Source organism: Carya illinoinensis, chromosome 14 (genome assembly GCF_018687715.1).
Source record: "Carya illinoinensis cultivar Pawnee chromosome 14, C.illinoinensisPawnee_v1, whole genome shotgun sequence".
NCBI lineage: Eukaryota > Viridiplantae > Streptophyta > Magnoliopsida > Fagales > Juglandaceae > Carya > Carya illinoinensis.
The window spans coordinates 2,065,950-2,205,729 of record NC_056765.1 but is presented as its reverse complement, the minus strand read 5'-3'; the positions used below and the strand labels follow the sequence as shown (position 1 = coordinate 2,205,729).

The 139,780-nt window shown below is 34.4% G+C and overlaps 15 protein-coding genes across 23 annotated transcripts; 9 read left to right on the top strand and 6 right to left on the bottom strand.

Moving 5' to 3' along the window:
* Positions 1 to 18,201: 18,201 nt before the first annotated feature.
* Positions 18,202 to 19,674, bottom strand: LOC122294650 (phospholipase A(1) DAD1, chloroplastic-like). The gene has a single exon (XM_043103552.1). It carries the CDS (start codon positions 19,624 to 19,626, stop codon positions 18,202 to 18,204), a length of 1,425 nt encoding a protein of 474 aa, XP_042959486.1. The 5' UTR covers positions 19,627 to 19,674.
* A 5,218-nt stretch (positions 19,675 to 24,892) lies between these two features.
* On the bottom strand, positions 24,893 to 29,964 carry LOC122294986. 4 transcript variants are annotated; one of them, XM_043103983.1, is made up of 7 exons: positions 29,741 to 29,964; positions 28,866 to 28,970; positions 28,379 to 28,516; positions 27,296 to 27,435; positions 27,084 to 27,178; positions 26,167 to 26,282; positions 24,893 to 25,649 (listed from the first exon to the last, which is right to left on the bottom strand). In XM_043103983.1, the coding sequence occupies exons 1-7, from the start codon at positions 29,885 to 29,887 to the stop codon at positions 25,086 to 25,088; spliced, it is 1,305 nt and encodes a 434-aa protein (XP_042959917.1). In that variant the 5' UTR covers positions 29,888 to 29,964; the 3' UTR covers positions 24,893 to 25,085. The 4 variants fall into 4 exon arrangements, with proteins under 4 accessions (XP_042959917.1, XP_042959919.1, XP_042959916.1 ...); XM_043103985.1 differs by having other exon boundaries at positions 26,191 to 26,282; positions 27,084 to 27,193; positions 29,741 to 29,963; XM_043103982.1 differs by having other exon boundaries at positions 27,084 to 27,193; positions 29,741 to 29,960.
* Positions 29,965 to 30,419: 455 nt separating this feature from the next.
* On the top strand, positions 30,420 to 52,420 carry LOC122294453 (glycine--tRNA ligase, chloroplastic/mitochondrial 2). 3 transcript variants are annotated; one of them, XM_043103196.1, is made up of 36 exons: positions 30,421 to 30,738; positions 31,401 to 31,451; positions 31,598 to 31,665; positions 33,348 to 33,429; positions 33,524 to 33,587; positions 34,715 to 34,770; positions 34,999 to 35,076; positions 35,264 to 35,338; positions 35,418 to 35,488; positions 37,019 to 37,135; positions 37,240 to 37,341; positions 38,296 to 38,422; positions 39,008 to 39,091; positions 39,328 to 39,414; positions 40,080 to 40,181; positions 40,587 to 40,650; positions 41,633 to 41,688; positions 42,727 to 42,798; positions 43,486 to 43,568; positions 44,292 to 44,340; positions 45,077 to 45,139; positions 45,303 to 45,392; positions 45,505 to 45,591; positions 45,680 to 45,751; positions 45,881 to 45,939; positions 46,346 to 46,439; positions 46,753 to 46,971; positions 47,158 to 47,252; positions 47,735 to 47,825; positions 47,899 to 48,003; positions 48,244 to 48,282; positions 49,090 to 49,179; positions 50,633 to 50,734; positions 51,274 to 51,355; positions 51,521 to 51,606; positions 52,113 to 52,420. In XM_043103196.1, the coding sequence occupies exons 1-36, from the start codon at positions 30,484 to 30,486 to the stop codon at positions 52,209 to 52,211; spliced, it is 3,216 nt and encodes a 1,071-aa protein (XP_042959130.1). In that variant the 5' UTR covers positions 30,421 to 30,483; the 3' UTR covers positions 52,212 to 52,420. The 3 variants fall into 3 exon arrangements, with proteins under 3 accessions (XP_042959132.1, XP_042959130.1, XP_042959131.1); XM_043103197.1 differs by lacking the exon at positions 37,019 to 37,135; XM_043103198.1 differs by lacking the exons at positions 48,244 to 48,282; positions 49,090 to 49,179; positions 50,633 to 50,734; ... (1 more) ...; positions 51,521 to 51,606; positions 52,113 to 52,420 and having other exon boundaries at positions 30,420 to 30,738; positions 47,878 to 48,003.
* A 10,898-nt stretch (positions 52,421 to 63,318) lies between these two features.
* On the top strand, positions 63,319 to 67,795 carry LOC122294538 (RGG repeats nuclear RNA binding protein A-like). Of its 2 annotated transcripts, none has more exons than XM_043103354.1 (7): positions 63,319 to 63,798; positions 64,915 to 65,227; positions 65,321 to 65,383; positions 65,516 to 65,648; positions 65,953 to 66,108; positions 66,214 to 66,270; positions 66,344 to 66,698. In XM_043103354.1, exons 1-7 carry the CDS (start codon positions 63,591 to 63,593, stop codon positions 66,347 to 66,349), a joined length of 936 nt encoding a protein of 311 aa, XP_042959288.1. In that variant the 5' UTR covers positions 63,319 to 63,590; the 3' UTR covers positions 66,350 to 66,698. The 2 variants fall into 2 exon arrangements, with proteins under 2 accessions (XP_042959288.1, XP_042959287.1); XM_043103353.1 differs by lacking the exon at positions 66,344 to 66,698 and adding an exon at positions 67,418 to 67,795 and having other exon boundaries at positions 63,320 to 63,798.
* Positions 67,796 to 75,407: 7,612 nt separating this feature from the next.
* Positions 75,408 to 78,212, top strand: LOC122294223 (protein mago nashi homolog). The gene is made up of 3 exons (XM_043102792.1): positions 75,408 to 75,739; positions 77,355 to 77,531; positions 77,996 to 78,212. The coding sequence occupies exons 1-3, from the start codon at positions 75,506 to 75,508 to the stop codon at positions 78,053 to 78,055; spliced, it is 471 nt and encodes a 156-aa protein (XP_042958726.1). The 5' UTR covers positions 75,408 to 75,505; the 3' UTR covers positions 78,056 to 78,212.
* A 383-nt stretch (positions 78,213 to 78,595) lies between these two features.
* On the bottom strand, positions 78,596 to 82,930 carry LOC122294222. The gene is made up of 5 exons (XM_043102791.1): positions 82,416 to 82,930; positions 81,326 to 81,760; positions 81,119 to 81,208; positions 80,386 to 80,525; positions 78,596 to 79,253 (listed from the first exon to the last, which is right to left on the bottom strand). Exons 1-5 carry the CDS (start codon positions 82,836 to 82,838, stop codon positions 78,812 to 78,814), a joined length of 1,530 nt encoding a protein of 509 aa, XP_042958725.1. The 5' UTR covers positions 82,839 to 82,930; the 3' UTR covers positions 78,596 to 78,811.
* Positions 82,931 to 86,154: 3,224 nt separating this feature from the next.
* On the top strand, positions 86,155 to 97,161 carry LOC122294079 (ELMO domain-containing protein A-like). Of its 3 annotated transcripts, XM_043102538.1 has the most exons (10): positions 86,155 to 86,642; positions 86,783 to 86,882; positions 88,169 to 88,278; positions 93,079 to 93,147; positions 93,409 to 93,524; positions 93,900 to 93,954; positions 95,389 to 95,509; positions 95,824 to 95,871; positions 96,155 to 96,249; positions 96,648 to 97,161. In XM_043102538.1, exons 2-10 carry the CDS (start codon positions 86,855 to 86,857, stop codon positions 96,747 to 96,749), a joined length of 744 nt encoding a protein of 247 aa, XP_042958472.1. In that variant the 5' UTR covers positions 86,155 to 86,642; positions 86,783 to 86,854; the 3' UTR covers positions 96,750 to 97,161. The 3 variants fall into 3 exon arrangements, with proteins under 3 accessions (XP_042958472.1, XP_042958471.1, XP_042958470.1); XM_043102537.1 differs by lacking the exon at positions 86,783 to 86,882 and having other exon boundaries at positions 95,401 to 95,509; XM_043102536.1 differs by lacking the exon at positions 86,783 to 86,882 and having other exon boundaries at positions 86,157 to 86,642.
* A 262-nt stretch (positions 97,162 to 97,423) lies between these two features.
* On the bottom strand, positions 97,424 to 99,710 carry LOC122294082 (nucleoside diphosphate kinase B). Its single transcript, XM_043102539.1, has 4 exons — positions 99,530 to 99,710; positions 99,008 to 99,056; positions 98,141 to 98,372; positions 97,424 to 97,737 (listed from the first exon to the last, which is right to left on the bottom strand). Exons 1-4 carry the CDS (start codon positions 99,578 to 99,580, stop codon positions 97,623 to 97,625), a joined length of 447 nt encoding a protein of 148 aa, XP_042958473.1. The 5' UTR covers positions 99,581 to 99,710; the 3' UTR covers positions 97,424 to 97,622.
* Positions 99,711 to 100,948: 1,238 nt separating this feature from the next.
* Positions 100,949 to 103,191, top strand: LOC122294083. Its single transcript, XM_043102540.1, has 5 exons — positions 100,949 to 101,274; positions 102,400 to 102,462; positions 102,557 to 102,699; positions 102,773 to 102,906; positions 103,016 to 103,191. Exons 1-4 carry the CDS (start codon positions 101,125 to 101,127, stop codon positions 102,822 to 102,824), a joined length of 408 nt encoding a protein of 135 aa, XP_042958474.1. The 5' UTR covers positions 100,949 to 101,124; the 3' UTR covers positions 102,825 to 102,906; positions 103,016 to 103,191.
* Positions 103,192 to 103,468: 277 nt separating this feature from the next.
* On the top strand, positions 103,469 to 103,960 carry LOC122294648. The gene has a single exon (XM_043103550.1). It carries the CDS (start codon positions 103,469 to 103,471, stop codon positions 103,958 to 103,960), a length of 492 nt encoding a protein of 163 aa, XP_042959484.1.
* Positions 103,961 to 112,694: 8,734 nt separating this feature from the next.
* LOC122294301 (F-box/kelch-repeat protein At3g06240-like) lies at positions 112,695 to 115,260 on the top strand. Its single transcript, XM_043102923.1, has 2 exons — positions 112,695 to 113,970; positions 114,960 to 115,260. The coding sequence occupies exon 1, from the start codon at positions 112,761 to 112,763 to the stop codon at positions 113,967 to 113,969; it is 1,209 nt and encodes a 402-aa protein (XP_042958857.1). The 5' UTR covers positions 112,695 to 112,760; the 3' UTR covers position 113,970; positions 114,960 to 115,260.
* Positions 115,261 to 115,910: 650 nt separating this feature from the next.
* Positions 115,911 to 119,382, top strand: LOC122294300 (pentatricopeptide repeat-containing protein At1g02150-like). The gene is made up of 2 exons (XM_043102922.1): positions 115,911 to 116,361; positions 117,701 to 119,382. Exons 1-2 carry the CDS (start codon positions 115,993 to 115,995, stop codon positions 118,958 to 118,960), a joined length of 1,629 nt encoding a protein of 542 aa, XP_042958856.1. The 5' UTR covers positions 115,911 to 115,992; the 3' UTR covers positions 118,961 to 119,382.
* A 4,061-nt stretch (positions 119,383 to 123,443) lies between these two features.
* LOC122294685 (cyclin-U4-1-like) lies at positions 123,444 to 124,720 on the top strand. Its single transcript, XM_043103603.1, has 2 exons — positions 123,444 to 123,829; positions 124,290 to 124,720. Exons 1-2 carry the CDS (start codon positions 123,495 to 123,497, stop codon positions 124,582 to 124,584), a joined length of 630 nt encoding a protein of 209 aa, XP_042959537.1. The 5' UTR covers positions 123,444 to 123,494; the 3' UTR covers positions 124,585 to 124,720.
* A 4,077-nt stretch (positions 124,721 to 128,797) lies between these two features.
* Positions 128,798 to 133,155, bottom strand: LOC122293459 (ankyrin repeat-containing protein BDA1-like). Its single transcript, XM_043102040.1, has 3 exons — positions 132,493 to 133,155; positions 132,260 to 132,399; positions 128,798 to 129,789 (listed from the first exon to the last, which is right to left on the bottom strand). Exons 1-3 carry the CDS (start codon positions 132,842 to 132,844, stop codon positions 129,025 to 129,027), a joined length of 1,257 nt encoding a protein of 418 aa, XP_042957974.1. The 5' UTR covers positions 132,845 to 133,155; the 3' UTR covers positions 128,798 to 129,024.
* A 2,606-nt stretch (positions 133,156 to 135,761) lies between these two features.
* On the bottom strand, positions 135,762 to 136,598 carry LOC122294647. The gene has a single exon (XM_043103548.1). It carries the CDS (start codon positions 136,596 to 136,598, stop codon positions 135,762 to 135,764), a length of 837 nt encoding a protein of 278 aa, XP_042959482.1.
* Between the last annotated feature and the right edge of the window lie 3,182 nt (positions 136,599 to 139,780).

Below are 139,780 nucleotides of genomic sequence, written 5' to 3'. Positions count from 1 at the left end.
TTCTTTCAATCTTATTTCTGCCAAGGCTTTATCCACTCACTTGAATTGTTGCCTAATATTCACATCTACATCTTGTTTCATTCAGGAACTTTCATCTTGGAGGACGATTGGACTGGGAATGGTACTTAATGGCTTATATCACCTCCAGCTTCCTCAACACGACACCACGGCCTTACAATCTGTTTCTGCCCCTATCTTACATTCTTCCATCAACAATTATATCTCAGACAACCCCAAGTTTGATACATTTTCCTTATGGCACTATAGGCTTGGACATAGCTCCATGACTAAATTTGTATTGAACAACATTTCTCAAATTAATTCAAAGCAACATTCCGATCACAAACATATATGTGAAATTTGTCCATTAGCCAAACATCATCGTTTACCATTTCCTCAATCCGAATCTAAAGTATTCAAACCTTTTGAATTGGTTTCGGTAGACATATGGGGACCAAATCAAACTGCTGCTTATAATGGGACCAAATATTTCCTTACCATTGTAGATCAATTCACTCGTTGTACTTGGATATACTTGTTAAAATCAAAATCTGAAGCAAGACTATCACTTCAGAATTTTTTTCTCCTTGTCCAAACGCAATTTGACACATGCATTAAAATCATCCGATCTGATAACGGAGCCAAATTCCAAATGCCATTTTTTTATCAATCCAAAGGTACTTTGCATCAACTCACATGCGTAGCCACACCTCAACAAAATGTCTTAGCTGAACGAAAACATCAGCATATCTTAAATGTTGCCCATGCACTCAAATTCCAATCGGGACTTCCCATGCAATACTTGCCTGAACTCATCACCACAGCAATATATCTCATTAACCGAACCCCCTCTTCACTTCTTCAGTACAAATCTTCTTTTGAACTTCTATACAATCAAAAACCAGCTTATACACAGCTCAAAGTCTTCGGCTGTCTATGCTATGCTTCTACACTAGCCCACACCCAAACAAAATTTGAGCCTAGAGCACGTCCTTGCATCTTCATTGGTTATCCTTTTGGAGTCAAGGGATATAAACTTCTTGACATTCACACCAAACAAATCTTCCTCTCACGTGATGTAATTTTCCATGAAAAATCATTTCCTTTCAAACAAATCACTAATCTTCCATCTGCATCTCAAACAGCTCAACCTATGCCATCTGATCACATCCTCACTACTCCATCTCAGATGCTCACTCCTGCACTAGATTTTGTTCCCGAACCTCCTCCTCCACCTCTTGACAATGTCAATCATTCTCCCATTATCACTTCCCCTCCCATTATCACTTCCCCTCCTACCCAAGCTACACCACCTCTCCGCAGATCCAATAGACCCCGAAAACCACCTACCTATCTCCAAGACTTTCATTGCCATCAAGTCATAGCTTCCAACCAATCCTTGTCCACGATGCAAGCTCCTGATGAAGATCCAACCACTGGTAAGATTGTCTCTTATCCCCTTTCTTCTTTCTTATCTTATGATTCTCTTTCTCCTACCTTTAAGGCATTCACCACTTCCCTCTCTCTCAATGCTAAACCATCCACTTATTCCCAAGCTGCAAAACTTCCTATTTGGTGCAAAGCAATGGAAGAAGAGCTCGCTGCTCTCGACCTTAATGAGACCTGGTCTATTGTTGATCTTCCTCTCGGCAAGAAGCCTATTGCTTGCAAGTGGATATACAAGCTTAAATTTCATGCCAATGGCACACTTGAAAGAGCTAAGGCCCGTTTAGTCGCAAAAGGTTTCACCCAACTTGAAGGGGTCGATTTCCATGACACCTTCTCACCGGTTGCAAAACTGACATCCATACGCTGCATGCTTGCTGTTGCAGCTATAAAAGGCTGGGATCTCCAACAACTTGACGTCAATAACGCCTTCTTGAATGGCGAACTTGATGAAGAAATGTATATGACACCTCCACCAGGTCATCCAGCAGCTACAACCAGCAAAGTTTGTCATCTCCACAAAAGTTTATATGGCTTGCGGCAAGCGTGACAATGGAATACAAAGCTCTCTTCCACTCTTGCCGAGTTTGGTTTCATACAGTCCAAATCAGACTACAATTTGTTCACCAAACAAAACCTCACTTCCTTTGTTGCACTTCTCGTGTATGTTGACAACATCATCATAATGAGTTCTGATGTTCCATCCCGTGAGGCTGTAAAGCATTTTCTGGCAGCAAAATTCAAAATCAAGACACTTGGCACACTCAAGTATTTCCTTGGCATGGAAATTGCAAGATCACAACATGGGATTCAACTCTGTCAACGCAAATATGCACTGGATATTCTGTCTGAAACTGGCTTATTGGCTGCCAACCCATCACCTCTTCCCATGGAACCCAATATCAAGCTCAGCAGAGATGATGGTGAACCGTTTCATGACCCAACTTTGTATCGCAAGTTAGTAGGCAAGCTACTGTACCTCACTAACACAAGGCCCGATCTGAGCTATAGCATTCATCTCCTTAGTCAGTTTATGGAAACTCCAAGAATGCCACATTACAATGCCATCATCAAAGTGCTCAAATATGTCAAAGGCACCCCAGGACAGGGCCTGTTTTTCCCAGCTTCTTCCCAACTTTGGTTGTATATCGAGCCATGGCGTCCGTTGTATGTGAACTTACGTGGCTTCGCTACTTGCTGCATGATTTTCACACTGACATTTCCCTGCCCGCAACTCTATATTGTGACAACATTGCAGCACTTCACATAGCAGCAAATCCCATGTTCCACGAGCAAACAAAGCATATTGAACTAGACTGCCATCTAGTTCGTGATAAAATACTCGCTGGTCAAGTGGTCATTGCGCATGTTGCATCCTCGGCTCAACTTGCAGACTTACTCACCAAACCGCTGCACTCTCCCAATTTCAATCGACTACTACTCAAGATGGGAGTAATCAACATTTACTCTCTATCTTGCGGGGGGATATTGAGAATAAAGGATACAAATTCATCTTCGATGCTCACAGCTGCACCAGATTAAATATTATAGCATACATTCTGTTATAGTTTGTTACGTGAGCTGGAATTAGCATGCATTATTTCATTTATTTTATTCCTTTGTAAATGTGATATATAAGTGACTGATTACCTTGTAAATGGAACGTACATGAATGAAATGAACTTTTCTTCAACCTTTGTATCCTCTGTTTTCTGCCTCATTTGTGCCATACTCAATACAACAGGCTCCACAAGTCTAACAGAAATTTTGTACCTTCTCAACCCCCCTTCTTTTTTTTTTCCTGTACTGTCTCACACTTGTAACCAAAAAACTACGTTGAGCCATGGAAACACCGGAAAAAAAAAAGGATAATACAAGGAAAAATCAGATAGTGCATCATCAATCATCAACAGAAAGATCTGCTAACCATCAATCTGACCCCAATATACCTCTTCGATTATCCAAGTAATGTATAGGACGGACAATTGCACTAGATGAATCACTAGCATTGGTTTCTTTTTCAGTGTGGAGCCAATTCCACCACCTAATAATGCATTCACTTCCATAGTTGAAAACAAATAAACAAGAAAATTAGCTACAAAACCTGTGTTAGGTATTAACCATGAAAAAAAAAAAATGTAAGGAGACAGAGAGGCTACCTGTGGAAACAATGAAAACAAGACATCAACTTCATGAATGGCAAATTTTCATTCTGCCCATCTTCTGGAACCAGAGGATACAGACACAATGGATAATCTCCATCAAGGTGATTCATAATAGTGAGCTTCTCCACTGCTTCCTAAGACATATTTCAGCGCATCAATGTTTGTGTGCACACACAGCCACACATGCACATAAACATATCAATGTATATTCAAACTAGATAAAATTTGCAGTTTTACAATTTGGTATCTTGTACAGTGTAAACTTTTCAGCCATACATTCAGGAAGGATATATGTTCAATTAACATACTTAAAAAAAAAAATGTTCAATTAACATATGCAAATAAAATCAAAGATTTAAGGAGATAAGTCTTGATGAATTTCTCTTCCACGCCTATGAGAAAACACATCCTGCAATATGCATCACCAGCCTTACAGTTACCTATATATCCTAAGGCAAAAAAAAAAAAGTCTCTAGTTACATTGTCCTTAAAGTATAAAAAAGGCCTCTAATTTACTAATAAAAAAAAGAAAGTCTCTAATTACAATGCTAAGGAAAAGAAATAAGGCATTACAACCACATAAGCTTAGCAAACATTTTTATTTCTATATCCTTTCACATCATTCTGAGCAAATCACATTTCAAGGAGGCCAGATTTGAACCTGCCTAGAACTAGTCATGTGGACAGGGCAAAAAATGAAATAACATTTCCCCCCAACAAAGTGAGGCACAGGTGAGCTATCAAGAATTTAGGAACAAAATATGTTCGTTGCCTTCTAAGCAAAATGAGGGTAGGAAACAGAGTTAGACGAAATTGGGTGCGCACTTTGTGTTCACAGGTAGATGCAACCCTCAGAAATATTGGCCCAATAAATAAGATATTGAACTCCTACTTGACCCCTAGAGAATGCAGAAATGATACAAGGACGTGAAAGCATCCCAAAGGTCTGATGGGCACATCTGACTCTGCATATATGTGTACTTATCACCGTCAATGCCATGATCCCAAATATTTACCTCTGTTAAGTTGCATCCATGAGTGGCCCATAAGTGTATTACCAATATGGAGTAACTATACAGTTCTTTATATCCTTAACAATTTTCTAGTTGTGTTGGGCAATAGTTACCTCACAAAGTGCTACAAGCATCAAATACGAGGAGAGTTCACATGCTTTGTCTCGTATACAAGTCACCAAATCCTTTTGCCTTTGTTCATCAAGACCCTTGGAATCTATTAGATCAATATGAGGTGGCTCATTTGGATACTACCATGATACAGAAATTGTTAGTGCAGAGTCTATAAGATGACATGCAATAATCACTTGCTAGATTTTTAGAACATAATCACAAAAATGTCAAAGCAAGTAATCACTGGTTGGAAAAATATATTTTGTATTCTAGTATACTGAAGGAGTCATGACCCTGACCTGTCCCCCCCCCACCCCCCCCCCCCCCCCCCCCCCCCCCCCCCCCCCATATGCTCTAGCAGCAATGCAGCACCAGTATTCTCCGCTTGTTCATGAATAATTAACCAGCTTCGTGACTTTGAAGTTTTGATCCATATCCCTATGTAGGTGTGTGTGTGTGTGTGTGTGTGTGTCATTCTAGTTATATAATCTTGTCATCTGAATCTTGAAGACCTCATGTCTTAATTATGGGCTCATGCTTTGAAGTTTTGATCGATATCCCTCTGTGCGCGCGCGCGTGTATCATTCTAGTTAAGGAATCTTGTCATTTGAATCTTGAAGACCATCATCATGTCTTGATTATGGGCAAGATTTAAACCAAAACCTTTTGTTTTGGGTTCTTTTTGAGCAAAAATGGGTAGAGATCTAAAAGAGACATCAACCATATCGAGTTTGGCCTACATCCTATTTGAAAAGTGAATGGACAAGATTGAAAAATTGATGGCAAAATCAACTTATTTTTTCACTTGAAGCAATCTTATCTATTCATTTTTTAAACGTGATTTATCCCGCAAAATTGTAACAGGACGTAAGTCAAATTCGATCATATCTATATATCTATTTGCAATCATAATATAAGATCATCATTGTTTTCATTATTATCATAAACCTAAGTTTGGTAATTAGATCGAATAACAAGCAATATGAGTGATGATCTTGTCCCCTTGTAACTTAAAATAAATTCCATCGGGATATAAAATGTTTATGGAAAAAGAAATGATACTTTTAATTTTGAATGGGTAAGTGTCACGTAATCATTTAAAAAAATATGAATAAATATGAGACTTATATAAAAAGAAAATTTAATTTTTTAATAATAGACTTAATTTTTTTTAAAGTGATTGCATAATGCTAACATATTTGATGACTATACGTATTATTACTCGGAATCGAGGAGACGTACCATGCCAGCTACGTACTTACCTTTCATATCGATGATCTAATATCTAGTATTGGCCCGCGTGCGGGTATACTTCAAAATACTGATAACAATGGGATCGAGCTGGATGGCCAGGGAAAACAAAGGCTCTTCAGTCATGATCTGTCTCTATATATGCATGGGTCGAGCTAGCGAAAATAACAATAATATCAGGGCCACAAAAGATTCCACACTTTTTGTGTGTAAATAAATTTTTTATTTCTTTTTCTTTGTATTTTTTTCAAATATTTTTTAAATCTATTTAAATATTTTTAAAAATTAAAAAGAATAAAAAAATCATTAAATAAAAAAATAAATTCGATATAAAATAGGTATACACTTTTTATGACTCTATAGTTTCTCCTAATATTAATATTAATATTGATTTGATTTGACAAATTGTAGAAGGTGTCACCTTCGTATGGCATGTTCCACATTGTCTTCTTACAGCTAGCTAGCGGCTCGTACGTTTAAACCAAGAAGCTTAAGGCATTGTTGGAACCATACAAACCATATATATGTATCATGATCAAGTTTTCGGCTAGGAAAAATATGATTGCAAATGATTTTGTACATCAATAAACGTATTTGTCTAACAAGATTGGTCAGAAAGTCATATTTTAATAAAAATTATGCTAATTTAAATTTTAAATATAGAGGAAACAGTATTGATATGCAGATCGGTATGCGAATATGTTTGTACGTAGCAAAACTCCATCTCAATAATAAAGTTCATAATTTTTTAAATGAAATGTGCGGGACTTACCTATCTTAAATTTGTATCTAACCTTATTCTTTTTGTATAAATGAGAAGAATTAGATTTAATTAGTTTAGAATATTTAATTAAATTGTGTGTAGAGTCAAGCCGATTTAAATTTAGAACATATGTTATAATATTATGTAAAATTATCATTTATCTTAAAATTTTTAATTTAATAAAAATTTATAAATTTTAATTATTTGTATTATATTCTTTTATTTTTAAAATCTTTTATATTATATTCTTACCTAACAACAAAATCTAACTGAAATGTGAGACAAACGTGATTGCCCCTCTCTGTGTCTCGCATCATGGGAAAGTTGCAAAAGGACGGATACGGGGACAGTGATGTTTAATAAATGGGATTTTTATCAAAAACCAAAAACAAATCGAAGAACCGTCCTAAACGAACGTCGAATTACGACAAGACAGCCCCTGTCGCAATGCATATCTTTGAGTCTTTGGTGCTGATCTGATCTGATTATGTTTGTTCGTTCTTTGGAGCAATGAGGATACTACACGGCAAGCTCACAGCAGATCGAGAAGAGATATTCAAACAGAGTACAACAACATCAGTGGAACATTCGATCCCACCCCCATCCAATTCGTGCAACAAAACGAGAATGTCGTGCACATATCATGCCGCCCAAAACATCAAGGAAAATGTTAATATATTGTTTGAATTTGTCTTTTTATTTTAACCATTCATGTATTTAATTTTTTTTAAATTTTCTATTTAATAATTAAGAAAATAATTTTTAATGTATTAGTGTATTTTTTTAAATATTTAAATGTTAAAAAAATTAAAAATAAAATAAAATTTGTGGTAGGCAACATGCCCTGTGGCCATTGCTGGGGAAAGCCTAGCATCACCCAATATCTGAAACCTTAGAAGTTGCGTACCACTTTGTAATTTTCTTCTTGGTGAACGAGGTATATATACATGCATTAAAAAATATATATATTAATATTTTATATAAAATCATATTAATTTATAAATTTATTTTTATATATAATTTTTATGACTGATGGTTTAAAAAAAAAAAACACGTGAAACAAACGTGTTGATAGCCGAAAGGATCCCATTATAAAATCATATTAATTAACAAAAAAAAATATATATATATATATATATATCCCATTAATCTTGAGGAATCTAAGCTAGCGCCGCAATTTACTTCAATCTTATTTCATGGCCGAAAGGAAAAATCATATTGCAAGAAGAGTTTGTGCCCTAATTCACGTGTTCATATTGATATATAAAGTATATGACTCATATGATATTTTTAGTTTTTATGAGTTCATTTAAAAAAAAGTGAATAAATATATAATTCACAAGAAAAAATTATTTTTTTAATAATAAATCTCATTTCTATTCAATGAAAATACTGTACTGGACTTGTACACCCTATAACTTTATTTAACATTACTTTATATATTATTTGACGCATTTACAACACACATGAAATAGGACAGTACAGAGCCTTACTTGATTCACAAAAAGATTTACATAAATAATTTCACAAAAATAATGTGGTCATATATTTTTCTTGTGAATACTATTTGGTAACAAAAATATTACCTTCTTACTTTTTTTGATGAACTGAATTTTGCAAGAAAAAGTAATTAATTTTCACAATTGTAACCCTTGACAAATAAAATGGTCTAGTAATAATATTTGTGGCGAATATTTATTGATGATGTGAATTTCGTAACAAATTGTAATTATTTGTCACCAAATAGTATTCGCAAGAAAAACTTATTACAAAAACTACTATTTGTTGTAGAAATAATATTTGTTAGAAAAAATTTTGTCTCATAAAGCACTATTTGTTGTATTGTAATTAGTTCAATTTTCATCATCATCATTTCAATCATTATCATATGATGTGATATTAAATGATTATATACTATTTATTATATTTTACTTGTAAATTTATGATCTAATATCATATTATAAGATGATAAAAAATAGATGATAAATAGATTTTTTCTATGAAAAACCACATCACCCAAGGCATTAAAGAAGTTGAAGACTGTTCCGATTGTAGAATTGGCTTTATATATAGCCGTATTGCACATTTGGCTGAACGCCATTGTCAACAGAAGCGCCCCAAGCAATGGTAGATCAGTAACTCGAGGACATGATGATGACCACTGCAGCCAAAGACACACCAGATCAGATGGAGTTCAAGTTGGCCGGGAGATGGCCAGCGGGGATAGCATGACAAAGTGAACAGAGGCAAAAGATCATAATGAAATATGTTAATTTGATGTTTTTACATTCTGTAAAAACGTACAGTATGATCAGCGATTTCCCACCGGTGACGATATTATAGACCATGTTCACACCAGCTTGCTTGATTTGATGTTATCTTCAACAGAGGCCAGCTATGCACGACAGATTTCAACGTTCAACTACCTTCTCCGTACTAGTATTATTTGTTTGTTTTCTAACAAGAAATTAGCTTCACGCAATAAATTCAAAAGGTGCAAGCAAACATAGCATATATACGACTTTGACATTTTTGGACGTATATGAGCGATGATGATGATCTCCAATTAAACCATCTATATCATGAAGCAAAGTTGTAATAACATCCACAAATGCTGTCATGAACAACTGCTAATTAATGCGTTCTAGTTATTGAACAGTATTCTATAGTCGGTTTGCGATTGACTTCTGAATGTCGAAAGCATCAGTACAAAACAAATTACATTTGTAAATGATTATATCCGACAAGAATAATTATTTATAATCAAAACATATTTATTTTGATTAAAAATAATTGATCACAATTAATTAATTTTCGTGTAGTGTATATATATTTTGTTTGGATAATGATATACATAATTTTTTTTTTATAATTATGTTTTTAAACTGCAGATCTTTGAGTTATTTTATAAAAATATTCTTCTTTTAAAATAATATTGTATAAATAACTGAGTGTGTATATATATATATATATTTATTTATTTTTTTCCAAGAAAAGAGACAATGAAGTTCATGCATGATTGCATGACAATTTTTATTTTTTTTTTGATGGATAAAACTATATATATTATAAGTACGAGAAACACTACTTTATTTTCCAAGTGCACCTCTCGTTATTTTAATATTTTTTAATTTTTTCTTATTTAATAATTAAGGAAATAATTATTAATATATTAGTGTATTTTTTTATTCTTTAAAAATATTTAAAACTATAAAAATAAAAATAAAAAAACTCAAATGTGCCACTAGCACTACTCTATAAGTAAATTTTTACTACATACAAGTAAAGTCACGTATTAATTTACGTACTAATATTGATTCATTCACATTTAAAATTTAAATTAATATTATTTTTAATCAAATCAACTTTTTAATCAATCACATTCAATTAATGTATATATTAGTATGTAATTTGACTTGCAACTAAATTTTGTCTTATAAGTAAGGACGGTGCTACTCTGTCACTCAGAGTGCATTGCTCATTTTGATCGTACGGTTATTTTTTTTCAGATTTTTTTAATATATTTAAATATTTTTAAAAAATATAAAAAAATATTAATACATTTAAAATTACTTTCTTAATTATTAAATAAAAAAAAATTGTAACTAACGATCACTTTGAAAGAGCACGGAAAGAGTACATCATAACATTTTCCTATAAGTAATAGCTGGTACATGCATGATTGAGATATATTGTTCTTTTCTATATATAAATATAAAAGATAGAGTTTTGTTATGTATAAATAAAATTAATTATTAATCTGTATATTAATATTGATTCTTTCATATTTAAAAATTAAATTAATATTATTTTTAATAAAATTTATCTTTTAACCAATTATAATAAATTAATACATATATTAATATGTAAACTAATATAAGTATATTTATAACTAGTACTTTTCTAAAAGATAAGATCACCCTGAAACCCACGTAAACAAAAAAACAGGGGTATTTTTATAGTAATAAAACACACCCTAATTATGTGGTACATCTGGTCACAAATAATATAGATCCATCAGTCACTTCCAGTATTTAATTAGGATTTAGACTCAATTTCTTAATCCCTAGAAACAAGGAATTAAAGGACACTGGACCCTATGTTTTGTGGCCATTTTTTATAGAAACCACCGACGTGGGACCGTACATAGAATTACGATTTAAGAGCACCATTTTGCACCAGCCACGTCCTAGCAGCTAGCCATATAGCTTCCCAGCCACTGTCTTTGCCCTCATTAAAAACGTGTGTATATCTAAGGGGATCTTTATATAATAAGACATGAGTTTATATTTAATTCATTCTTTCAAAACTTATTTTTCTGTTAGATTATATATCTATTAATTAAAATAATAATAAAATTTAATAATAATTTTTTTCTATTAATTTTTTTAAAATTAAGAATTTATATAGAAATATATTATTATTTTTTATTAAATAATATGAAAAAATCATAAAAGAGAAAAAATAAGAACAGAGATAGGAAATAGAGAGAGAGTATAAAGATATAGATATTATTTTTTATTCATTTAGTTATTGTAAATAAAATAAAAATTTTGAAGTTAGATAATTTAATGTAAAATATTTTTAAGTTCTATTAGTTAAATTTTTCATTAAATTTATATTTTCATAATCCAATGAGGATGCTCTAATAATTCTAGACGTCTTACTATCATTTTATTTTTATTTTATTAACTAAAATATGGTACATTTGATTTTTATATTTGGAGAGAGGGTTTTCGAATCCAAAACCTCTCCATTTTAGAGGTTTGAGAATTTGCAAATCTGACAAGATATAATACATTCATTATCATTAAACGATAAAAAAATATACAATAAATAATTATTTAATAATAATAAATATGTTATATTTTACTTAGTAAGATAGTTATATGGTATATAAAATTTTCCTATATATCTCTGTATGAATATTATTAGTGATTTGTTTAATTGCTTTGTCTGCTTACATTTTTATCCCTTAGTTTTACAATGGTTTAGGTTGTATTTTGGGGGAGATATTGGTAACCCTTTAGTCTATGCATGCCTGTTTTGCTTTGTCTAATGGTAACTCTATGACGGTAAATTTGAAATTGCGTGATTATATTTATTTATAGAATATAGAAAAAATGTGCAGATTTTATTTAAAATATATCTGATTGTACAGCGAGAAATGTATATTTGATAATATGTGTGTGTGTATATATATATAATGTTATCGTGTATCTCATGGTATTGCTTTATTACATTACTTTTTTTATGTACGTGGTCACTGCAATACAAATGATCATTGTCATTTTGTCCAAATTAAAAAGGCATTTGTCTGGTAATGGGTCGTGCATGTGAGATTATACTGTTCTAAAAACTCAGTTGTCTATTTGGCACAGGTGGAGCTATATTAGGGCTTGGGTGATCATGGCCCCTACAATTTTGAAATTCCCTCTAAATGGATGGATAGCTGTGTTTATTGTCTAGGTGAGTCTCTTTGGTGTCGTTTCATTAAACAGATGAAATGAAATAAAATTATGATAAATTATAAATAGTAATAAAATAATTTATAAAATAAAAAAATTAATTATAAATATAATTATGTATTAATATATGTATTAATTTATTATGATTGATTAAAAAATATATTTTATTAAAAATAATGCTAATTAAAATTTTAAGTATAAAGAAATCAGTATTGATATTTAGATTAGTACGTGATTTTATTTATATGTAATAATACTCTTGTAACTAATAGTGAAATGGTTTGAATTAAGATATTTTATAGAGTTTTAAGAATTAATGAGAGAGAAAAATTTGAATATAGATATTATAAAATTAAAATATTATTAAAATATAATTTTTATTTTAAGATTTGAAAAAATTAAATTGTTTATTATATATTATTTAAAATTTTTAAAAAATTATAATAATCAAATAAAAAAGTTAAAAATTTAAAAAATTAAAATTAAAAAATATTTGTATTTGAAATGAGACTGTGAGGCTTTAAGATCACGCATTTTTCAATAGTAATTAAAACAAAACAAAACAAAAAAAAGTAAAAATAGTATTTAATAAGACTCTTATTTTGTAAATAATTTGGCTTTTATCCCGTTAAAAATTCACTGGATGCATCCTACAGTTTGAAAAAAAAAAGAAGGGAAAGATAATACCGAGGAATATATAACGATATATCTCTATTAAGTAGGATATTCAGCATAAATCGTGGGTGAGAGGGACGTAACATTAACATGTACTGTGACACCTTTATTAAAAAACTAGGTCATGTAAATCGTGCCCGGATAGTGACACATACACAACAACAAGCTGTGTGATGATAGGATAGCCTAACCTAGCCTAGCCTAGATTGTAAGGTGTGAGAACTCCGAAGTCGATAAACTTTTTTTTTTTTTTTAAAGAAAATTAACTTCATTAAACTATATAGATGACAGATGTGGAGGAGTGAGGCCTTCTAATAAATATTTTAAAATAATAAATAATAGTATAAAATGGTAGAAAAAGAAAAAAATAAGTTTATTGGTGATCAAATTTTTAGTCCCTACACATTTCCTATGAAATGACGCTATCTTATAAAAAGACGAATAAAAACAACTATTAGAAGCGGTGGAACGTTTGCTAAAAGTGTAGAAAGTGACGGTGCACTGTCACTTATTGCCAAGAGATACTTTTTGGCAAAATCCACGACGCTTCTTGCAAGATTATTAGTTAAGAAAGTGATAACATATAGTAGCTGAAATATGAGCCGAGTCGGTGGTGAAGGGCCACAACTGGCGATGGCGACGCATGTAGGACACGTTCCATACGAGAAGGTGAACGATTGGTAACCTTGAAGGATTGGAGACCTCTAAAGATCGGCGGAGCCGCGCGTAGCTTCAAAATTTGCTCCAAGATGCTGCTGCATGTGAAAGATGCGCACAACAAGTGCCAAGCGAGCAACAAAGGCTTCGAGCCAAATGATAGATTTATTCTGCAAGGTTAAAGATCGATGGGGGGAAAGACGAAAAAGTGAGTGTGTGCTAGCCGAAGGTAACCAAAGAGTAATAGATTTGCAAGATTCGACACTACAGTGAAAAAGCTACAAAAACAACTAGAAAAATAAACAAGAACAATAAAGGAGCCACGGTAGCTAGCGAGGAGGGGAGGTAGGTGAAGCCGAAGCATCAACACCCCTTCCCTCGATGAATGAAAATGCTTTCTGGAAGAGGCGAGAGGCATGCTGGAGAGAAAGAGAGATAAAAGTTAAAAATAACTTGTGTCTCTATATCGATATACTTATTATATTGACAACTATATATATATATATTATATATATACACTTATTATATTGACTGTTATATATATACTAAGTAGAGTATGTATAAATTATGTTTATCTAATTGAGTTAAACATATTTTTTATAAAAATAATATGATTTTTTTTTAAATATTGATTAATGAATAATTTAATGCATAGAGAAAAAAAAAATAAATTTTAACAAATATTTTTGAATAATAATAAATCTGTACGTATAATAATTACATATTTATATATATTAAAAAAATTATTATTTTAAAATTAAAATCAAAATACATTAGAATAATATAGATAAATATTATGAAAGAAAAATATATGAGAGGATGGATTTAAGAGGAATAGATAAAGATGTAGACATTGGAGAGTAAAATAGAGTTTCGAGATAAAAGGAGAAAATAAATCTAGAATAAGAGAATAGTATAAAAAGATAATTGTATTTATAAAATAATAAAATAACAGACTTAATTATAATATAAATAGATTTAACGAAAAAATAATAAAAAATAATAATAAAATTACTGAAAGAATTAAATAACTAATTATTATAATATAATAGATAAAGATTTTTGATGCATTATTTGTAAAAAATATATATTTATTTTAATAAAAAATTAATTAATTTTTAAATATCTAGTATTCATCTCGATGTGTCCTCGGACTTCACTATCGTGTTTGCCCAGTATCGTAGCCATGCATCGATCGGTCATGTCATTTTGGGGTGGGGGAGAGTTACAGCTTCTATCATAGCGTTGGGTTGTGGTCCAGAAGCAGCATTAATTGGGTAAATAATGAAGGAACATAGGAATAGTGAAAAAGGAACTTAATTGATTGATACACGCGTGCCGGCAGCGTCCTGCAGTTGAGTGTCACGTCCGTACGTCCGTACGTACGTACATGATAATGAGCTTGTGATGACAAATGTTTTTTCTTTTCCTTTTTTATTAACTGAATGATGATTTTTATTAATAAATTATTGTAAATAAAATATAAGACCATCAGGACTATTATAAAAGTGTGAGTTTTACTATAATTTTTTTTAATTTTAAAAAAATATAAAAAAATTTCAAGAGAAAAAGAAAATTTTTTATCTCATAAAAATTATTTTTATTTTTAATTCATATTATTTCGTTAAATATATATTTTATATATTAATATTGACATGCCAATTCACGTAAGAATTATATTTATATGAAAATTCCCACCCAATGCACAGACATCATCGAGAATCACGTTGATTCTGGTAGCACCGCATGATCTGAGCTGTATGCAGTCATCTTTTCGCGAATCTTGTCGGGAGGCAGAATACATGAGTAATTTCCAAGAAATTTAATTTAATTAGTATGAATGTTATAAGCATAAAGAAATTTATAAATTAATATATCTTTATTTAATAGGTTAAATTTATTTTATAATAACATTAAATTTATAATATAACGTATCACATTAAATTATGATCTCGCTATCAATGTCAAGAAGAATCTCTCATAGATGAATTGCAATAAACCAGTATGTAATGAAGGCATGTCCGTGGAAATACAAGAGGTTAGCTTTCAAGTTTTGTATATGAACTAATATTTTCTTATGATTTCAAATTTTAAAAATAATTAATGATATAAATATATAATGTTATCAAAGTAGAATATGGCTGAGTTCTAAGCTTCTCAACTTTACACTTTTTGAATACTATTTTTCATTTAAAGAACTTGACTGCCATTAGGCCATGAGGCTATTGGTTTGGATAAAATAGCTTGAATGTCGTTATATATTATCACCTTCTATTTGAATTTTTCTTCCCTCCATTGACGAGCCCCTAATGCTTAATTATTAGCGTTAATTTGTATATAGGAAAATTAAACGTACTTAAGAAAAATTTATAAAAGATTTACTTTTCTACGTATTAGTTATTAATCTATTGAAAATCATGAAATTTAAAATTTAAATTTTAAAAGAAAACTAAAAATTGAGTGTTGTAAGTAAAATTGTGAATAAAAGTGTAAGTATATGTAACACTAAAAGTTAAGAGTAGTGCTAAATGTACTTAAGAAAAATTTACAAAAACTTTAGTTTTCCACGTGTGAGTTATTGATATGCTAAAAATTATAAAATTTAAAATTTGAATGTTAAAAAAAAATTAGCAAAATAAGTTTTGTAAGTAAAATTGTAAGTAAATGTATAAGTACATATAGCACTACTCTTGTATATATATGACACCTTTAATTGGCCTTTAGGTCTCATTTGGTTAGTTAGCTAAGATGAAAACATCTCATATGAAATTATACCGTACAATAGTTTTGGCTATCCAAACGTAATATTTAATTTGTTAATTATTGAAAATATCTACTTAAATAAATATTAAATAAATAGTATAAAATAGTGAAAACTCACATGAACAATACAAAACAGTTAGTAAATATTGTACAATTTTGGAATCTATAAATACAGAGGAAATCACATTTTTTTTAAATATTAAAAAGTAAAAACTATCTTATATCATTTCACTATCTAAACAGATATATAATATATATATATATATATATAATATACCATGTAACATTGTGATCTGTCCATTAAAGGAAGCAGAAAAAATATCGGCGTGACGAAGTACCGAAACCTTGCGTATGATCGGCCGGTCGGTGCCTGATCAGCTGGATATTTCACAGCCTAACAGGTGTAAATACTTAGATATGGTCGGCAAGAAAGAGAGGCGCATGATGTACTCTAGCTCTAGCAACAAGCCGCAAAGTTTGCCTTTTTCACGAGTATCAAAATTTTAGTCGTCAAATTCTACTTAAAAACTAATTAATTTTCTCTATTTTAATTAATTATTTTTGCTTTTCAAAAGCAAAAATCACAAGTCCATAATTTCTAAATTTGATTTTTTTATTCTATAAAATAAATTTATAAATTGATGTATTTTTATATAAATAATATATTAAATTATAAAATTATTTTTATTATAAAATAAATCTAATCATTTATATAAAATTAAATTAATTTATAGACGACGATAACGCTTTTTTTTTTTAATTGGTATTTTTGAAAGTGCATGTCTATTTATTTGTGAAATTCCAGGGAAGTCGCTATTAATGCCAAGTACAGTGCGATTATCCGCTCAGACATCATCCATGCATGCAGCATGCAACACGTGATGAGTCTATAAAATGACAATTAGCATTGTCATGCATGAGATGTTAATACGTACAACTATTTTATAATTTATCGATCATATATAAATGCTCATGACTTTTCCCTCTATTCAAAATATTGCTATTAAAAATTGTATAAGAGTTTGTAATAGTATTATTCAGACTCGTTTGTTTTTACAATGTATTTCATTTCATCTTATTTTATTTTATTATTTTAATTTTTATAAAATTTTATCTAAAATAAAATAAATAATTTAATTTTTTTAAAATTTTTAAATAATATTAATATTAAAATATATATTATAATAATATTTTATTTTATTTTTAATTTTTATTTCAACTTATCTCGTCTCATCTTTTAACAAATATTTCAAAAGCATTATTGAATCATCAAGACTATATGCATAACATGTCGGGACACCTTTTTAATCAAAGTATTATTGATTTAGATTAAATTACAAGTTAATTTAGTTTTTTTTTAATTATTTAAGGAGAATGGATATAAATGCATACGTACGTTACTACAATTTATATTAATTACAATAAAATTAATATATATCTCGCTATTCATATTTCAAAATGAGTACTGTATTAAAAAAAATACTATTTACAATCTTTAATTAGGGACTATATATGTAAACATTTTATTAAATGAGACAAAGTATCTTTTTAAGATGAATATTTTTATAATTTTAAAAATAAAATTATTTAGCTTTACATTGCAGTCTCCGTACGTAGCATTGCTTATGATCTTATTTGCATAATATTTTTTACATTCGTATACATAACATGTTTTAAATTGAGTGTATTTTTATAAAATTATGCTATTTTAACGAATTAATTTATAGAAATTTTTATTATTTAAGATTAATACTATATATAGTTATAAAGTGTATAACTCTTACATAATCGCTTTAAAAAATATTACAGTACACTGTTAAAAAGTTGACTTTTTATATGAATCATTATTTATTTTACTTAATTTTTTTTAAAAGATTACGTAGCAATTACATACACTTTCGGAATATCATTTCTATTTTCTTTTTAACTGAAGTTTTGCTCTGAAAGGGCAAGCTAGCGGAGCCCACGAAGCTGTCGACCAGGTGGAGGTATGTCTTGAGCTCGTGACAGGTGGCGACGTTGAAGCCGCTGAGGTAAGGGGAGTCTCTACTGCTCAGCCGTAGCTCCCGCCCAACCTCCGCGTACATCAACTGCGTCTCCTCCACACGCTTTTGGATCCAGCTAGGAAGGCCAGCTGCCACGTGGATGCTATGATTGTACGGCACGCCGTCATTGCTATCATTTATAACGAAGCCTGGTAGTTTGGTTATTAGGTCTTCCGAGTTCACAATACGTAGAACTTTGGTGCCTTGTCTTTCTAGGAGTTGCCTGAATTTCAAGTTCCCGACGCGTGGCCCGCCGAAGGAGATGACCGTGACTAGCTCCGGTGCCCGTTCCAAGGTGGTCTTGATGTCGTACGCGGTGAGAGTCGCTAGGGCAGCGCCAAGGCTGTGCCCGGTTATGGTCAAGCTCAGGGGCTCGTGGCCGTACGATTGGATGAGCCGGGAGATTTCTTGTCGCACCATGTGTTGGAGGCTGGGTGAGCCTGCGGTTCCGGAGGTGTAGAGGCTTAGGAAACCGCTCTCCACCATTGGTCCGCATGATGACCCGAGGTCGTCTGAACCAGCACCGGGAAGGTGGGTCAGGGTGGCGCGCAGATTCTCCAGCCACTCCAAGCACGTGGTGGTGCCTCTGTAAGCAATCACCACGTCTCGACGTCCTAGCCTGGAGATTTCACCTTTGTCTTGACAGACTGCCACATAGCCAATCCAACTGGACTGGGTCGCAACCCAGTTGGGTGCCCTTTCCATCCAACGTGGTAGTTGAATACCGGAGGTCACACGTAGATTCCTGGTCAAACGATAACCGGTCTCTGGTAAGCCCGCTCGTTCTAACAGTGATCTTCTGGGGAACATGCAGGTGCCGTATGAAGGCGAGGAAGGGTCGAAGTCGAAGGATTTATACGTAGCTTCCACGAACTGGCCGTATCGGAGAATCTCTCGGCGCAAATTGTCGTCCAGAGGGTCGAGCAAGCCGTCCCAGTTTCTAACACCTTGGTACTCCATCCATTTCTTCCCAAGCTTTCCCGGTCTGGCCGGCATGAACCGGTACGGCAAGGATGAGGCACTGGTGTCATGAATGGGTTCGAGTAAGCGCTCCAGTTGCTTCACTGTTTGAACATTCTCTGCCAACTTCTTGCTGTCTTGGCTCGCTGATTGTGTAGTACTATCGACGGTACTGCAGCAGAAGCGTACTGGAACGCGTTTTGGGGCTACTGCTGCTGCAGCAGGGAGCTGTGTGCATGTCCGTACGGATGATCTCGTTGAAAGCCTCGATGAATGAAAAAGATCAGGCTTTCTGATTCTATACATAATATAATGCTTTTGTCACAGTTCTCGTTCTCGATCGATGGCTCGAAGGGTTTTAAAGATCAGAGTAAAGGAGAAAAGTGTTTCACTGCCGCTGATACTTAATCAGTTGCACTTGGCTGCTCTCACAAGCGAACGGTCCTTTAAGTAGAAAAAAATGCAGGGTATCTACTGTTCCTGTAATGAGACACACACACATAGAGAGAGATAGAGAGAGAGATAGAGAGAGATGGTTGGTCGAAACTAATTGGACCAGTATCCAACTATCCATCGTACGTAGAGCTAGCTTTCTTACTTTTTTTTTTTTTTTTCTTTTTTCTTGGCAGAACTTAATTATTTCTTCCATCAAAAGTGCAAGTTTTGATAGTACTACTACATATGTCTATTTCCAATTACGAATCGAGAAAGGAATATGTTTAGGATGGAATATTAATTTTAGACTGTGATCATGGTACGTACTGAAACAAACAGATATAACCGGCAATAGTATTTACTTAACGAATCAAAACCAGTAGTACTACTCTGGCTAGCTAGGTCTTAACTATGGCATGCATGAGGTGATAGCTAGCTGCAGGCCAGTTGGACCACTCGTATATTGGTGAGATGATCTAGTGGCTAACATGCATACACGTATATATATACTATTGAGGATCAGACCTTAATTACATGGTTGAGTTTATGGACATTTGGACACTCTTGTAATTTAGTCAAAGTAGTAAAATAATTTAAATTAATATATTTTATTGAGTTTTAAAAAATATGAAAAAAAGTTAAATAAAAATATAATAAAATTAAAAAATTATTTAAATATTATTTTTTAATGTTATTTTAGTTTTGAAATTTAAAAAATTTGTATTGATTTTTGTATTTTGTTTTAAAGTTTGTAGAACTTGTAATAATAAAGTAATTATGATTATATGAAAAATTTAAAAACTTAAAATTGAAAACTGTTTTATATTTAAGTAATGTTTGAAAAGAAAATTATAAAAATTTTTGAGAAATTTTCATATCATATCATCTTATTTACCAAAGATATTATCTATGTATATAATATATATAGGAAAATTCTATAAACTATACTATTATCTCACTTGCATTCTACTAATTAAGATGTGACATATTTACTATTATTAAATGATCATTTATTGCATACTTTTTTATCATCAAATAGTAATAAATGTGCTATATTATATATAGTAGGATGCAAATTAGAGAATAATATAGTGTATAATATTATTCATATATATATATATAATAGTACTCGGTCGTCCCTGTGTTATTACAAGAAAAATAAATATTTATAATAAATTATTAATTTTGTTGAGAATGAATACTAATTACAAAGAGAATAAACTGATTTGGATAAGAAACGATAATCTTCTTAACACATAACTGACTACAAATACACGTACATTTTTTTCCGTAGCTGGCCAAAGGATCAGAGATCAGTGCATGGGAAAATCCAACCAAAATAGAAGAAATTAAAGTGATCATGATGGTCTAGGCGCAGGAGATCAAGAATTTCATGAGGCTACTGTACGTACGTATATGAATATTAGAGAGTGATCATGATAGTCTAGTTTACGTTCAAATGTTATATTTTACGTTTAAACGTAAATTTTTATGACAGATTTTAACTATTACAGAAAAATAAACGTTCGAACGTTATATCAAACAATACATCACCGATCATTATTAAAAATATTTTTAATGATGATTATATAATAAACTGTCATTAAATATATTTTGTGATATACATTACGTGATGGTCATGATGACGATTTATAACTGTTATTTAATATATTTCGTAACGTTTTGTTTATTTCTTATGATAGTTTTATCTCACTAAATTTAATTTTTGTCATGGTAAGGTGTAGAGAGAGTTAGTATATATATATTGTATATACGTATATATGTATGGTTTGCCCGACAGCTAGCCATTAATATTGGCTGTTAGGGCCTAACGAGGCAGCAAATAATTAATGCTGTGTCGACGTACGTACGTATAGACCATAACATGTTTGATATATAGGTATCTTACCTAAACACGTGACTCCAAAACAAGTGGATGATATTCTTCTTCAGTTTATTTTTTTGACTTTTTTGTTTTTGGCCAAAGATGATCACTTGACTTGATGATTTATTTGTAAGTTTTCCTTATCCTACATGTGTGGTTCTGTTTAATTCCTTAATTTTTATGTTTTGAACCAAAATATTTGAAAATTATAATATTGATTGCCACCCTCAAATGGGTATTTGGTCAATTGCTTAATTGATTATATATGCACTTGACTATCTATTAATATCTGATCTCTTTTGTTTCCTATTTATTTTATGTTAAAGTGATGTTTAGACAATAAGATAAGATAAGATATGATTGTTTTAGTTAAAAATTGAATAAAATATTATTTTTTTAATATTATTATTATTTTAAAATTTAAAAAAGTTGAATGATTTATTATATTTTATCTAAAAATTTGAAAAAATTATAAAGATAAAATAAGATGAGTTGAAACCATCTTTATATGCAAACTTAGCCAATTAAACAACAACTAAAACAAATGAAATATAGTCAGTATATATATATATATATATATATATATATGAGAGTTATTCTATTATCAAGTCGATGAGTTTAATTAGAACTAGCTATAGTTAATATGAAATTTATACTTTTAATTAGATCTAGTTAATTCCTTATTAATGAATTAGCTTTTTTTTTTTTTAAATTAATTAATTATTTTCGTTCCATTTTCTAAACATGCGTGGTACTTATATTACAAGAGCTTATAAATTAGAGATCATTAAGATCATTTCGCAGCCACATAATATATATCAAAGAAGATTATGTATATATCCTCCAAATTATGAAATCATGTCCAATCATAACCGACTCATTGATCGATTGTACCCTCGAACTCATATATGTTTGAAACTAGCTACGTATATACGTAGGTAATTATTATTATAATAATATTTAATAAAATATGTTACAGATATAAAAAAAATTATATAAAATAAAACCTATAAAATGCATGTGATTTTATAAAATCCGTTGGATTATAAATTAACGTATCACATTAAACCATATCAATTTATAAGTTTATTTTTATATAATCATCTTGTAGTTAAAATATTTTATATAATTAATAATGGTGTTACACGTGAACAAAGGTGAATATTGGAAATGGATGGCAAAGTGGGTTAGCAGTGCTCGTCGTCATGATGTGCGAATGCATGCGAAAGCTGGATCCCTAGCTTCACAAAAATGTATATTTGGGAAGGGCATTGCTACACCCATAGAGAGTGAATTTCGAAAAATATTATAGATAGCTTAATTTTTTTTTAAAAAAAAAAAATCTTTAAATACATATTTTTAAAAATTATAAATTTATTAAAAACACTTCCTTAATTATTAAGTAAAAAAAAATATTCAATAAATTTTGTTGTTGATATTTCTCGTTGGAAATATTATTTCCCATTTCAAAAACTCGTTTCTGGAGAGAGAGCTGCATGAAAAAGTTAAATGAAAGAGTTAAAAGATCAAGATGGTTTTAAGTTCTTGTTCGAATTCGATGATTTTAAATGGAAGAGATAGATATTTAAAGTGGACCATACAATATTATTTATTAGAACAGCTAATTACTATCATTAAATGAATAATAATTATTGTAAAGTTTAATTCATATGTTTATAATCTTCCTCCTGGCCACTTGAAGTCATCGTGTTTGAACAATAACTTGAGGTGATTGCATTTTTGGTGGGCATAACATTCATTTTATAAGCAAATACAATAAATGAGTTCCCTAATTATTGAATTTGGATGTAGCTTTCCATTTAAGATTAATGTGGATAGAGAAATATTTTAACCACAAAAGGATTATGTAAAAATAAGTTCACAAATTGACATGACTTAATGTGGTACTTCAAATTATAAAATTATTTTTATTATCAAGTAGATCTAATAAATCATCACATGAATCTTGTGAAATTCCTATGTCTATAGCACTTTTCATGACGGATTGGATCTTATAGGATCAGTGAGCCACCAATTATTATTATAATAGTGTGACTCAGTTGCTGATTTCATACCTAACTGATTTATTAATAAAAAACAATGACTAAGTTTCGATCATTGGTCATGTGAATTTATAAATTTATTTTTATAAAATCTACTCGCGTCTTTTCAACCATTCAAGCCAACTCTTAGTAATAGTACGTGTAGGAGTAATAGAACAATCATTTTGGGCAAAATTATTAGGTTAAGAGTCAGAGTGAAAAGACATTCGATACCATTACTGTAGCATTAGTTGAAAAATTAGATATGAGATAAGATTTTGTTTCTAATTGTTTGTATCTCATCTCGATGTCCAAGCCGGGTCTTATTGAATTTTTAGTTGTGTGGGCGTGGTGGAGATCAAATCGCTGCATCATGTCGAAGTTTTGGGTTAAATTAGTTTCAAACCTAAAATTTGAGATCCAAAAAACATGATGATGCGTTGCCATATAAATTGGTCACCTATAAAAATATTCATAATTAAGTGAAAATAATATAAACGAAGATTGAAATATTGTTTATTTTATTTTATTGTCTAAATTAAAAGGTCCAATTTGAATAAAAGGCTATATGAATAGTATATTTAGGGCATCCGATAATGAAACAATCGTTGGAATTAAGAGAAATGATATTTACAGTCATAACTAAATTGTATAAATTAGGCACACTCCCTTTAAAAAAAAAAGATAAATACGAGATTTATATAAAAATTAATTTTTTAATTATAGACCTCATTATTTAAAAAAAAAAAATGTGCAAAGGTTGCATACCTTAACTAGAACTGTATCTATCATTACTTTTGAGATCAATTACCTCCATTTAGTTGAAAATAGGATCCTTTTCAGCAACTTGGATATATACAATTAATTATAACGGGGCGATAAAGATCATGTCATTTTATACAAAAGAAATGCTATAGCCACAACTAAATTTTGCAAAAATAAATTTACAAATTAGTGTTATTACATATGATAGTTTATATCTACTTTATAATAAAAATAACTTTACAATCTGACATCGCATTAAGCCGCGTGAATATGTGAGTTCACTTTTATAAATCTTTTTATGATTAGAATATTTCTCTTTATATAATCTTAATAGATTAAGCAGATTAGAAGGCTTTTTCCCCCCCTTTTTCTCTTGACAAAGACTAAGGCCTCTAATACAAGGGGCCTTTCTTCCCGCTGCTTTGATGAAGTCTTGCACCCAAAATTTCGGGATACTTCGGTACAATGGATAATGCAATACATAGAAATACATAATTCTTATTTCTTTATTTCTAGCTGCCCATTTTCCCTTTTACCTCTAGAGGCTCCGGCTGTGCATCTTTTCCTTGAAACGTGAAAATTAGTGATGAAAATGAATAAAAACAAAGGGAGAACAAATACAATAACCATATAATTGATCACTCTGCCGTAGCATCATCTTTTCTGATCCAATGCTTGCCTGGTTTTCTTGTGTTCCGATGCCTGTGCCTCGTGGAGTCGGAGATCCTGCGCTCACTGGGGCTAGGTCTATCGGTGGGAACCATAGAGTGTGTTTCTGAGGTGCCCGTGGGATCACTTCTTTGTTGCTCGGCAGTATCTTTGGTTGACATGGTTATAGGCAATGCAGCTGTCTGTTTGCCTTGTTTTCTTGAATTCCCTCCTTGGTGCTTCATCATGCCAGTGCGCCTTTGCACACTGGTGGTTGCAAGCATTGAGGATTCACTGGAATGCGTTTCCGAGTTGACTGGGGGGTGGTCCGTTTGTTGTTGCTCACTGGATTCTTTGGCTGACATAGTGGCGGCAGATGCAACCGGTTGGGGAAGAAACATACCAGGCAAGACAAGTAGATCTCTTTTGGGTTCAATTAAGCCACCATTGTTTTGCTGTAGTCTTTGTATGGTCTCAAATTTTTGTCTTCTAATGTTCTCGGAATCAGACTCAAGCAGCCTCTCACTATGATCTACTTCGATATCATCAGCATTCTGGAATCAAAGAAAAATAATAATAACTTCACCAGCACTTGATATAAATGAACAATTGAATAATTTAACATGACTGATCCAACAAATACTAACACAGCCAAGTTTAGAAAACTGACAAGAAATCCAAATTATCAAGTTTTGCTAAAATAAAATCAGATGCCAATGCTGCAAAATTGGCACTTGGGTTGGAGACTTTTGGAGGCAAGATATTAAAAAAAGTAGAAGATACTTATTGCAGTCTTCCTCTCGGTATCATTTGGGCTGTGATTCCACTCTGCCCTTTTCAATAGAATAACAACACGCATTTGATTCGAAAACCTTCCGTCCAAACAACATAGCCTAAAATAAAGGAGTACAGTAAATTATTTCCGTAAGTTTTCAGTATAAGAGGCTGCTGCTGCTTGGTCCTACAGTAGTTGAGCAGAGTATTTTTTCCTATTCTTCTTGCATGGTCTATCATGGAAGTTTGTATTTCAATGCAGACCAAAAATAAAACTTATATAGCGAGGAGACAAACCAATTGAGAAGAATGAGAGCCAACCAAACAAAGCACATGCTCAATATCCTTGGAATGAAAAACTTTGCGGCAAACTGGGCAGATTCCCATATCCTCTCCCATTGCTCCATGCGGGTCTAAAAAAAATCAGATCAGTTAAAGAGATAAAAAAAATATGGCAGAAAATTAAAACCGATGAGAATACTTTCTCATCACATCATCATTGAAACATGCAAGACAAAGGCATTGCCAACAAACGTATTTTGTTCTGTAAAACGTGCTTCACATGGTGAATCAAAACCCAATGGACTTCTTTTCATGTACCATTTGTATCAGACACAAAAATAACGATTTGCTCACTTTTGAAATGCTCAATTTCAGAACACAATTTGAGAAGGTGCTAAAAGCCCATTTAAACCTAAGCACACAATGTAATATAAGAGCTTTCCAAGATCTTTATCAGTTATTTAGGTTCAAATTAAGTTGTTTTTAGCCATGAAGGATCCATGTGTTGATATAACATTAAGAGTACATGGGGAGGAGACAGCAATAACTTTATTATAGAACCAGAGTATGCACTTTTTCTTTCTCAAGTAAAAATGCTTTTTAGAAGGCAACCCGGGCAACTTAACACATAGACAAGGCATGCAAAAGACAAATTCTGAAATGCCAGCAAGCACCAATAATATTGGTAACAAAAAAAATCTGAAAAGGGGGACCAGAAGGCTCCACAAGTCTAACAGAAATTCTGTCCCTTATCTTTTTTTTTTTTTTTTTTTTTTTTTTTTTTTTTTTTCTGTAATGTCTCACACTTAACCAAAAAACCACCTTGAGCCATGGAAACTCGAAAATAAAAGATAATACAAGGAATAATCAGATAGTGCATCATCAATCATCAACAGAAAGATCTGCTAACCATCAATCTGACCCCAGTATACCTCTTTGATTATCCACGTAATGTATAGGACGGACAATTGCACTGGATGAATCACTAGCATTGGTTTCTTTTTCAGTGTGGAGCCAATTCCACCACCTAATAATGCATTCACTTCCATAGTTGAAAACAAATAAACAAGAAAATTAGCTACAAAACCTGTGTTAGGTATTAGCCATGATAAAAGAAAACATTTAAAGGGGAGAGAGAGGCCACCTGTGGAAACAATGAAAACAAGACATTAACTTCATGAATGGAAAATTTTCATTCTGCCCATCTTCTGGAACCAAGGGATACAGACACAATGGACAATCTCCATCAGGGTGATTCATAATAGTGAGCTTCTCCACTGCTTCCTAAGACATATTTCAGCGCATCAATGTTTGTGTGCACACACAGCCACACATGCAGACATACGTATCAATGTATATTCAAACTAGATAAATTTTCAGTTTTACAATTTAGTATCATATACGGCGTAAACTTTTCAACCATACATTCAGGAAGGATATATGTTCAATTAACATATGCAAATAAAATCAAAGATTTAAGGAGATAAGTCTTGATGAATTTCTCTTCCACGCCTATGAGAAAACACATCCTGCAATATGCATCACAGCCTTATAGTTACCTATATATCCTAAGGCTAAAAAAAGTCTCTAGTTACATTGTTCTTAAAGTATAAAAACGGTCTCTAATTGAATTAGAGTCTCTAATTACAATGCTAAGGAAACGAAATAAGGCATTACAACCACATAAGCTTAGCAAACATTTTGATTTCTATATCCTTTCACATCATTCCTTGTAATATGGGATTTTGTGCATGGAGAACAACTTGGAGTAATTCATTAGAACATTCTCTTTATATTGTCACTAGTGTCTGAGGCAGAACAAATCACATTTCAAGGAGGCCAGATTTGAACCTGCCTAGAACTAGTCATGTGGACAGGGAAAAAAATGAAATAACATTTCCCCCCAATAAAGTGAGGCACAGGTGGCTATCAAGAATTTAGGAACAAAATATGTTCGTCACCTTCAAAGCAAAATGAGGGTAGGAAACAGAGTTAGACGAAATTGGGTGCGCACTTTGTGTTCACAGGTAGATGCAACCCTCAGAAATATTGGCCCAATAAATAAGATATTGAACTAATACTTGACCCCTAGAGAGTGCAGAAATGATACAAGGACCTCTGTTAAGTTCCATCCATGAGTTGCCCATGAGTGTATTACCAATATGGAGTAACTATACAATTCTTCATATCCTGAACAATTTTTCTAGCTGTGTTGGGCAATAGTTACCTCACAAAGGGCTACAAGCATCAAATACGAGGAGAGTTCAAATGCTTTGTCTCGTATACAAGTCACCAAATCCTTTTGCCTTTGTTCATCAAGACCCTTGGAATCAATTAGATCAATATGAGGTGGCTCCTTTGGATACTACCATGATACAGAAATTGTTAGTGCAGAGTCTATAAGATGACATGCAATAATCACTAGCTAGATTATTAGAACATAATCACAAAAATGTCAAAGCAAGTAATCACTGGTTGGAAAAATATATTTTGCATTCTAGTATACTGAAGCATGAGTCATGACCCTGAAACCCCCCACCATCCCAAAAACAAAAACCCAAACACGCACAACCATAAAGGAAATCAACAAAATATATATTATCTTATTTCTTTATCACTAAACAAAGCCCTATGTTTTCATAGATCATCATACTGGTAGAAAATGTAACCAGAGATCATGTATACAAGGCATCTATACATATATACTTACTAACCACTGCATCTATTTGCTTATGAAAGCATATATGCATCAGTATGAGTGTGTATATGTTTTGATATACCTGGGAACCTCCTCGGATGCCAAGAAGTGCCTCCACAAACTACAAAGAGAAAAGTTGAATAAAAATAAATGGTATTGTATTACAAAGTCGATTACACCAATAAATCATCCAAGGAAGAAGTTGCAATATTGCAATCAATAATGCACAATTATATGTAAACTTCCTCTACTAGAGAAACTAATTGTAAGATATAGGATCAAAGCGAATAGGCCTCGGGTACATATCCTAATACTTACCATCAGGTTTCATATTCACATGAAAGATGAATGCAAATGCGAGTTTTGAAGATACAGATGAAATGGACTGGATTACTAAACATTACCTACCTAAGATCATTTAAGCTGTTAAACAAACCGGTTCTTTTAGCAGTCAAAACAGTATACTAAAACATCACTATCTGCATACGTACACTCGAATACAATATACGCAAGCACAATGAGATGCAAACTATAGAGTTCTAACGATTTCAATTCAACGGCATAAATCATAAAATTAATCCCGTGAAAAACAATTAAAAAAGAAAAGACTCGAGTAATCTCGCTCTTCCTGCTGCTAATAAATCTGGATCTCATCAACTTCAAAAAGTTTTAAGAAGAATAATTCATAAACCAGTATCAAGTCCAAGAATCCATGAATCTCTATTTCAGGCTAAGTAGCTGGCAGAATCCATATAGCTTCGAAACTTTTTCCTAGAGGATTCAGAATCCATAAATTTCAATCTCAAGCTACACAATTTTCTTTTTCAGTTTCAATTATTGCATCGGCAAGAACTCAATCCGGACTCGGAGAAGTGAAAAAAGCAAAGTAACCTGTTGGGAAGTGACATCGGCGGTGCGAGGCTTGATGTGGACGTGGAGGTGCGGAGGGTAAGAATCCATAACCACGCAATCGTCTCCGTATACTGCTTGCACGGCCTCTAATTCTGCCAACACTTCCGCTTCTTCGGCGGTGGCCATTTTCCCTCGACAAGATAGAATTTTGTTCCTCGGTAAAGAAAAAATACTCTCGTTTATAAAAAAAAATAAAAAATACTCTCTCTCTCTCTGTACGTAAGCATGAATAATTTTCTCCTTTAAATTATTCGATCTGTTCGTACAATAATTTAAAAGCAATGTTACGTATAATTATAAAATTATAAATATCTTATAATTATTTTAAAAAAAGTAAAATTTATGATTTAAAAATTAATTTTTTTTATATGAGTCTTATGTTAATTATTTTTTTTAAAATAACTATACGTGATTTGTATAATCACGACTATAAATATTATTTTTCATTACGTGTTTTGTAACGATACGCAATATTTTGTATCAGGCTGTTAAGTCGGGCAACATTGTCACAACACTTCTGGAGAGTGAACTTATTGTGTCGAAATCTCGCTGTGAAAACTAAGTTACCCTTTAAATACTCATTTTCTAAGTCGCTTTTGTCGATGTAAAAAATTAGTCTTCGACACAACTTCTTTGTTAAAACCCAAAGTCCTATTGTTCAACTGATAAAACCCAACTGGCTAAGCGTCTCTCCAAGCCTCACACTCAGAGCCAGGCTAACCATGGCACTCCTCGCATTCCCCCTGGTGATCTCCTTCCTCAAACCCCACACCTCTGGCCTCTCCCTGCTCCGCGCCGGCAAGCCCATTCCTAGCCGTCTCTGCAAGCGGCTCTTCCTCCGCCGCCACTTTACCCGAATTGGTGTATCTGCAGTCAGCACCTCGGCAATTCCACAGAATTCTTCGTCTACGGACCCCAACAACGAACCCCTAAGAGCGTCCGTTCCGACTTTTCAGCAAGCCATTCAGCGCCTCCAGGTCTCGCTTCTTTGTAGCTCCTACGTTTGTGCTTGTTCCAAAATATTCACTCTTGGAAGCACCGGTATGGATACGGATACACAAAGAATATAAGCACGTTACAATGGGATCAATTTGAGATTTTGGATTAAGTCATCTGTGGATTTCTTTAAATTTAGCTACTTTTTTTATGTGAATGATTCATATTTTGCCACTAGATACTTCTGAGTACTTTTTTTTTTTTCCTGTTTCAATGACTCGTTGAAAAAAATTATATGAAACAAAAAGCTTGGAATAAAAAAAGGAAGAAGAGAGAATGGAACCGTTTATTCTTGCACAATTCTATATTCTAGTGAATGTATTTTTATTGAACCGGTCAATATCGAAGGACGCCATTCTCCAATCTTATTAATTATTATGATCCATATATTTGTTGGACGAGATGCATTTTTTATAAACAATAATCACATTGTCGCCTGGGGGGATGGGGTGGTGGGGAGAAAAAGAAAGGAGGGGGGGGGGGGGGGGTTGTTGCCATATTGGGAAGTATTATAAGTATCTGGTATGGATAAGGATACGGTTGCTAGATTGAATTATCTTAGTTTCTAGTTTTCAATGCATAGATAAACTAAATCGAAAAGAAATTTCCTTTTTATTTTGCACTGATGGTACTGTTAATATAGGAATATTGGGCTTCAGTTGGATGTTCGGTAATGCAATGCAGCAACACAGAGGTAATCTTTGACAGTACTTGAGTTCATTTAACGCGTCTTCTAATTGAAGGTGTGAGGCATCTAAAGCCATAGAATTTCTGTTAACACTGATTTATTTTATGTCAATGACTGGTCTGTCTTATTGAGGTTTTGTCTGTGTTGATCAGGTTGGAGCTGGGACTATGAATCCTCTGACATTTTTGAGAGTTCTAGGTCCAGAGCCATGGAATGTTGCGTAAGTATGGTTTATGATGCAAGTTTTGTAGATATTTATCAATCAAAACTCAATTAGATATTATGAATGTATTTTTGTGATAAATTAGTGTTATCATCTTTTATATGTTATTTTATTCTGCAAGAAAGTGTCTTGTTTTTAGAAAATTTAAGTTAGTCACGAGGAATCATAATAATGATTAAACACTGATTCCATATGGAGTAAATGAGATGGAAAAAAGGGATGGGAGGAAATCTGAGACTTCAGTGGTTGATGTTACCCTCACTCTTGATTAGTTATAATTTATATGGCTGTACTTGCTTAGTTATAATCGATTCGGTAGTCGATCCCCTTCCGATCTTTCACTTGGAAACCGAGTTGTATTAAAATCTCCCCCAATACACCAAGGCCCACCTACTTCACAAACCTGCTATGTCATCCCATAGAACTCTCCCAATGCTGCCCCCATACAGCCCATACACACCAACAAATGTCCACTCAAACCCATCCTCCGGACCTCCACACTAATAAAGTACAAGCCACCGAGGACTCCCCAATACACTCCTTGATAGATTTCACGACCCTCTTATCCCACTTGATGACACCCCCCGATGCTCCCTTAGATGTAAGGAATGACCATCCCACATACGAACATCCCCACAAGCTTCTAATGATACTTCAATCAATACACTCTAACTTTGTCTCTTGCAAATAATCAATGTCCACCCTTCATTGACAAAGAAGATTCTTAACATGGAGACGCTTATTGAGGACATTAAGCCCCTGAACATTTCCAAGAAACAATTTTGGGCTTCATAAAGAACAAGGCTCCCTCCCCCTAGATCTACCTCGACTCGCACTCCCATGTCAAACATTCTTCTTCGACACTTTCTTTTCCTGGGCTTCTGTTATAAATTGAAATGGGTCTAGTTTTCATAATTTGCTTGTATCCATATCTAGCTCCTAGTGGTTGCTAGGTGTTTCTCATGTACAGTTCCTATGTACTTGGGCTATACTTATTGTTCAATCAATAAAATTTTATTCTTACTTATCAAAAAAATAGATTTGACTGATGGCAGCCATTTTTTATTTTTCTATTTTTATGAACACTTAAGGAAGCCAAAATTACTCTCAATTTCATCACAATGATAAGGTCTTCCTTGTAAGTGGATCATAAGTATATAGACTTTAAGGGTCTCAGCTTTCATGATTTCCTTGTATCTATAGTTCCTAATTAGGTGTATTCTCTTGTGTACTTCCTATGTACTCGGGCTATGTGACTATGTCTATCGCAGTATTATTTAAATATCTTTTACTTATAAAAAAAAGTATGCCATAAGTATCTCAGCCGCAACTAGTCAATGGTTACTAAAGTTTTCTTCATACACATAGATTGGCATCCATGTCATCTGCGATCCTAACTGTGTCAAATATGCTGATTGATCACAAATGTGTTGGTTAGAGTATTACTGGATCATTCATTTGCTTATTCAGTCTTTACTTGTTTTGGTGTATCGATTGTAATTATGCTGGATTGATTTTGCAATTCTTGTTTTGACATCTTTACTGTTCTGCTGGAATCTTCATGATAGTTTTTAGCTATATTTCATGTTGTAAAGCTGTGATATGTCTGTCATTATTGTTCTAAATTATGATGACTATGTTGACTTAGGTAACTGCTAATATAGAGTTTCTGATAAAAGGTATGTGGAGCCTAGTATTCGACCAGATGATAGTCGTTATGGTGAAAACCCAAACAGGCTTCAACGACACACTCAATTTCAGGTTTAATTTGAGTTTATTGATGAAAATTCAACTTTTGGATGATTTATGGAGCTTTTTTGGGATAAAGTTTTGGTGTTATTCAATTTGATCTCAGGTTATATTAAAGCCTGATCCTGGAAATTCGCAAGACCTTTTCATTCGTAGCTTGTCAGCTTTAGGTAGTGAATCTACCTCTCTTTTTTATTTTTATTTTTTTTATAGGTAGAAGCACTTATAAAAAAATAGGTTGAAGCGCATAGTGGATTAACATTTTTTTAATATAAATTAATATGAACCGAAAATTTCATTGATGTGTTATTCTTAGTAGTTGTAAAGGAAGTCACTGGTGCCTTTTCGCCATTTTCATGCATTGGAGTTTGTTGTCTGTTATGTTGTACTAATACTTGTGCAACTTGTTATGCTATGTGACAAGGCGTCATTGCAAGGAAAACTCAATCTATGGAACCCACATCATGACCATGAGAAAACAGGCTAAATTTCTTGCCTGCCGTCCAAATGAAAAGACCTGTTGGCAGTTAGGGCTGTTTAAGAAAATGAGATAAGCCTCATATACAATTTTTGATGTTGATTCTTCTTCACAAAGCAACACGTGCACACACACTGTCTGTGTAGTTTGGAGAAAGATGAGTCCATGATTTTCTCCTTTCGGTTGTAAATTTTAATTAGGTACTTCTCACGTATACTTCCTGTGTACTTGGACTATGCCTATTTCTATGAATAGAACTTCTTGATTACCTATATATAAAAAAAATAGTAGTTTGGAGAAAGATGATACCTAGAGGTTCATGAATTCAAACCCACATGCACTTCCTATTGGTGTGCTTGTGTGTCATCAACCATGCATTAAATGTCAAGCTTGAAATAGTCCGTGCTACACGAATAAGTTGCCGTCTTCATGTATTTGCTCCTTTTTGTATCGCATGCATTCGAATGTACATGATCTTAAGTTGATATAGAAAAAGTTCAACTCAAATCAATTGAAGTAAGCCTAATCTTTCACCAACTCTAAGGTTTTAACGGCTAATTTTTAACAAGGGTAATTTTTTTCACAACTTGAAAGTAAAGGTGATAAGTTGTTCAAATTAAAAGCATTGGTATGAAATTGGCGCTCAGATTAAAATGTAAAGGCATTATTTGTAAAATCGCCCAACTTTTATTTAATAAGCTAACATTGTATCCCTAATTGCTGGTATATGGGGATATGGCTATATTCTATATTCAAAATTTAGCATATTTCTTGTTTATTCAATATTTGTTTAAACTTTCATGCTTGTATGCTTGATAGGTATTGATGTCAGTGCACATGATATACGCTTTGTGGAGGACAACTGGGAGAGTCCGGTAATATATTGTCTTTAATGGTGGATTATTCTGTCCTTGTTACTTTATGCAGTTCTAATAACTGCACGGAAGGAGATGCAATTTAACTTGGTTAGATTTCCTTGCAATGGCTTGTACTTGCAAGCCTAATGAAACTGTGATATCTGAAAGCTCACATTAGGAATTAATTTTTTTCCTGGAATGAAATTAGCTTGTTTGTTTATATATGCTGACCAAACATGCTTTTAGGTACTTGGTGCTTGGGGTTTGGGCTGGGAAATATGGATGGACGGGATGGAGATTACCCAATTCACCTACTTCCAGCAGGTTCTCCTTTTTCTCACTGGATATAACTAAGATGCTTCCACAATTTGGAAAATGTATTTCATGTCTACTTGTATAGTGGTTAGAATTAATTATTTCCCTGGTTGAGTTACTGTTATCTTTTCATGATTTTGCAAAGTTTTACATGGGTGTTCACTTGTAGCTTTGTTCCCCCTCTCTTTCTCTCTAGGCTGGAAGTCTACAGTTATCACCAATCTCTGTTGAAATCACTTATGGTCTTGAGCGTATCCTCATGTTGCTACAGGTCGATCTTTGGTTGTTTCTTTTGTTAATCTTTGTTCCTTTTTATACATTTTGCTGAGTTTTCTTGAACTAATTGGCAGGGAGTTGATCATTTTAAAAAAATTCAATATGCTGACGGAATTACGTACGGGGAGCTGTTTTTGGAGAATGAGTAAAAGAACTAAATCTACTGATTTCACTCTGTTTTTTTTTTTTTTCTCGTTAAAGGAAAAATTTTGCTCTTAGTAGAACTCTGTCATATGCACTTACAATCTTTCAAAGCTCGGTAATCTGCACTGTTCAGAATATTTTAGCTACACATTCTGTTTTTGTATTGTGATGATCATGCTTATTAGCCTTATGGCTCATTTGGTTTTGATGTCCTTGCTTGTGAGAAATTGATTTTGCCACTTATATTGGTGATACTGATCTTGACTTCCAGGATTCTCATCTTCTTTTCCTTCTAATTTTTAAGGTGTGACTGTTGTATATTCCCTGTGTACTTGAATTTCACCAGTGTCAGATTGAATAAGTTTACATTCTCATAAAGAAATCCCCAATCAAACCCCTAAGGGTTGGCTCAAGTGGTAAAGGCCTTGGGCTTGAGGGTATGCTCCCCCCAAGTCTAAGGTTCAAATCTCCTTGGGTGCAAACAATCTCTAGGAGCCATGGAACTAGGGAATTTTCTCATTGAATTACCCGAGGTGCACTTGTGGAAAACTCCTTGCTGAGGGCCTATGCACCCCCGGGATTAGTTGGGACGTTGTTCCTGGACACCTGGTGCCAATAAAATAAAAAATAAAAAATCCCAATCAAATAACCTTGTCTATTTAGTGGTGGTATTTGAACTCCCTCCTATCAAATCTATGGCGTTCTTTTAATCTGGTTCATGTGAGTCACCTGTTAAACCTTTCTGTTTCTTCCAACTTTTAGACAAGTACCTTGCTTGTAAGCAGCCCTGCTTCTTTTCAAGCTGATTTGGAAGAATCTTAGGTGCTTGACTTGCAATCAATGAATTTTTTATGAAGTGGCCAGGTTCATAAAAAATTCACCTCTTTCTTCATTGTGAAGTGACTAGGTTCTTGTGGAATGAGGTTTTGAATCAGACTGGTTTACTTTGGATAATGCCCAAGGAAGTGGTGGATTTATTGGTAGGGTGGAAGGGTGGTAAGAATGCTGCTCATGTTTGGAAGATGATTCCTTCTTGTTTCATGTGGTGTCTATGGCTTGAAAGGAATAGGAGATGCTTCAAATACAAAGAACGATCATTGGGAGAACTTAGGGATTTTTTCTTTAGTACTAGGAGTTTGTGGGCTAAAGTTTTTGTAATGGAAGATATTTTCCGAAATCTGTTTAGTTTTCCTTTCGTTCTTGGAAAGTAGTAGGTATTTCCTTTGTATACATCCTATGTACTTGGGCTTATGCCTATTTCTTGGGAATAAAATCTTTTAATACTTATAAAAAAAAAAAATCAATGAATTTTTTATGATGCTATCCAATCTGAAAGTGAAGTCCAAACTTTCAGATTACTTTTATTAGCCTTTTCAATCTCCATTCTCCTTATTTTTGTTCTTTTTCCCATATTGGTTATACCGGCATTTTCAAGCTTGAATGTGCTTTAAACTTTGTTTTCTTTTTCTTCGAGCACTTTCAGCTTTCTAATTGCCTACAATATAATCTACATTTTGTTTTTCTGCTTCAGGAAGGAAATGAGTGCATATTATCTAGAACAAGCCAGTGTTAATCATATTCAAAAACACTTTGATTTTTTTGAGGAAGAGGCTCATTCCTTGCTTGCTTCAGGCCTTGCAATTCCTGCGTATGTTTATTAATTCAGCATTCACGTTCATTATTCACTGAATATCACATGGAAATATTTTCTATGTTTTTCTTTAAGTTAACATTTGCTGTCCTACATGCTAGGTATGATCAGCTTCTGAAGACATCTCATGCTTTTAACATCTTAGATTCGAGAGGCTTTGTTGGGGTAACGGAGCGTGCTCGTTATTTTGGTCGGATGAGAAGGTAAAGACACTTCCTGATAATGGTCCTTTAGAAATTGCATGGAAAACACGGGAGCATTTTTTATCGTCACAATGGAGGATTTTGGGTCATTAATAACCTGGTAAAATTGAAGCTGGGAATTTCATTCTGATTTAAAATTGTTCGAAGTGTTCGTAGTTAGGTATTCCTCATGTATAGTTCCTATGTACATGGCCTTTGCCTTCTTTTCAAATAAAACTTCTTGATTAGCTATAAAAAAAAAGTGTAATTGTCGAAAAACATGGATGATGATTTATCTTTCTTTCAATTATCTCTTGATTTTGAGGTTGGGGCAAATATAAATTTCAATGCCACATCTTGAAGTTGGGGCAAATATCTTTCTTTTTTACTAGTTGTTGATGTCTTGGATCATTTGTTGATATAACACAACCTGCTATATTCTTTGTACGGTCCTTGTGTACATGGTCTCCGCCTATTACATTCGTTGAATAAAATTTTTACTTACAAAAAAAAAAAAAAAAATTCCTTGTACAGTTTCAATTGATGTGTCAAGTTCCAGACCTAAACACTAATTACCATTTAATTGAGTACAGAGAACTATCCATTTTGACTACGGTGACATTTTATTACATTATCTTAGGTGGAGTTCAAGGTAGAAGCTTAGTTTTAGTATTTTCCCTAATTTTATTACCAATGATGCTCTATGTCACATGTTAATAATGATGTAAGATTATTTATATCTGGACTTACATGCCTTGTTTCTAGAAAAATGTGTACTCTATGTTTTTCACAATAATGTTCTCTACTTTACTATTATTTGAGGGCGTTGTATCTTTTTCTTGGTGATGATGGGTTGTCTGTTCATTTATATTTAAACCCAAATCATGGAGATTTACAAACTATATTCATAAGAAAAGCCACCAAAATTCTGTGTTGCAGTTCTGTGTCTATGCTTATCTTCTTGCTTTTTATCAGTTTGGCTCGTCAGTGTGCACAACTCTGGTTGAAGACCAGGGAAGCCCTTGGACATCCCCTGGGTATTGCTTCAGACCCTGTTAATGTTGTGTGTCCAAAAGAGCTTTTGGATGCTGCTGTCAAAAAGGTTAGTTTGCATATTCAGCTCATGCTTAGTATTTATGCAGCTGTTTTCTTAAGGCTGAGTAATGTCTCTCAACGCTGATTAATGTACCTCAATAATAATTTTTACATTTTACCCATCAATTATCATTCATATGCATATATTTGGTTCATATTATTTTGGACTTGCCACTAGATTTGTTTTGTGGTATTCTCTTGGAGATTCTTTAATCATAGATTACAGGATCTTGTTGATGTTGTTTGATCACGAGACTGTAGGCTCTAAGCAATTATATGTGTGTTAACATACCAATATTTCTTATATGCCCAGGCATCAACATATTGGTGCATGCAAGTGTGTGTGTGTGTGTGTGTGTGTGTGAGAGAGAGAGAGAGAGAGGTCCAATTTACTTTTGGCACCATGTCATTAAAATTCTAATAAGTTGGTGTTGCTTGATTCTTCTAACTCATATGAACCTTTCAACTATTTTTTTGTTCTGGGCTGAACCTTTCAACAGTTGGTTTGACCAGAATAAGCACTATTTATGATTAATACATCAATCAAATTATTTCTTATTGTGGCTTGCATATTCTTCGACTTATACCACAGGTGAATGATGATTCAAGATTGTTTATTCTTGAAGTCGGGACTGAAGAGATGCCACCTCATGATGTAGTTGATGCAAGCCAGCAAGTATAGTTTAACACATGAAGTACACTGATCATTTTCACAGCATGCTTGTTTGTTCATATTATAACTCTCTCTCTCTCTCTCTCTCTCTCTCTCTCCTCTCTCTCTCTCTCTCTCTCCTCATCTCTCTCTCTCTCTCTCTCTCTCTCTCTCAGCTTTAATCAACTTTTCAACATCTTTTTCGTTAATATAATTTTCCATTTTTGGTTTTTCACTGACTGCAATGCTGGTCATTGCAGCTCAAAGAATTAATATTGCTGGTGTTAGAGAAACAAAGATTAAGCCATGGTGAAGTGCAAGCATTTGGCACGCCTCGTAGGCTACTGGTACAACTTGCAGTCTATATTATTTCCCTTTGCAAAAATGCTGACATTTTTTTTTTTCAAAAAGATGAGAGAAGATTATTTTTTATTCTTATAAGAACTTTGTTATGCATGTTGTTATGCAAGTTCTACATCCAAAACTCAAACTAAAACCATGAAGAATCCACTGATACTAATATGTTCTCAAACACTAAATTTTGGCAAAAACCTATTAATGGTTCACAAGTATACATTCACAATCACTATTGGAACAATCAAGTCTTGAACTTAATAACCGAGGTCGACATCGAATGTAAAAGTGGAAATTCAACAAAATCAGGAAGAAGAAAGCAATCAACTATGTGATATTTTTACTTAATGTTAATATATCTCCTAAAATCGAGCTGTTAAAAGTTTCAGAAGTGTTTGGATCCGTATGCTTTTCTGGTTTCCTTCATCACATTGTTAATAATTGTGGGCTAGGATCTTTGTAAGGAATGGTGATAATGTACTGAATCTGTTTCTATCATAGTTTCCTGCTTTGCAGTGTGTATTAGGTACTTCCTTTGTATACTTCCTGTGTACTTGAGCTGTGCCTATGCTTGGTAATAAAATTCTCATTAACCATAAAAAGTTCAAATAAAAACATTGTTAATAATTGTGATGTGTGCCCTTTTTCACATTTCCAGGTTTCTGTTGAGAATCTTTGCACTAAACAAGCAGAGAATGACGCTGAGGTTCGAGGACCTCCTGTTTCAAAAGCATTCGATCTCCAAGGAAATCCTACTAAGGTTTGAACTACCTTGCCATTCTCGTTCTCCTGTAGGTTGGAGTTCAATAAGATTTCTGCTTTTATCTAAATAACCTGTGATGCAAGATTTTTTTAAAGCAGAAATAGAATTGGGCAGTGATTGCATTTGGAGTGTATGAGGCATTCACATTTTTAATTAACTAATTAAATAGTTAATTTATTGTTTTTTCTTTATAATTGTCTGTTTGCACAGCTTCTGCTGCGACTTAGGCAATATTAGAACTAATCTATGGTTCACTTGTTAGTGTTATTGTTGACTTGTTGTGTAGTAGTGTTAACTCCTAAGGTCTGCACTTATACCAACTAAGGTTTGCACTTTTCATTAGTTGTTAAGTGATATTGAATATAAATGGTCATATAATATCAACTTGCAACTTCATGTCAGGCTGCTGAGGGTTTTTGCCGTAGATACTCCATACCACTGGACTCACTGTATAGAAAGATTGATGGTGAGTCTGTCTAGTTTGCTCGTAAAGTGGCCACTGTAAGCACAAGGTTGACTTGTGTCCAAAAAAAAACATTGATTAGTTTTATTGCTTTACTTTATCGTGTTGCAACTGTTTTGTAACGGTTTTGTGGAATTAATCCGTTGCTTTTTTTTCCCACTATTTTGACTTGTATATTATATAATTCCAAGCTTTGTTATGCTGGAAAACCATTCCAGTGGGTTTTTAGTTTATGAATCTTGTGAAATCATCACCTTTGTTAAGGAAAGCTCTCTCTCTCTCTCTCTCTCTCTCTCTCTCTCTCTCTCTATATATATATATATATATATATCTATGGAGATTTCCACCTTGTATGATAATAATAATTTTGTGTTTATGTTTGGAGATTTCAGAAATGATTTGAATTTATGGAAAGAAGATACCCATCTATAGGGTGGGTTGATTGGTTTACTCGTTTGCTTCCAATTAATCATGTTTAAGAACCCCTTAATTGTGCAAGGAAGGTTGTTTCCAGCATATGTAGTTTGCCATTATTTTATAGTCAGTTTAGTTTTACACCTTCTCATACTATGTGCTTTTTAAAATGGATCAAATCATTTTTTAGTTTGCTAGTACACCTCTTCCTACATCCACCAAGATGTATTATAGTGGTGTATACATCATAATCAGCTTGAGCCGTCCTGGAATTTTTGTGGAGACTACCTCTATCCAAGGAAGGTTTAGAGGGTTGTCTTTCTGCCATTTTTTAGGAGAATCATACTTTGATCTGCCCCATTTATTATGGATCGCATTGCAGCAAAAGGTCTCACTTATTGCTGTTTAAATCTTCTTCTAAGGAAAGTAAGTTTTCCTTGGAAGCCTCACACACTTAAATAGTTAATTCCTCAGAATTTAGGCTATTTATCTGCAAATTTGTTGTTTCTTGTTTTGGAACACATAATGTACATACCAGATGATGGATCATGATGGTTTCCACACATTGCAGGAAAAACAGAGTATCTATATGCTCGCATAAAGGAATCTTCTCGACTTGCTGTGGAGGTTTAGTTCCTCTTTTTCACTTTTTTCTGGTTTTTTTTTCCCATAAAAGAAAACTTTCTTTCTGTTGACTTGTTTTGCAAGTGTTCTTGATAGATAAAGTTGATCATACGTCCCATCAGCACAAACTCAAGAATAGGATATATAGCTAAAAAGAGGAGGAAAATTCAATGATGCGTTAAGACTGTTTAAGGCTCCATCCTTTTTCTACATTTGCCCTTTTTGTTATTCGGGGGATGGTCACTTCTGCATAAAATTAACAGCCATCACAAATGCCTACTAAAAAAGTTGCCAGCAATCCCAGAAGCATTATTATTTTTTGGATAAGTAATTGAGATTCTGTTAAAAGCGCAAAGGGGTGTAACCTAAGCACACGGAAGATGCTATCATCTTAGAGGATATAAGGAAATCGCATATGTATAAAATCTACCAAGGTAGAAAATCGATGATTGTGATGAGCTGCCATATAAGCATAGAGGCATTTGAACATAGTAAGCTCTTGCACTAACACTGTACTCTCCCAAATCATCCCTCCATTGACATAGTTTCCTTGGAACCTAGGGGATCAGAGGTAAGGGCATCCAGTTTGGGTCAGAAGCCAAACTATTCTTTTTTTTCTTTTTCTTTTTTTCCAAAGCCAAACTGTTCTGAATAATGGAGCTTCAGTTCATGATTTTTTGTTGTCACTTTCTACTTCAAGAATGTACTTAGATGTTTTCTTTTGTATACATCCTATGTCCATGGGCTTCGCCTATTTCATTTGATGAATAAAAAAGGGGCGCATATAAAATTGCAGGATATGCTATCTTATGGTTATGGGATCTGATGAAAGCAAATCATGCAGACATAAACGTAGATATATATTTTTTTTGATAAGTAATAAGTAGATTTTAGTCATACGAAAGACATAAATGTAGATATATGAATATCACATGATGTGTGTGTGCATGCGCGTGCATTTATCTGCTGATTCTTTCATTTTTTTTATTTTTTATTTTTGTAAAATGAAGAAATTGCTCAATGGCTTGTTGGTTTGATTAGGTTTTGTCTGAAGAGTTACCTAGTACCATTGCTAATCTATCATTCCCAAAGTCAATGCGGTGGAACTCTCAGGTTTGAGCAGTTTTAATTTTAATCCTTATTTAGGTGTATTTAGGTTTGAGCCTATTCTAGTTTCTAGCTTGTATTTAGATGTTTTCTCTTGTATATTTCTTGTGTACTTGGGCTATGCCTATTTACTTATCCAATAAAATTTTCCTATTACTTAAAAAAATGGCTTTTTCTGGATCATTATTGAGGCTATACACTGGATTGCCCCTCTTCGTAATTATCTAATTCTCTATCGTCAAGTAAAGTAACATGTTAGTGTGGTTAAGTTAAAAAGGTACTTGTGGGTGCTATGTCCCTCCTTGGCTACTTACTAGATGAATTGGGCTTTATAAGTGATTTTAGGATAGCTTCAAATTGACTAGCCTTTTTGGGATTATAGTGCATATGTGGTTAGTGCTTGTCTTACGGTTTTTACTAGCCATTTTCCAAACAGTCCAAAATCCTTAAATTATCAGCTGCCAGGAAAAGCCAGTGACCCATTTTGCTCAAGACTGTTAATGTATTGCACTTGCTTAAAACTCGGCGTTGTAATTAGTTAAAAACATGAATAGTTGTATTCCTCCTAGTATTTTCATTTGTTGTTTTTCTATATTGTGTATTTGAAAAAAGGGATTAGTTTGGTTCCAGTCTCTACATTTATATTTTTGGTTGGCCGAATTTGTTAATAGTGCCTTTACCATTACTGTGTAGATCATGTTTAGCAGGCCTATTCGTTGGATTTTGGCCCTCCACGGTGATGTTGTTGTGCCATTTTCGTTTGCTGGAGTTTTGAGGTAATCGTGCTCACCTTTGTTCAAGTCTCTTTCTCTCTCTCTTGCACCCAATTGCATGATGCATATAGAGGAAAGTGAGTTGGGTTAGTTTGTCTTGGATTACATTACCCACTGTTGCAACATGAGCTTCAACTTGAGGATTTTGAAGTATATGTGCACATGAAGTTTGTTCCTTATAGGAGGGCATCAAAATATATCTGAATCAGTACTCTGTATTTCTTTGTGTTGTATTAGTTAGGACCATGTATTTATCATTTGGAAGATGTACTGTGAAAGGATGCTTTCTGGATTTTTTTGGCTTGCTTTCAGTTGAAGAAATATATATTCTGATTAAGTTATGGTAATTGCAAAAACCCAAGTTATCATGGTTGGACCCTGGATAAGACATTTAATATAGAAGCAAAATTATCTTCAGATACTTGTGCGTTTTTCTTCTTTATTTTAGGAGCTTTTGTATAAATTTTTGCTTATGGCGTTCTCTTCATGAAAACTTATCAAAATATGATGAAGGCCCATATAGGAACTTTGGTTGAAAAGCAAATGGGAGTTAATTTACCGTCTTCTTGTTCTGTTTCATTCCACGGGAACTTTGGTTGCCTAAAGTGCATGTAAATGTTTGAGTTTTTAAGGGGTGGCATATAAAAATGTTAGTGGATTCGCGTTTTCCCTTTTCACCAAGTGAGTGTATGCACTGTTCTTATGATATTTTGTTTTTGGATGTAGTGGAAACCTGTCATATGGTCTTCGTAATACTTCTTCAGCTACTGTCTTGGTATGTGAGTAAACTTTATGTACAAAAGCTATACAAATATCTTACAGAAACTTTTCTCCTTTCCCTTTCCTAAAGCTTGATCTGATTACTTTTGATTGGGTAGTTTGTGAAACCTGATTTTTGCTATGCCTATTTCAATATCAATAAAATATCTTCTTAATTATCAAAAAAAAAAAAAAAATTGTGAAACCTGATTTTTGGGGTTCTATTTTATCAACACGGAATACAAAGAAAGTGTAATAGGGTCGCCTTATCTTCTATATAAATATAGATGTATTTACTTTCTTCCTTTAGAGTGAAGCTGATTGGAATTTGGGTGGTTTCACTCCCTTGTATGGTTGTCATGTTTCACACATACCTAAATATTGTTATTTTAAATTCTCAATTTCTTATAGAAAAAATATCCATTTTGATCTAAACCTTCAATATTCCACTCTAATATATTTGCAAGTATGTGGCAACAAATAGTTTCAACTCTTTGTTAGGCAGTTTTTGTTGATTTATTGCTTTTCCTTCTTTGCCGCATATTTTATCTCAACAGTATTGTAAATGTCACTTTCAAAGGCTATATCGCTACGTTTTTCTCTGTATGATTTTGTCAAAACATCCTAGTACACCTATTCAGTTTTGTGGTATACTGTAGGACTCCTGAGGGTGTATATCTGAGTGTGTGTGCGATCTACTCTTTGTTTTCCATGTTAGACACTTTATTATAGCTCCTCAAGACTTTTCACAGGTAGAAAGTGCTGAATCTTATGCAGAGCTAATGGGGAATGCTGGAGTAAACGTTAAAATTGAGGTGTTATGAAAAAACTTGTCTTTTTATACTTTTTATAGAGTATATGGAACTAAACAGTTTCTCTTTTTTTTTTTTTTTTTTTTTTTTTTTTTTTTTTGTTATAGAGGGTAGTTTTAGACTATAATATTTTAGGTGGTGCTGAAAAATTTGTTCTCATTTACAGGAGCGCAAGAAAAAAATTTTGGAGCACTCTAATGTGTTAGCAAAGAGTGTCAACGGACACATTGTTTTTCAAGAGGGATTACTGAATGAGGTTATAGCTGTGTTTTATTTTTGTGAAATTTGTTTGATATGTGTGCTCTGAACTGTGCTTTCTGAAAAAATAGAAGATGTTCTAGCATATATGTTTAACAATGATGTTTTAGGTTGTAAATCTCGTTGAGACACCTGTTCCAGTGCTTGGGAAGTTTCAAGAGTCCTTCTTAGAGCTTCCAAAAGATCTTTTGACTATGGTATGATGTTAGAAGTTTGCAGACTTACTGTGAAGGAATTCCAATATTTAGGCAATCATCTGTACACTGCTGTGCACCTTTCATGCAGGTTATGCAGAAGCACCAAAAGTACTTCGCTGTGACTGATGACAGTGGGAGGCTGTTGCCATACTTTATCACTGTGAGACGTTCTTACCAATTAGATCTTCTTTGTGATGTAATCTTTGCTCTTAGAGTGTCAAGGTTGAGCTGTTTAAGTTTCAAGGTTTGTTCTGTTTGTCAGTGCTGTGGTGACGAGTTTTTTTTTTAGGTGGCAAATGGAGCAATCAATGAGATGGTAGTGCGAAAAGGAAATGAAGCTGTACTTAGGTATACAAGGCTCTTATTCATCTTTTTGTGTGCCAAGAGGAGGACACGATCTCTGTTAGACTTCTCATAATTCTTTAAAATGCTTTTCCAAAAAAAGAAAAACAGGAAAACCTCTAGAGATTTGTTCAGGCTTAATTTCATTGTTTTTTCCCTAATCAGAAATTTTATATGTTTACTTAGAGCAAGTTTTATCCCAGTTTCTTTAAGTAAGTATCTAAAGGCAATTACCCAGTGTTGTTCCTGCAGACACAAGGTTTTGGAAGGGGGTTTTTGCACCTTAGTTAAGCATTTTTCCATGAAATGCTCACTCTCAAGTGTCTACTTCAAGCAATTGCATATATTTTTGCAATATACTATTATTGCTGCTGTCCACTTGAGATGAATCATTTTGATCTTTTTTGTGCAGAGCTCGGTATGAAGATGCAAAGTTTTTTTATGAGATGGATACACGTAAGAAGTTTTCTGAATTCCGAAGTCAGTTGAAAGGGATTCTTTTCCATGTAAGTTATTTCATTTTATATGTATCTGTTAGAAACGGGAGATGGTATATTTGCTGTGAAAAAGAGAATTTCGTTGTTGTAATCTTTGAATTGAAAAGTTCAGCATGTCGCATTTATTTTGGATCTCTATATCATAATTGAACATTCTCTTTCAAGTTTGTAGTGCTCAGAGCCATTTCTTTTAATGGAGGGTCGGGGGATTGGAGATTGAAAGTAATAGTTGAAAATGCTGCAGGAATAGCTGATTCGTGATAGATACACATTGCTCACTGTCTGATAGCCCTTCTATCATTGATAATTTGAAATTCAACAGGAGAAGCTAGGAACGATGCTGGACAAGATGATGCGCATTCAAAACACAGTGACCAAACTGAGTTTAGCCTTGCAAATTGGGGAAGATAGGCATCAAGTAGTCCAGGATGCTGCATCTGTTGCTATGTCAGATCTTGCTACTGCAGTTGTCACAGAATTTACTTCTCTCTCAGGAATAATGGCCCGCCATTATGCTATTAGAGATGGCTATTCAGAGCAGGTTGTATATCTTACTTCTAATTGTTATTTCTTCTTTTCTGTTTCCACATGCATTTCAATTATCTATTTTCTTACTAATTTTTTTGTTATGTTCCTTGCTTGTGCTTCATAATGGTAATCTACAGTCTGATTTTTTTCAGTTTTAATTGCGCTTCTTTTCTTTGTTTCTGTGCATTGTGTTTTGCAGGTTGCGGAGGCCTTGTTTGAGATCACACTTCCCAGATTTTCTGGGGATATTCTACCTGAAACTGATGCAGGGATAGTTTTGGCCATTGCTGACAGGTGAAATTCTAGTTATAGGTTATTTAATTATTCGTTTCAGGCTCACGAATTTTTAGAAATTAAATTTAACTTTGGGTTAATGAAATATAAGGCATATGAATTTATATGCTGACAATGTGGCTTAGAGTTGTCTCTCTCTTCCTTCTTGGAATATGTTGCCATTGTTAAAGAATAAAAGGGGAAGGAGAAGCTCATGTAAAGCAATTTTGCTACATTTATTTTTTGACTTGCGGCATGCTTTGGGCAGTATGCATTACAATTCTATCTTGAATGTCATTACTGCTTCAAAATTTCGGTTGAAATTTCTTGAGAGGATGTGGTATGTTAATCCTGCCCTGCTAATTTATTCTCATGGGGGGCGGGGGTGGAGAAGGCTAAAAAGCCATGTCAGCCAGAGTTGCAGTCTGTCCTTTTTTTGAGAAGAGGGGATTCCCTTGGATTTCTTTAATTGTTGTTTTTTTAATGTGATACATTTTCCGCAGATTAGATAGCCTTGTTGGCTTATTCGCTGCTGGTTGTCAGCCTAGTTCTACCAATGACCCATTTGGCCTGCGAAGAATCTCTTATGGTCTCGTAAGTATACTATCGTTTAATGCTTTGGGGTTCATATTACTATTCTTAGCAGTGCTGCATTCGTTTCTTTTAGGTCCAAGTGTTGGTGGAAAAGGATAAAAACCTGGATCTAAAACAAGCATTGGAGCTTGCTGCTGATGTCCAACCCATTGAAGTAGATGCGAGTACGGTAAATGATGTATGAACAAAGCCCCGTTTAAAGCTATAGTTAATTACTGATCCTAGATATCACCCAATGCCATATTGGCATACAACTGATCATTTGAGTAGATTTATGTTACTCTACGAATGTTTCCTGGTTGCTTATATATGTGAGAAGCTCACTTATATGTCTTCCTTAAGTTTGAACTCATCATTGTGTAATTTGTTTACTGCCATTATGGGCATCAAGTTATGATGATTGCATCTTTCCTTTCAGGTACATCAATTTGTCACTCGGAGATTAGAGCAATTCTTGGTATGTGTAATCTTTACATTAGGGAGTTCTATACTTACAAAACTTATGCTGTTCTGCATCTTTCTCTTTTGAGTATGTTTTGTACATTTTAATTAGTTTTTTTTTTTTTCAATCTTTCCTTTTCGCTTTTATTTTATATAGAAAAAGCATTGAGGCGTAATTTGTTTTCCTTCTTTTGTTTCCTAGAAAAGAAGAGGCATGACTTCTCTTTTAGTTTCTTATCTAAGAGCCAAACTTGAGAACCTCCCCGTCCACTCTTGTTGCCTTCATTGCAGCAATGTAGCTTGTCCAAAAACATTTCTTATGATCAGAAAGGAGGATAATGCATAAAGAGTGACAGCAAATCTTTAAGTTTAATTTTTGTTCCATCAAGCTCTTACGTCGATGATATAAGAGAACATGGGAACCCTAATTGTTGTATGTGTAGAAGAAAGTTGCGGTAACCAAACCAAACTTTCCTTGATAGGTTAATACTACACTTGCACTACTGTGAGATTGAAACCTATAGCAAACTTGAGGTCCTCGAATCCAAAAAAAATGAAATCATATGGTACATACTGCCAAATATGTTACATCAATATCTTCCTATTTAATATGGTTAATTTTCTGGAGATTGGTGGGGTGATCATTTTTTCCGTTTTCCATATAAACCATTCAAAACATCCTCTAAATAATTTATTCTCTGTTTTTTAATAAAATAAATAAATAAAATGAAATATTTGCTTGTATTCCCAAAACCACCATAATTTTACACATAAGAAAACTTTAGATCACTTTTTTATACATATTAACTGGGATTGGTTACAGGTTGATAAGGGAATAAGCCCAGAGGTAGTTCGTTCTGTCCTAGCAGAGCGTGCAAACTTGCATTGTCTGGCAGCAAAGTCAGCATATCAGGTAATAGTTTTCCCTTTCATACATTGACCCGTGTCCATTGTAAATTGTTTCTTAATAGAACTAATTAATTCATTAAAACTATGTTAAAAATAGAGGGAGATGCTCTTGTGTATACGTCCTATGTACTAGGGCAACACCTCTTTTGACAATTAATAATGCTTAACTTACTCATAAAAAGGATACCCTAAGTAGATTGTGATACTCTCAAGTTTAGCATGAGAGAAGGTGAATGGGATGATCCCACATTGCTTGAGAGATAGAAGTTCTTGCCCTTTATAATAATTTCAAGGAATTCCAATTGCAACATTGACTAGTCCTTCTGAAGTATGGCTAGATGTGGTTTAGACTTTCCTTGGTTACCCAGATGAGATGAAATGAGATGAAACTTGAATAAAATATTGTTAGAATATTATTTTTGTTTTGAGATTTAAAAAAGTTGAATTGTTTATTGTATTTTGTGTGAGAGTTTAGGAAAGTTGTAATGATTAGATGAGATGAGTTGAGATAGTTTACCAAACAAATCCATTTGGCAACACAACTATTTTAAAGTATTCTCCCATATTTCCTTCTTAAACATCACTCAAACACACACTTTTCAATTTTAGATTTTTAACTTTTTCATCTAATCATTACAACTGTCTCATACTCCCAAATAAAACACAAAAATCAATATAATTTTTTCAAATTTCAAAACAAAAATTATATTAAAAAATTATATTCAAATAATTTTTAACTTTATAATATTTTTATTCAATTTTTTCTCTCCCCTTTCCCAAATTGCAAGAAAACATTTTAGTTCAAACCATTTCACTACTATTCACATATATATTAAGATATTCTAAGTATCCAAACGAGGCCTTAGTTTAAGAGCCAATTCTAACCAAAAGTGTGGGACTTGACTCACTTGAGCCATTTCACCTATAATGGAATGACTGGACAGGGACATCAGAGATTTAAAAAGGGGAGATTGTTGTAGTACCCCAAGTTTAGGATTGAGAGTGGTGGATGAGATCCCACATTGCTTTGGAAGGGAGAATTTCTCACTTTTTATAATAATTTCCACAAAAAAATAAAATTAAATAAATAAAATTTTAAAAAAAAAAAAAAAAAAAAAAAAAAAAAACAGTAACATTGACTAGTCCTTTTGAAGTATAAGCCCAATTGTGACTTAGGCTTTCTTTGAGTCATTTACAAAGATACTTGAAGATGCCAACAAATCCTTAAATCTCTTTATCCACCAACTTTCTTTTGCAGTTATTTTGTTCTGATGATGACTTCTTGGTCTCTTTTGCTTGTAGTAGAATATTTAATTAATAAATTTAGTGTTTGAACTCAAAGTTGATGCTTTTCTCTAAGTATGGACTTCAAAAAAATGGAAGCATGATAAATATATGTAATATATCTTCTTGAAGGATATCAGTTTTTAATGGTCGGTACATATAAATTGTGCTAGATGGAAGCCTTGCTAAGGAGCGATCTTTTTCCAAAAGTTGTTGAAGCATATTCTCGTCCAACAAGAATTGTTCGTGGAAAGGATGTGAACACTGATATGGAGGTACTCTTATGTTTCATTATAGAAGACCTATCTTTTGGGCATGAAATGTTTCATTATAGAAGACCTATTATTTGTTACAAGAGCTACAGCATTATACATTTTTGAAGTAGCTACAGCATTATACATGAAGATGAAAAGGTGCAATAATATAAACCCCTTGTGATCCTCCCCTTGTACTAATTAACATTCTACAATAGCAACGGGAATCAGTCCAAAACTGTGATTTCCTTGTGATTTCATGTGTCCACTTAGCAAGGCATAACTACATTTTTATTCTTTTTTACTTTGATTTCATTGTTGTTGATTGGTAAATATTTTAATTTTTAGTGAAATTTCCATTATATTCTCGTTTATTTTGAATGATTTCTTCTTTTCTCTCTGTGGTTGCTCTTGAAGTCCATCTCTATATTTGGGAACTTAAATCATTTTTTAATAGGCATTTGGCCACTTAGTCATATCAGAATATTTATTATGCTTAATGAATTATGTGGATTTATTTCTTGCTTATCTCGTTATAATGGATGAAATTGGCTAATTAGGTGGATGAGGCTGCCTTTGAGACAAATGAAGAGAGAGCTCTATGGAGCGCTTTCTTGTCAGTTAAAAACAAAATCAATCCTGGTATTTCCTTTTTTGCTCTTTGAAAAACATTGCCATCATCTGTGAAATTCAGTTTAGTTCAATTTTCCCTTTTGTTTATGTTTGTTTTGTTTGGTTGATTAGTATTTTAGTAACTTTTTGCAGCAATTTGTTTAACTATGAGATTTACCTCTTCTCCTCTTGCAGGCATTGAGGTAGATAATTTTGTTAGAATATCTTCACAGCTAGTACAACCACTTGAAGATTTCTTCAAGCATGTCTTTGTAATGGTGGTATGTTGCCTTTATATTTGTCTATATGTGTAGAAACTTATGGAGGGAATATACTTCACTTTCTTTATTCATTTATGTACAACAGCATATATAAACTACATACAATTGACGATTATACCCTCACAAGTTACACTTATTACAACCATGTCCTCTTAACAATATGAACCAATGCATCAGAAGTTACTATATTGGGCCATACCTTGATATTGGAATTAAAACTCCACATATTTTTTCAATTTGCACCCCCAAACTATCACACATTGGCCTTTTTCACACTATCTTGTCACCCTTAAGATCAAAGAAAAATGAAATATATGGCACAATCTTGACAGTCAAAATGTAATCTATGCTGAAATTTTCAGGAAGTATTTGTTTTTGGTGCAGTTTGACAGTTTCGGCAGCTTGAGATGTAATTGAAAGATGTAGTTTATGGGTGTAAAATGTACTTTCCCCTTCATGTATATTTGTGATAAAATTCCCGTTCTTGGTTTTTACCTTTGGTGCAGGAAGACGAAAGAATTAGAAAAAACAGGCTTGCTCTGCTCAGAAAAATTGCAGATCTTCCAAGAGGCATAGCAGACCTCTCAGTTTTGCCAGGATTCTAAGTTACAACACCTACAGATTCTAAATTCTAAAGAGGGAGTTTTCTCTCGTGTGTGTTTTTCTTTTTCTTTTTTGGGGTGGGGGGGTTGTTTACATTCTTGGTATTGGCTTGTACAATAAGAATGTTGTTTTATCCAACGGAAAAATTTTGTAACGTTTTGTTATTAAGTATATGATTAATTTAAAAAAATACCATTTATTTAGTGATTTATCACGTAATTTAATCACTGACATGGTTAGATCAAAAGCTCAGGTGTACTGAATATATATCTAAGTGAGCAGTGAATATTAAACAATTTATTTATACAATTTAATGGAAATTTGATCTTCTTTGTTGGTGCCTACATAATCACTTCAGCTGGTTGTGAATGATTGTTCTTGTTTCGTATGGTGGAATAAATTGTTGTTGCTCTTTCAGTTTCTCAGAATTATTTAACTTTTCTGAAAATTAATATTTAATTAAACAGGTTTTGAAACTGGTAGAATCATTCGATTTGACCATGAATTTAGGAGCATTTATAAACTGCAATGTAGAACACACTATCAACATCATTTACATGGCATTATTTGATTTGTAAAAATTCAAATTTTAAAATCTCTTTCAAATTACATAATACCATAAAGATTGGGATGAAAGTTTAAATTGGAGAACTGGACTAGATTGGACCGGATGGTGCTAGTTGGTCCTGTTCAAGCGTGTTGGCTCAGTTTTAAATTGGTTTGGTTCAGAATCGGTTCCTATATTTTAAGAACCGGTTAAATCTAGTCAGAATTGGTTCTTGGCTTTTTAGAATCGGATCAGACTGGTTTATAAAATATATATATAATTTTTAATATTATATAAAATATTTTATATATGTATACATAATTTTTATATATAATTACATTTATACTTGATTAAAATCAGAAAATTGGACCAAAATCGATAAAATTGAAAGTATTGGTTTCGGAGGGTAATCAATCCATGATTAATATTTGAAAATGAAAAGTCGGTGTATATAGATTCGGTCTCAAAATTTGTACAAAATTAAATTAAACTGAATCGATTATACCCCTACATGTAGGCATTTTGTTATGTGTGTTATTGTTTATTCACACTCACTCAAAGTCTTTCAATGAACGGGGAAAGTTATAAACAAAGAAATTATGGTTTGCTAATTAAGAAAATTGGTCTTTAAACTCTCAAATAAAATTAAAATTTTATTCTCAAATAAACACCAATAGTTAAAGTCTTGTACAGAATGTTTGTCCAAGTTCTGTCACTGTTTGTGCTTGTTTTATGTAGAAAGTACACATGGCATGCTAGCCAGATGCCACACAAGTGCACCGTCAATAATAATAATTATTATTATAGATAATAATGAATTAATGATAAAAAAATATAATCAATTTTTTACATCCATGTTTTAAAAAAATAAGGAAGTTAATACAGTGAATTGAGGCGTTGAAATAAAAATTGAATAAAATATTATTATAATATTATTTTTTAATATTATTATTATTTTAAAATTTAAAAAAATAAATTATTTATTATATTTTATATAAAAATTTAAAATAATTATAATAATAAAATAAAATAAATTAAAATTTTTTTATATCCAAACCGACCTAGTTTTGAACAGCAATAGACCTTTTCTTTTTTAGTCAAAGCTAAGGAACAAATTAATAACTTTACCTATAAAAACAAAAAGTAATCATTTTCTGTTATAAAACTATCGAAAAGGAAAGAGAGAGATAGATTTATTATAAAACTTTCTAAAAGGAAAGAGAGAGAGATAGAGCTCAGAGAAGTTATGAAACTTATGAATTTCTTAAAGAATTCAACGATATATATATGCGTACAAATGGGACTATGCTAACTTACTATGTAATACTATGCTGGCACTATGTACTGTGCATATGTCGGCCATTCACTATGCCAGTTACTATGCAATACTATACTGGTACTATGCACTGTGCATATGCCGGCTATTCACTATGCCAGTTACTATGCAGTACTATGCTGGCACTATGCACTGTGCACTGTGCACTGTGCACTGTGCATATGTCGACTATTCACTATGCCAGTTACTATGCTGGTACCATGCACTGTGCATATGTCGATTATTCACTATGTCAGTTACTATGCTGTACTATGTTGGCACTATGCACTGTACATTTGACGACTAGATAAATGTGGTCATACAATTCAAGATAGTTTATAACACTTCCCCTTTGGATGACCATATTTAAAGAATATGCCTCGTTAAAACCTTGCCAAGGAAAAACCCTATGGGAAAAAACCAAGGCGAAGGAAAAAGAGTACAGTATTCATGTGTATCGCCGAGTGCTTTAGGATTACCTCATTAAAACCTTGCAAAGGAAAACCCAGTGGGATAAAACCTTAGCGAAGGAAAAAGAGTACAATCAGCACAAGTCTTCAAGACATTACTTCCCCTGAAAAGTGCATGATAACAGGTCTTCAAACCTCCGCATTCCAATGTTCTGCATAATCTTCTTAAATGTTGCAGTTGGTAGTGCATGATAACAGGTCTTCAAACCTCTGCATTCCAATGTTCTGCATAATCTTCTTAAATGTTGCAGTTGGTAATGCTTTAGTGAATAAATCTGCCAGATTTTTGCTTGACTGTACCTTCTTGATATCAATTTCAACTTTCTTCTCATGAATTGTAATGATCTTCTTGTGTGTATCTGAAAAATAACTCGCATCTGTACATCCAACTAACTGTGGACTTGATCCATGTTGATAAAATAATCTCAACTGGATCTTTCTGCTCATCACTACTCTTCTGGAGTTGTACTCTTCTGGAGTTCTTGTAAATAACACAGTTAGTGGAGAATTCATCAACATTAAATCGCTAACCTCATTTTTTTAATAAAAACGGTGGCCAGCCTTTTAAGATCAGACAAGCACCGCGGATTTTCAACTCCTCTGTAGGTGTCAGGCGTGCTGTCAGGCACCGCAGCTTTCAGGCGTGCTGTCAGGCGCCGCAGAGCTATGAAGCTATATTCCATCTCTTTTCTCTTGCTTCACGAGAGATGTTGTATCATAATTTTCTCTATAAAAGAGATATTCAGCTCATCTTCATTCGCATCTCATCTTCTTCACTTTTCTGTAATCATGCTGCATTTTTATTCTGCAATTTCTTTCTGCATTGTTATCCTGCAATCTATCTCTGCAATGGCTCAGCAATCTTCTCAGGGTCAATATATGACGTATTCGGCACCTCGTTCATCAGCTGTTCCCGCTTCTACCGCAGGTGCTATCATGCAATATAATGATCTGACTCGTAAGTCAGATAATGAAGCTATCTATGAGCTTGTGAGTCTCGGTACCCGATACTCATCATCCATTGTCGCATTTTCTCAGCGACTGCAATCCAGAACTTGTGGAGTTGACGATCTCCACGAGAATATTGCTATACTTCAGCGACTTCTTCTGGAGTCCAACATGAAGATAGAATCAATAAAGAAAGAGAATAGGAATTTAAAATCTTTGCTTAAATCTTCTTTTCGATTGCCCACCCCTTTAGATAGGGATGCTATGCAGATTCTTGAAGAATAAGAGCGTTTGAAGAATGAGGCAAAGTGTCTCAAATTTTTGTAATTCTTGCTTCAAGATAATAAAATAATATTTCACAAATATTCATATTTGTGTTTCTATCTTTTGGTAGATGTTCTGTGTGCTCCCTTTTATTTCTTCTTTAATAATGCACACTTCATATCAAACCCATAATATGAATCTGAAATACTGATTGTATTAAAAGATGGTATTTCATGACTAATAACATCATCCATCTTCCCCTTGAAGCCGCAAGGGTTTCAGATTTATATTTCAAATATGTGCAATTTTTATGAGCTCTTCTGGAGCCTCAATGACATTTAAATCATATATATAAACTGCAATAATAACTTGTTTTCATTTGTGTTTGGATTGCTTTAGATCATATAAGGATCTTTGAAACTTGATAGAATATATATTTCCAGATGTATTCATATTAGAAGCTTCAGACATTTTCTATCCTTCAGGGATTTTCATATATATATATATATCATGATTCAATGATCCATATAAATATGCAGTTAATCAGGCATATCCAAACTCTCGGTAACTTTCAAGCTAATAAAAATTTCAATATGATTTCAACCACTTTAAAATCATATCAATATTGTTTTTTTGAAAAACTAACTTGTGATTTCTATATCACATTTTCAAATTAAAAGTTTTAGGCTTTTTTATATCATGTATATAAATATGCACTGATATTTAATAAAAATCACCTCTTTAGGTGTTTGGACTTCAAGTCCATATTTATCACATTTTACTTAGTGATATCACTTCTACAGGAATTGAGAAACTGATTCTTGATTTATATATCACATTTTTATTTCCTTTCCATAAATACCCACTGACATTCAACAAGCATCACCTCTTTAGGTGTTTGGACTATAAGTCCCGATGCATCATATTTTACTAATGAATCAATTCTGTAGGAATTGTTTCTTTTAAATTTGGCTCATATTTTACGTCGTATTCCTCGACGATTCTTGATTCACTTTCATCATTACTTCTGGTAATGTCAATTGACATCTCATATGGAAATACATTGTCGACAACAATTTTATTTCTATCCATAATTTCTCCATTGTTCATGAAATGTAACGAGATCTCGTTATTTTTAGGTACCTGTCTCTCTTCAAGGGAAGACATTTTCATGAAAAACCTCTTCAGGAGGTACTCTTCAAGAGTTTATATAGGAGAATTTTATACAGAGAATTTGGATGGACTTTATTGCTTGTTTTGTGGGTATGGACTCTTCAGGAGTACCAAATTATTTATGCCTTTCTCTTTTGAGATACTCTATCTTTTGTATCGATAAATCTCACATGTCTTTATACATGTCTTTAGACTGCTAAATTTCTTAATTGTCCTACAGGGACTTCAATCCTGGCTGGAATTTTAGCAGCTAGAATATGAGACATTTTTATCTTATTGTATTCAAAATTTAATTATCATCTGAACTTCTAGTTCACATATGATAATCAAGATAACGTCGAATAATTTCATCTTATTTGCTTCAAACAAATTTTTCTTTTCATTTCTGGTGGTAAAACTTTATAGTAGAAGAATCTTCTGGTTCTTTTATGACGTTCCATATGAAAATCATTCGACTTATCGTAATTGATTTTGGATGATCAAGATAACCACGAAAAGATACAAATATTTTGAATCATATCACCTTTTGATGCATCATAATATTTGATTCAATAATTTGTATAATATCATCTGAAAGAGAAAGCTTACAACTTTTCCAATATGAGCTTCTGGCCCAAAAAGATATTCATTATCACGTCCAATCTCTTAGTTTCTTTGAATGAAACGCATCATTCTTTTCACTTCAGGGAATAGAATGATATAAATTCATTATCATTTAATTCAGGGAATGATGTAGATCTAGTAAGACATGAATAATGATTCTTATCAAAAACTCATTATTTTGCTCAGTCACTGAAAGACCTGACACAAATTTAGAATATATTGTGAACGTTTGCATTTAATATTACTACTTCAGGAGCATACTCGATATTGCTACTTCAGGAGCACATTCGAGACGTTCATTCAAATATATATTCTTTCTAGAATTTCAATTATGCAACTTCAGGTGCATAAATCATAATGAGTTTTTAGTACAAGTATCACTCATATGAGATATTCAATAAAATTATTGATTTAGGGCGATCTTTCAGGGATGCTCCATTTCCATTCTCAGATAAATCATATCATTAATAATTTATAACAAGTATAAAAAAATAAATAAAACTTCATTACTACAAAATATTGCAGAATATAAAAATATTTTATAATAAGATAAAGGAAATACATTAATTAAAAAGGAACACTTTCATGATCAACTCTACCACTAGAATCCTCAAAGAAATCAGAAACATCAAGACTTGTAATATCTTCTCCATCTATAGAATCTAAAGCATATGATGGTTCAGTAAAATTTGTTTCAAATTTCTTTGTTTTTTCTTTTATAGAAGATTGATATAAGTCAACCAAGTGCTTATCTGTACGACAGATACGAGCCCAATGTCCAGTCATACCACATCTATGGCATCCATCTTCATCTTTCTTTAAAAATTTGTTTTGGGGACCTTTGCCCTTCTCTGAGTTGAACCACTTCTGGTGGTACGGTGTATATCTATTATTGTCCCTTTTAGTGTGGTCACTTCTAGAACCTCCACTTCCATAGTTTTTCCTACCACGTCCACGCCCTCGTTTTTTTTGAAAAGATGCACCATTCGCTTTTGGGAATGATGTAAATCTAATACCATTCACTTCAGGGAATGATATAGAACCCGTAGGACGTGACTGGTGATTTCTTAACAAAATCTCATTATTTTGCTCAGCTAATAGAAGACAAGATATAAGTTCAGAATATTTTTTGAACTTTCGCTCTCGATACTGCTGCTGCAGGAGCACATTCGAGGCATGAAAAGTAGTATATGCCTTCTCTAACAAGTCATCATCAGTGACTTTTTCACCACATAATTTTAATAGCGAGCTAATTTTAAAGAGTGCAGAATTATACTCACTAACATTCTTAAAGTCTTGCAACCTCATATGCATCCAATCATGACGGGCTTTTGGGAGGATTACAGTTTTCTGGTGTTCATATCTCTCCCTTAAATCATTCCACAAAATAAGTGGATCTTTCACCATTAGATACTCAGTTTTTAATTCTTCATGAAGATGGTGCCGAACGAAAATCATTGCCTTAGCACGGTCCTGCAGGGACCCTTGATTTCCTTCTTTAATTGTATCTTCCAGGTTCATTGCATCCAGATGGATCTCAGCATCAAGGATTCAAGATAAATAATTTTTCCCAGAAATGTCAAGGGCAACGAATTCCAATTTTGTAAGATTTGACATTTTTTACATATATAAATCAAGAATATAAAAATATATTGAAAAACTTACTTGAAGTAGAGGACTATTAGCTTCAAGATCGTCAGAACTTTCGTGCTGATAACGTGTTATAAAACTATCGAAAAGGAAAGAGAGAGATAGATTTATTATAAAACTTTCTAAAAGGAGAGAGAGAGAGAGAGAGAGATAGAGCTCAGAGAAGTTATGAAACTTATGAATTTCTTAAAGAATTCAACGATATATATAGGCGTACAAAGGGGACTATGCTAGTTTACTATGCAATACTATGCTGATACTATGCACTGTGCATATGTCGGTTATTCACTATGCCAGTTACTATGTAGTACTATATTGGCACTATGCACTGTGTATATGTCGGCCATTCACTATGTCAGTTACTATGCAATACTATGCTGACACTATGCACTGTACATATGTCGACTATTCACTATGCCAATTACTATGCAGTACTATGTTGGCACTATGTACTGTGCATATGTCGACTATTCACTATGCCAGTTACTATGCTATACTGTGCTGGCACTATGCACTGTGCATTTGACGACTAGATAAATGTGGTCATACAATTCAAGATAGTTTATAACATTTTTAACTTTAAAAACATTTGCTCGTGAAGGGAATGGGTAAAGCACGTGGAGGGATGATCAGGACATAAAATGTTAAAAAAATTAAAAAAAAAAATAATAATAATAATTACATTTCAAAGCTGATAATCACTATTTCCTTTTACAACATATATGCAATATATAATCCAATTAAAATAAGTAATCGTATTGGATGATTTAATTTTGAATATAAATATTTTATTCATCAATTCTATATCATAAACTTATTTTAATTTTTTATCTTTTTTTTTTCTTATCAATATGTGATATAAGAATGATGAGGAGAGAACTTAATTAATTTAGTATGAATAAAATTTAATTAAAAAATAAAAACAAATTGTTGTGTTGCTTTTTATGTAGTTTATAAGTTTAGGAATATTATATTGAGTTTTATGTTCTGATAATGATTAGATGATGATTAAATTAAATATTTAAAAACTTGAAATTGAAAAATGTTTTGTATTTGAGTGGTGTTCGGAAAAAAAATTATGAGAACATTTGAGAATATCTCTTTACCCAAACAAGCCTTAAACCAAGTTAAATAAGAGTATAATCTATTCTCCCCACTTAATTTCTATTTTCTTTGGATTAATAAGAATATCTTTAATAGATAGATTTTACAGTATATATAAAATCTGAGAAAGTAAATACAACATCCTTAAATCGATCTTTCATTTCATTAAAACATTTATATTCAATCTCCATTTCTAGTTTTTAATTCTCATTTGTAAATTACATGAAAAAGTTATTGTTATTTAGAACATCTATGGAATAAGCATCTTGATGAGTTCTTTAATCTATTCTTATTAGAGATGTGAAGTAGACAAGCTGAAAATGCCCGAAAAATCTACATTCAACCTCTTTTAGTCATATACACAAACAGATGGCAAGCAAGTGGACATCAAACAAAACATATATACATACTCTAGTTACTTTTACCCTTATCTACAATAATTATAATGGACATCTAAACAAGAAAAATCCATATCAGTAAGTAGCCAACATTTCAAAAGAATAGAGTCTTCTTAGTGCGGCTTTACCATCTCTATGTATTTTGTTTGAAACCAAAAGAATAGAAAAGAAAATTATTAATAAGGTTGTGTGTTCCATTACAAGCTCTTTTCTAAATTCATTGCTATGAATATAAAGTAAAAATCATATAAGTTTTCTTCCCTCCTTCAATGAGATTATATATAGAACCCATTTTGTGAAGTAACTGAGTCGAACAAAACAAAGCTTAACTAGTCTAGCCCCATCACTAAAGAAAAATATTGACTTGCACGTGAGAAAAAAATATTAAAAAAATAAATCTCACATCATCTATGGGCAAAATATTGGATATATTTATAAGATTGAAGCAAACATTTCTATTTAAACCGGTTTTATAAGATGAGTTAGGCTTGTAAATTTCTTCAATTTCAAGAAGACATTTTTTCTGCACGAGTAAATAAGCAATTAAGATCATATGGTAATGAATGTTTGTATTCCTACAAAAATGCATAATTCAGGAGAACCTAATTTTAACATCTCTATTTTTTAGTTCATTTCCCACATTCTCTCCACAACCAAACACTTAAAAAAAATTCCCTTCTCTACCGAAAAATTTGATTAGCTAAGTAAATAGAAGAAGAAGAAGAAGAAGAAGAATAAATCATTTTTCTTACCAAATCAATTTTATATTACCCAACCTCATCGAACAAGAAGGAATTGAAATATTAAGCAGTCAAGTAAAAAAAGATAAAATAATAAAATGAATTCATTTAAAGCACAAAGAAAGATTAAAATTAATTTCAATATTTACAAGAGAGAGAGAATGGACCTGAAGAAGTTGAAAATGGTGCAAGTATATTTTTCAACTCACAAATGGCACTTGAATGGACCACGGCGATGAGAGAATGAGAAGAGTGGCAGAACACGACGCACGACGGGGGAGCTTAACACTTTGGCGCCAAAATCGTGTAATATTTTTATAAAAAATATAAAAACGAAGTAGCCAAATACACACTGTATGTCATATAATTAAAATTATTTTTTGCTTATATAAACTTTAATTAAAAGAATAATGATATACACTATATCACTATCTCATTTGTATCTTACTATATATGATGTGATGTATTTATTACTATTTGATAATAAATAAGCATGTAATAAATGATCATTCAATAATAATAAATATGCCATATCAAATGAGATAATAGTATGATATATATAATTTTTCTAATTAAAATAATAAAATAACGACAATGTTATTACGTACTACTATTTGTAGTCCTCTTTACTATTTAATAATATATTTGAAACTTTTATTTTCTTACTATTTTTTTAATATAATCAATCATTAAAAAAAATTAAAAAATATATAATTTTATTAATATTTATTTATCTAACCATTAAGTAAAAAATAATAATAATAAATTAAAAAAAATAAAGGAAGTAGAAAATGGATAATAAGAGGTATTAAACCTATCATTATCCTTACTCCAATACTGTTGCAAGAGGATCTGAATTAGATGATGTTAAGTTGTCAAATAGTATATTGATGGCTTCGAGATATAGAGTTGGCAAATTAGCGCAAAAATGACAGAAATCGTAATCTTTTCCTGATTGAGGTAGTTTTGGATGTGTTTCGATATTTTGATCATAATTTTAGTTACGGGTATTAGAACCGCACATAAAATCTAAATTTGAAAAGCTCTTTTTGACACGCACATTGTGGTTACCAACTATGCTCAGTGTGCATATTTTTAGAGGCCAAAATCTACTATTTTTCCTTTCAAATAACCCATTTTTAGTTATTTTTTTTATATTTTATGTTAATATTTTATTTATTATTTAGGAAGTGATTCTAAATCCGATTTGAGCTAGATTTTTGTTAAATTACTTCTTTTATTACATATTTAATTTTGGTATGATTATTGAGATTTTATTATTTTTGATAAAATTTTGATATAGATGATTTTTAGGTATTACAGTCTGGATCGTGGATTGATTTTCGACATTCTTGGATTTGATAATTTTGAATTGAATATCAAAGTTGTTTTTCTATTTTTTAGACAATTCTCTTGTTCTCTTCTTTGTGAATTATTTATTGAAACTAGTTTGTAAAATAATCACTATTTTGTCGGGAGTAGGAGTCAAATACATAGACGAATGCCCTGCTTAGATAGTGAAAGTATTTCATTTCATTATTAATTTTTTTTTAAATTTTTACACAAAAAATATAATAAATAATTTAATTTTTTAAAATTTTAAATAATAATAATATTAAAAAATATTATTTTAATAATATTTTATTTAAAATTATCGTACCTCATTTTACTGTCCAAATCGCACTAATATGACGTTGCACAGTTCCTCAACTTCCTTGGAGATGCCAAAGTATTTAAAACGGATAATGGTTTGGAAAGTTATCTCCATGGGCCACGTACAACATTCCCACTACTCTCACAGTCTCACTGGCATATCCGTAATTAACTCAAAAATAAGGCCCCTTTGGAAACAAAATAAATAAAGAAATAATATAGTACACCGACCACCCTCCACTCCTGCTCCACTGTCCAGACACAAACAATAAATTCAGCCTTTCAGATTAGGTTCTTCCCTCTCTCCTTCTCCCTCTCTCTTTCGCGCACTCTCCTTGCGGCTAGGGTTTTACTCTCTCTCTTCGCCTCCTGCGGATCTTTACTGAATACAGTTCCTACATGTATACATCGATGGAGGAGTTATTAAGTTAAGGGTTTCTTCCTCGCCTTTCGCGGTACAATCTCTGAAAGGTTAGCTCGTTTTCCCGGTTGGGATTTTTATCTGTTTTGGAAGGAATGGCGACTACCAACCCCTTCGATTTGTTGGGCGACGATAACGCCGAGGACCCCTCGCAGCTGATCGCAGCTCAGCAGAAGCTTGCCGCCGCAGCGGCTCAACACAAGAAGCTGGCTCCCGCTGCACAGGCCAAGCCGTCCGCTGAACAGCAGCAGACCAAGCCGCCGCCTAAACTCCCCTCCAGGCCTCTGCCTCCAGCTGAAGCTGGTGAGCTTCTCGATTCATCGTTGTTTTCTGCTCTAAAATTTTATTTAAATGTGTCGCGCTTGGATTTTTATGATTTTCAATCTATTTGAAAATAAAGTCGAAAAGGTTAGTAAAAAAGCAATTTTCTGAATTCCGTTGTTGTTCTACACTTTCTAAAAGGGAGAATGATCCGATTAGAACCAAAACTTGAGGTGTGGCTACTTTTGCGTGTGGTTTTTTATAGAGTAGTTTTTTATATTTGAGCGGAGCCTGATGTTGGGAAGGCGCTCACGCGCCTCTGAAATCTTTATGCTTTTACTGAATGGTTTAGTATGCTTCCGATCGTTGGCATATTTTCAGCGCTACTTTTGTTCTGTCTTTGAAAACTGCACTATGTAGAGCATAGGGAGTATTCGGCTTATGATTAGCTGCATCTTTTCTTTTTCTTTTATTTATTATTATTATTATTATTATTATTATTATATTGGAGCTGGATGTCTAGGATCGGTGTCCGGACTAATCCTGGGGGTGCACGGGCCCTTGGCAAAAAGTTTCTGCAAGTGCACCTTAGGTAATTTAAAAAGAAAATCCTCCAGTTCAATCGGCCCTAGAGATTGTTAGATTGTTTGCACCCAAGGGGATTTGAACTTTAGACTTGGGGGAGCATACTCCCAAGCTCAGTCTTTACCACTTAAGCCAAGCCCAGGGGTCAGCTGCATCTTTTTATGTCCACTGGGGTTGATCCATGGATAGCCAGTAAATTTCAGTTGTTTTACAATTAAAAATCAATTGAAGTTCTGTTGGGATCATGGAATTCTTTCTCTTGTGGAACACAGCTCTTGTTTTTTATAAGTCGTTGGTAGAATATTTTAGTTTTCGTTTTTCGTTTACTTTATTGGTTGTTTGTACAGTCCGTGCATAGCCTTTTCACTCATTATTATGGAACTACATTATTATTCGGAGAATTCTCACCCTATTTTTTATATTTATGAAAATGCTAATTTGGACATGCAAAAAAGAGTTTTCAACTTGGTGGCAATACATTCTCTACTTGTTTTTTTTTTTTTTTTTTCATGTTATTCTTTATCAACCTCTTCCTATTGTATTTACTTGTTTTTTTTTTCCCTGTTTGACTAGTGAGGGAGGCAAGGAGTGAAGGCGGTCGCGGAGGAGGTCGAGGTGGTGTACGCGGATATGGGGGTGGCCGAGGCAGTGGTGGATTCAATCATGACTCAGCCAACAGTGACAGCTCGTTCAGCAACAGTGGAGTTCCTGCTGGCCGAGGTGCGGTTGAAGAAGGAGAGCCTGGGAAGTCAACTGAGAGGCGTGGCTACAGTGGACCACGTGGTCCATTTCGTGGTGGTCGCCGTGGTGGTTCCAATAATGGAGAAGCTGGTGATGGGGAACGTCCTCGGAGAGCATTTGAACGTCGAAGTGGGACTGGGCGCGGGTGAATACTTCTTTAACTATCCATTTAGCATGTACTTCTTTTTCATGGCAATAGTTATCCATTAAAATGCATTCAACCTATGTATATGTGCAGAAATGAGGTCAAACGGGAAGGAGGTGGTCGTGGGAACTGGGGAACCCAGACTGATGAAATTGTGTATGTCCATTCTGTACACCCCTTCGTTTTTGGCTACTTTAGAGATATAATTATAATTTTTTTCCCCAGCAATGTGATTTATTTTTATGAATTAGTGAACTTTTCTTGTTCATAATCCTTTGTCGTACTTAGGGTGACTGAAGAAGTTGTCAATGAAACTGAGAAGGATGTGGTTGATGAAAAGCCAGCCGGAGAGGAAGAGGCAGCAGATAGCAACAAGGAGAATCCTGCAAATGAAACTGAAGATAAAGAACCCGAGGATAAGGCGAGCAACTTTGATTTTTATTTAAAATATTTTGTTGCAGACAAAGGACATTTCTGCTCTGGCTTTTCTTCTTTATTTTCTGCCTTTTGAAGTTATAGTCTATGTTTGTACCTTTTTTCCCCCTTGATGATTGAGTTTGACCCCCAAGAGGTGGGGGATGGGGTCCAACCTGTTGATCTCCACTTCATTAAGCATGATCCCGATCATACTGCCCTTTGGGGTTCATATGGTTGGGCTTGCCATAAAGATAATTTAAGTACAAAACGAGAGGGCTTTAGTTTATGGTTTCTTTCGTTGATAATAGGAGATGACTCTGGAGGAATATGAGAAACTGCTAGAAGAGAAGAGGAAGGCCCTGCAGACACTTAAGACTGAGGAACGAAAGGTGGATGCTAAAGAGTTTGAATCCATGCAGCAGCTATCAAGCAAGAAGGACAGTACTGACATCTTCATTAAATTGGTGAAACCCATTTACCTTTGGGAACTTTTGAAGTTTTATTGATCTTATGTACCTGGCATCAGTACATTAATCATCTTTTTCTGGGTGATGTTTTCTTCTCATCAGGGATCCGACAAGGATAGGCGGCGAGAGGCTTTTGAGAAGGAAGAGAAGGCAAAAAAGGTAGTGTTACGTCTATTTATTCTTCTGTTTTAATTTTAATTTTATTGCTCATTGGTTTTAGCAATTCCATCAGATCTGAAGCAGGGCTCATTGGCATTATCTCTTGCTGAAAAATCAGTACATGGATTAACTATTTTTTTTTCATCATTTTATTTTGTCTTGGATGAACCTACTTTCATGTATTGCCCCCCTCCCCATCAAAACCAGCCAAAAAAAGGGGGGACATGGGGCTTCAGGCTTCCAAGGAGTTACATTGATTTATTTTGCCATTGCTGAAGTTGAGGGTTTTTTTTTTTCTTTTTGTGGATTGGTGATGTAAACCACACTGGGTTAGGAAAACCAAACATTAGAGTGGTTGTGCTAGAAAATTACTCATATTTTTGTTTGAAAATGTATTCTTGTAATATCAAGCCTTTAGTTTTAAATCTTTTTTCTTAGCTATTTATATTCTTTCAGGATTTTGGAACTTGTGTGCAAAGCATGGCTTGCAAAAATTGTGAATGTTTATGTAGTTCATTTTTTCTTTTTAAAGAAATCAAACTTCATCTTTTTTGTTCGAAATGCTTTAAAGTACACTGTGACAAACGAATGCTTGCACATTTAGTTCCAGGTCGGTGCTTCAAAACACCACAAATTTCTTATCCACTCCCTTTCAATGGTGAACCTATATTTGCAATAAATGATTTGCCAATCTAAACACAGAGAGTTCATATCTTGTAAGGGATTGAGAGGCAGCACATGCCGATAAATTAACTTCAAAGTTTATCAGTAAGTTGAATCATCTATACCCCAAACGAAGGATAGAAACTAATTACCAACCTTTCCATGGCCCTGACATTTTAACTTTTGAAAAATGTTACTTCATTCAATGGAAGCATATAGAGTTGTAGACCACTTGGTATGTTGGAGAGGCTGGTGTGATAACCCTGCAAGGGCTACTTTATGGAACCTGAATTATTTTTCGACGTCTATCGGGAGCTTTTACTTGTCAAAAAAAAAAAAGTCTATAGGGAGTTTTATATCTTTCATATGATTTTCTGTTATACTTGCTCCCTTGACTTAATTTTTTCTACTTCTCATTCTCGCCGGGTTGCCTGTCTCTTCCTGGTTAATACTAAAGTGCTATTATGTGGTGTGATTGTTATAGTCTGTCAGCATTAATGAGTTCTTGAAGCCTGCTGAAGGAGGAAGGAACTACGGCCCAGGTGGTCGTGGTCGTGGTCGTGGTTCAGGTTCAGGTTCAAGAGGAGGGTTTGGTGGAAGTGCAACGAGAAATGTGGCAGCCCCATCTATTGAAGATCCTAGTCACTTTCCAACCTTAGGTGCCAAGTGACATTTTCCAGACATTACATTCTCAATGTTTCTTTTTCTTTTCTTTCTTTTTCTTTCTTTCTTTCTTTGTTTTTTGGCAGTTTTGGGTTCTTTCCTTAGATCTCTAGCAGGAAATGACTAAAATAATTGGATTTCCTGTATTTAAAGGATTGTTTACATTTTATGCCTTGAAATGTATATTTCATGTTCTTCATGTTCCCCCGTATCATTCCGCCCCCAACCCCCCCACCCCAACAACACCACCCCCACCAAAAAAAGAAGAAAGAAGCTGTGCTGTCTCTAATGTTTTCGAGACTGGGGAAATGTAGAGAATGTTGCCTTTATGTGTAATCTTTTAACCAATCAGGCAACGCAATTGTGAAACTATGCCGTGTGCCTAGCTAGCTATTGTTAGAGTAATACAGAGTGGTAGGTTCAAGCTAAAAGTAAACTAACGAGTAAGCATCTTTTGTAGATTTGGGTGGGGAAGCGATTGGGTGTAAATTTTAGCTCGATAATCGGTCGGGTTGGTTTGGTTCGGAATCGGTTTCATAAAATGAAAAATCGGTTGAAACTGGTCCGGTTTTGATTTTGGTCATTTTTAAATCAGACCGAACTGGTACTGTTTACTATATTTTATATTATATATAATATCTATAATAATATAAATTATAATTATATAGAATGTTATTATAATTTATAAAATAAAAGTTTAATCTTAAATATGAAAATTTAATTGATCATATGTTTTAAATATATAATATTATAAATATATATTATTTATTAATAACATTTTATCATACATTTATAAGAAGGAAGAACCAAAAAAGAAAAAAAATCACTCAAATATTATTACTAAATTTTGATAGCTAAATAAATTTAAAACTCTATATTTTTTCTGATAAGTATATAAAACATTAGTAGATAGATATAAATTATATATATTAGTATATAATTTATATTAATACAATTTATATTTTATGACCTAATACTAAATACTAATAGTCTAATACTATATTGCTTTAAGTCTATGTATAAATTAGTATATAAATCATTATACTAAATAATCACATATAAAATAATAATATAGTAATATTAATACTAAATTACTATACTAATATTATTAATATAGTCTATCAATAATATAGTTATAATAAACTAAACTCACTATAACCATTAACAAATATTAATAGTAAGAGTCTTCTCTCTGGAGGCGACTGTTAGAGGAGAAATATAGTTTGGTTCTTTGCCAGTTTGGTGTTCAGGTCTAGTGGAGGTTCCTCATGGAGGAAATTGAGGACCTTTGTAACAATCTCAGGCTATCGGAGGAGGAGGAAGTGCTCATTCAGGTACCAGTTAGTGATCAGATTGATGTTCTGCATAAGGGGGAGAGAAGTCTTGTTGGTAAGGTTTGTTCCGATCGTATGGTCAATAAGGACACCATAGCTGCAACGATGGGAAAGATATGGAGGATAAGTAAGAAGACTATATTTCAAGAGGTTGATAGAAATGTCTTCGTTATCACTTTTGCAACCCATGCAGACTGTTTGCGGATCTTGGATGGCACTCCATGGCTTTTTTATAACTCTTTGTTTCTGGTTCAACCCTACAATGGAGCATCCCAACCAGCCAAAATGAAGTTCGTAACTGCACATTTTTGGATGCAAATCCACAATCTTCCTCTTGGTTTTATGACAAAAGAATGGGGCAAACAAATAGGAGAGTCGGTTGGGACAGTGCATGAGATTGACGTGGCGGAGGATGGGATTGGTTGGGAAAAATTCCTTCGGGTTAAGGTTGAATTTCCAATATAACAAGCTATTGCATGTGGTCGAATTATTATGGGTATTGAGAAAAAACAGTGGGTGCATTTTAAGTACGAAAAGCTTCCAAAGATTTGCTTTGCATGTGGCTGAATTCTGGATGACGAACAAGGATGTATGGTTGGGAAACAAACTCCAAATGCAAATCCCCAATTTGGTGTATGGCTTCGTGCTGAGGAATCTTTTCGACGTCGCAATTCAGGATGGGCTACAGAAGACTTGTCTGGTGGTAGGGGAGAAATTACGTTGCAGGGCGCTACCACCAGGCCATCTCACTTTGAGACGCCTGGTTCGGCGAACAGTACAGCGGTAGAAAATTCTCTCTGGGATTCAGGGCAAGGGCATGTTGGGAATACGGGGAGTAAAGACAATTATCATAGGCGTGGGGGTAAGGGAGTGAAAATCGGTGATGTTGCACCAATGAGTGTGATGGGGCAGTGTAGTGGGGCAGAAGGGTTAAGGAGTTGGGCATAATCGTTCCGCAACTGCAGAATACAGTTTCAAAGGAGGGGTTTCCGGCTGATTTTAAATTGCCAAATCAGGTAGTTTCGTGGGCAATCACTGCAATCCATATCCAGGAAAATGGGCCGCAAGTATTGGATTAGCTTGTCACGAACGCTAGTGGTTTTGGGCCTCATATTGAATCTGTTTCTTCGCAACAATTATGTGGAGAGCATGGTGTTGTTTAAGAGCAAGTGTCTCCACAGATTACTAGCAATGGGGACAACAAATGGAAGAGACGTGCAAGAGCATCTAGTGGAAGAATAGTGTCATTCGACTCTAGAGTGGGAACTAAACGTCAGAAGGGCTATAAAGAGGACATTGATGCAAGTACGACAGGCTTAAAACGAGGTAAGAAACTATGTTTGATTGATGAAGCTATTGGTCAACCATTTGATAATTTATCGACGGAGGCTGGTTGCCAGCCCCGTCGGGCACCATGAAAATCTTGAGTTGGAACTGTCGGGGGCTTGGGAACCCCCGTACAGTTCAAAGCCTTTACTCTCTTATAAAGGCACAAGGTCCCGAAGTGGTGTTTTTAATGGAAACTAGGCTTACAAGTTTTCAAGCATCAAAGGTTGTTAGGAAGGTTCAGTTTGAGAATTATGTGGATGTGGCGGCTACTGGTAAGAGTGGGGGTTTGCTGGTTATGTGGAAACATGAAGTTTTTTTGGAGTTAGTTAACTACTCTAATAGGCACATCAATATGCATCTTCAAACTGAGGATAATGACACCAAAGGGCTGCTTACCTGTTTCTATGGGCATCCAAATACAACCAAGAGGAAGGAGGTGTGGAAGCTTCTTAAATCTTTTAGACCCCAACATATGGGATGGAGCGTTATAGGTGACTTTAATGAAATTCTTTATCTTGATGAGAAGGTTGGGGGTTGGGTGAGAGCTGACTCTCAGATGGCTCTTTTTCGTAGTGTATTAGATGAAGGCCATCTATTTGATCTGGGATGGCAGGGTGCAAAATTTACATGTTGCAATATGCATGAGGGTGAGACTTTTACTAAGGAGAGATTAGATAGAGCATTGGCAAATAGTAAATGGATGGGCTGCTTTCCTAGATTCAAAGTCATTATTTTGTCTGCAATTGCTTCTGACCATAAGCCGATACTGTTGGATTTCATGAAGACAAGAAGTACTAGAATATGGAGGGGGTGCCAGTTCAAATATGAAGTAAGTTGGTCAAAGGAGGATGGCTGCAGTGATGCTATCAAGGAAATATGGGCGAGACAGGGTAGTGTTTCAATAGCACAAGGGGGTTTACAAGGGAAACTCGAAGGTTGTCAAAAAAGGTTGCAATTATGGAGTAGGAATTTATTCTCAGAAAGAAGGCAGGCTATAAGGGAGAAGACAAAGCTTATCAAACAGCTTCAGTCTAATGAATGTGCTGCAAATATGGGGGAGTTGAAGAGATTGCAAAGTGATTTGGGTTTTCTATTGGACCAAGAGGATAAAACTTGGAAACAAAGAGCTAAGAAACACTGGCTGGCAAAAGGAGACAGGAATAATAAGTTCTACCATGCATGTGTTAAACAATGAAGGAAAAAGAACTTGATTACTAAGATCATGGATGGCGCTGGACAGGTTTTGCATACCTCTGAAGATATTGCAGCTGGCTTCAGAGACTATTTTTCTCAAGTTTACAAGTCCTCTCAGCCTTCATGTTGTGCAATTCAGCAATGTATTATGGGAGTTCAACAGAAAGTTTCAGAAGATATGTGTGTACAACTTGACAAGGCTTTTACACAAGAGGAAGTTGAAGTTGCTTTAAAGCACATGTCTCCTTTCAAATCTCCAGGCGTAGATGGATATAGTGTAGGTTTTTATCAAGATTATTGGGGGATTGTAGGGTCTGATGTGACTCAAGCAGTGCTTCAGTTTCTAAGCAGTGGGGAGATGCCTCCAAGTTTGAATCATACTCTTATTGTTCTTATTCCTAAGCTTGATTCTCCCAAATTTGTGCATGAATTTAGACCTATTAGCCTCTGTAATGTATAGTATAAGCTTATTTCAAAGGTTTTGGCTAATCGATTAAATCATGTCTTATCCAAAATCATTTCATGGAACTAAAGTGCCTTCATCTCTGGGCGTTTAATCACGGATAACGTCATGGTTGCATATGAGCTTCTCACTCTATGCAATCATGACACAAAGGTAGGGAGGGAAGTATGACCATTAAAATAGATATGTCTAAAGTTTATGATCGTGTCGAATGGGATTTTTTGGAAGCTATGCTTGACAAATTGGGGTTTAGTGAGGGTTGGATAAAACTGGTCATGACTTGTGTAAAAACAGTGAGCTACTCAGTCCTACTAAATGGGGCTCCTGGTGAGGTTAGAGTTCCTACTTGAGGGTTGAGGCAAGGGGATCCTTTATCCCCTTACCTTTTCCTCATCTGTGCTGAAGGTTTTAGTATACTGATGCATCAAGCTGAACTAAGGGGGATTATTAAAGGAGTGTCAGTTGCAAGAGGTGGTACACGGGTCAACCACTTACTATTTGCTGATGACTGTGTGATTCTCTGTAGATCAAAATTGGAGGAATGGTTTACTGTTCTATCTATTCTTAAACAGTATGAAGAGGCTTCTAGTCAAACTTTAAACCGTCAGAAATCCTCTATTCTTTTTAATTCCAACATAAAGGATGAAACAAAGCATAGTATCACTCAGGTGGCTGGAGGGGTAACATGCGGAAATTACAATAGGTATTTAGGATTACCTACTGTTGTAGGTAAATCCAAATACAATACCTTCAAGGGCCTTAAGGAGAGGATTTGGAAAAGGATTTCAAGCTGGAAAACAAAGCTATTGTCTTTTGCAGGAAAAGAGATCTTAATCAAGAGTGTATTGCAGGCAATACCTACTTATACCATGTGTGTGTTCAGGTTGCCAAAGAAGTTACTTCATGAGATTGAGGCTATTATTGCAAATTTCTGGTGGTCTCACAACAGAGATGGACAGGGTATGCATTGGAAGGCTTGGAGTGGTCTTGGCTATTCGAAGAACATGGGAGGATTGGGCTTCCGAGACCTTAATTGTTTTAACCAGGCACTTATAGCTAAGCAAGATTGGAGGCTAGTTAAAGAACCTAACTCTCTGGTTATAAGGATTTTTAAAGAGAAATACTTCTCTAGGGGCACTATGGTTGAGGCAAAGCTTGGCTATTGTCCTTCTCAAATTTGGAGAAGTTTAAGATCAGTGATGGATTTGGTAAAGGCAGGTATGTTTTGGAGAATAGGGAATGGGAAGAGTATTCGTATTTGGGAGGATAAATGGGTTCCTATCCCTAGTACTTTTCAGATTCAGTCTCCCATCCAACTTTTGGACCCTCATGCTACTGTAGATGTTTTAATTGATGCTGAGATGAAGGCATGGAAAACAGACTTGGTTCAAGCTATTTTCAGTCAGGAGGAAGCTCTTAAAATTTGCTGCATTCCTATAAGTTACAGTGGAGCCGATGATATAGTCATATGGGGTTTAACTGAAACTGGCAGATTTACTGTTAAAAGTGCATATTTTATTGATTTGAAGCATAAAATTGCTCTGAAGGGACAATCTTCTCAAGATGGACAACATGTTGCTATGTGGAGGAAAGTGTGGAGAATGGAAACTTCTCGAAAGGTAAAACATTTGATCTGGAAAGCACTAACTGATATTCTGCCAATAAAAGATAAGCTATTTAAACAGACTGTCACAGACAACTCTCTGTGTCCAATATGCCTGCAAGAGGTGGAAACTGTAGTGCATGCCCTTTGGGAATGTCCAGCTGCAGGTGATGTGTGGGGGGTCTCGGATAGCTTTGTTCAAAAATTGTCTTCTACTATTCCAGATTTCTTTTCTTTATGGACAGTTCTGCAGACAAAATTGGTGGATGCTCAATTGGCTCAGGTGGCAACAATGATGTATGGTTTGTGGAGAAGACGAAACGAGTTTATTTTTCATAACAAATTCAAAGACCCTACTATGCTATGGCAATGGTCAGTGGCTAAGTTAGAATTATTTCAACAACTGCAACATGGGGATATATTTGCTAATCAGCAAGACACCAGACCATCTAGTACAGCTCAACTGCACAGATGGAAGCAGCCTATTAATGAGTATGTCAAGGTTAATGTAGATGCTGCTTTTGACAAACAGAGCTCACAAATGGGAATAGGAATTTTTATAGGGGATGGCAGAGGGGATCTTGTGGCTACTCTTGCTTCACCTCGAAAGTTTGTGTTATCAGCAGTAGCAGCTGAAGGCTATGCTTTGCTAAGGGTTGTTGTTTTAGCTGGTGAGTTGGGACTGACTAAGGTTGAATTTGAGGGAGATGTGAAGACTATTGTTGATACAGTTAATGGTAGAGTAACGTTTCATTCTTGGTTGGGACAGCTCACTGGTGTCTACCGATTCAGTTTTAAATTTTATCTAAAAACGGACCGAATGGAACTGGTTATACCCTTAGAAAGCATAACTAGTAATTACCTACTAGCACAAATTAATAGCCACTCATTCTATATTAAATAATTGAGTTCTACTGTAATGTTCAAATGTCAGCTTAAGTCATATGGTCTACATTCTAAAAGAATTTGTATGACTTAATTTTTATATTTCTAGTTGAAATAATCTTTTTTTTTTTCATTCTTTTAGAGAGGGAGAGTGTTGAACTCCAAACTTCTATTTTGGCTGCGGAAGGTTATAGGCTTTTGAACTAATCAATACTTTAAAAAGACTAATCAATAATTCAAATAACGTTGGATCTTTTATACTTTTCTCGCTTAAACGTGGTATCACATCTACTCTCTCTCACCTTTCACTGCGTAAGGGCGAGTTTGTTTTTGCCACCTTTGTGTCTCTCTCTTTCTCAATTTTTGTGGGCATTAAAAAATTAGAAAAAGTACTACAAATGTCCGCTTGCAAGAGCTTGTCTGATTATATCCTACTGGCTGGCTGCCCCTGGTAAATGGAGAACTGCACGTTGCTGGTTGTTGGCCACGCCGCTGGAGCACAATGTATTTTTCTTTTTTGGCTTGGCAGAGCACACCAGTTAATTGCAATAGAATTTTTCGTCTTTTAAATTTCATATTTAGGATTTGTACAAATTATTTATTCTTAATAAAATATAAGTATTACCGTCACAACAAAATTTTACAAAATAAATTTAAAAGTTAACGTAATTTTAAAAAGATTTAATTTATAATAAAAATAATTATATTAAATTATATCATTTATTTTTTTAAAATAATAATTACAGTTACGAATATTTAAATGTCACAATCATTTTAAAAATATTAAATAAATAAAAAATTTATATAAAAAAATAATAATTTTTTAATAATAAATCTTACTTTTTTTTAAAAATAATTATATAATCAACGACTATATATAATATTATTTTTTTATTTTTATAAAATATCATTTTGTGAGAATTTTATATACTCGGGGACTCTTCCTCTAATAATTGATCGTTACACGCCCAGAGCCCACCAAACGGCGAGTCCACACAAAGCCTTAGCCCAACTCGAATCCAGAAAATCCTCGAACCCTTTCCAGTTTGCGACTAATATAAGAACTGAAGTCAGGAGGATCCGTGCGCACTGCAATTGGGAATGGCGGGAGCACCGGTAGGAGAGATGGAGGAGATGGAGGAGTTCTACGTGAGGTACTACGTGGGGCACAAGGGGAAATTCGGGCACGAGTTCCTGGAGTTTGAGTTCCGCTCCAACGGCATGCTACGCTACGCCAACAACTCCAACTACAAGAACGACACCATGATCCGGAAGCAGGTCTACGTCACTCCGGCTGTCCTCAAGCAGTGCCGCCGCATCATCCTCGAGAGCGAGGTACCCGCGACTCTTTTTCTTTTTTTCTTTTTCAATTTTAGGGTTTTGTGTCTTCAGAATGGGGGTGTTCATATTGCGTGTTTCTTTTTAGGGTTTAAAGGGTGCTCCTTTTTTATGTGACCTTATCGGGGCATCGGGGTTTAATTTTTAGTCTCTTGTTCCGGATTACCTGTTTAGTTGCTGGGAATACGAAGAAATACCTAGAGAGGAATACCAAGAGAGGAAGTGAGACCAATGGATTTACTTATGTGATTTTTCCCGGTGTTTTCCTTCTAGTTCTAGAGGATTGAGCCATTTCTCTGATATTTACTCTTTCTAGGGTTTTTGTTTGTTGGACTTTTGATTGCTTTTGAAGATTCTAGGGCTTTAGGGCTTCCCGTGTTTGTTTATTTTGGTTACTTTCGGGATTTTTTTCTCTGACTTTGAGAAAAAATGCAGGAGAAAATTAAAAAAAAAAAAATGATTTTTCGCTTGTATCCGCTACAAAATTAGACTTTCATAGAGGGAGGGAGGGGACTTGTAAAAGCGTAGTTTTCTACGATCGAGTTTACAGTTAGGTTTAAGAAAGTGCGGTTGAGGTTCTTTGGCGCTCATTTTAAAAATATTTTTACATATTGAGGTTTTGTACTTTGGGAATTTTAAGTGCTCATAACCCCTAGGGGTTGGCGCACAAGTGGCAACGGCCTTTGTCTCGAGGGTATGCTTCACTAGGTCTAAGTAAGGTTTGAAGCCTTGAATGCAAACAGTTTCTCGCGGCCTAGTCCCATGGATGAAAAGTTGATGAAATAGCTAATTCGTGTGTTGTGGGCCATTACACGTGTCTAGAGTTTAGTCAGGAAATTATATGTGGCCCTATTTCAAAAACAACAAAGAATTGTTAGAGAAAAGCTTCAAAGAAATATATATATAGGTAATTTGAAAAAGAAACATTTTTTAATCAGTCTCCATTCCTTCATACGTTGTTACCTAGAACCGGATGGTGCCTTACACTTGCTGGTTTGTACTTCTATAAGTTGAGGCTACATTTTTCACGTAACAAAACAAGAAGAAAAAATTGAAGATAAATTTTTATTCGCTTTGCGACATTCATCTTCAAAATCCCTAGAAGCTGAACCCCATTTCATGGCATCATCCACTTGCCAAACAGAGTAAGGAATTCTACTGATTCAAACATATGTATGGGAGGGAATTAATAATTGAAAGAGAGAAATAGAGAGGATAAGTAAGTAACATGGAAGTATCAAAGTCCATATTCTAAATGAATGGCTGCGTGACTGAATTTTGGTGCAAGTTACACGTCAGGACAGAGAAGAAAAAGTACATTGAAAGTAATGTAAGAGGAGCCCTATGAGGTGAGAATCTCATGTACCGCTTTGACTTATTTGAACAGTTGTAAAGTGACTTATCTGTTGACTTATTTGAAGTCTTCCTTTATTGACACTATAAACTTTGCATTTGAATTATCTTCTGAATTTTGATCTAGTTTTATTCCTACAATTGTTAACATCATATTCTATATGTCACTAATATTTGAGTTTTTCTATTATCTTTTTTTCATTTAGGTTTCCACTTAATATTGTTCAGTCTGATAATCTTGTATTGGTGTTTTGTTCAGATCCTGAAGGAAGACGATAACCAATGGCCAGAACCTGACCGTATTGGGAGGCAGGAACTTGAGATTGTGATGGGGAACGAGCATATTTCTTTTACCACTTCGAAGATTGGATCCCTCGTTGATGTCCAGAGCAGTAATGACCCCGAAGGTCTTCGCATATTCTATTACCTTGTTCAGGTATGCTAATCTGCGTATTCATTTTATGATTTCTAGGATATTATTTTTATGTAATTTGCATTAGAAAAGGCACCTAATCCATACCATTAGGTTACTTGAGATGTTTGGAGTGATGAACTTTACTGGCCCATAGTTTAGTCAAAGGGCATTTGGTCAGCTTGATCTCTTGGATTGAAATGTCGCTTGGTGGCCTTTGTCATGAATGTCTTCTTGTGGAGGATAATTTAAGGTGCAAGCTTCCTAGTCGGTGTTTCCTTAATAATACCCTGGAGAACTATAGCAGCGATCCTCTTTTGGGTTTATTGTATTTCTACCCTTTTTCTTTTTGTCAGTATAGATCTGGTCTCCCTTCCTTCTATGTCTCTGGTATTGTTTTTCTTTCGTATGAGTATACTTTTGGCATTACTGGTTATACACGTTTTATGGCCCTTGGCTTGGTTCTTATTGGTCTTCTGTGGTTGCAGGATCTGAAGTGCTTTGTATTCTCTCTCATTTCACTCCATTTCAAGATTAAGCCAATATAAGGATGGATCAAGGGTTCCTGTTTTTTTCTGTGCGATGTCCATTCCAAGTATTGTGTTTGCATTGTAACAGTTACAATTTTTTCTTTTGCGTGCGATCTTTCCCATTTGATAGTTAAAGTACTTTTTTTTATATAAGTAAAGTACTTTTTTATTGTTATCCAGCGTGTGAATGGTTAAATTAGATTCGAGATTTGTGTGCACACTTAACTAGAAATGGAATACTAATTGCGTCCCATCTCATTGCTTTTCTAAAGTTGCGAGGATGTAGGAAGGTGAGAGCTGAAGAAAACGTAATTATATAGACTCTAGAGGAACACTCTAACCCTCAATTTTATGGAAATGTATTTTCATTGATAGGTGATAAAATCTGAATTATTTAATTTAAAAGCGATTATTAGGATTTCTAAGAACTCTAGCTTGAAGATTATGACAATAACTTTTAGAAGATCTTGATCGTAGACACGTAACTCGATGTTTGTGCACGTGTGAATGAGAAAATTGGCTCATTTGTTGTGGAAAAGGAAAACCTTTTTCAGTCAATTGTACTTCCAATCTTTCTTCTATTTTCATTAAAAAAATATATAAAAAAAAACATATATCTTAAATAATGAACTCGCATTCCTACCATGCGTATTCATGCGCTCAAAAGTTTCTTGGCCAATCGAACTCTCAAGCACGTGTACAAGTTTACTTTATCTGAATAAATACACGAGCATTTACCCCCATATATATACCAAAACTGTTGAAAAGTGAGTTTTACTTGGGGAGTGGATCAGACCACCTTCTCTTTAACTCTGACTTCCATCGAACCTCCTTAAGCTTCCCATCTACACCGTAATCTCTCTCCATAACGAGATTTATTCCTTCATCTGAGTACCACCCAACTCCAATACAAAGGATGCCATCCTTGTTTACGTCAACATAGCAAGTGACACCACCTGGAAGCCAAAGCATGGTGGCATCCTGCATGTCTAACATCTCTTCCTCTTTAAAGTAGACTAGATTTTCAGGCAAACTCCTCTTCTTTAAAGTTTCAGTACAGAGGTAGACATATGGGGTGCCATTGCTTTCCCCCAACGACACCTGCTCGCCAAATACCGGAGTAGCACTAATCTCGAACACCTTCCAGGAGCCAGTCAGCTCTGATTGTTGGGTACGCTTCCGCTGAGAAAATGGCTTCATATCAAACTCCTGATCACTGCTAATCATAATTTTATAATTAGTTTTCTCATGTAAAAGCGGAAGGTATAAAATGTTTACAAGTCAAACTCAAAATGGTAAAACCCGTGGAAATTAGGAAACCACGCACCTGAACAAAATAAAGGCTTCTTGGTTTATTTAAGGAACAATAAAACATGTACCCTTGTCATTTTCATTGAAGTAATGCCGACAGCATATTGCTGTGAAATCGAAGGCATTCAGGTCACCGAGTAATGTTTCCCAAGAAAGACTGATTAGTCAGAGTTGTGCCTATTGGTTAGAATCACCCATTTAGGCATTCAAGCTTTTGTGCATAAGACATTGGTTAGAAACATCTAGTATCAGCCAATCATTGAGATACGGTGTTATTTAATCGAAAGCAGTGTTACGTCATGAGATGTTAAGTCAAGTCTAAGAATGCACAGATTATAGAGGAAGTAAACGGTTCTCCTATATTTCCTGTAAAAGGAAATACTTCTTGACTAGTTCATCTTCATGTCATGGCAATATCTCTGACCCTAGGGTTTCAAAGAACATTTGGATATCTCCAACTCTGAAAAGTAATGACAAAAATAAATTGCAGTAATGCTTTTTCTTTTATATTGGCACCAGGTGTTTGGGAACAGCATCCTGACTAATCCCGGGGGTAATTGCAATAATGCATCCTTATACCCCTCAAAGAAAGAAAGGAAAAGAAGAAGAAGAAGCAAATAGCTTGAGCAGCTTATGTAAATGCCAAGTTCCATTTAATATCTTCCAGGCTAAATTCTTTCCTCTTTATGCATAGCTATTGAAATCAGGAGAAAATCTTTTCACATAGAGAAATTTCACTGATCTTCCACTGAACTGTAATTAAGGCGCCAGCATGGTAATGAGAAGCTTATTAGCTGCACCAATATCGGGCATCAATGGAGAAGCTATCGAGGGATTTCATATGGTTTAAGATTCCATCTCTACCAATACAATAACAATAGGTATCTAATCTAGTATATCAAATGACCATGATAGATTTTCATATTGTTTGATGTTTCTAATCGAACGAAGAGATCTGTTGAATTAGATTCATCTGATTATGAAAGATACATTGGAACAATAAGCATTTAAATTGTAAAAGTGAAGCATAACAGTACCTTTGGTCAGGAAGACTAGCAGGACTGACCCACTCTTCTTCATATATGGCTACTCTCATTATCTGTATGTCTGAACCACCATCATTGAATTCTATAGTGTGGATGATCCGAAGTCTTTTGTGGCAACCTTTTACCAAACACTAAGGAAAATCAAGAAACTCAATTTACATGCATTGAAATTGATTAAAAAAAAAAAAACTCCTGCAGTTTTGAAGCAACTCAATAGACAATAAAATATATATTTTTTTATATAAGTGCAATAGACAATAAAATATTTGAGGACATGGATATTTAAATGAGTGTTTTTTTAATCAGTAAATAAGAACTTTATTAGTAAGAAAATTAGGCATAGACCAAGTACACGGGACATATATTTAAACATGTTAGAAACTGTTTAAATATTTTCTTGGAATAGCTCTACTCTCTTTGGGAGAAAAAAAAGCAACAGACAAATCCTAAAATAAAGGAAACTAGAGTTTCAAATAACCAAAAGATAAAGCACCATTTATCGAGTCAATATCACATATTAATACACATGGTGTATATTAGTTAAATGAAATTATAGAGAAATCAGTTTCGCTCTGACACTGACACTCTAGACCTAAAGATCAATCAGTGACCAGCAAAAGTAATAGTTAAAAGTGTTAAACAACCTGTTATGCCACTCATAGAGGCAGCTATGGGAAAGTATTTTTCTTCTAACAATTATCTGCAAGTGTCAAGTTAAACTTACTTGTTCAAACTTCAAAATTGGAGAAAGGTAATATTTGGAATCATCAACTTCGATTGGAATATCAACGGGACCCCGAGAATAAGATCCATCCTGCCAATCAAAAAATTAGATATCACCTAAGCTAAACTCTCAACAGCATCATTTACTTCCTCCTGGCTCCATAGTACTCATTCTGTCATCAAAAGGGGGGACAACGGTAATCCATACCTCAAAAAAGACAAGACCAGGTTCATTAGCCATGACATCTTCTTCCATTACGTCACTGGATTTGAAGTCAAAAGACTCAAAATCAGGCAAAGTATAACTCGGTGTAGTTTTACTAGACATCACCTTTGTGGGTAATGATGCACCTCCAACTTCATGCTCTTCTTTACTTCTGTTACTGCCACCAAGTCCTTCACCATAAGGATTCAAAGTCACCCAATTTATCTTCCTCCGAATTTCAGATGTATGCCCTCCAGAAGGGGATGGTATTGCCTCAATGCATGAAACAGTATAGCAATCGTATAAGTTTTCATTCCTGTTTCCCATATCAATTGGCTCCATTTCAGCGGTGATGGGTGAAAATACTGCCCCCACACCCTTCCATATTCCACTGACACTACTAGCAAATGTATTCCACACTGGTTTTATCACAGGTTCCTGAGAGTATAAACCACCCTTCTCATTTGGTTAAACACTCCATGAGTCCAAGACAGCAAAAGTAGCTAGTAAAGTTCTATGTTAAGTATGCACTTACTCGTTGTATATAATAATTAAAATAATTCAAAAAAATATGTAAGCACTATATTTGACAATACTCATGCTTGATAATCAACCAAAAATCACCTAGTTTGAACATTAACCCTAAGCTTCAGCTCCTTCTGAATGTATTCTAGTTAATTCCCTACGTATAAAGGATTAAATTCTCGTCATTAATCCCATTTTATTTTATGATTAAGATACAAAATTATATATATCACCAATTCAAAGTTATAGTGTCTCTACTTCCTTTTCCTCGAATTTCAGAATTGGGAAATACTAATTTCTACCCTTCATTTTGCAACCTTTTCTCCATATCAGATCAAAGGAATCAGTAGAATATATCAAATTTCCACAATCTCAATTTATTATCTCCAACTTCAATTCAATACGCAGAGAGAGAAACACGTTCATATCGCAATCAATATTCGAGCATTAAAATCACCTGAGTTTACCGACGTATTCAAGATTTTAGAAAAGCCCCAATCCCTAAATTCCCAGAGTTAAGCATCCTATTCGCACCCCATAACTCCAAACTGAATAAAAATGACAGTACCTGAGTTTGTAGAACAGTCTCAACCTCCATTAGCATAGCACCAGAGACCACGACCCCAGCATCAGCACCACCGGGCTTAATTCTCTTCCTCCTGACCAGTCTCTTCCCCCTAGGCATTCTTCTACTGGCTTTCTCTTTCTCTCTCTCGTTCTCTGAGAGCTCGTTGTCCACACTCCACACATTATCCTTGTTTCCCTTCACGATTCTCAGACTCCGCTTGGGGGTAGAGGCTTTGTTGTTGCGACGGTGGTGGGGTTTGCGGGCCTGCGTGATAATAAGGCTTCTGAGGCTTCTTGGGTTTGGGAGAATGGAGGTGAAGACGGCTTGGGTGGATGAAATCGTGTGGGGAAATCCCATGTAACGGTGGTGGGTTGTGGCGCCTAACGTTTTGGAAAGCTCGAGTGTTGGGGTTGGCGATTGCATGTCTGAGGTTTGAGCAGAGAGAGAGAGAGAGAGATCAGAGAGAGACCACACCAGTGAAACGTATCGGATTGCAACTCGGTTGAAATCGAAACACCGGTTGCTGTATAAACGACGTGTTATGGAAAGGTTGTGTTTTCCTTAGACGACCTGTAGCACGTGTATCTGCCCGACATGGGCGGTTTGCTGAGTAATGGGCACAAAACTCAAGTTGGGTCAACTCGAATGGCCATTATGTGGGAAGCATTGCTCGTATGTCCATTCTTCCTTACACCAGTAAGGATTTGGGTAATAATACACTTATACGATTACGTTGATTAATTGAATTTATTGTTTTCTAAATTATACAAAAAGGTTATATTCTGAAATTTTTAATCTATATTTAAATAGCAAAAAAGAAAAAACTAGATAGTAAAATAGTAGTTAATGAGATTATGCAATAGTAAAAAAGGTGTAAGGGTATTCATTACGTTTAATCTTATATTTTTCTCATTATGTAAGATGTGACACATTTATTACTATTAAATAATAAATAATCATCCAATAAATGATAATCTAATGATAATAAATATACATCTTACATAATTCAATGAAAGTAAGATGTGAGTGTGGTGTATATAATTTTTCGTGAAGATAAACTATTACTAGCTTGTCTAAAATGCAGGCACGTGATATTTACGTCAGACTATTGTTGGCCTCTATATCCTGCATTGTTTACATGATATAATTTGATTTAAAAAATAAATTTTAAAATTTAAATTTTACTATTCAAATGATGTGAATGATATGTTCTACATACCAACTTGAGAATATAATAATTCTTAAGCCTTATCATAAAAATATTAGATCATTTATCATTCAAAAATCTATTACTTTCTCATCTCAAATTAATTTTTCTCCAGCTCAATAGTAAAGAGTGAAATTGATGTTAAAGAGAACGGATGAAGACTTTCCAAGCTGCAAGTTGCCATTTTCTTTTCAGATAAGGTGGGCTATACCATTGACTTAACATGTAAAATGGGTGGCTGTAAATGGACTTTTAGGCCTTTCTATTTGCAGATAGAATAGCAGAGAAATAGGTGGCTGTACCATTGACTTAACATGTAGATACTTAATGTGTACAATGTAAACAACAGCAATCAACTACTAATATCATGCTAAAAAAGTCAGCTCTATGTTATAACTCTATTCTATATAAATGAAAGAAACCAATAGAAAGAGGTATTCAAACCTTTTGACACCTATAAGGTCTAACACAAACTGGTTTGGATCCTTCATAAAGTTCAATATGGTGGTCTTGAGTCCTAATGGGTGGTAATCCTATGGGAGTTTCAAAAACAGATTTAAATTGATCCAAAACGGCTTGTATTTGGGGTTGAAGATCTATAGAATGAATATGAGATTCAGGACCTTCAATAAGCTGTAACATGGTACCTCTTTTATCAATCTTAGTAGCTCTCTCAAATTATTCACCTTTCATTAGTGATAATGCAGTAGAGTTGAGACCTTGAAGAGTAATATTTTTGCCAAGGAATTTAAAAGCCATAGATAACCTAGAAAAGCCCCACAAAATAGACCCAAGTGTCTTCAACCACTGGACTCCTAAAACCACATCACAACCATCTAATGTTATTACGTAAAATTATATAGAAAATGTGATACATTGCATTTGAAATTCAACTATCTTGGTGATTCCTTCGCTGCACAATGCCTCCCTAGTCCCCTTGATCGATAGTCCTGTAGTGTGGTAGACTAGAATGTGGGCCTTGGTTATCATAAAGGAATCCACAAGATTGTGGGTGCTTCCAATGTCTATTAAATAACAATCCTTACTCTATTGATTTGTCCGATCATTCTCATAGTGCGTGGGTTTGGTGATCCTGAGATCGCATGGATTGAAATTTTTAGGGTTGATCTGTTTTTGTGGACTTTGACTTCTTCACCAAAATGCTTAGAGTTGGACCCACCTTCTTCAATAAGCGGAGGTATAGATTTGGTATCTTTTTCATCCCTTAAGTCTTCACATTCCATGATGAACAACTTAGCTGGACAACATTTATGTCCTGGTGCCCACTTGTCATCACAATTAACAACCTTTATCCATTCTTTCATTCATTTGAGTATGAGACATCCTTTGCACTAGTACAGTAACCTTGGTAGTAGGAGAATGAAGAGCCAAAGAGGTCTTTGGAGGTCCTGGACCCATTTTAACTACCCTCCTTAATGCTATCACATTTTCCTCTTGCATTTTTGTAATGCCAAATGAACTTAATAAAGATTGAGACTGCATCATTTGAACTATGTAATGAATATCCTCCCAAAATATAGCTGAGCTTGTAAGGCTCCACTAACCCATGAAGCTAGTTGGAGAGATACTTAAACTCACATTTCTATGCCTCCACCGTAGTGGTTTGCAGCGGCTTAGTTAGAGCCTTCATTGGATCCTCATAAGTTGAAGATCCAAAACGGGTCAGCAATGCACAAACAAAAATGTTCCAGCTAGAAAATCCACCTGAGAATTCCGATTCTTGAAACTATGTAAAAGTCTTCCATTCCATATGGAAGGAAGCTAACAAAACATGGTGCTAGGGTGAAGTTGGTGATAACTAATGAATTGGATAGCTCTGTAGAGCCATCCATTTGGGTCTTCCCCATCAAAACGTGGGAAACTCCAAACGTACAGCCTTAGTTTGAATGCCACCAGAATCTTCAAAAAGAGGGTTGCTGCTGTGTAGAACATGACTACCCATAGGTTCTTCAACCTATTTTCCCACTTATTTTATCAAAATCTCCAAATTGCTTGCTACGACGTGTAACTGTTGAACTTACCCAACTACCACCTGATGTAAAGAATCATGAGTTTTTTTATACGAATCTTGAACCTGTCTAATAGCCTCTAAAGACTCAGTTAGTTGTGAAGAGTGAGTACCAATGTTACCCTCAGCTATGGATTGATCGACTCTGTATATTACCGTTATGAACAACATAGAAATGAATACAGAATGATAGTGATATGACTCGAGATGATCAGTCTCTTAATAATTACTTGTAGTAAATTTCTTTGTCATTTTCATTAACTGAACGAATATTTAAAAGTGACAACTAATCCCTAATTACAGGAATCAAAACAACCTCTAAAATAATGCAAAACATAGACTCAACAAAACAACAAACTCAACAACAGACTTTCACTTTGACGAGGTCAAAGACCATGGCGTGTGCACTTTATTAACAACCGACTTGACTTGACAACTAAGCAACTCAACTGTCGTAACTATAAGCCAATTATGTGGACTATATGCCAACTAACGTAGGCCATGGGCTGTGGCCCGTTACATATTCCGATCCCTATCTCGTCCGTTTCTGTGCACTTTTCGTCCGAATCAAATTCCATTTCCTCGATCTTTTTCGGAAGTGATAGGATTTTTTATTTTTTTTTAAAAAAATTTATTGTTTTTCGCATACTGCGATTCCGGTGAGTTTTGGACTGTTTCTTGCTGGTTTCTTCTCCGGCATTCCCCTTATTCGAACTGTACGGAAAGGATCGTAGCGGTTTCCATCCGGTTTCGGTGAATTTTTGTTGCAGCAGTGTAACTTTTTTTGGCTAGAGTTTGACTAGACTGTTGGCTTGAATTCCGGTTGTGGATCGCTGAGGAAGATAATTTTTAGGGTTTTTGAGGTTGTCGGTGAAGGTAGTGATGGTGTAGACTATTGAGGTGAATATGGACGATAGAGGAGGGTCATTTGTCGCTGTCAGGAGAATTTCTCAAGGCCTGGAGAGAGGCAACACCTGCCATTCAACTTCCGGTAGTTTTTCCTCCGAGTCAATTCCCTTTCTTTTCTAACTGTCTCCAACTTTCTCTCTCTAGAAGGTATCGCCTCTCCCCAAAAGTTTCCCTCCCCCTTTCCCCCTCTCCCTGAACTTGTATCTTCTATTCTTTTTTGAGGTTTGGATCTGTGACTTGGAAGTGACTCTTGGATATATAACCCTAGTATAAGTGAAGTTCTACGCTGACTTCATGTCTTCTGCCATTCTAGTTTGCTGTGGTGGGTGAAATTTTGAGATTGCAACTGTATATATCATAATTTCTTATTTCATATGCATTTTTATTGTAGATATTGTATGAATTTAGTGCCTGCGAAGCTCATGAGAGCGAGACTGTGATGATGACAATGTCGGTTACTCGCTTGTACGTCCATGTTATATTGGATTGATTTTTCATACAAATCAATGGCAGTAGATGGTGACTATAAAATCTTATTAGTGTGCCTGTGGAAGATGGTATCTAAAACGAGCTCATTGATCCGTTATGTTGGATCATTTTGTTGTTTGATTCCAATTTTCAACTGTTTCTGTTGCAAAAACTGTTTCTACTTTTTGACAGCACTTATAAAAAAAAATTCAACCGTTTCTGTGCATTTCGTGCTGCATGGGGTTCTGACTTGTCGAATTTGATTTTACCTTCTGCTACTACATGATGCTTTCTAATTTGTGGTATGTATAATTAGTTTGTTCATTGCTTTTACCTCATGACATGGTCTGATTTTGCCTCTTTTTTTTTAATAAATATTTTTGTATCCTCAAATCAATTCTCGCCTCTTAGTAGTCCTAAAATACTTTTGCATCTATTGGCTTGTTGGAAAGGATATATTGGCGGCCATCATATTGCTTATATTTGGAAGATGATTCCTCTATACTTTGCTTGTAACTCTCACTAGTTCTTAGTTGTAACCTGGCATGATCTTTGTATACCTCTAGTGTACTCAGGCTTTGCCTTTTTCATTAATAAAATTTACTTTTACCTATAAAAAAAAAAAGGTGGTGCTTATGGTTAGAAAGGAATGAATGTTGTTTTGATGACAGAGAATGTTCATTGGGAGAATTTGGAAAGTTTTTCTTTTGAACTCTTTGCTTTTGGGCGAAAACTCTTGTTATTGAATGGGGACATTTTAAATGCTTCTTTTTTAGACTTTGCTTGTTCCTAGTCCATAGCTTGTATTTAGGTGTTTCCATTTTCTATACTTCTTGTGTACTTGGGTTATGCCTAATTACTTGCATTAATAAGATCTCTTTTTACTTATAAAAAAAAAAAAGTACTTTTGTGTCTTCCCCCAAAAAATTTGGTCTAATTATTATTCATTAGTGGACTCCACATTAATATAAAGCCAAATTTTAATATTACTTATCAATATATATATATATATAAACCCAAAAAAAGTCAACCATTTAAAAAAATTCTTAAATATTTTGATGTGCAATCATGGACTAAAAATATGCAGCTGAACACTTTAGAAACTTGATTTTCATTAGTGGGTAATTTTATTTGTTGCAGCTGAAGTTGTGGCAGGATCGGCAGCATGGCTTGGCCGAGGTCTTTCTTGTGTGTGCGCACAAAGAAGGGAGAGTGATGCTCGCCCTTCATTTGACTTAACCCCTGGCCAGGTTTTTTTTAATGATTTGATTAATTAGCAGTAGTTATGTACAACTGCATCAGTTTCTTTAATGTTCTGTTTGGGGACCCATTCAATTCTAGTCTCTAGTTTTCAAGGGGAAAAAAATGAAACAGTTATGTTATTACACTTCGGGAGATATTTGGATTATCTATTAACCAGCAAAGTAATAAAAACTAAGACCTCATTTGGGGAATGAGATAAGATGAGAAATCCGTGAATAGTATTAAAATGATTTGAGTTCAGATGTTTTATTGGGTTTTGGAAAGGGGGAGAGAAAAGGTTGAATAAAAATATTATAAAGTTAAAAATTGTTGGATATAATTTTTGTTTTGGAATTTGAAAAGCTAAATTGTTTTTGTGTTTTGGAAACTTCCGAGGGTGAGGTGCATAGGACCGGGGTTTACTCTACAAGGGTGGGTCTGAAAGGCCCTGCCTTGGAAAGGTTTCCCGACATAAAAAAAAAAAAAATTATAAAAAAAAAGAAGTTTTTTTGTGTTTTGTTTGGAAGTTTTGGAAATTTGTAATGATTAGATGAAAAAGTGGAAGATTTGAAGTTGAAAAATGTTTATGTTTGAGTATGTTTGGTAAAGAAATCATGAGAAATTTTGAGATGAGATGGTTTATGTTCCCAAACAAGGCCTAATTTAATAATTTAAACATTTGACAAGTCGATTAATACTAGAAGAAACATGGTCTGATGTTTTTTATCTTGGTGCTCCTGGATAGTGGATACCATATTATTGGATAGTAGTCCGATATTTTTAGTTCTTAGTTTCATCCACATTGAAATTGGTGTACAAAGGCTAGTTCATTTTTTGGGCAATCTAACTTACATTGGGCTTTCACAAGTCTATTTGAGGATTTTGGAGGCCCACTTCAGGTTCTTGAAATCTTGCATTTCTGTTGTTCTGTTGTAACTCTCCTCTACGAGGCAACCTTCCTCTGGTTCACCAACCCAAGGTTATGAGAGGCACTTTGAAAATCAATACGGGCCTTCACTTCTATGTTTGTTGAGGGATATAATGCACAATCATAGTGCCCTTTGGACAGCTTCTATAGGCTTCAGTGAGCTTAATTTATGTGATTTTCTTGTATCTTTTGTATACATCATGTGTACTTCGACTGATTGCGCCTTTTGTGCTTTTAATGATAGTATTTTTTATAAGTAAATTACTTTAAAAAAAGTGTCATCCTGACATTACCACATGGACAGTTTTAATGCCATTTATTGTTTTTTTTTTAATATAAGTAATGTCATTTAGTTATATGTCCCATTCATTTTTGTTTACTGCTTGTCTCTGATGCTTGCAGTTTCTTGGATGTATTCCACTCATCGAACCATCATCCATTTACATTTTTCTCCTTTATTAAATGTCATTGGGAGTTGCAAGTTTGGTGTGGAATGTACCAGGCTGATGTGGAAACACGTCATGCTAATGAAAATTGATTATGAACTAATATTGTGGCTAATTGATTTACCTATTAGCCTTATCCCACATACGGCGGTTTCTGCCATTATTGATTTACCTATCAAAAAAACAATATTGTGGCTAATTTTGAATTTGTAGTGTCTGGTATCCCTGATTTTGAAGTTTTATAAGGCCTTGCCACTGGCTTTTGGGTTTTGTGCATCCTTATGCCCTGCCATATGTATGAAACTGTAACACCCTGTTCCCGTAGGATAGAGACGTTACTAACATACATAATATAATGCCCGGTAAAGAGACTCGATATTCTGAAATTAAGTATGGTGTGTGAAGTGTGAGGATGATAAGAAGAATTTTCCTTCTGAAATACCTCATTTATTGAAAATATTAATTGAAAAGAACATAAATAGTCTCTGGAACTTGAAACTGAAAATGAAGTAAAACATAAACTAGTCTTAAATAAGACTAGTTATTGAAATGACGTAAAAGAAAGCTAATCATTGTGTAATTGACACTTATTCTTGTCTAAGTCTTTATACTAGAACTATTCCTGGCCATCCATCTCTGCGTCATCATAATCGCCATCTGTGGCAATAAAACATAGAAGAAAACAGAAAGACAAACAACAACAAAATGAGTCGAATACTCAGTAAATAGCACATCATACCGTAAAATATTATTTAGCTTAGCATAGACTTAATTTTCGAAAGACTCTTCAAACAACATATATCGTTCATACTCTTATAATCATAACTTAATTTAATACATGCATATATCGTCATAGATTCTCATAGCATGTCTATACACCATTAACATGAGTAGAAAAATACATAATCATCGTAAACATGTAATGTGAATGCATGAATAACTTGTTTATCTTGTGTTTAATGTAACATATGATGAACCATGCTTGAGTCCGTGGCACCCCATAACTTATCATGTAGTGAAATACGCTTGAGTTCATGTTTCACTTAACTTGCATAACATGGAGTGAAACACGCTTAAGTCCATGTTTCACTTAACTTGCATAACATGGTGTTTCACTTCACTTAAATGGCATGGAGTAAAACACGCTTCAATCCGTGTTTCACTTAACTTGCATAACATGGAGTGAAGCACGCTTGGGTCCGTGTTTTACTTAATTTGCATAACATGGGGTAAAACACGTTTGAGTCCGTGTTTTACTTAACTTGCATGACATTGAGTGAGACACGCTTGAGTCCGTGTTTCACTTAACTTGTGATAACCACGCTTAAGTCTGTGATACCGTCTTAGCATAACTTGAGGTAAACAAGTTTGGGTCCGTGTTACCTTAAAATGTTTATCTTTCTTAATGCATGAGAACTTTCTTGGACTTCATGGACTTTTCTAGCATGGCATATTCTTGTACATGGCATGGCATAACATGATATATTCTTATACATGGCATTTCTTGTACATGGTGTAGCATAGCATGACATGATCTAATAGCATGACATGATCTAACATAATTTAAACACTTTATGACATTTCATGGCATACACGATCTAAGTACTACATGAACATAGCATACATGATCTAAGTACTTACATGAACATGGCATACATGATCTGGTTATTTTATTACATGGCATACTTGACTTAAATTATTACATTAACATTTCATGGCATATGTGACTTGAATACTATGTGAACATTACATGGCATACGTGACTTTTTAATAACATTCAGTTCATCAAGCAACAAAACCATACATACAAGTATCATGTTATAATACGTCAAAGATCTTGAAAGGAATCTAACCTTGACTTGGCTCTTAGCATAGCGTAGATAACCATCATAAGCACATTGTATTTTCATACAAAACAATAATATTTACAGTACACATGCATTTATATGATCATACTATTTACCTCTTAGTGCTGTTTCCTAATTTTCAACTTGTAGCGCGTTACCTATACGAGATGATAATCGTCACTAATATTCTAGGAAAATATATCATAGCATTCTAAGTACTAAGAATCATGCCATAGATTAATTCAACAATTATTCAGCCATACTAAATTAATATATAATATTATTTAAAACTCATAACATATTCTTTGGTCTTCTATTTAAAAATATAACATAATAAATTTACACAATCCGATCTGACCAGCCAAAGAGAAAATTGACTAAAATAATAGGTTCCATAGTATTCATTAAAATATAGTTTAAGACATACTTTCAATCCCTTAAATATACTCTAATAAAAGTAAATTGTAAAACTTGTTCTGATTTGAAGCAGCCCAGCCTCAAATAAAGAAAATAACTCATTCAAAGTTACTAAAACAATTTCAGTACACAAAGAATCAGCCCACTTAAAATACTATTAGTTTCTAAAAGAAAAGTTGAGTCCAATACATGGTACGGCCCTTTGGGCATTCTTGTAAAATAAAAGGCTCTAGGCTGAATGGGACTAAGGCCCAAAGGCCTGTTTTAGTTTCAGATAAGTGAAGCCCTATGTGTGGAAAACACACGGGCTGAAAACTGAAAAAACAGAGAGGGAGGAGAGTGAGTGTGGCAGCAGTGGGTTACCGGAGGAAGTGGGTTCGATGGGGTTGAGCTGGTTGGCAATTTCTGGCACCGTGGGTGGTGCTCCGAAGTCCTGGGGTGGTCGGCGGTGGCTGGCAGAAAACCAGGCCCATGCGTGTGAGTTTTTCCTCTCCGTGTAAACTAGATTTATTTTTTTCTTTTAGTGTGGTGAATCTGAGTGTATCGTGGGATTTTATAGATGAGGGAAGGAGTTTTTTACCTGGTCTTCAAGAGATTAGGTTAGGTCTGGTTTGAGTGTTGGTTCTAATCTAGGAATCTTTTTAAATTGAAACTCATCCGATGACAACAGAGGAACCAAGATAAGAGAAAACTACCTTATGAGCTAAAAACTCTATTTAATCTGGTCTACTATCCCATTTGAAAAATAATAAGAACCCGATAAAATAGAAGTAAATAATAAAAAGAAATAAAATAATAAAATAATAATTATATATAAATAGATAAATAAATAAATACTAACTAAATTAATCTTAAGTCCTATTCTAGGCTCGTATGTTACAGAAACTGTCCACCTATTCTGGTGGGGCATTTTTTTCACATTTGGCACTGTTTGAAATTGGCATGAACTTTTTATATACCTTTAACTTTGTTGTGGTTTCTTATATTTGATGAACATCTACCTTAGCTCAGCAAAGTCATGGTGCTTCCTTTTTTTGTTTTTAATGACAGTTTTGTCATCTTATTCCTCTATCATCATTGCTTGTGAATCGTTTAAGTTTTGAACTTGTCTTTCAAACTACTCTCTATGATTTATTGTGATTTGTATCAGTTCGACTTTGGTGTTGTCAGGAGGAACGCTTGCAGAGGCTGCAGAGTCGTTTAGATGTTTCCTATGATTGTTCAATCCCTGAGCACCAGGTACCCCTTTGGCTGCTATCATGTTTAAATTCTTGGAAGTAGATTTGGTTTTCGGGTTAATTGATAGATTATGTGGGTGTGTAATTTGCATGAATTCCGACATTTTCTATCCTTATGGTTCAGTAGTTTGTTAAATATACTTGGAATATCTGTACATTTAGACAAAGATTTGTTAAACACACATGGATCATCCATAAAATCCAGTAGAAAAATATTGAATTGTGAATGCTCTAATGTTTATATGCCTTCTCTTTATTTCAGGAAGCTTTAAGGGCTTTATGGAATGCTGCCTTTCCTGAAGTAGAACTCCGTGGTCTTATATCTGAGCAGTGGAAAGATATGGGTTGGCAGGGCAAGGATCCATCAACAGATTTTAGGTAGATATTATCTGTTTCCTATTGCTTTTAGGATTAAATACAAATTTTTATGCACATAAACTACAAGGTGTTTTATACTTTGTACCTGCTCAACTACCATCAAATGTCAAACTGTGCCCTTTATTGAGATTTGATGTGACATTCAATATTATGTCAGAGCTTATTTCTTGTGAGCTTAGCAGTTAGAATTGGATGAAGGGTGCTACTTGCCAGTTCCTAGCCTTTTGAGGGTATAATGTGTCAGTTTTGGAAGTTTAGTTTGCAAAGTGTAAAACCCTTGATAGTTTTGGGATTAAAAGTGTATTTAACCCTTGTTTTAATTTTGGTTTTCCTTTTTCTCCTCTAATTAATTGAATTTTGATTTTTGTCTGGTAGAGGTGGTGGTTTCATATCATTGGAGAATCTGTTGTTCTTTGCCAAGAATTTTCCGGTATAGCCTGTTTCTTATATTGTTCTCTATACCTCTCCTGCTTCTTTTCCATAACTATTTCTAATGTTTTCAAATAGATGTTTTGATATATGGCAATGCTTTTGTTACCAACAATTTTGAAGAAATTTGATGATACAAAATGGAGCACTTTTGAATTCTATAAGAGATGAGCTTCCTTCTACATTGCAGTGAATGGGAGAACTAATGCCACTTGTTTTTTCTTGTTAAATTAATTGCATAACATTTCCTCTAAATATGGCAAAATTGGCTAGATGCTTTTTTCTTATACTAGTTACAAATTCGGTGTGATGTGCAAGAATAATTTAAGATATTTAATTTAAAATATATAGTTCTGTTTTACTTTAGCATGTATTTAGGTGTACTCACTTGTATACATCCTGTGTACTTGGGCTATGACTATTTACTTGAAATAAAATATCTTATTAACTAAAAAAAATAGCATATATAATTTTTAAAATATTTTTTACTATAAAATGTTTTAAAGATTTATAAAATTTTTAGATTCATTTTATACCCTCTACTGCAAAAAAAAAAAAAAAAAAAGAAAAGAAAAGAAAAGGAAGAAAGAAAGAAAGAAAGAAAAGAAAAAAAGCTGAGTAACTCATCTTTGTGAATCCATTTGTTTTTGCAATATCATCCAATAATGAAGTCAGTCACATCTCAATAACCTTTCTCATGTTTATTTTTCTCTTTGAAAGACACGTTTTGAAAACTAAAAGACTGCTAATTTTGAATAAAAGAGCTCAAAGGAAAGGGAAGAAAGCTAGACGATTAAAACATGCAAAAGGGCAACAGAAACCACTGGAATTTAGTAGTTGCTTCTTTGTTGGCTATGAAATATGTTTTCTTTTTCCCCCCAGCAAATTTAGAAACCTTGGTAAACCCACTTGCCTTGTGATTTTTCACATTATCGTTTCTGTTGAATGATGAAGTATTTTGGAGGGCAATTACATTTCCTTCCCCAAGATAAACAATGATCCTGTTAATTTATATATTTTTTAGCCTCCTTATGCTCTGGACTGAAGTTCTGCTTGACATAAGTAACCTGAGCAAATGATATTAGGTTATTTCATACATATACCTCAAGTACACCACTGCCTTGCATTCCATTAGAGTCTGGTAGTATGAAATAGTTCATAAATTTTGGACATTGGAAGTGTTGTGGGTTATTTTACTGAAGTGTCTTTTCAAGTTTTTCATGCTGACAACAGGGTGTGGGAAGTTTTATATCTTGTGTGGTACTGGATGCATATCACCGGCTATTCTGTGTGCCTCATCAACTTGTTTTTATTTCTGGAGTTGTGGCACTCTCCCAACTAGATTAATTTTTAGAGTCAAGCAAGTTTAAGTACGGCCTTATATGCAGCTCTTGATTATTTTTGCTCTTGAAGCTTACTGAACCTTTAAATCTAGAAAACCTTCCAGGATCTTCTCCAAAAGCAGGAAGGTGATCGGTCAGTGTGGGAATACCCATTTGCTGTAGCTGGTGTGAACATCACATTCATGCTTATTCAGATGCTTGATCTGGAAGCAGGTTAATATATTTTATCTTGTTCAATTCGTGTTGTGAGCAATTATCTGCTTTTTTGTTTTGTTTGGGCAGGAGGGGCACTGAAATAGAATTCTTGGTACTTCTACGATGTTATGGATTTTAATATTTTATATTTGATAGAGATCTCTGTCGATGTATCTTTGTAAACTTCTGAAATGATTGTGTCCTAAAGTATGGTGGTGGGTAAAAATGTCAAATTTGAGAGGTGCACCTATGGGTTTTTTGTCTTTCAATCAAGTAATTTAAATAGGAATTTAATGCTTTTCATCAGTTGATTGTGTGCATCAACTCTACAGTCAAACCGCGGACACTGGTGGGAGCAACATTTTTGAAGTTTCTTGCAGGTAATATTTCTTGGTTCTTAGTGTGTACTGCTTATTCTACATTGTCGTTTATGGAAGTTGGTGTAGAGCTTATATGGGAAGAAGCTCTACTTTCACCTAGTTCATCATTCTTTTCTGAATGCAAAATTTGTAGGATTTGCTGATCCACCACATTAAAAAATCATTTCTGATATGAATGCTCAATATTCTGTACTTAATCAGCTTTTTCCATTTAATTATACCTTACTGTTAGCTATTTGAAGTACTAATGTTAAAAAAAAATCTTAATGCTTTTGCCTGGCAGAAAGTGAATCGGCATTTGATCTGCTCTATTGCATCACGTTCAAGCTGATGGATCATCAGTGGCTTTCTATGCGAGCATCATATATGGATTTCAATGTATGTTCTCTCCAGCCAAAAAATATCCTTGTAGATATAGGAAAGGTCTATGAAGAGAACGTCTCAGTTACCTGAGTACTTTGTAGATAGGCAGTATCATGGACTAACAGACTAAAGTAGAGCCTCATGAAAGTAAAGCCTATTGCTTAATAATAGCTGGAATAAACCTTTCTGGAGTAGTGGTACTCTGGATGCATAGATGCTATGTTTATATTGCAGCAGAGGCTATTCACCTGACTGCTTTTATGATTATATTCTTTTATTGCGTGTAATTTTTCATGATAAGTTGTGTTATCGTAACTTTATATATATATATATATAAAGGAAAAATAGTTTTCACTCAATATAAAGGCAATTAATGCCTTACAGGCGGTGATAATTTAATGTGTTCCTTACAGGCGGTGATGAAATCGACACGTCGTCAGCTGGAACAAGAGCTATTGCTTGAAGACATAACAAGCTTGGAACAGTTGCCATCATACGGCCTTCTTTCCCAATAGTTTTACAGTTCGCAGATTTAACATAATGGCATTTAACAACAACATTCGGTGGAGACGCTTGTTCTTGTGACGGCAAGATTTATCGCATTGTTGGAGACACTCATTTTTAGGTAAATGGTATGTTGTTGTATATGATATGTTGCTTCTCGTTTCAAATACTGCTTGATTTCTTCACCACAGCATGGTACCATTTGGTTCCGCAAAGGGTGGGTTTCCACTTTCCAGAGTTTGTAAGGCCGAGAAAGTACGAAAAACTGATTTCAAGCAGCAAGTTTAAATGCCGCTCCACAGTTGACTTCTCTAAAACATTTTTGTAATTTCAAAACGTTTGGGCACCAATGTGGGATTTCGTTTTGAATAAATGGTGGTGTCCCATCTTGGGCACCAAAATGCAAAGAAACCTCATTTTACATGTATTGTTTTTGGGCATCTAAATTATGGTTAGGATGCTCTCAGCCAGTGTAAGATATTCAAGAGTCCCCTGTTCTCTGCCTGAGAAATATGTACTATTCTCAGTGAGATTGTCTTCTAAATCGTCGTCTGCAATGGTAAATGGATGAGAATTCAGGTGGCTCGGAAGAAAGCTCAATATGATAAACACATCAGTGCCATCCGTACAGCCTGTCCACATTTCTCGCAAGTCGTGTTATCATCCAATGGGTTAAATCCATCCATCCGCGCAAACCCACATCCAACTTCATATTTAATAAATATCGTTACATTAAATGACAAGCAGCAAGTCTAATGTTCTAAGGAAATAGGTATATGACCAGACGAGGCCAAAACTTCATAACTAGCTTCTCCAAATAGTCTAGCAATAAATGAAAAAGGATGTTGGGCATCAAGCAGCAGCTCAATCACTGAATCAAGCATTTACTCATAGATCCAAGGGTGAAGGCTACTCCCCCAGTTTGCGGGGCCTTCGGGAAACCACAGAGCAATTTCTTTCCTCGCACTTTCAACCGAATCGCTTCCGTGAATAACATTCCTGCAAACAAAGTAGCTTCAACATCAGATATTTACAAATCCCCGAGTATCATTCATCTATGCAGCATATCGGTTTCATGGTTGAAAACAATTCATTCGAAAGATATTCAAAAGAAATAGGAAAACTAGGCATAGCGTGCTGTGACCAATAAGTGAAAAGGGTACTTGCTGGTTCATTTCTTTAGGCAAACAACCAGAGTTGAAAAAATCTGTTGACACCAGAGCCAAACCAAGTACATAATAAACATAGATAACAATATAAAGGCAATTAATGCCTAAATGAGATGACTGTAACTCACAAGAAAATAACATGTGAATGATAGTTCCAAGATTTCCAACTTCTGCAAGATGGCCAAACCCTGGTATTTTACAATGTCAATTGGTATAATGGCAGATAAAATTACCTGCCAATTTCAACTGCAAAATCACCACGAATTGTTCCAGGGGCAGAGTCCGAGGGGTTTGTGGCTCCAATAATCTTTCGCCCAGTTGTCACGACATTCTTACCCTCCCAAACCATAGCAACAACAGCACCAGAAATAATGTAGTCAACCAAACCACTGAAAAAGGGCTTTGCAGACAGATCCGCATAATGCTTCTCAGCAAATGCACGGTCCACAGTGATGAGCTTCAAACCTAAACAAGTCACAGGTACTCAACTAGAGAAGAAAAAAGGAGTTCCAATATTCAACAGCTAGCTTTAAGCCATACTCTGTTGAGGCCATAGTATTTTTCAATCAAACTCAGAAAAGATAAGCAAAAATTTATTTATTTTCGATAAGTTAAACATAGACTATAGAAGGTCATTTTTTTAAAACAACTAAGGAAAATTCCATCAAAATATTCTTTTTGCCAGTCACGACTTCGAGTCTGCACATCTAGTTCAGAAAAGTTTTCATGCTTCCTTTAGTTATTCATTCCCCTGCTTCTAGGAAAGAATATAGAGGATTTTAAAATGAATAACTCAGTTTTAAGACCTCCACACCACATTCCATTCACATAGCATAATTTGATTTGGAAAATAAATTTTAAAATTTGAACCTTACGAATCAAATTATGCCAAAAGCATAATTTTGATGCAGCCAAAACATGAGTATTTTAGATTGACTTTCAAAGAGTACGCCACGGATGGCATAACTGCCATTTCAGAGTCGAATACAGAATTAAAAATCCGGCTGACATTAAATTATCACCGCTCATATTATAAGATGGTACAGCCAACCCCAAACTCTCAGCTCATATTATAGGATGAATTGGTTACAAGATATTACCTTTCAGATAGAACCCCTTCTTCTCAAATCTGCTAATGATCTCACCAATCTGAGACAGATAAATGCTTTTAGAAAACTGAACTATATTCGTTACCAAAAATTGCACGTTGTAAATTAAATAAAAATATTGAAAGAAAAATAAAGGAATTCCATTCTCTGTAGATGAAAATTCCCAACCCAACCAAGAAAAGCAAGTTGCATATTCAATAAAATTCTCTATAAATTTTGAGATCATTCAGCCAACAAATTTTCTGTTATTTTTTAAAACTCTCATCGACCAAAAACTAGATCTATAGACAGTATCAACACTTTACATAACAAATGAAAACCTAGACAGGCACTTCAGATTTATCGAAAACAAGCACAATCACTGGACTCGAGGAAACGAGAAAAAAAACCAAAAACAAAAACAAAAAATTTCATTTCCTTCCCTACAAATCCCCCAACAACCACCCAGCAGATAGATACACAATCAAAAAATTAGAGTCCCAAAAAAAAAAAAAAAAGACAAAGCAGAGGTACCAGGCCCCTCTGGACACCATCGGGCTTGATCATGATGAAGGTCTGCTCCATATTTTCCTCCCTTTAAGGTTTTTGGGTTGCAGCTCTAAAAAGTGAGTGAGAATGCGACGGGGAAATCAGGGAACTGGTATTATATAGATGGCTGAAAAGACAACCCTAAGTGCACGGGAATATTCGGTTAAGACCCGTTTGTATCTCTCTGTATGAAAATATTCTGATATATTTTTTTTAATCTCGTTTTATTTTTTTTTTCCTGGATTGTTTTCTTTTTATTAACAGCAGGCGTTCTCGACAAAACGCCGACTAATTCAGGGGTGTACAGTAGGGTTGTGCGGTTGTCCGAAATTTTTGATTCTGTCTGACTTCTGCTTCCCTCCAACTTTACTGAAGTTTCAGAAATTGGAGTGATTTCGACAAGGTAATCAGTAATTGGAGTTGGAGTTAGAGTTCAGTTTTATCCCAAACTCCGATTTATTTTAAATAAATATATATGTAAAATGACGTATGCAAAACGACGTTGTTTTGCTCATTTCTCTTTAGTCATTTCTTCTTCTCTCGGACCCTCTGGCTCTCACTCTCATTCTCCCCATCTCTCACATTGTCTTAGACTTGCACATCTCATGCCTCACGGCCCTCACCCCTTTCTTCTTCGTTTCTTATTCTCTTAGATTCATAATCTATCTTAGCTCTTCATGCCCCAGTGCCACTAGATTGTCGTCGTTCTGTCGTGTCCACAATTCATACCGCCATCAACCGGTAATTTTAGAATTTTAAATTTATATCTTTTAATTATATAGAATTATATTATGAATATTCATATTGGTTATTGATTTTGGATTGTGTAGATTGTAGGAATATGTTTATAGTTGTATTGAGGAAATGGTTATGAATTTGTGATCAATTTTATTATGGTTCTTGATTTTGGACAGTGGAAAAAATTGCAAAGCATTTTCTTCATAGTTCATTTTATAGTCTGTTTTTGAGCTCTAAAACAATACTCTAGTCATCATAGTTTCCCAGCCCTCCTTACACGTACTGCCTACTGGAACCATGCGCCAATGGCATGCAGTGCAAGTGCATGAGCATTGAGTACTTGGAAAACTAAAAAAATGGACAATTAAAATTAGACCAATAAATTTGGTCAAACATATATATAAAAATGATATATGTATATATATGTTGAGGTAGTCGCAACAGATATGTCCTGAAAGCTAATATTTTGTTATACATTTGACTTGTTTACAAGTTTTTATATTACGTACTCTGGCATGCTTTTCAATTCCACCACTCAAATTGTATATATATATATATATATATATATTGTTAGTTTTATATGTGTACATATATTCAAATTAGCCGAACTATTTTCTACACATTTTTTTCCTTTCACTGGGGAGAATGATTTCATGGCCTTGAGTTGTCCCGCGCACTTATTTGATCATTATTATTTTAAGAGTACGGCTAGGGACAGGCTGTTTGCAAACGACTTTGACGTGGCATTTGGCCATGTCATTAATTATATTTAAAGAAAAAAAGGTAGAAAGAGAACAAAACGCAAAACTCTAGCGGGAAGGAGTACGAACGCAAATTGAACTATGAAGGGGGAAAATTGCAGATTCAGCCGGAAGGGGGAAAATCACAGATTCAAGCCGGAAGGGAAAAATCGCAGATTCAAACCGAAAGGGGAAAATCGTAGGCCTCTGCATTGCTCTTTCTCTCTCGTAGATCTCATCCTCTCTCAAAAGGTAAATATCACATTTTTTCAACAATGAACTATTAATGTGGTCTCGCCTGTTAAAAACTTTCTTCAACTACTCTTATCTAAACTCAAAGCTCTATGTTTTGTCATCAACCACAAGAATAAATTTATTATTAGGCTTCTATACCACACCATCCTAAGTTATTCCGTAGGGTTTGATAAATCATCAAGAAATTTGATATAAGTAGTGTAGTACATCGACAGGAAAACGAATCATATAAGTCTATTGCCTAGAAAATACCACACCATCTTCCACTAATGCACACGGGTATGAGGGCATGATATTGTTTTTGGCAGATCCATAAAGAAGCTCATCTGGATCAATTCACTTATGTATCCATGCAAGAAACAAATTGATCTATACAAAATAAGAATGAGGCCACCAGTCCAATGGTGCAGTTTCATTCAACTAATATTTTTCTTTTTATATTGAATTGTTCCTTCTATAGATTTCCTTTTCTCTTCTTACAGCCTAACTCCACAAGCTAATGCTGTTGAAATTTTAGAGTGTGCATGCAGAAGTAGATGTTTCACAAGAAAATCTTGATATGTCAGGCATCTTGCATTCTTCATAATTCCTTCTCCAATTGAGAATGTAGAGATCTAAAACTGGAATCTGCATGCATAAAAAATATTGAGTCCACCAAAAACCGCAAACTTTCAATTATGAGATTGTATATGTATATTTATGCATATATAGCTTTTTTAATTTTAATTTTAATTTTTTTGACAATAGCAAGATTGGAACCACAACTGTTTTTCCATGATGGCAATGACTACTCCATCCTTAATTCTATCCTCTTATATATTTATTTATGTTGTGAAATGACCTTAGTTAAGGAAACTTTCAGGCCTGGCATTCCTAATCTTCTAAGGCAGTAAAATTAGAGTATTTCAAGCTTATTCTGATTGCATATAGCTTAGCTAAAGCTTTAGATCATAGCAGCTAGCTTTGAAGTGAAAATAAGGATTTCTAAGCTTTCTTTAACTCTTTTTGAAATCTAAAATTCATGCATGCATCTTTACTCGTGTGTGCATGCATCTTGCTTTCATTCATGAGAATGAACCACTTGCTTTCATTGTTAAAGTAGTTATATTTGAAATTGTGTAGATGGAAAAAGAGAAAGAAGATGCATCCCGCATAACACCTCCTATCACTAATCCATCAACCCTGGTATTGTACACCTTTTTCAATAATTGGTGTGTATTTATTTTATGTGTAGTCATTGGCCACTTGGGTTGATTAACATTATGTTGCTACATGTTAGGACATATCAAGACCACTTTATTCAGGCATTTCAAACTACATGCCAAGTTACAATAGTCCAACGCCTCATGCGTGGTTACCACCTTTTATGCCTTATCCAAGTGCCAACTCATATCCATGGAGCAACCAAGTGATCGTTGGATGGTAGCTTTAATTTTATGAACTTGAATATTTGGCCCATTTTTTTTTATTTTATAATTTCTTACGAAAACTACAGTAACACTTATGGAACTCTGCTTCCCCTGCTGCGTCAAGTACTGCTGCCCTGAGTAGTTCCGCTACCTTGTATAGTTCCGCCATACCAATGATGGGCCTCCTCCAACTGCCTACCCATATCTATGAAGCAACCAGGTTATTATTTCTTGGAGTATTTACGATTTTGTTATTGTGCTTTAATTTTCTAGACTATACAATTTTTGGTCTAAGTATGTCTGTTAAATTTTTATTTGTAAAACTGTAGCAACAAACATGGAACTCTACGATCGCTCCCATGTCTAGTTTCGCAACCAATGTTAGCTCTAGTGTAGCTACCAGTTCTATGTACAAAGCAACGCTACTGTAGCTGCTAGCTCTTGTTCAACTTTACCAACATTTGTTCTTCCGACAAATGCCAACTCATATCCATGTGGCAGGGAGGTGATGTGTTAGATTTTTTATATATGTTGTCTTTTACATTATCCATAACATATATTGTCATATAATATTTGTTTCTCCTAATTTGCAGAAAAATAAAGTGCAGCAAAGTAACTCTATTGAATAGATTAGTGAGACCACATTAAACTCGATAGACTGTAAAGAGCAGTCTACTGCCTCTTTAGGTAATATTGTTGAGACCAAAGAGGTTGACGGTTCCAGGTCACTTCATGTCGAGCAAACTGATGGAGGTGATATTACTGAAGAGCCAAAGCCAGGGATGTACTTTGAATCAGAGAATGCGTTGATGGCTTATTATAAACATTATGGAAAACAAGAAGGTTTTCTGATTATGACACAAAGGAGTAAAAGAGAGAAGGATGAGACTATCAAATATGTTACTCTAGGATGTGCTCGTGGTGGCAAAGCACGGAATAGAACGTCGAATGTCTCGAGGCCTTGGCCAACAAGCAAGACAGACTGCAAGACAAGGATGAATGTGATGTTCAAGAATGAGAAGTTGTGTGTCACATCAGTTTTTAACACACACAATCATGTACTCAGTCCAAGTAAAGCAAGATTCTCCAGATGCAACAGAGAAGTTAATGAGTCAGTTAGGAGGGTGTTGGATACAAATGATCAGGCTGGCATACGGATGAATAAGAGTTTCCAAGCTCTTGTAACTGAGGCGGATGGGTTTGAGAATATACCATTTGGAGAAAAAGATTGCCGTAACTATATTGATAAGACACGACACTATCTGCCCACTTGAAATATTTGCAGTGTGGTAACTCGTGTGTCACATAAATAATTAAGTATGTTTGATGTCAAAATTTTTAATAAAACATTAATATGTAAATAGAAACACACAAGTACTATTAATTACATTTACCTCTTTGTTGTACAATAGACACCCAAAGAAGCTCGTCCAAGATTTATTGGAGTATTTGATATTCTAAGTATAGCTTCTTTCCCACAACTGCACATTGGGACAGTACTCAATGTGCTATTAACAAGAGATGATGAAGAAATTGATGATGACATCTTTAATTCTTTTTCCTGATGAAAGGATTAAAGGAAGCTTTTAAGTAGTGGAGGCCACTTAGGGAGCTTGAAGTGAAGTGATGCAATGTGAAAAAGCCTACACCCTGTAGTAGCTCATAGTTGCAGTTCAAACTAGTATACATAAAATGCAAAGCAAAAGCAACTTATGAACTGCTTTCTGGTTTGTTTTTTGTGCATACAAGTAACCCTGGTTTTATGAAGATTCCTATCAAGCATGAACAAGAAAGTCCCATCTTCCAAACATCCCAGAGTGGATTGAACAATATTTTTCTTTTATAAGTAAAATGAAAATTTTATTGATGCAAATGAAGTAGGCGAAGCCCATGTACATAGGAAGAATACTTTTTAACACTTGCATCACTTCACTTCAATGCTGAAGTTAAGATAACTTCCTTTGAAAAAGATTGGGTTTTGAGGCTGTATGTGGGCACCCACTAAAATCTGAAGAAATTAAGTAATCAACTGATCTTATGCTGCAGATAGAACTAGCAAAAAAATGAGTAAGGATCTTTGAAGAAAGGAAAAAAAGAAAGTAAAATGTTATCATGAGAACCAAATATTCTTTGTTAACAAATAAAAGCTTATTTCATATATAAGTCTAAGGGAGTGTGCACGAGGTTTGACAACAAGCTGGAAAAATTTCATGATATATTCTATGATGAAATCTAAAACCTTTAATTCTTGGCCCATCAAAAAAATGAATATGAATCTGTACCAAAGGTTTGTCCATAAATCAGTCCTATACAAGCTAGATAATTTTCCACACACTAATGGGTAAAGCCTTTTGATAAATAATAAAGCCTTTTTTAGTCTTTTTATATGTTAGTGTGTTATGGGTTATGATATACGAGCTGGTGGGGGGGTATATAAGAGAGCAGAGGGGAAAGTAGAGGAAGATCTTGAATCTGGAAAATTATCAATAGTTTTAATTTGTAAGGAGGTTGGGTTCCCTCGAAGAATCCCTTATCAATATACTTGTGACTCTCTTTATCATTTTCACAAACACATTCCATACATTCCTTGTTTTCATCACATCAGCCATCGTTTACAGCTCCATCGATTTCCTTAATTACATCACAACAATTCTCAACAGGTTCATTACAAAGAAATCCACGTATTAATGGGTAAAGCTTTTTGATAAATAATAAATGATTTTAACTGTTAGGAAAATACAAATAAAATCATAACAAGTTTTGATGATAATCTCCATTCGTAAGCTTAGGTATGATAAAGATGAACAAAACAAAAAGAAATAAATATAGAGTCATACATGAGTATAGATGCATCCTGAAGATATCTTTTCACTTTCAATCATACCCGTACAGAAATGAAAGGGGCGGGAGAGCATTGAAAAGAAAGAGAGGCAGACTTTATAAAGTAGTGGAAACGCACTTTACAGAAATTATTCAGAGAGAATGAGAGACGAAGGTTGTCTTCTCTTTATATGCGTGCTTGATCGGTGGGAAAATAAGCCAATCAACCATGAATTTGGCCACCATTTAGGGTTAGGGTTAGGGTTAGATAACAGTACTCGGGAACGAAGGGGAGGGAGAGCACAAAGAGAGAAATAAGGGAGAGGGAGAGGGATTTACAATTAAACTAAACGCACCATTTTGTGTATCAATGAGGCATCTCTCAGTTCAATCAAACGCACCATTTTAGTTATTCCAAAATGGTGCGTTTGACTCCAGCGTGGATATCATCCGCGCGCATACCTTCCGCATGTCTACAAACAGACTTATTGTTATTTTAAAGTACAGCTCCAAATGCTACAAACTAAAACAAAATAAAAACGAGCACAAACATTATATATGTGAGTTTTTTTTTTCTTGTTCTTGTTGATTGATAAGTCTCTCTCTTTTGGGAATTTATATATATGTAGTATCTGCCAGAAGCTAAAGTTGTTGGTACAATGACAGAGATATCTAGGAGAAGGAATCAAAAAGCATATTTGGAATATTGCATTGGGAATTCCCGCAGTATTTGGAATATGGCCATTTGAAACTTTGCTTGGACTTGGAAAACTAAAAACAAATATGTGTTTTGTTTGAGTACTTTAAAACTAAAAATAATTTTTTACTTCCATGACAAATCAAACCATACATGACTTATCAAAAGAAATAAGAGGAAAAATAACTTGCTTAATATCTTCAATAACTTGCCCTAAACATGATGAATCTGATTTGTTATCATCAACTGCATCCACTACTCCTTTTGCTGTTTTGCATCACTTTCGAATTCAACATAATCAAATCCCAAGTCATGACACAAATTACTTGCCCTAAGAAAAGCATAACACTCAGCCAAGTGAAGAAAAGAAGGCCCTAAACTGCTAGTTTGTAGAAGGACTTTTGAATCTATTTTAAAAAATAAACTCATTTCTTATGTATTGTTATTTGTATTGTTATTTGTGTTGTATCTTATGTATGATTGAATAGCATATTATAGATAAAATAACATATATAGATGGTTTTGCTCTAATTTTATTTTATTTACAATATTTGTATTTTATTTTTTCAGTTTATTAATATGGATGCGGGACCTAGTGGAAGTGGAGTCTGTAGAGAGTCTAGAGATGATGCTAGTGCTCCTACACCGGTGGGTGCTTGTGCTTCCACCCCTAGAGTCCTATCTAGAGCAGCTACTTCCTGTGTAAGTAGTTGACTCCCAGTAGATATAAAAAGAGAAGATGAGGATATGTTCAATGAAGAGGAGGAGATGCCCATTGAGCACAATTTTCCACCCCGGGCTTCTAAAAAACGTTCGTGTACATGGGAGCATTTCACTAAAATTTCCGATGACAAAGCAAACCTGCAAGCAAGATGCCACCACTGTGGGCAACTTTTTAGTTGCCATTCGAAGAAGTACGGCATCAGTGTCTTAATAGTACATCTTAATAGTTGCTAGCGATATAAGATTGCAAAGGGATTGGGGGCCTGATTAGACCAAGCTCAGTTATGAAACCCAAATGGCTACTGATGGTACCGGTACGCATGTTAAGAAGCTTACAATCCCTCAATACAGCAAGAAGATGTTGCGGGAAATACTTGCAGAGATGATCATTATTGATGAGATGCCTTTTACCAGAGTTGACAAAAAAGGCTTCAATAAATTTGTACACACTCTTGAGCCACGTTTCCCCATGCCTTCACGATATACGGTTATGCGAGATTGTTTGAAGAGGCATATGAAGGAAAAGGCAAAAATGAAGGAGATGTTTAGTCGGACTGGCCAGAGAATGTAATTTACCACTAATACATGGACGTCCATACAAAATGTGGGCTATATGTGTATCACAGCCCACTTTGTAGACAGTGAGTGGACGCTGCAAAACAGATAATTGGATTTAAAGAGATTGTTGATCACAAGGATGTATCTATTGGAGCAATGATGTATGATTGTATTCAGGATTGAGGAATTAAAAAAGTCCTTTGTATTACAATTGACAATACCAATGTTAATGACACTGTAATTGAGTGGTTCAAGAAGAATACGGCGGTAAAAGATGATATCATTCGTGGAAACGAATTTATACATGTTCGATACTATGCTTATATCATCAACCTCATAGTTTCGGAAGGGTTGAAGGAGGTTGATGATTCTATTACCAAAGTCCGCAACATTGTGAGATATGTGAGGGCTTCCCCCCAAAGGCTTGGCAAGTTTTAAGGCGATAGCTGAACAACTTCAGATTCCATGTTCTGCCATGTTGTACTTGGACGTTCCAATTCGATGGAACTGACATATATGATATTGAAAGTGATGTAAAAGTACGAAAGAGCGTTTCAGCGGATGGAGGTTGAGGATGAGGGCTTGAGGTATGCTTTGATGGAGTCTACTGAGGGGAGAAGGGGGCTCGGTGAGCCAAATGCAGTTGATTGGGCCAATGTGAAGTGTTTTGTTGATTTTTTAAAATTGTTTTATGATACAACTATGCGGATATCTAGATCCAAGTATTGTACTGCCAACTTGTACTTCGACGAGTTTTCATGGATTCATGACCACTTGCAACAGAGTTATGCTAACACTGAGGGATTGTTATTTACTATGACTATGAGGATGAAATCCAAATATGATAAATATTAGAGGATATTGTGAAGATAAATAAATTATTAATTGTGGCTGCAATTCTTGACTTCTGATATAAGTTGGAAATGATAGAATTTTGGATTATTGATGTTCTCAAGGAAAAGAAAGCTGAAGAGTTTATTAGAGAGCTGAGAAAAGATATTGATGACTTATATAGCCACTACAGTAATAGTGGTCAGCCTACTCCAGCAAGTGATAGCCATAGCTCCTCACACCCTACCAACTCAACATCTTCCTGTGATTAAAGAGGTGTACATCTTTTATCACCATTGGTGCAGCGGTATCATCAAAGACGTGCATCGAGGAATATTATGTAGTGTAGATCTGAGATTGAGCGCTATTTGATGGAAGATGTCGAGGCACCTAGTGATGCATTTCAGTTATTAACTTGATGGAATGTTAATTTCACCAAATTTCTTATTTTTTCCCGAATAGCCCGAGATCTGCTAGCTATTTCTATCACTACGGTTGCCTCTGAGTCTGCGTTTAGCATTGAAGGTCATATGTTGGATGCTTATTGGAGTTCATTATCACCAACAACTGTGGAGGCCCTCCTTGCACACAGAACTGGCTATGTGAAATGTCCACTGCACTTGATATAATTGATCCCGAGAGCTATAGGCTTGAATCAGGTAACTTTATAGTTTATATGCTTTTAAATGATAATTTAAATATTTATAATGTTTTAATTATTCAACTTCTAATTTTTATGATTTTGTAGACCTACTTGTGAGCCCTAGCATGATTGCGGATGAGTGATAATTGAGAGTCTTACAAGTTACATAGATGAGGAGTTGTGTTCATGTGTTATAGTAATGCTATTCAGGTACTATATTAGTATTTTTAAATCATTTAAAAAATTATTGACCATTTCATAATTCCTATTATATTTTTTTTAAGTAGTTTTATATGTATTATTTTGCAGAGAAAAGCTTATGAGAACAAATGCTGAATGGTAGTGGCTACTGGCTTCAACTTCAAGAATCAAGACTTTGTTCCTTTCTCAATGTTCAAGAATCAAGATTTTGTCAATGTTCAATTACTAATTTACTACTCATTAGTTTTGTAATGTATGATTGTATGGAATTTAATCAATGTCATTTGTGTTTAAGTTTTTTATTTTTATTTTTTTACATCAGTTTTTTGAAATTGGAAGTCAATTAGGTGGTTGGGTCTTGGATTGCGCATGGGCATTCAGAAGTGGGCCTTAGCCCAATCATACTCTGATTGGAGTTTTGAATTATGTTCAGAGTCGGAGCAAAAAATTTTTTTGACTCCTGTCGGAGTCGGAGTCGGAGTTAACCATTCTGACTCCGTCAGAGTCGGAGCCCAGCCATAGTGTACAAGCCTTTGGAGTTTTCTATGAAGTTTCAAACTTTGAATTCATCCAACTTATCTTGCAATCACTATGCTCTCCTTTTTAAATTTTCTCTAAATTGTTAGTGGAACATAGGAACAGGAAGACGCCCTACTATATTAGGGGAACCCATCCACAAAAAGACGTGCGATAAATTTCTCGACTTTCCTTCACTAGTACAAGGGTTTGTTTGGGATTGAATCAAGGATTTAAAAATATTTGGAAAAAAAATTCTTCAAATGTGCTTTTTTAAATAATACGGAATGTAATTTAAATTTTTAAAAGGCTTGTTAATCAATAAAAATATTCATATGATTTTTAGATAATTACATCTTTATTATTTGATCTTATCACATGAAAGATACTACAACTTTCAAATGAACTTTTATGTCATTTCTACTCAAAAATACTTTTTTTATATTATTTTTAAACAAATATAATATATTTGAAAGTGTTTTGGACTTATAATTACCAAATAGTAAATAATTTTTTAATAATAGAACTTATTACTTACACAGTTACACTCCAACTATAAGCTTTAAACTAAAAGTTATATTCCCTACCACAATCTCAAATATGCACAAAATAATTGTGGCTCCAAAGGATCGTGTAGTAGATGTGTCGGGTTATAAAGTCTATATTCCTCTTGCTGCTATTGGAATTGTGTGTTTGTCTTTGCCCGGCAACAATCAATGGTCTTAAAGGAGCACTTTTAAAGGATTTTCGGCTCATATCTTGCCGCAACACCATTTACAAATCCATCGCTAAGATTAATGCGAATAGGATGAAGGCCTCCCTAGCCTAAGTAGACATCAAACTGCTTTTAACAGAAAGAAGAATTGGGGATAACATTCTTATGGCCCATAAATTCTTAACTAACCATAGAGAGGAGAGCCCATTAAGGAATGGGCATCTGAACCGGACGAAGCTCTTGCACCAGAACGAAAATTATCTACCTCAAGGGGCGGCCCATCCAATCAAAAGAAGAAAATCTCTTCACCTGGACAACCAAATACTCCAACAAATATATATATATATATATATATTTTTTTTAAAAGAGTCGGCAACCACATTTCATAGTGGTCACTCCCTAATTTTATTAAAAGAATGCTCACTTGTGGCGAAAGAAAATCTTAAAAACAAGTTCAATCACAACAAAATTAAATTTTTCCATTACAGTCAAGCACCCTTAAAACATACAGAAAACCAAAGAACAACTATAGAATAAAACCTCACAACCCAACATTCAATAGACACAAATATCTGCCAAATCCTCCCAATCCATTCTATATAAACCACAGAGAACACGAGGTAATAGCCTTGTCTCCCTAATCATATTATTTTCTTCCAACACACCCCTTTTAGCCAAAAAATCAGCGACCTTATTTCTTTCTCAACAACAAATTAAGAAATTGATTTAAAAAAAAAAAGTGAGAGTCCATCAAAAGATTCACACCAAGATCAAAGAAGAGAAAGAAATCACAACCAACCACACTCGACACATCAAATTGTTAATCTTGGAGGTATGGCTAAGTGGCTTAAGGCATTGGTTTGCTAAATCGACATACAAGGGAGACAAAAGGCGGATTGACGCATTTGAGCAAACATGTAATACTTGGTACTTGGAATATGAATGCTACGAGGTTGCTTGCTTGTCACACATATTGTCTTCGGCTTGTCTCTTTCCAGGATATGCACTTAGTAGTAGCCCGACTGTAGATCCAACTTCGAGAAGTATCTCATGATTTAAGCTTTTCGTCATCTTAATTTTCTATCTATTACCATATTGTGATATTTTTTAAGTGATTAATAACTAACTAATTTAAATAAATCTTATTAAAATGTGACATATTAATTACCTGTTATTGAGTTAGTTAGTAAATAATCTAATACTATTAACTAACTAATCACATATCATTGCCAATAACATTATATCATAAAATAACTTATACTATTTTTCACAATCTTTTAGGCTTTTACATAAATATATTTAAAATAAAGAGTATTTTTATAAAATAATTTATATAAAAATAACGTCATTTTATAATAATATCCTCATTTTAAAATATGATTATTAAAATAAATTATTTGTGGATGATTACTCTACAAATGTAATCTTTTGACTTTAATTCAAGAACACAGTTAACAAAACATCACGCCAAGAGCATGTGACTTAGATGGTATGAGATCCAGCCTCCATAAGAGAGGTTTTGGGTTCGATCCCCCTTTCCAAATCCCCCATATATATATATATATATATATATATATATATATAAAGTTAACAGAGCATCACAAAATAATTATTTTGACTCTAGTTGTAATATAATTGTTTCCGTAACATTTTCCCAATCCTAACATTATCATCTCTCCCATGTTGTAAATGCTTGGAAATTTTCAATCTTCTGTTTTTTTGAAAAATAATTTAATCATATTATAAAATAAAGCTTATAAATTAATATATAATATATTACATTAAAATTATTTTTATTATAAAATAAATCTAATATATTATATAAAATTATATTAATTCTTAATTTTAAAATTATTTTTAGTCTTAATCCACGTAATGTCGAGGTAAAAGGCATCTTGAAATCTTCTTTTAAGGGCTTAATTTCGGCTTAATTTCAAGGTAAAAGTATATTGGAAGGAAAAAACTAGTTTGCCGCCTAATGCTTACCGTTTCATTTGACTGCTCACTGAAATTTATTTATTTATTTTTACTTAATGATTTAAAAAATAATTTTTAGTATATTAATTTATTTTTTATATTTTTTAAAAATATTTAAAAATGATAAAAAAAAAAAATTGGATAAGAAAACCACTAAATTTGGACTAGCGTAAGCTGCAAGCGGCACCTAACTTTACTGATATTGGAATCTTCCTTTAACTGCTGGTACATCATTATTTATTATTATTTTATTATTATTAATTATTATTATTTAATATTTTATTATTATTATTATTATTTTATTACTGGTACATCAACTCGTTACCCAAACTAATATTTTTGGTGCCGAAGTTTGAGACCGAGGTGAAGCATAGCATCGCATAACTAGGAAGAATGTCAAGCTATCTGCCCGAGGACGCGGTGGTGAGAATTCTCTCATGTCTGCCTCCAAAATCCTTGATCCGATTCAGGTCCGTCTCCAAAGCTTGGCTTTTTCTCATCGGGAACCCCGATTTCTTCTCCAAAAACCTCCTCAATCAATCTATTCTCACCCAAAATCCCACTTCTCCTCTCCCACTGATCCTAGTCAAAGCTACAAACAAATCCAACCCCGGGAAGCAAATTTACTCTTTCCTCTCTTATGGGAACCTCGACATCGTGTCTCAAGTTCCTCTGAATCTCCCGGAGTCATCGGACCGTCGTTTCCTTAGTTCAACCCAAGGCGTATATAATGACCTTAAGATCGTTGCATTCTGTAATGGTCTACTTGGCCTCCACCACCATTATGTTGGAACCAGAGACATCTATCTCTGGAACCCCTCCGCGCCATCGGGACTCAACGTTCTTCCGAGCGTATCCCATCACGGTCAACCTGAGCTTACAGTCCTTACCTACGGTGTTGGGTTCGGTTTCGACCCGAGATCAAACGACTTCAAGGTGGTGAGGCTTCTTGCGTTTTTGTCCACCACTGCTTCCTTCCTAATGGATACTCATTACGGAGCGGAAGTGTACAGCATGAGAGACGGGTCTTGGAGACTGCTCGACCTACTCATGCCCGTGAATATTTATTCAGATTCGCCGACCGTCGCTTTGGGAGGTCTTTTTTTATGGTATCTTGGATTTCACTACGACGAGGCCACCGACGAGGACGAGTCGATTTTTGCTTTCGACTTCAGCGATGAGGTTTTCCGAAAGACGCGGTTCCCGGATGCCAGTGTTTTTCGGGATTACGGTCAATGCGCGCGGACTCTCACTGGGCTAAAGGGCTCCATTGCTATGCTGGTTTTCCCTCGCGCACCATCGAATACAAATTTCTGTTTGGATTTATGGGTTTTGCTTGAATTTGGTATCAAGGAATCGTGGACTAGACTTATATCGATTGGACCTTTATTGGACGTGGAAAGGCCATTGGGGTTTTGGAATAACGGACAATTGTTCCTGGAGAATAGTGAAGGGCAGCTGGTGTTGTATGATCCTTATACAGAGATAAAGAAGAATCTTCAGATTGAAGGGGTTAAGGGATCATTAGAAGTCGCTCTCTACATGCAGAGTCCGGTGGCAATCAACGGAGCGGTTGAGATTAAAGGGCAGGACAACCTGTGAGGCAAGGCTTTTGGTCCTTTTTTTTGTTTGATATATGATTATGTTCTGACTTTTTATTGATAAGCATGTTGGTCTTAGAATTGCTGTTGAGTGTTACATTATTGTGTAAAAAAACAAAAACTTTTTTAAGAGCAATTTGGTTGAACGTAGCTGACTTGATATAGGTCAATCGCGAGTTCTGATATTGTGATCGGAAATTGAATCCGCTTTCTGTAGTTTTGATCAGGAGGGGTCAATTACTTTTATGAGTAGATCGGTGGAGAATACATATCTCTCTTTTTGGGTAGTTATTTTTGGCCTAAACATTGCAAGAATGCTACAGAAATTGTATGGTTGTTGAAATTCCCCTATCTCAAGGACCAAGGTAGAGAGCAAAGATATTAGCCCTAGATTTTGTTCCTACATTTGCACCACCTCTCTGAACAGGATTTCCAAAATCTATAATTTCCATGTGAAGGATCTTGAAGTCATTAGGTTCAAATCCTCTTGGGTGCAAACAATTTCTAAGAGCCGTTGGACTAGTCACTAGAGGAACTTCTGCTTAAATTATCTGAAGTGTATTTGCGAAAAACTTTTTGTCAAGGACTTGTTGTCGAGGGCTTGTGCACCTCCAAGATTAATTGGACTTTGTTCTTGAACACCTGCTGTCAATAAAAAAAAAAAAAAGAATCTTGGAGTCAGGAGTTGGAACCATCTATTGTGGGTTCCAACATTTCTTGGCCTCCGAAATTAGAACAATCCACCATCACTTTTACAGGCCTTGGGCATCTTGATTTGCCCTTTTGCATGCTCCTTTCATTTGGATAGTATAACCTGATCTTTTTGTACAAAACGATACAAGAATTCTCCTCCCCGACTTTTCTTGTCTATTCCTCTTCTTTATATTTTGCTCATTGTTTGTAGAATTCCAAAGGAAATGTTTTTACTACCAATGATTGAATTTGACTAAAATAGCCCAACCTAGTTCCTTCTGATGATCTACATTTGCAGGTAAATTAGAACAGAAGTGATGAGCCAGGCAAAATCGCAAGATGTGAAAATTTGAAATCTCAATTCAATCAGATCCCAACATGATTATTCACCTTGACAATAGAAAAATGGAAGGGAAAACAGAAGACGGAAGAAACAGCATGTCAGTGATAGAATTGCATTATTTGTCGTCAAGCATTAGGAATTGAGCAGAACTGCCTCTCGTTTCTATCTCCAATATCCTTTTGTAGAATTTTCCTTTTATGCGAACCTTTCATATGCGTGTATATATTTACTGTGTACATAAAGTTTCTACATTCTCAATATCCTTACTTATTCAAGAAAGGAATTAAATTGTGCACCTCAGAATTAGTCGAGGTTTTGTTCTCGGCCACCCTGTGCCAATCAAAAAGAAAGGAATTATATGGACACATTCTCTTCTACGGTGGCAGGGTGGCTGCAATTCCACAAAGATATGGTTCAAATGAGAACAAATGTTGAAGACGTATAATAAGAATAAAATTATAAATGCCCTCCATTTACATGTATGGTAGTATATATACTGGCATGATGAACATCTTTTGTATGGCAAGGGCAGCAAAATGAGGACTTTCAAAATCAACTAAAAAAAAAAAAGGAAAAAAAAGATTTTTTTTATTAATATATATAGTAAAAAAAATAGTGTTACTACACCCACTGAGAGTGTTCACTGAGACGGCTAATTTTTTTTAAAGGTTTTTTAAAATATATTTTTAAAATTTATTAAAAATATATATATATATATTTTAAATTACCAACTCATTAAAAAGATATTTCCTTATAAAGTTAAATAAAAAAAACTCGAGAGTCTCGGTGGCATTTTCTTTTCATGGAATAATGTGTCGCCGAAGGACTCTTTTAGCCCAATAGTGTGTGAAGAAACTAAACAAAACACAAGGGCCTTTGAGGTAATTTCGAAAACTTATCTACAAACACGAAGAGAGAGACCCAGAAAACCAAGCCCTCTGTTTTCTTCGATAGCAAAACCACAGACACACCAAAAGCCCTACTGAAAATGCTTCTCCAATCGCCTATTCACCAGTACAACGCTTACCTCTCCTCATCCCTCTGCTACTCACGGCCGCTGCCATGCAGGACTCCCACTTTGAACCTCTCCACAGCTGCAAATTACCGGGGAGTGCCAATCACAGTCACCTGCTCAATCTCAAAAGTCCACAGCTATGGGACTATTGACTACGAGCGGAGACCCATGGTGAAATGGAACGCCCTATACAAGAGAATATCGTTGATGGAGAACCCTGAGTTGGGTTCTGCGAGCGTGCTGAACCAGTGGGAGAAAGAGGGCAGGAAACTCTCGAAATGGGAGCTTTGTAGGGTGGTCAAGGAGTTGAGGAAGTTCAAGAAGCACAAACAAGCTCTTGAGGTGAAAAATAAAAAATGATAGTTTCGTTTTTTTGGGTCAGTTTCGCTTTGTGGGTAGTTTCTTGCAGAAAAGCCAAGACCTTGAGTAATGAGAAAATTGTGCTGTTACTTGACTCTTTATGTGTTTTACTTGATGGGTATGTGCTAGCTTTCTATAGAAATATGTTAAGTTGACTGGTTCAGTTTATGGTGCTGCGATATCCTGTCGGAATTTGGTTCTCTATGTTGCTATGATCTTTCTGTAGCAAAAATCTAATTGTGGTATTTGGTATTACATTTTGCATTTTTAGTGTGTTTAGCTTAATGGATAGCATTACTATTGGCTTAATTCCTTTGAAATGATGTGCTTGTTCGATGAGGCTGCGAGTTTTTGCATCATTGCTGTTTCTCTTTCTTAGTATAATCTTACTCTTTAGGTAAAAGCTACTTAATTGGTTATCTGGTGCTTCATCAACAAAGTCTGTGTATAAACAGAAGCCATAAAGAAGTCATGCTCTTTTTTTTTTTTTTTTGGATAGGTAAGAAGTCAGATGCTTTATTAACGAGTTCCTCATGATGCTTGGGTACCAGTCTTATTCCACACAATTCGGACTACAACTCAAAAAATATTTGGGCCAAAAAGTACAAAGTTTAATGTTATCTAGTAAAGCAACATAAGAATTTCCATGATCCTGGTATTTTTTTTCTTGGTTATGATAACGTGTTAGGTTTCAATTTGGTTTTCCAATAAATGCTGTTCGTAGATGTTCTTGCAATAATAGCAATTTTCTATGCTAACCGTCTAGCACCATATTCATTTGGTTGGTATATCTTATTAGGTTTTCCCATGTTAAAAAATGAACTATGAAGAGCATTTATTCTGCTTAATTCTAGTGTTCACGAGATGCTCTTTATTGTATGGGGCCAGAAAATTTTATCTAAAAGAGATGGTAGGGTTATCATTAATGAGTGGGTCCTTGAACTAATTTGTGCTAAGTCAGTAGCTGTGCAGTTTATAAAAAAAAAAAAAGAAAAGAAAAAGAAAGAAAAAGGCCTTCTGTCAATTGTGCTGGATGTTTCTGTTCACGAAATCCTCTAATCTTGGATGCAGCTATAAACTTTCTAATTTTTTATATGAATGAGTAGATTGTAAGCTTATATGGAAATAGTCTTAGTTCTATGCATTGCATGTGTCTTTATCAAGTGTCTGTGAATGGAATGCTCATCCTTGATTTATTTGGTTCTGGCTCTATATCCATGTCAATGAATGATTAGCCGTATCTTGCTACTTTAGTTTTCTTTTTTGGATCGTGAGCCTTGTCTTGCATTATTCTCAGCCTTATATTTGATGCACTTTGCAGGTATACGATTGGATGAACGACAGAGGAGAGAGGTTTAGAGTATCCACTAGTGATGCTGCAATTCAATTAGACCTCATTGCCAAGGTTCGTGGAATTTCTGGTGCTGAAGATTACTTTCTGAAGCTGCCTGATACTTTAAAGGACAGGAGAATATACGGAGCTCTTCTAAATGCGTATGTGAAGGCTAACATGAGAGAACAGGCAGAATCTTTACTTGAAAAAATTAGAAGTAAAGGTTATGCCGTACATTCACTTCCCTTCAATGTGATGATGACTCTCTATATGAACCTCAAGGAGTACGATAAAGTTGACTCAATGATTTTAGAAATGAAGGAGAAAAGCGTACAGCTGGATATATATTCCTATAATATCTGGTTATCATCTTGTGGATCAGAAGGATCTGCAGAAAAGATGGAACAAGTATTTGAACAGATGAAACTAGACAGAACTATTAATCCCAACTGGACCACATTCAGCACAATGGCTACCATGTACATTAAGATGGGGCAGTCTGATAAAGCTGAAGATTGCTTGAAGAAGGCGGAGAGTAGGATAACAGGTCGGGACCGAATGGCTTATCATTATCTAATAAGTCTTTATGGGAATGTTGGTAACAAAGAAGAGGCTTATCGGGTGTGGACAGTTTACAAAACAATTTTTCCAACTATCCCAAATTTGGGATACCATGCTATAATATCTTCTCTTGTTAGGCTACGTGATGTTGAAAGGGCAGAAAAAATATATGAGGAATGGTTGCAGGTGAAGTCATCTTATGACCCTAGGATAGGAAATGTTCTCATGGGTTGGTATGTTAGAGAAGGAGATTTGGATAAAGCCGAGAGTTTCTTCAACCATATGGTTGATGTTGGAGGAAAGCCAAATGCAAGTACATGGGAGACTCTTGTTGAGGGGCATATTGGAGAGAAGAGGATTTCTGAGGCTTTATCCTGCTGGAAAGAAGCTTTTATTTCTAAGGCATCAAGGAGTTGGAGGCCAAAGCCTGCCAATGTGTCTGCCTTCTTTGAGCTCTGTGATGTAAAAGATGACAAGGAGAGCAAGGAGGTGTTGGTTGGACTGTTGAGGCAATCAAGATATCTTGAGAACAAAGAATATGCATCACTAATTGGCCTACCTCCTGGTGATGTCATCGGTAATGAACTGTCAGTGGGGATTGATAAAACAAAGGTTAACAATGAGGGCGATGAGGACGAGAATGATGGGTCCGAAATGCTTCTCAACCAATTTCAGGGTAGTGTGTGATAGTTATGCTTCTGTTGTATACATTGGAATTTCGATTATTAGCCCAAAAGGTGCAGGAGGGAAGTTCTTGCTGAAGTGGATTTCTTTCAAGTTCCAAAGAGCTCTCACGAAAGTGGCGGTTCAGTATTATTATAGAGTTCTGCTAATAGTTGCCAAGGATATGGATTTTGGAATTTCTCCATTGGGCCTTGGCATCCATGCGCGTGTTAAAGCATGAAACTTTGCTTGCTGAGGAATATCTCAGATGTTTGTGTCTGAATTTCTTCTCCCATTATCTTCTGTTGGACTCATTTTTGTGTATCATTGTCGCTTTTGGATCATGCAAGTCAAGTTTTTCCTGCTTTTACTGTTAGCGGACGCAATATGAGTCATGTTACCGATTGTGGCTTCAAGCTCAAATTCCAATTTAATCCGTTTCTTCATCTCTTTTGGGATACTGTCCATTGATCATATGCTTGTCTTTGTCGTGTTCCTTCATCCATTGATGAATATTAGGTGTAATTCTCAACCGAGAAATACTTGGTCCATAAAAGTAATTACAACAAGTAGTAAAATATATTTAACGTATATCTAGCATATCATATCAAACTACTTTAATATAAGTTTTCTTGTTATTTATTTTCTTGTTATTTATTGGTCATTGTGTAGGACATGTTGTATGGATAGACTTTTCGATTTGTACCTTCAACTCGAACGGTCACATCGCATAGGGTTGGGGAGGTGGCTTGGTCTCTTTTTCAGTTTTATTTTTAATTTTCTTCCGAGTAATGTTACAAATTACACTTTTTAACCTATCATCATTTATTTTGTTTTCTTGTTATTTATTAGTCATTGTTTAGGATATGTTGTATGGATAAACTTTTCGCTTTGTACCTTTAAGTCGAAGGGTCATATCACATAGGGTTGAGGAGGTGGTTTTGTCTCATTTTGAGTTGTCTTTCGAGTCATGTTACAAATTACACTCTCATCTTATTAGGGAAAATGTGACATTTTTTTTTAACCTTTAGATCATCATTTATATTTTTAAAGAAAAAATTTAAAAGTTGACAGATAATGCTATCTCATCATAGTGAGATGAGAATGTGATGAGATTGTAGTTTGTAGAATTTTCTGTCTTCTACAGTAGAAAAATCTTTTTAATTTAATTTGCAAGCCAATATGGCAATATAGTAGTGAGAAAGAACTCACATGGGATGTCATGCACATGGAGAAGCAACTAAAGCTTTGAGTTCCGATTACAACTCAGCTGACGACAATTTCTCTATAAAAGACATGCATGCTTTAGGGTCTCAAGAAAAACATGCTCAATTCCAGCTTGACAGTTTGTCTCTTTGGTACCATTTTCTCGAGTTACTCTTTGATTTAATTGTTAGCTAAACTTAGTGGTGAATTGTGTGATTATCAGAAAGTTGTGGGTTGAAAAAGGGTTTTAAACTCTTGCTACTACTTTGCAACAAAGCTTCCCTTTATGATTGAAGAGCCTTGAAATAATAACAGGGAAAGCTAATAGTGGAACTTTGAACTCACCTTGAGACAAGTGCGTGCTTAATCCATTGCATAATTAATGGCTCGACTATGCTTGTAACAGACTAAGATTGCAATTAAGAAAATCCCTATTTTTAAGGGATATATCCATTTCAATAAAAGTAGGAGAAATGATAGTTGTAGTTGTGAGTTCGCAAGCGCTGCACAATCACTTTGAGAAAAATAAATAAATACATGATCCACATGAAAAAAATTTACTTTTTAATAGTAGACCTTCCTCTTTTTTAAAACGACTGCAAGACACTTGCACACTTCACGACTATATATAACATTACTCTATTTCATAAAATATATATAGGTGTGTATGTGTACACGCACTCAGTCACAAGTGATCATCTAAGAGATCTACAATGAGATTATATTCTTGCCTCATACTTACAACTTGATTATTCAAGCTTGGTTCTGATCCAGATCATACAAATAGACAGACATACACACATACATACATTCATTATACATATATATATATATATGTATATGTATATGTATATATGTCTCAAATGTGAATCCAACCCTCCAGTTCTAAAAAACTGATCATGATTTGTTGTATGCTTGGAATGATATGTAGCAGGTAGGGCTGTGCATTTGATTCGAAAAACCGTCGGATCCGATTAAAACAATCCGTCCCGAACCGATTTTTATCAGTTGCTGGCTGATCGGGTCTAACCCGACTAATAACGGGTTCTTTTGATCGGTTGTCAACTCGTCCGATATAAATACAACATCTTCAATTCTCACTTCTCAGACTTAAACCCTAGCCGCCCAACACCCAAATTTCTCACTGCCGCTTGCCTTCATCAACATGGAGACGGTCGTGGGGGAAGTTTGTCGTTGAGATATGCGACTCCAATGGGAGAAAGGCTTGTGGGTGTCGCTCAAAACATTCGATACGGCCATAGAAGCAGCAAAAGCTTATAATCAAGCCGCGTTCAAGCTACGTGGAAGCAAAGCCATCCCGAATCTTCTACTAGAAATTGCCTTAAATTCTTCGTAGTATGATACTTCTGCTTTGAGCATTGGAAAGAAGGGAAGGTGAGAGCGATATGGTCTCTGGACCAAGATAGCTCCGTATAAGAGAGCGAGAGAGAGAGAGAGAAAGAGAGAGGCTGCGCAGCGAACGGTGGCATCACCGAGTTCATTAAATTCGTACAGTGAATCTGGGCTTTGTTCAAAAAATAGAAAGATGAAAGAAGACTGTTACCACAGTGAAGCCATTGCCGATAGCATCTGATGCTTGAAATTAATTTCTAGCAGCCTAACTCTTTTTATTTTTCTTGAGATTGATGATTGATGATGGTGGATTATCTCAAATTTGAGAAAGTTCTGCATGGAAGTAATTTTTTAATTTTCCAAATTTGAGGATGATGCTCTTTTCATTACTGTCATATCTTCATCTCAAATCTGAGAGAGTTTGTAAATTGATGGGTAGTAACAAGAAAGTATAATTCCCTTTTTCTTTTTCTTTTTTTCAAATGTCGGGTCATACGGTTCGACCCGATTTATTTTTAACCGGGTCTGATTGGATCGGTTTGGCACCTTAAATTAAAGATAAAACTTTGGATTGGGCACAAACTTGACTATGCAAGACCGGGTTGCAGGCCTAATAGCAGGATACATTAATGCTACAAATCAAAATTGCAAATCCATGTTATGTCACGCAATTGCATGTGTGGAATCAAAACACATGCAATATTGCAATACCTCCCAAGAATGTGGGACCTCCCATTATATTACTCACTAATTTCCCACATGTACTCACATGATCATCATGGGGTACGGCATCCATCCCCATCACCATTGTCAAAAATAAATCACCGAAAAATCTCATACTTTTTTAAAGAAAAAATAGACACTAATGAATCTTGTTAGGGAGATTTGTCACTTACCATGTTTAAGACAATTAGAGCATTCATATTGAAATAACCATATGTAAATAAAATGCTTCAAATGACTATTAGGGACAAAAAATGGGCTGCATTGAATTAGCCAAAGTGTATTTACAGTTAATTTTAGCTACAATATATCTAAAACAAAAGTCATATTTGACTAATACTGCATAAGGAGCAAATCTATATTTTATTGCTTTTTTCAGAACTCTCTCTCTCTCTCTCTTGATATTCTCTCACCCAACTGCTTCTCGTTTCTTTCCCTCTAAAATTTTTTAGTCTTCATTAGCTCTATTGTTTCGCTGTCCATCTATATTTCGCTATCCATTCTCTCGGTCAAATCTATATTTTGTTATCCATTTTCAATCTTTATCTGCTCCATCGTTTCTCATTATCTATAATGGTAAAATATGATAAAATTAAATAAATTAAAATTTTAAAAAAATAAATTAATATTATATTATTATTAATGAATAAATAGATAATCTAATGTGAGAATTTGATATGAATAGAATGTCAAATCTAAATTCATCTCATATTAGCTCAAATAAGAATTTGGCTTTGACTATTCCAATGAGAATGCTCTTAGTGATCGAAAAAATCAAGGATCATAAAGCTCATTCTCAGAAAATATTAGCCTAAAGATGAAAAATCAGTTTGTTCACGCATGACCATACTGGTTTTCTATCATCTTTTCCGAACACTTTTTATTATTCGAAAAGAGATAGATATAACATATGATCTCGTATCATAAGATGTTGGAATCTATTTAAAAGACATCGAATTGATCAACATTGTTCCTGACCGACCATCTGTTCCCTCTTTCACGAGTTTTAAGTTTTGAAATCAGAGAAAACTAAAATCATTACGATTCCACTCAAAAATCATAAACTTTTGATTCAAAAAGAACTTATTAGACCCACTAACACAGAGTACTTTGCCGTCAATATTTAAATTCCTGAGGATCTTTTGGTCAATTAAAACTTCCTAGTTCCTACCAATTAACGGCCACTGTATCTACCTTTTAATATTATATATGGATCCCAACATATATACGAACCCACAAACTTCAGAGCCTGTGAACCAAAAACAGTTTCACAACAATGGCGGATTCAGAGAACCCAAATGTCATGCCAAAGCTCATAACATTTCTCTCTTCTCTTCTCCAAAAAGTGTCTGAATTGAACGATCTCAACCGTGGATTCCAGCCCCAGACAATCTCAGTCTTCCATGGCCTGACTCCGCCTACCATCTCAATTCAAAGCTACCTAGAGCGAATCTTCAAGTATGCAAATTGTAGCCCTTCTTGTTTCATTGTTGCTTACGTTTATCTTGATCGCTTTGCTCAAAGGCAACCCTCTTTGCCTATCAATTCCTTCAACGTTCATCGCCTACTAATCACAAGTGTCATGGTGGCTGCAAAATTCATGGATGATATGTAAGTAATCATGTTCATCAAGCTCTAGTTTTTTTTAATCCCAATACCAGAAAGCAGAATTTCATGAAATCCCTGCAATTTATTTTCTCTGGCCTTCAATTTTCATGAAGATATACTCATGTGTCTGCTGTCAAATTTGAGCTGTAAACAAGATGGAAACCTTGGAGATTTAAGGACAAGTAGTTCAAGTTCTTGTCTTTGCTAATTGTCTTTGTAGTTTGTCTTTATGTTGTAGTGGTTTCCGTCTGCTTTCTTTTTCTGGGTGGGGTTTTGTATCGATCTTTGGTTGTCTGATCTTTGAAATTTCCGACAACCGAGAGAACATTTTCCTAAATTTTCTACGAGAGCCTCATTAATCTTTTGCAGATCGCCATCCAAGAACATTAATTAGGGGATTTTGGCAATTCATGTCCTGTATTGGAATTACAACGTTTGCTCATGTTTTTACAAATATTTCCAGGTACTACAACAATGCTTACTACGCAAAAGTTGGAGGAATCAGCACAACAGAAATGAACTTTCTTGAAGTCGATTTCCTGTTTGGTTTGGGGTTTCGATTGAATGTGACACCCACAACCTTCCATACCTATTGCTCATACCTTCAAAGAGAGATGTTAATGCAGCAGCCTCCTCTTAATCCAGAAGCTGAGTCTTCTCTAAATCTAGGAAGATCACTAAAAGTTCACTTGTGTTTGATCAATCATGATCAGAATGAAGTACCTTCCCATCATCAAAATCAACAACTAGCTATTTAATCTCATGTATAATGCACATCTCTTGATGATCATGTAGTTGGAAAGAACCTCTCTTTGTTTTTCTTTAGATCTCTGTCTGGGCTTTTGGATTTTGGAAGTTAGTTGGGTATGTACAGATGGGACTTTCGTCTTTACAGTCTGGCTATCAAACCCTCTCTCTCTCTCTCTCTCTCTCTCTCTCTCTCTCTCTCTCTCTCTCTCTCTCTCTCTCCATTAATTAAGTTGTTTTTGTTGTGGATCGATGCGTGTTCTTATCCACGTTCATATTGTCTGACGTTTTAAGTTTTGCCAATATAAGTGCAGAGGTTGCAATAATGGCTAGAACTTGGACACAATCTGTAAACAAGAGTGAAATGCTTTTACCTACCTACAAATTTATCTAATAAAATTTACAAACTGATATGATTTACATGTTATATTAAATTATAAAATAGATTTAACGTATTATATAAAATTACGTTAATTTATAAATTTATTTATTTTTAAAATCTTTTTATCATCGTAACACTTCGAATGAAATAGGCGGTGAGTAATTTTTTTTTTTTTTGGTTGCAAAAGTGGATAACTATCTCCCTCCAAGATGAGTTCTCCCCACCTCCCTAGTGAGTTAAACCCGTCCTAACTAAGTTGTTTCCGTTATGCCCAACCAGATCATAGTTTCCATAACCGGTTTTTCAAAGAAATCTTTCATCCATCTTTAACCAGTTTTTCAAAAAAAATCTTTTTTTCCTTTATACCCGTCTTAACTATCCCCATTTATTCACCACCATTACCTTTCATCCATCTTCCAGCGTTTCATCTCCAGAATATCTCAAAAATGTCCAAAAAGAATCTCTTCAGCAACCAAGAGCATCAAACTCCAAACAACGCTGAAAAGGCACCCCAAACTTTCGGAAGCATTTGGCAAGATTTGGACCTAGAACCAGAAAACGACCTTGCACTTCAACTCTCTGCCCTAGTTTTGATAGGTCGTATTATTTCGTCCAGACCACTCAACAAGCATGCACTGCATGCTACTATCAAGTCAGCATGGAGCTTTGCACCAGCGATTACTATAGAAGATCTCGACGTCAATACTTTCCTATTCACGTTCGCAACAGAGCAAGAAAGGATCAGGGTGCTAGAACAAAGGCCATGGAATATAAAAGGTTTCCACATGTTGATACGTGACTGGCCACCGGGTTTGAGTTTGAATGAAATAAACCTGAAGAGATCCGTGTTCTGGGTGCAAATACATGGACTTCCCTTAGAGTTCATGACCATCCAAAATGCTGGGAAAATAGCTACAAAACTTGGGAAATTCATACAAGTAGAGAAAACAACCAGTCCAAGAATTTTCTTCAGAAGATTTATGAGAGTGCAAGTAGAAATCAATGTGGAGAATCCACTGCTTGAAGGCTTTCCACTAATCCGAACACGCAGGCCAGCAACTTGGGTAAGCTTCAAATACGAAAGATTATCAGACTTTTGCTACTGCTGTGGACGCCTAGGACATATCCAACAAGCATGCCCTATCCTCCAAACTCAAACTGCAGTTTCCAACTTTGGACCGTGGATGCGAGCTGAAAGCCAAAATGCCAGGAGGAATGTACAAGCTGAAGAATACAACCCTGCGGAACAAAGAGACTCAGACACGCTATATGTTGATAACCACTTGGATGTCAATGAAACCAGGCAATTCTTCCCTCCGAGATCAAGCAAAGGAAAAGAAAAAATGTTACAAACAGAAACCGAGAGCATGAAAACATTCAGTAATGCATGGATGATGATTCCAACATACAATCAGAGGCAATGCACTGCAGTGGATTTCAGCAATGGGCAAGAAGAAGGTACTGTAGCAGGTACTGTAGCAGGAAGCAGAAACTACATGAGCGTAGGACTTGGAGATATTTTCACGGAGACACGTGTACACCAAGCAGCCCAGGGGACAACTTTGTCAGAATCAATCACTGAAGGAAACACAGAGCTTCTGATACAGTCAAAATCTGGCTTAAAATTCCCAAATGCCAAGGAAATCACAACTGTCCATATTGCCCAAGAAGATCCGATGGCTCAGCAAGCGCCTCCCTCATTAATCAGCAGCCCATCCTCTTTAATCCACATCAACTCAAAAAACAGTGTAGCACCGTCGGAGCAGTCAAAGCCCAAGGAAATGAATTTGTTTCATCAGATCTTAGCTCAGTTCGAAAATCTTAAAAGCCCAACAGATTCTAGCCTAACTAGCCATTCTCTGTCACTACTAGTCAGCCCGTCTGGGAGGTCAGTATTCGCCATAAAGCCCAAGCCAAATAGCAACAACCCAAATGACGATAGCCAGCCTCATAACCGAACCCTTCCATCAGCTATTGACCTTCAGAACATTTCGGTAAACCAAGCCCTAGACATAAACACCCTCCATTTGGGATCTTCTGTTGAACAATCAGTAAAGACAGGTTTTACTCAGGAGGGATCTGGGGAATCAACTTTCTTGAGCGAGATAAACACTAAGAGAACTTTTGGTGAGGAAGAGAAATCATTAGGAAGCATACCCCTTATCTCTATTCCACCATCTTTACTTAGTTTTCATAGTGGGAAAGATCCCCCTGTTTCTTGTATATAACTACTACTGCTACTGCTGCTGAACAGCTTTCCTTTTATGCCTTATTTATAACATGCTGCTTGTTTGAAAAAAAAAAAAAAAAAAGAAATAGGCGGTGAGTATAAAGCCAAATTGGGTAAGGGTAAGGCAACGTGGGTAGGCTTAATTGGTCATATTAGGCTCAGTTTGGATATCAAAATCATTTCAATTCATCTCATCTCATCTTATCATTATAATTTTAATAAATTTTCATATTAAATATAATAAGTAATTTAATTTTTTAAAATTTTAAAATAATAATAAAAATAATATTATTATAATATTTTATTTAATTTTTAACTTCCACCTTAGGCCTAAATGTAAGCTTACTCTTTAGTGGAGGGAAGGTGAGTCAAGTAAGTATGGGTAATAGCATTTTGCTGTGAATTTTTATTTTTATAGGAATGACAGTTGATTCTATCTGACAGTTGTACTGACTGTTTAAAGGGGAGACAAGGAACATGTGCAATCATGGGCAACTGTTTTTGCCACAAACTCGGGGCTTGCTTTGTTCAATGCCGATTATGACATTGTATGTTGACACCCAATCATTCTATCAACTTGGTCATGTTTTGGTTTTATGGAGATTTAGCTACAGTCTACATGTAGACTTCAATAACGATATCCAAGCAAGTGCGTAGACTTCTTTTCACTAAACTCAAGATCTTATTAAAAAAAGTGCCAAATTTTTAATAGAGCACGAGGTTGGTGAAAGCCGGTAATAAGAAGTAGGATCTTATGCTAACCTAGTTAAAGGGAGGAAGCCATTGATTGCTCATACAAAAGAAATGTTTTAATTATAAAAAGGTTTTACGATAATAAATTTATAAAATAGTGTAATTTAATATGATATATTAAATTATAAAATTATTTTTATTATAAAATATATTTAACGTATCATAAAAAATTACGTCAATTTATAAATTTATTTTTACAAAATTTCTTTATAACTGTAACATCTTTTGTAACGTTTTCCCATAATGGATCCATCCCAAGTGCTAAAATATCAGCTATATATAACACGTTTCTCTTGTCATTTTCCTGAAAATGAAGGAAAGAAATGCAAGCTGTTGCAATATATTTTGATAAAAATGAATTACGAAGGAAAGATGGAAACAGAAAAGAAAAAGTTAAGGGGAGGAAGTAGATAGCTGGAGGCCGGGGCAGGCATGCATGCGTGTATGGGTCATCCCAAACTTAAAAATATCGTTGTCCATTATTAATGGTGATCAAGATGTATCATCCTTTTGCTAGCTTTTGATCACTTAGAGACAGCTTTCGCTATCCCCGGACTAGAGAGTTTCCTTGGTAGTACTTCGATTTTCATGATAGTTTTCTTCCTTTTTGTTTTTCAAAAAAAAAAAAAAAAAAAGAGAGAAATATTTTAGTCAGTTACAAACTAGCGTTACTTAATGTGATACGTACATATGTTATATTATAAAGTTATTTTTATTATAAAAAAGATCTAACGTATCATTAATTTGTGAATTTATTTTAATAAGATCTATTTGTGACGGTAACACTTCTTTTTCATAAAAACACCAAGTAAAACTTGGCATTACAAAAATCCCAACACAGTTAGTGACAAGCATCTTATACATATTCAACATCTTAATTCCCAAGAAACTTTAGGTGATTTGCATTCTTGTAAGACATGCATGAGATCTTATGTCGTGTAGAAGCACACTTAGTGCATAGTTACCATTAAACACAAAACAAACGAAGGAAAAGTGACAATATTACAATCAAACCCCTGATCGATTACTCGTAGAGGAACATGATCTTAATGTTTTGATAGGAAGAACACCCGATTTCCTCAGCAACTAGAGCATGAACCGAGCAAACTCCACAAGGACACCCACTCCCATTACCCCAACCACGGCATACACAGTTCCATCATTCGTAGGAGCAACATAGAAAACTCCGATAACAAAAGTAGCAGTCATTGACAGAATAGCAAACCGCAAGCCTGCCCTAAGAGGAAATCCTTGGGTGAGGAGTGATATCATGTCAATGGATGCAATAAATCCTATGCCGTTAAAAACAGTGAAAAGGGCAAAAACTTCAGGATCATTAGCCATGACAGCCTCTCCAGGCGCTACATATATCCTTGTAAAATGTGAACCGAATGCAGGCTTTCTGCTCTCTGGTGACAAAGTACCACTCGGAGGGGTAAGCATTGCTTGGTATGTTAATGTTGCTATGAGTACAGCCACAACCATCAGCGCATTTTGGCTTTCCATTGATGATTCTTCTATTTCTTTTGTCAGTTCCTTCCAGATATTTGATAGACGAGAAGAAGAAGAAGGTACTGTCTCTGATGATGGATTTGCATCAAGGTGCTGAACTTTTGCTTGATCATTTCGATGACAAGCTATAAGGGTTTCATGATTTGTTGTGATCATTTCCCCAGATTTCAGTGCTCCAGCATGGTGAAACATCTCAACCACATCATACAAATTAGAGGATTCGTCTCCGCTTTGAAGCATTAATTCTAGGACATCTTTGGGTGTGAATCCACTCGAGTTCACAAAATTTACATCGACCCCAGTAGCAATGGCATCTTCTCCAATCAGCATCCCTATGGTCTATCCATAATATGCATTATTTGTCATTTGATCATTAAGAGTAATACTAGACATAATTTTCAAATGTGCAAAGCGTCAAGCACTCTTTTTAGGAAAAAGAAAATAGAGTTCAATATAAAAAAAATGATTTTTTTATGTGGATCCGAAATTAATCCACTCAATTTTTTCAAAGGGAGTGCGCGAGCTTGCATATCTTAAAACTACAAATATCATTTCTCTTTGACTTATAAAATTAAACCCTAGTAGGCCGGGTTTGTGCCATGAAGCAATTGTTTTTGAAAGATTGACTTTCAAATACTATATATAATGAGTTCAAGACTACATTGGAGTATGAAGTACTACTTATTCTCTTAATTTGCATAAGCAAGCTGCATTCAGGTGAAATGATACGCTAGCTAATGAATTATTTGCAGAGTAATACATATATATGAAATCCACGTACCAAGTTAACTTCAGATATATTTTAATTAACATGAGTAGTACTTTGGTTATCCTTTCTTTACAAGCAATCTACTACCGATCCCCATAAAACTCTTTATTGCATTGGATTACTATCATTAATATTTTACTTATTGGCACAGCTAGCTAGCTAAAACTGATTGCAAAAGTACTCAGAACCGTTTGCACAATCTGAAAGGTCATATAAGTGATCATCATAGGTTGATTCATGAAGATAAGGGGAAATGATCTAATGGCGTTCAGGATTGGAAAATATTGGAAGAGTGAGTACTCCCCGTTAATCCTCAAAATGTAATTAGGAGTATATACTTATATATATATATATTAATACTTATATATATATATATTAATACTTATATATATATATATGATGATTTAAAAAAAGCATTGATATACGAAAACAAAACATGGTATCTCTTTCTATCTGATCTCTTAAAATGTTGCTGTTAAACTTCTTTGACACCTATCTGGTGGTAGTACTTAATTGAAGCAGCTAGAGCTAGCTAGTCTCAAGCCTTGTTTCATTACACAGATGAGATGAAAAATATGTAAATAATAGTGAAATAGTTTGTGAATAGTAGTGAAATAGTTTGAGTTAAGATTTTTAATGAGATTTTAAAAAATGAGAGAGAAAAAGTTGAATAAAAATATTATAAAGTTAAAATATTATTATAACATTATTTTTGTTTTGAGATTTGGTTGAATTATTTTTTACGTTTTACTAGTAAATTCAGGAAAGTTGTAATGAATAGAACATAATACTTTGATGAAAAAGTTAAAAATTTGAAATTGAAAAGCATATATATTTAAATGGTGTTTAAATGTTGAGATGAGATTGGTTAAGACCATCTGTAAAACTAGACTGGACCTTAGTAAACTATGAGTAGAGACTTTTACGTTTCCTCAGATGAAAACTCTTTGCTAAGAGCACTCCCAATGAATTATGCAAAATCTAACTTTTTGTAAAATTTAAAGGAAAAAGCTCAAAATATCCATCCAATAGATTATGTATTTCATTACTAATATCCAATTTGCTACAATACCACACTATATTTGGTGGACACTGTTCATGAATGTATAAATATTTTATTCATTTCTTTCTCTTACCTTCTACTTTTTATTTCCCTCCAAAAACTAAAAAATAATTTTATTTCTGTTTCAGTTCCAAATTCCTTTCGTGAACGACGCGAATGTGAATGTATTTTATTTTCGTTTCAGCCCCAAGTAATTTTATTTCCTTCCAAAAAGTAAAAAGTAATTTTATGTATTTATTTTGTGAATAAATGTATTTTTGAATGAATATTATGTAGTATGTATTTGGATCATAGTGGTGGAGGAAGGTTTGTAGTATGTATTTGGATCATAAGTATTTATGAAAGAGATTATTTTCTTGGATGCAATAGCAAACCAAAATGTCTGTTGATTTAGCTTATAAATTTGGATTAATTTAAAATAGAACATAATTATATGATATTATATATAGGGAGATAGTGCGAATATAAAAAGATATGAAGATATCATTGATAATTAGAGAAAATATTTGAAATGAATAAAAAAATATTAAAAAGTATAATATTTAAATGATATGTAGAAAAAATAGATAAACCGATACATAGTATATTGTAAAAGTTAGCCTGTAAAATAGTAAAAGTAAATTTTTATGATGTATTTTAAAGGATATGATAAAAAAAACCATTGGAAATGCTCTAAGGATCGTTCTACTCGGCCGTGTGCCGCCTAGTGCAAATTGCATTTTTTAAAAATATTTTTTAAACATCTATAAAAATTTTAAAATATATACATATATTAATACACTAGTAGTCATTACTTCCTTAACTGTTAAAGAAAAACAAAATTAAAATATATGAACTGTCCAACTCACAAGGTAAAATGAATTAAGGGACAAACTAGCATTTTCCATTTGTTAATTTGTTTATATGGAAGAGTAGATCATTGAGAGATTGGTAGATCATTAGTACGCAAAGACTTGCTAATTAAACTTATAAATTACCTCATGTTGTTTTCCCAACGTTGCCAAGTGCAATACTGTGTTCCCCTTCTTGTCCGTACAGTTAATGACCTCCATCATCATGTCCAGCCTCTTCATCTCTTCAAGCAAGACCCTGACAACTTCCAACTGGTTATTCTTCACTGCAAGATGAAGCGCCGTTTCACCATGAACCGTCACCAGTGCTAAAGACTCTTTACAAGCGAAAACCAGCAACCTCACAACATCAACTCTACCTTTGATCACAGCACAATGAAGTGGAAGCTTGCCATCTTTTCCCTTCAAAAGACAGACATGATCAACTCCAGCATTAATATTCAAAAGCTCTCTCACTATCTCAACATGCCCATTTGCGGAGGCGATGTGCACGGGGCTAAACCCTTGTTGATTTAGCTCCCCAGCAAACTCTGGCTTTCGCAGAACAATATCTTTTGTGATTGCTGTATTTCCAGCCAACGATGATATGTGTAGAGGGTTATCGATCGAGTTGAGGGCAACACGATGAAGTAAGAGCGGATCTTCTGCTAGTAATGTGTGAAATGCAGCAACGTCGTCGTGAAAAACCGCCTGAAACAATCTTGCATCCATTCGAGCTAGCTAGTACGTACGTACGTCTGAAATGCAGAGACGTTTTACGGTAAGAAGCTAAGCTTTTGGTGTTGATGATGATCTGTTTATTGAGATGATCTGATAGAACTCGCATTAATACTGAAATTATAAGCATAGATAGTTTAACGTACAGCCGGTAGATGTTAAAATCTCATCTTGCTTGAAAATGTAACCGGACTGGGAAACCACCCGCAACAGAGGTATATATCCCTTGTCTTAAAGAGTACTCCTGCAATAAGCCAGCTGTTGTGGATCAGGAGCACGGCAAAATTTCAACATCTGCTCTCATCCTCTAATTTTGAAAATGGGTCCTGGGCTAATGAAATGAAACGCGCGGTTAAAAAAGAAAGAAAAAAAAGCTGTCAGAATTAGATGATGAGAGCTGATGTTGAAATTTCTTCTCATTTTTTTACTCCTGTCCCTTTTCTGAATCCTCTTTTTCTAGGAAAATTCAATTTTGGTTGGAGAGAAAGAGATCTAAAAGGAGTATTTGTTGAATTTCTGAATGAATAGTCTTTATCTGCACTTTCTAGGAAAATTCAATTTCTTTGTTGTATTTGATTTGGGGTGGGGCTACTCTGCTGCCCCACCCTCACCGCTAGGCTTACCGCCCAGTGTAAAATTTTTTTTTTTAATTTTTTTTTCATAATTTTTTAATCACTTTCTTAATCATTAAGTAAAAAAAATATATTTATCAATACACTTAAAATCACTTTCTTAATCACTAAATAAAAAAAAAAATTTTTTTTTTCCCCTAGCGGTACAGTTGAGCGGTACCGCCGGGCAGCAAAATAGCATTTTCCTTTGGTTTGAAAGAGAGCGTTGCTGACAGTAATTCATCAAAAGGAGTGCCCGGTTGCGTGGGGTTTCTCAGCCCGGTTGCAATTAAAAATTCAAATTTTCATATGGGAAACTAAGATGTGATGATAATGGATGGTGTTTGGCGTTATTCTTTCAATGTAACGTTACATACAGTTATAGAGTGTGTAAATATTATGTAATCATTTTGATAAAGAGTAGGATTCACGATTAAAAAGTTATTTTTTTTCATGTGAATCCTGTATTAATTTACTTTTTTCAAAAAGATTGTACGGCTTTTGCACAACCACGACTGCAAATATTATTTCTCTTCTAATATTAGAGAATTTACGTTATAACCCACTTAGTAAGAAATTAATGGACATTACAGCATGCAATTTTTGTCTTTATTTTAAATGTTATATGGTTTTTTTTTTTTTGTAAGATTAATGAAGTTTTTTATTTATTGGTTACCTTTGTTTTAATTTTGAGTAATACTATATACAGTTTTGGAGTCTGTAAGTTCCGTATAGTTGCTTTGCAAAAAAGTATGACCGATTATTAAAAAATTAATTTTTTTTCATGCATATCTCATATTTATTAGCTATTTTCGAAATGATTGCACGATACTTATACAATCACTTTTATAAATATAATTTTTCTTTAATTTGATAACATATGTTGAAGCTATTAAACATATTTGAGTTTTTTTAACACGTGGCATGTCATTTGACATATCACATCAACGTAATGACCAGTTTATTAATTGATAGATCAATTTAATTAATATTAAAAGATTGTATAATAAAAAATAAGGATTTGGGTTATTTGGGCTGGACACATAAATTGGAGAATCTGCAACAGGCCCGTATGCTGGAATGGTATCATCTGCTTGACCGGGTTTGGCCTTTTGAAAAAAACTCCACTCTCATTATTATAATATTAATTTTATTTTAAAATTTAAAATAATTAAATTATTTATTATATTTTATATAAAATCATTTATCTGCCACCTGCCACAACTGTAATAAGACCAACAGCCCCTAGTCTAGAGTTGGTTTGAACTTTAAACTAACAAAACTGGAACCAAATTCCAAAGCAAACCAGATTAGAGTATGGCTATGACTTTTGGGTTAAAACTGCATTTGTCTGTTGCAAATCACTGCTCATTAATTTAATTTGTTTTTGATAATTAAAAAAATAATTTTTAATAGATCGATATAAAAAAATAATAGTAAATATGTTTTTTATTTTTAATTTTAAACTACCATGCCCACGTCCCTCCCTCTATTGCTTCCCTTTCTCTCTTTCTCTAGTTTACGTTTAGATAGTAAAGTAATCTTAGATATCCAAACAAGGTTATCTGGTCCGATTAGACTAATTGGCTATTGGCATTGAATTAGCTATCACAATTTTTAAAATTTGATTAATATGTAAAGTTTTTACTCTTAACTAATCATTTAAAATTTAAAGTCTACATTAGATTAGTTATTACATTCTCTATAATAATAAAATATTATTATTTATTATTTATATTTTTTTATTTTTCAATTATATTTTATTTTTTATTTTCATAATCTCCAATAGCCTTTAACATTCATTTTCATCAATTGAATCCAACAATCTATAAAACTAACATCTCTAGTCTGACAATTTTTGTAAATGTTAACAAAAAAATTATTTTGCACATTCACAATCCCAAATGGAATAAACTAGAGAAACAATTTTGGATGCATATTCATTTTTTATGCATCCAAAAAGTACTTGTCAGCTACAAACTGATGTACGTTACTTGATGTGATACGTACATATGTTATATTGTAAAGTTATTTTTATTGTAAAGTAGATCTAACGTATCATCAATTTGTGAATTTATTTTAATGAGATCTATTTGTGACAATAACACTTCTTTTTCAAGAATCCCAACACAGTTAGTGACAAGCACCTTATACATATTCAACATCTTAATTCCCAATAAACTTTAGGTGATCTGCATTCTTGTAAGACATGCACGAGATCTTATGTCCTGTAGAAGCACACTTACTGCATAGTTAACATTAAACACAAAACAAACGAAGGAAAAGTGACAATATTACAATCAAACTACTGATCGATTAATTGTAGAGGAACATGATCTTGATGTTTTGATAGGAAGAACACCCCATTTCCTCAGCAACCAGAGCATGAACGGAGCAAACTCCACAAGGACAACCACTTCCATTAACTCAACCACGACATACACAGTTCCATCATTCATAGGGGCAACATAGAAAGCTCCGATAACAAAAGTAGCAGTCATTGAAAGAATGGCAAGCCGCAAGCCTGCCCTCAGAGGAAATCCATTGGTGAGGAGTGATATCATGCCAATGGATGCAATGAATCCTATGCCGTTAAAAACAGTGAAAAGGGCAAAAACTTCAGGATCATTAGCCATGGCAGCCTCTCCAGGCGCTGCATATGATCTCCTGGTAAAAAGTAAACCGAATCTAGGCCTTTTGCTCTCTGCTGACAAAATACCACTCGGAGGGCTAAGCATTGCTTGGTATGTTAATGTTGCTATGAGTACAGCCACAACCATCAGCGCATTTTGGCTTTCCATTGATGATTCTTCTATTTCTTTTGTCAGTTCCTTCCAGATATTTGAAAGGCCAGAAGAAAAAGAAGGAACTGTCCCTGATGATGGATTTGCATCAGGGTGCAGATCGTTTGCTTGATCATTTCGATGACAGGCTGTAAGGGTTTCGTGATAATTTGTTGTGATCATTTCCCCAGATTTCAGTGCTCCAGTATGGTGAAACATTTCAACCACATCATATAAAGAGGATTCGTCTCCGCTTTGAAGCATTAATTCTAGGACATCTTTGGGTGTGAATCCACTCGTGTTCACAGAATTTACATCGACCCCAGTAGCAATGGCATCTTCTCCAATTAGCATCCCTATGGTCTTTTCATAATATGATGTGTCATTTGATCATTAAGAGTAGTACTAGATATAATTTTAAGATGTGCAAGGGCCGTGCACTCTTTTTAGAAAATAAAAATAGAGTTCAATATTAAAAAATGATTTTTTTTAATGTGGATCCTAAATTAATCTACTCAATTTTTTCAAATGGAGTGTGCGAACTTACGCATCTTAAGATTGCAAATATCATTTCTCTCTCGCTTATAAAATTAAACCCTAGTTGGGGTTTGTGCCACGAAGCAATTTTTTTGAAAGATTGACTTTCAAATACTATATATAATGAGTTCAAAACTACATTGGAGTATGAAGTACTACTTATTCTCTCAATTTGCATTTCCTTGATAAGCTAGCAAGCATTCAGGTGCATGAGATGATAAGCTAGCTAATGAATCATTTGCAGAGTAATACATATATATGAAACCCACGTACCAAGTTAACTTCAGATATATATTAATTTAACATGAGTTGTACTTGGGTTATCCTACCAAGTTAACTTTAGATATATATTAATTTAACATGAGTAGTACTTGGGTTATCCTTTCTTTACAAGCAATCTACTACTGATCCCCATAAAACTCTTTATTGCATTGGATTACTATCATTAATTTACTTATTGGCACAGCTAGCTAAAACTGATTGCAAAAGTACTCAGAACCGTTTGCACAATCCGAAAGTTCATATAAGTGATCATCATAGGTTGATTCATGAAGATAAGGGGAAATGATCTAATGGCGTTCAGGATTGGAAAATATTGGAAGAGAGAGTACTAAACATGATGATTTAAAAAAAGCATTGATATACGAAAACTAAACATGGTATCTTTTTCTATCTGATCTCTTAAAATGTTGCTGTTAAGCTTCTTTGACACCTGTATGGCGATAGTACTTGAAGCAGCTAGAGCTAGTCTCAAACCTAGTTTCGTTATACAGATGAGATGAGATGAGAAATATATAAATAATAGTGAAATAGTTTGTAACTAGTAGTGAAATGGTTTGACTTAAGATGTTTAATGAGATTTTAAAAAATGAGAGAAAAAAATTGAATAAAAATATTATAAAGTTAAAATATTATTATAATATTACTTTTGTTTTGAGATTTGGGTGACTTTTTTTTTCTACTTGTAAGTTTAGGAAAGTTGTAATAAATAAAACGTAATGCTTTGATGAAAAAGTTGAAAATTTGAAATTAAAAATGTTTGTGTTTGAATGGTATTTGGATGTTGAGATGAGGAATGTTAAGACTATCTATGAAACCAAATGGGACCCTAGTAAACTGTGAGCAGAGCCTTTTACGTCTCCTCAGATGAAAACTCTTTGCTAAGAGCATTCTCAATGGATTATGCAAAATCCAACTTTTAGTAACATTTAAAGGAAAGAGATCAAAATATCCATCCAATGGATTATGCATTTCATCACTATTTCCAACTTGCTACAGTACCACCGCTACATTTAGTGGGCACTGTTCACAAATGTGTAAATATTTTATTCATTTCTCTCTCTTACCTTTTACTTTTTTCTTTCCCTCAAGAAACTAAAAAGTAATTTTATTTTGTTTCAACCACAAATTCCTTTCGTGAATGAGTGTGAATGAATGTATTTTATTTCCGTTTCAGCCCATAGTAATTTTATTTCCTTCCAAAAACTAAAAAGTAATTTTATTAATTTATTTTGTGAATGAATGTATTCATGAATGAATATTATTTGGATCACGGTGGTGCAGGAAGGAAGTAGTATGTATTCATGAATGAATATTATGTAGTATGTATAAACCACGTGATCACACCCTATAACATCAGCATATAGATGAACCTAGATGGTATTAAAAAAAAAAAGATTCACCAACATATAACAGCTCAAAATGATCAACAAACTCCAACATATGCAGTCCCAATAGCAACATATAGTTTTGACAAACCTTTGGGAGTCCCAACAGAACAAGTGGAGTCCCTACAACAGCATCCCAACTCTAGGTTTTACTCTAGTATTTCCTAGTCTAGTTTTTGCTACATACACACACCTACAGCAGCATGTAGTTGCTGCCCACAGTCATAAACACTCATATTTAAAGCCCAAAATAACAAAAGAGTAAGAAGTGTCCATCATTGATTCAAGTATAATTGTACAAAATCAAATTTAGGCTCATAATGCCAATATTTGGTATAAACAAAGTCTTATACAATATTTAAGTTGTTCTATAACTTGGATGTTACATCCATGCAATGTGATAGTTAAGGTAAGTAGATGGTGCAATGTGACAGTTTTTGTAGGTAAGAGTAAGAAGTGTTCATAAGCTAATAAAACAAAACAATGCAAGTCTATAAACTGTTGTTGGTTCATGCTGAAATAAATAAAAAAGAAGATAACTTCTTAAAATTGTGAGGGAAGGGCAGGGGGTTGTTTGAACTATGATTTGGACAGGGTAGGGCACATATTTAATATCATTAGAAAGGTTAAAAAGCATAAACAATCTTTCAAGTATGGGCTGCTTGACAATGACTTCTCAAATTTTTAGTTGCACAAGTTGTCTTTGAATTTTGGTCATTACTAGAATTTAGAAAAAGTTGTCTTTTATTGCCTTATTGCCAATACTAGAATTAAGAAATATAGGCCATATGTCACATGAACATCTATAAGTGGTCACCTTTGTCCAAAACTGAATATCTAGCTTACAACTAAATGCCAGTAGAAAATAAATGAACAAAGATGAAGAAAAACTCATACCAAAGATAATGGCAAGGGAAAAAAGATAACAAACAACTTTCACCATAAATAATGGCAGGGGAAGAGTTTACCTTCCTCATTTGAATCATTTTGTTATTTCTCTGTAAATAATTTTTTTTTTCTTTTGACTTGAAAACATGTCCACTTTTTATTGTATTTGTTGTAATTAGCCTATTCTATTATTTTGGTTCCTATTGTAGATGAAGTTGTTGCTACTATTGATCCTAGAAAGGTAGAAATTCTTCAGAGGGATGTTCATTACCATTAGAGCACCAAGATGCTCCATAAATTGGCTTTGTTGTCACTATCAGAACAATGAAAAAATGTAGGTCTTGAAGAGTCCACAAATTGGCTTTGGTCTCAGTGTCATGGCACCAAGATGCTGGTCAAAAGCCTTTTTTATGTTTCTTTAAAAATATTAGTATGTATTGGTCA

Excerpts from the sequence above, each read along its gene's own strand:
- LOC122294650 (XM_043103552.1), bottom strand. The coding sequence starts at position 19,626 with ATGTATAGAATCAGAAAGCCTGATCTTTTTCATTCATCGAGGCTTTCA.
- LOC122294986 (XM_043103982.1), bottom strand. The coding sequence starts at position 29,887 with ATGGCCACCGCCGAAGAAGCGGAAGTGTTGGCAGAATTAGAGGCCGTG. Across the intron at positions 28,517-28,865 it reads ATAAGCAAATAGATGCAGTG|TATCCAAAGGAGCCACCTCA; the intron begins GTTAGTAAGTAT and ends GTATCATGGTAG. Across the intron at positions 25,650-26,166 it reads GCTCTCATTCTTCTCAATTG|AATGCTGATGATATCGAAGT; the intron begins GTTTGTCTCCTC and ends CTTTGATTCCAG.
- LOC122294453 (XM_043103196.1), top strand. The coding sequence starts at position 30,484 with ATGGCACTCCTCGCATTCCCCCTGGTGATCTCCTTCCTCAAACCCCAC. Across the intron at positions 46,972-47,157 it reads GAGATGGCTATTCAGAGCAG|GTTGCGGAGGCCTTGTTTGA; the intron begins GTTGTATATCTT and ends TGTGTTTTGCAG. Across the intron at positions 49,180-50,632 it reads CAGCAAAGTCAGCATATCAG|ATGGAAGCCTTGCTAAGGAG; the intron begins GTAATAGTTTTC and ends AAATTGTGCTAG.
- LOC122294538 (XM_043103353.1), top strand. The coding sequence starts at position 63,591 with ATGGCGACTACCAACCCCTTCGATTTGTTGGGCGACGATAACGCCGAG. Across the intron at positions 63,799-64,914 it reads TCTGCCTCCAGCTGAAGCTG|TGAGGGAGGCAAGGAGTGAA; the intron begins GTGAGCTTCTCG and ends CTGTTTGACTAG. Across the intron at positions 65,649-65,952 it reads ATAAAGAACCCGAGGATAAG|GAGATGACTCTGGAGGAATA; the intron begins GCGAGCAACTTT and ends CGTTGATAATAG.
- LOC122294223 (XM_043102792.1), top strand. The coding sequence starts at position 75,506 with ATGGCGGGAGCACCGGTAGGAGAGATGGAGGAGATGGAGGAGTTCTAC. Across the intron at positions 75,740-77,354 it reads GCATCATCCTCGAGAGCGAG|ATCCTGAAGGAAGACGATAA; the intron begins GTACCCGCGACT and ends TGTTTTGTTCAG. Across the intron at positions 77,532-77,995 it reads TATTCTATTACCTTGTTCAG|GATCTGAAGTGCTTTGTATT; the intron begins GTATGCTAATCT and ends CTGTGGTTGCAG.
- LOC122294222 (XM_043102791.1), bottom strand. The coding sequence starts at position 82,838 with ATGCAATCGCCAACCCCAACACTCGAGCTTTCCAAAACGTTAGGCGCC. Across the intron at positions 81,209-81,325 it reads CTGGTCTTGTCTTTTTTGAG|GATGGATCTTATTCTCGGGG; the intron begins GTATGGATTACC and ends TTTGATTGGCAG. Across the intron at positions 80,526-81,118 it reads CAATTTTGAAGTTTGAACAA|TGTTTGGTAAAAGGTTGCCA; the intron begins GTAAGTTTAACT and ends GATTTTCCTTAG.
- LOC122294079 (XM_043102536.1), top strand. The coding sequence starts at position 86,558 with ATGGACGATAGAGGAGGGTCATTTGTCGCTGTCAGGAGAATTTCTCAA. Across the intron at positions 93,955-95,388 it reads TCTTTGCCAAGAATTTTCCG|AAAACCTTCCAGGATCTTCT; the intron begins GTATAGCCTGTT and ends CTTTAAATCTAG. Across the intron at positions 95,872-96,154 it reads ATTTTTGAAGTTTCTTGCAG|AAAGTGAATCGGCATTTGAT; the intron begins GTAATATTTCTT and ends TTTGCCTGGCAG.
- LOC122294082 (XM_043102539.1), bottom strand. The coding sequence starts at position 99,580 with ATGGAGCAGACCTTCATCATGATCAAGCCCGATGGTGTCCAGAGGGGC. Across the intron at positions 99,057-99,529 it reads ATGGTGTCCAGAGGGGCCTG|ATTGGTGAGATCATTAGCAG; the intron begins GTACCTCTGCTT and ends TATCTGTCTCAG. Across the intron at positions 98,373-99,007 it reads GAAGGGGTTCTATCTGAAAG|GTTTGAAGCTCATCACTGTG; the intron begins GTAATATCTTGT and ends TGACTTGTTTAG.
- LOC122294083 (XM_043102540.1), top strand. The coding sequence starts at position 101,125 with ATGAAGGGGGAAAATTGCAGATTCAGCCGGAAGGGGGAAAATCACAGA. Across the intron at positions 101,275-102,399 it reads ATCTCATCCTCTCTCAAAAG|ATGGAAAAAGAGAAAGAAGA; the intron begins GTAAATATCACA and ends GAAATTGTGTAG. Across the intron at positions 102,463-102,556 it reads TCACTAATCCATCAACCCTG|GACATATCAAGACCACTTTA; the intron begins GTATTGTACACC and ends GCTACATGTTAG.
- LOC122294648 (XM_043103550.1), top strand. The coding sequence starts at position 103,469 with ATGTACTTTGAATCAGAGAATGCGTTGATGGCTTATTATAAACATTAT.
- LOC122294301 (XM_043102923.1), top strand. The coding sequence starts at position 112,761 with ATGTCAAGCTATCTGCCCGAGGACGCGGTGGTGAGAATTCTCTCATGT.
- LOC122294300 (XM_043102922.1), top strand. The coding sequence starts at position 115,993 with ATGCTTCTCCAATCGCCTATTCACCAGTACAACGCTTACCTCTCCTCA. Across the intron at positions 116,362-117,700 it reads AGCACAAACAAGCTCTTGAG|GTATACGATTGGATGAACGA; the intron begins GTGAAAAATAAA and ends TGCACTTTGCAG.
- LOC122294685 (XM_043103603.1), top strand. The coding sequence starts at position 123,495 with ATGGCGGATTCAGAGAACCCAAATGTCATGCCAAAGCTCATAACATTT. Across the intron at positions 123,830-124,289 it reads GCAAAATTCATGGATGATAT|GTACTACAACAATGCTTACT; the intron begins GTAAGTAATCAT and ends AAATATTTCCAG.
- LOC122293459 (XM_043102040.1), bottom strand. The coding sequence starts at position 132,844 with ATGGATGCAAGATTGTTTCAGGCGGTTTTTCACGACGACGTTGCTGCA. Across the intron at positions 132,400-132,492 it reads TCATTGTGCTGTGATCAAAG|TGAAGAATAACCAGTTGGAA; the intron begins GTAGAGTTGATG and ends TTCATCTTGCAG. Across the intron at positions 129,790-132,259 it reads CGTTGGGAAAACAACATGAG|ACCATAGGGATGCTGATTGG; the intron begins GTAATTTATAAG and ends TATTATGGATAG.
- LOC122294647 (XM_043103548.1), bottom strand. The coding sequence starts at position 136,598 with ATGCTAATTGGAGAAGATGCCATTGCTACTGGGGTCGATGTAAATTCT.